The 144179-nt window shown below is 32.8% G+C and overlaps 4 protein-coding genes across 4 annotated transcripts in view; 1 reads left to right on the forward strand and 3 right to left on the reverse strand.

Annotated features, from left to right (window-relative positions):
• Window positions 1-254: 254 nt before the first annotated feature.
• On the reverse strand, window positions 255-21111 carry LOC114331670 (glycerophosphodiester phosphodiesterase 1). The gene is made up of 6 exons (XM_028281290.2): window positions 20652-21111; window positions 13591-13766; window positions 13359-13464; window positions 8162-8254; window positions 5968-6194; window positions 255-1501 (listed from the first exon to the last, which is right to left on the reverse strand). The coding sequence occupies exons 1-6, from the start codon at window positions 20955-20957 to the stop codon at window positions 1342-1344; spliced, it is 1068 nt and encodes a 355-aa protein (XP_028137091.1). The 5' UTR covers window positions 20958-21111; the 3' UTR covers window positions 255-1341.
• An 8636-nt stretch (window positions 21112-29747) lies between these two features.
• LOC114331671 (sodium channel protein Nach-like) lies at window positions 29748-61723 on the reverse strand. Its single transcript, XM_028281291.2, has 10 exons — window positions 61588-61723; window positions 48820-49020; window positions 45880-46036; window positions 45184-45314; window positions 41053-41167; window positions 35202-35356; window positions 32031-32155; window positions 31802-31949; window positions 31639-31745; window positions 29748-30175 (listed from the first exon to the last, which is right to left on the reverse strand). Exons 1-10 carry the CDS (start codon window positions 61710-61712, stop codon window positions 29988-29990), a joined length of 1452 nt encoding a protein of 483 aa, XP_028137092.1. The 5' UTR covers window positions 61713-61723; the 3' UTR covers window positions 29748-29987.
• Window positions 61724-70001: 8278 nt separating this feature from the next.
• On the forward strand, window positions 70002-124295 carry LOC114331672 (GILT-like protein 1). The gene is made up of 4 exons (XM_028281292.2): window positions 70002-70244; window positions 110423-110572; window positions 112923-113096; window positions 123865-124295. Exons 1-4 carry the CDS (start codon window positions 70194-70196, stop codon window positions 124171-124173), a joined length of 684 nt encoding a protein of 227 aa, XP_028137093.1. The 5' UTR covers window positions 70002-70193; the 3' UTR covers window positions 124174-124295.
• Window positions 124296-137079: 12784 nt separating this feature from the next.
• Window positions 137080-144179, reverse strand: part of LOC126879842 (GILT-like protein 1) — an 18419-nt gene continuing 11319 nt past the window's right edge. The window contains exons 3-4 of the mRNA XM_050643135.1: window positions 141834-142034; window positions 137080-137409 (exon numbers count right to left, since the gene is read on the reverse strand). Of these exons, the coding sequence (XP_050499092.1) occupies window positions 137119-137409; window positions 141834-142034 (492 nt within the window). The 3' untranslated portion in view covers window positions 137080-137118. The remainder of the gene's footprint in view (window positions 137410-141833; window positions 142035-144179) is intronic.

Genomic DNA, 144179 nt, shown 5'->3' on the forward strand with positions numbered 1-144179 from the left:
CATATAAACAATTAATTTTTTATAACAACTTTGAAATTCGAATTTAGCAAGTCAAAATTCATAAGAATACACTCTGAAATTCTGTCGAAACAGCCCTAGACAGTGTTGAGAGGGAAAGGAGTACTTCTTTATGTTTATTTATTTTTGTAACTTTTTGATACTGGTTACTCATTTTTATAAGCACCCTTTTCTCCTGTTTAATAAATAAATCCAAAATATTATCAAAGAATGTGCTGGACAAAAAAACTACTGCATGGGATATAGAAAAATTTATTTATAATCTTTAATGATACATAAATATATGTAAATAGTACATATTTGTATATAATAAAATTTAAAATAAAGTCAAAACAATTGTACCTGTATAAAGGAGTGTATATGAAATTCAAAATATAATTACTAAGTTGCCTACGATAGCTGCAAATTTAATTCTTTAAATGTTGATATGCAATAGACTTTCTTTAGTTAAAATATTACCCCAGGAATGAAGCGTTTCAAAATCGAAAAATTACAGTAATTTTTTGACTTTCAAGTGATTTTTCGGCTTTGTTTCCTGAGGTATATACAGTATAATATAATATACAGTATATATTCATTATTGATATATTATATCAATAATGAATGTCATATTGAAAGAAAAACAAAAGGGATAGATGTGAAGGGAAGAAGTGAATGTGAGGGATGAAAATAGAGCAATAATTAAAACAATTTGAGCAACTACATATATGTGCCAAGCTGCAAAAAATGCCAATAAAAATAAAGTAAGTCATCCTGTTAAAAAAAAGTATAACGAAGCAGAAGAAAGTAATATATTAGAGGGGAATGTCTCCATATTGTATACCATCTAGATAGCACAAAAAACTTGAATTTTCCTAACACTATAACATCTAATGAGAAGATCTAGCACTAACTTTCATCCAAATCAATTATTTCAATGATATTGACGATCCGTTTGCACATCGCTCATCCGGAAGAAAAGTGACACAACTCAAAAAATGCATAATTAAAGTTATCTTGTTAAATTGACTCAAAATATAGGTATTTAAAAAGAGACCAATATTTTAAAGCAAAAGTGGCATAACTCAAAATTTCATTTTTTGTTTCTTTGTTAAATCAGATATCATAGATTTTTTGGTTTTGCTTCTTACACAATTAGAAATATTCACTTATCCATATTCTTCGTTTTTAATTTAAAAATTTTAGCAGTTACCGTTTAAAACTGACAGCTAAATTAAGATTTAAAAAATCTTTTGTCTCTCCTGAAAAATGTTGTTTCTTGAGTTGTGATTTCTCTTCGGATGAGCGAATATTTTAAAAATGTACTATGTTAAAATCACTCTATTAAGACTGCAAAGTGCTGTGAATTGTAGTTTCACCTGTTAGGGTATCAGTGAGGTAAGTGACCTTAAGAATGCGGCTGATATATTGCTTTTCTATGGGACTGTTAACTGTCCAGGCCATCACACGGACTCCTTTTGACTTCCAATCTTGAACTGTATGACTAAAACAAAATGGATTATTGAAAAATAAATCTTAAGGCTATGGGTACATAATTCGCAAATATTTTACGTGTATCCCTATTTTTTCTGTCTTTACACGCCAAATTACGTGTAGTAAAATTCACACTGGTATGGATATGTAAACATTACTAGAATTTCATTCTACTTGAAAATGTCATCATTAATTTAAAGAGATGGGTTTTGAATGTTCTTGGATAACTGTTATTTTTATAATTGCAAATTATTAATTCAGTTAATAAATGTGATAATTTTTTCACTAACTATGTATTCAGTGATTGTAATAATTTATTTGTACAACAAATACTAATACTCAATCGAGAAAAGAGGAAAAGTGTTAAAGTGATTTTTTAATAGTATATTGTTATGGAAGGCTTACAACTTTGAACATCTTTAACAACAAAATACTTGGATCACAGAATATATTATCCTGATGCATTCTCTGCTTGGATCTTCCACCAATAATACACAATAAATAACTTTTTATTAAGTTCACGTCTTAAATCAATTATTTATCAAACACACTATATATCAATAATATTTCATCAATAACTCAAAATATTCCCGATGCAATGTCAAATATTTAAAATTGTCACTGATTGTCAGTGTCTGACTGACAATATATGCTGACAATATTATATTCGGCTGAGTGCGTTGTAAGACAAAGATAGATTTGTAAAATATTACCACGGCATTGTGTTCATTTTTTTCGAATCCTGAAAAAACCAATAAATATTTTTGAAAAATTTAAACTCAGAATGAAAGACTAAATTATTACCGAGGGCCGAAAGTCCCTTAGAATAAATAAAAAGTTTATTTTGAATGAGATATTTGAAATTAAAAATCACACTAAATTTTCTCTTAGTTTTTCACCCCTGTAACTTATTAAAATAAACATAATAGAAGTTCTCAGGGACTTTCGGCCCTCGCTAATAACGTAATCTTTCATTCTGCGTTTAAATTTTTCAAAAATACCTATTAGTTTTCTCAGGATTCGAAAAAAATGAATCCCCATTTGAATAGCATTGCAGCCGAAAATACGTACCGATCCTCTTAATTAAAATAGGCTGTGAAATTATTTATCAAAAGGCATGTTCGTAGTTCAGCTGTAACGATTCAAAAATCCTTTGATTCTTAAAAAAAGATTTAAACCATGCATTATAACTCTTCGAAGAAAACATTTTAGTGTCTTCACTAAAATGAAAAGTGTGGTGTATTCGCTCCGGGCATGACTAACGCGACACCTAGCGTCGGCACTTGACATTTTTAACGACCAAAATTTGCAGTTAAGAGGAAACAGTGATCAACAGGTAGCGAAAACGCGTTCCAAGATTGCGGCTGTAATTTTGAATATTTTTTCGAGATTTGGCACACATATTCGTAATATAATAAAGAATGGCGGTACAGAGCCCAATTTGAAAAATATATTAATATGTGGAAATTACTCTGTAATTAAATACAATATTAAAAAAACAAGCCTGTACCGCCATTAAGAAGAACAAAAAAATACACTTTCTTCAAATAAACTTTTTTATCCGATGCCTAGATTTTGTGTTATTTTGGAACTACTAATGAAATAAAAAATTTTAGTAGTTCCAAAATGACACAAAATCTAGGCATCGGATAAAAAAGTTTATTTGAAGAAAGTGTATTTTTTTTGTTCTTCTTAATGGCGGTACAGGCTCGTTTTTTTAATATTGTATTCAATTACAGAGTAATTTCCACATATGTATTAATATATTTTTTAAATTGGGCTCTGTACCGCCATTCTTTATTATATTACGAATACGTGTGCCAAATATCTCGAAAAAATATTCAAAATTACAGCCGCAATCTTGGAACGCGTTTTTGCTACCTGTTGATCGCTACTGTTCCCTCTTAAGAGGAAACAGCAGCGATCAACAGGTAGCGAAAACGCGTTCCAAGATTGCAGATTGCGGCTGTAATTTTGAATATTTTTTCGAGATATTTGGCACACGTATTCGTTATATAATAAATAATGGCGGTACAGAGCCCAATTTGAAAAATATATTAATATGTGGAAATTACTCTGTAATTAAATACAATATTAAAAGAACGAGCCTGTACCGCCATTAAGAAGAACAAAAAATGCACTTTCTTCAAATAAACTTTTTTATCCGATGCCTAGATTTTGTGTCATTTTGGAACTACTAATGAAATAAAAATTTTTAGTAGTTCCAAAATGACACATAATCTAGGCATCGGATAAAAAAGTTTATTTGAAGAAAGTGTATTTTTTTGTCCTTCTTAATGGCGGTACAGGCTCGTTTTCTTAATATTGTATTCAATTACAGAGTAATTTCCACATATTAATATATTTTTTAAATTGGGCTCTGTACCGCCATTCTTTATTATATTACGAATACGTGTGCCAAATATCTCGAAAAAATATTCAAAATTACAGCCGCAATCTTGGAACGCGTTTTCGCTACCTGTTGATCGCTACTGTTTCCTCTTAAGCATAATATGATAAATAATAATTAGTGTATAAAATGGATGTAGTGTTAAGAACTGGGCTTCTAAAAATTCATCACAATTTATCTTTTCATCCTCGAACGGATCAGAAAGGAAAAAATCTATCCTAGTTTTTAAATTAGGAGGACGAGTAATTCAAAACCGCATTGTAATGCTTGTTTGTAATTGGTCGAACCGCAGGCAAGTTTAGTCCATGAAATTATGAAATTTTGACATTATATACATTTATGAAATTTTGACACTACTGGCAAATAAAATTCATAGGTTAATTACGTTACATCGCCGATTTTTTGTGCTTTCTGAGTTATTCTTTTAATTTTTAGATTTTAAGTCTGCTTTTATATAAAAAACAGTTGTTTTTAGAACTCTCTGGAGATCTCATGGAACCTTTGGAGACTCGTGTAATTATTTGAGATCTTACAACACTATTGTATCCTGTATCCTTACAGGATACAGTTTCTATGATACATTCGCTTAAAACTTGAGAAAACTAAACTTATGACAAATCTCGTAATGAGTGGAAAGATAACTATTGACAATAATACCACACAACAAACAGACACTTACAAATATCTGGGACACGAGATCAAAATAAGCAGAGACAATCAAACACATGAAATACAGAGGTCAATAGGCCTTACATGGGCAGCATTTGGCAAAAACTAAGCCATATTAATCCAGAAAACCACTGCGCATCCGCTAGGAAAAATAGTTAGATTCGGATTTTTTGCACAATCTTATTGAAAAAGGACCCCTTTTAACAAATTTACATGTTGCCAGGACCAAAAGTGGGTCAAACATTTTTTAAACGTTTTTTTTTTGTTTTTTTCCTAAAATTATTTTTTTTTGCATGGAACAAAGTTTTTTTAGGTTTTTTGGATCATTCCAAACAGAAAAGGTCTTTAGTGACATTTCTCTAAAGTTGATAGTTTTTGACATATAAGCGATTAAAAATTGAAAAATTGCGAAATTGGCCATTTTTAACCCTCAAAAACTATGTGACAAACTGAAAATATGAATGTTGCCAAGGTAGGTAGATATTCTTTAAACATCGATTGATGAAATCCCGAAGAGTTTTTTGCAATACAATATTCAAAACTCCTTGGTTTTTTAATTGCTAATCCAGCGTGCGCGACACTATTTTCCACCGACAGTATGGTGCAAATGAAAGCATCGTTTCTTGAATCCTCACCCCCACTGTAGTCACGCGTGGAGCGAATAAATACCAAAAGTGTTTATAATAAACCACTTCAATTCCCCTTGGAATTCAAGTGGTTATAAACACTTGTGGTTGTTTAACACATTTGCCGCAGTTTATATTCAGTAACTTTCGTATGGAGTCAATACGAAAAGAACCCTATTTCATTCCACGGATTATGAACGCCAAAAAGTAACAGAGGCACCTGACTCAAGTAGCACACAACGCCATTTGGCGTCAGTGGTTGCGAATGTGTTAAAAAATGTGTGTTGCTTCTTGATTGGTCAAAGAGGTTACACTATTAAAACTGCAGAACAGTTTCGGAGAAGCGCATTCAAGGTTTTCAAAGAACATCGTCTCGAAAAATAGAACATTTCATCTCTGATAGAGGAATGGTTCGCTAGTTTTGTGCGAAAGTGTCCATCAGGTAAGTCGAATAATTTTTCTATACCTAAGCTTTATCCTATCAGTTGTTAGTGTGAAAATGGGGTTAACAATTTCTTTTCACATCGTTTCAGAAGGAAGAAATAAGTTCTGCTACTGTTTTATTTGTGTTTGAATTCTTATATGGAAGTGACTAACATTACAATCTAATTTGATTATATCAATGTTTTATACTATTAACGGCCTCAAAAAACCTTACAAAATATATCAATGTGATTTTTTTATGAAACCCATTAATTCCTTATTCACATGTCACATTTCAAAGAGTTTCTGAGGTCTATCCACAATTTTTAATAAAAACACTTATCTTACCTACACACAGAATCCTTGTGCAATAAAATAACTGACAGTCCTAAGAGATAGTAAGTTATTCTTGGCAATGCCCATGAATGCAACATATCACACATCCAAACTAAATACCTCTTTATGAAAGCTTTAAATTGTTTTATGTTGCTTTCTCCCTGGCCCTCACTAACTTTCTTGAAAATGCAGGGTTGCCATGCCAAACATCCTACTATTTCTGGCTTGTTTCTTCTAATCTATAAAAAAATGATATAGAATATCAGAAATAATACAGAATAATCATAAAACTCAATAAAATACGAGAAGAATCAGAGACTGGAGAACAAGCAAACAAATTCTACAATTAAAAAAAGGAGATAAAAAGCAAACTAAAGAGGTATCAACTTGTTAAATACTACCCTAAAACTTACAACTCAAATTCTACAAGAACTAATGAATCGGAGGATAAGTTTAGCAGATGAGCAACAGGATTTTCATACTGGAAGATCGCGTACAGATGCAATATTCGTCATAGAGCAAATTACTGAGAAATCACTAGAGTGTAATATAGAGTCCTTTTCACAGGCATTTTTCAGTGCGTCACAAGTGAGAGAAAAAAAGGTAAGTCCGTGATAATACACATTTATAACATGACATTTTAGTTAAATCTGACAGTGATAGTTGTCAGAATCGTAATCAGCCAAATATGAAAAGGGTATTGCAGTATAACTCTTTTATCTGCAATTTGGTATAAAAACAAATTTACATATTGACATTAACCCACAATTTGACCTATATTAGTTATCTCTCATTCTATTGTTCATTCAGTAATCACTTCGTCTGGTAGCCTATCAAGGTATATTTCCTCGAATTCCTTCAGTCCATCAAAAACAACATAAAGTTCAGTATATTTCCCTTTTTCTGTTATTGAATTTATTAGATACTTTTATTCATTCTTTTACATTTTATTTAAAATCATATCTTTGACATCAACATTCCCTATCTGTATTCTTTATTTACTTTAATTTTTCTACAATTTCTCTCCCACTTTTAACAGACATAATTAATCAGTACAATAGTATGCTAATAAATTTAAACACACTACAATAGTCGCTTTCTGCATATACTGTTTACCTCACAATACTCAAACCCTTACCATCTTGTTAGGCAACCAACAGTACATTTCTTAAACAACTCTTAGAATCTGAATTTTCGGTTTATTTAGCTTCCAATTCTTCCACGTTAGTTCATTCATGGTTTACTATGTAGTATATTTCATTTCATTAAACTAAATTGAGCTTTCATCTTGTCATTTTACAATCGATGACGTCACACATTGAACCATGAAATATACCCACATTAAATCTAAAAAATCCATAAGTTTTTCTGGAATAGAGAGTTGCTAATTTAGACTTTACAATAGATTCTAATATGTCAATAATTTAAATTGCATTTTCAGACATTTATTAATTACCATTACATTTTACTAAAAATCCAAATTAAACTACACTTTTGAAGTTTTTAACCAAAAATTGGCTTTATCTTGTCATGTCACGTCACTCTTGTCATATTGAATTTCCATTTCCTATTTTATCAGTTGGTCTGTGCCCATTGAACTGGCTAGTATCTAGCATTTTCGAGCAGGGAAACATGTTGCCCTTTGAGCATGTATTGTAATATATCTAACAACATCGACTTGTAGTCACCATATTTCATTAAAATATAATATGTAAACCATATATTATGGGGTTACCACTTTAAATAGTGTGCTAGTTTGAAACTACTCAGCAGAATGTAAGTATTCCCACATGTTTTTTCTTTCTAACAGTCACAATTTTACTTTTTTTGCTTTAATCTAACGTGGAAATACTTCACTCTAGGCACTGAAGATGTTCTGAAATATAACGAAAACGTTTTGCAATCCATTTGGATGACATTTTAGATAGTTTTTAATAAACGAGTTTATACCAGTATACAAATTGAAGTTTTTAAAAGCAGTTTTTTACTGCGCAAAAAGATGGAGTGACAACCTTCCATAGAGGTATCAATCCGCCAATGAACAAGCAGAATTCCTTATAAAGAGGAAGATGAAGACTATCAGGATATCAATACCAATAAGTTTATAAACAGAAGATGAGAATTTTTATACCTAATTGAAAAAATGCTGAAGAGTCTCAATAATCTGAAATTTAATAATTGAAAGAATTATGATACAAATACTTACCAAATAAATTATATTGGGGAAAAATGATGTGATTACAGCTTTCTGTTTGAGTTCGGGAAACTTTTCAAATAATTTCAGTATTACAGGGACCATCTAAAATTAAAAACAATAATGTAACTTGATACGTTGGGATATTGCCCCAAGAAATGAAGTTTTTAAAAATAAAAAAATAACTGGCCACTATTTTTCAACTGAATATCTGGGGGAAAATAGAAAAGGCGTACCACCACGTGGTTATTTTCGTGGGTATCGAAATTTTTACTGTGTCGTGGTATTTTATGCTATTAGACAGAGAGGCAGCGCTGAAAAATCTCTTTGAATTTACTAAAGCTAAATTTTTCACAGTTGATTACTGTGATCGTGTAGAGAAACATACTGCAGTCGGTCAAGCGAAACGTAAAACAGGGGTTACTGAGAGGGTATCAAAGTTGCTTTCCTACGAAGGTAATTAAATCCATTTACTAAGGCTGAAAATCAGTACACATATTCTAAATTTAATATAAATAAAAGTTATTATAGTCGGTCAGCTGTATGACGGGACAGAGCCGGTCGGTCGGCCCCAATGAATGTACACGGTTATTCACTATATTTTGACTCCTTGTAAACTGCTTTATTTACAGAATTAGAAAAAAATGTAAAATACAAAAGTTATTCGATTTTTTAATTATGATTTTTTGACATATATATCGTACTAGTGACGTCATCCACCTGGGCGTGATGACGTAATCGACTATTTTTTTAAATGATAATAGGGTTCGTGTGCTAGCTCATTTGAAAGGTTATTCAATTCTCTATACAGTACTATAAACATTAAGATCATTATTTATACAGGGTGTCCAAAATTTTTTTTTGAATTATTAATTAAACAATTAATATAATTAAAAATTTTTTTGGACACCCTGTATAATTAATTATGTTAATGTTTATATTACTGAATAGGGAATTGAATAACCTTTCAAATGAGCTAGCACTCGACCCCTACTCCGATTTAAAAAAAATAGTCGATCACGCCATCACGCCCAAATGGATGACGTCACTAGTACGATATATACATATGTCAAAAAATCATAATTTAAAAATCGAATAACTTCTGTATTTTACACTTTTTTTTCCAATTCTGCAAATAAAGCAGTTTACAAGGGGGTCAAAATATAGTGAATAACCCTGTACATTCACTGGGGCCGACCGACCGGCCCTCTCCCGTCATACAGCTGACCGACTATAATAACTTTTATTTATATTTAATTTAGAATGTGTGTACTGATTTTCAGCCTTAGTAAATGGATTTAATTACCATCGTAGGAAAGCAACTTTGATACCCTCTCAGTAACCCCTGTTCTAAGTTTCACTTGACCTACCGCAGTATGTTTCTCTACACAATCACAGTAATCAACTGTGAAAAATCTAGCTTTGGTAAATTCAAAGAGATTTTTCAGCGCTGCCTCTTGGACTATATGGTTTTCAAAAATGTCACCTTTTTTTGCTAGAATGTTAATAAAAAAAACCATAACAGTAAAAATTTCGATACCCCCTGATATTCCAGGTAAAAAATAGTGCTCATTAATTTTCTGATTTTTCTAGTGCTATTTCAGCTTCATTTTTTGGGGTATACGGTATACTTATTGACAAATCTCACATCTCTTTGAAGAAAAATTCTATCATATTTTTATTAAAACCAAAATGGCTCTGTTTCTTTACACAAACTTCAGTTTTATTGATTTATTTTGCAAAATAAGACAGAATCTGCGTCAATCATTGTATAGATGTAAAAATTAAGCATTATTAATTTAACTAACAAACTATAAGCTTGTTCAGTTGAAACATATCTTTGGACAGTTTAGCCTTGGAAACAATTGTAATCACTCAACTGACATTCTGAAATGTTAGTTATGTTTGTACATGTACATGTCACACTGATCAGTTCCTGTCATTTGTATTTGACTGCTATTTTAAGTATACGCTGTGAGCTCGTACGTAGAGGGGATATTTATAAATTCGCGAGCGCCAGTAGTGGCAAGTCTGTAAACGTATACCGGAAATTTGACATAAATGTCAAAGTTATTAATTTAAAATTAAAATTAAAAACATTAATTATAAAAAATATTAGTTGGTCAAAGCTGTGGTATATATTTTTACCTTAAATATACTTACGTTTTAAATACTGAATTTACGTTTTTCTAATGTTCCGTAATATGTAATTATGCGCCATCTACACGATAACTGTGAAAGTATCCGAAGTAAGAAATTAATATTTCATGAATAGAACGTCAAAATGATTAGCAAAATCTTAAAAAAATCTGTTACAATTTAATTACTTTTTAGCGTTGTAAATATTAAGCGATAACAATTAAATAATAAATTTAAAAATTACCGGTGAAAGTTGAATTAGTAATCCGCTAGGAGCGCCACCAGCGAAGCTCAGAGCGTATACGCCCTGAGCTTCGCTGGTATCGCCACCTACTTAGCGGATTACTAGTACAACTTTCGTTGGAAATTTCGCTAAAAAGAGAAAAGTGTTGCCTATCCTCTGTGAGTTTCGCTGGTATGGCTGGTATCGCCATCTAGCCGATGACTTACTGTTTCGGCCGGACATTTAAAGAGGAAAGGAGAAAAGCAAATAATAATAATTGTTTCAAACTTATTTAAGGCAATCGGTACATAATTCGCAAACATTTTACAGGTATCCCTACTTTTTCTGTCTTTACACGGCAAATTACGTATAGTAAAATTCACACTGGTATGGATATGTAAACATTACTAGAATGTCATTCTACTTGAAAATGTCATCATTAATTTAGAGATAACTTTTGAATGTTCTTGGATAACTTTTATTTTTATAATTGCAAATATTATTAATTCAGTTAATAAATGTGATAATTTTTTCACTAACTATCTATATTCAGTGATTGTAATAATTTATATGTACAACAAAAACTAATACTCAATTGAGAAAAGAGGGAAAGTGTTTGAATGATTTTTTAATAATATATTGTTACTATGGAACGCTTACAATTTTGAACATTTTTAACAACAAAATACTTGGATCACAGAATATATTATCCTGATGTATTCTATGCTTGGATCTTCCACAAATAATACACGATAAATAACTTTTTATGAAGTTCACGTCTTAAATCAATTATTTATCAAATACACTATATATCAATATTATTTAATCAACAACTCCAAATATTCCCGATGCCATGTCAAATATTTAAAATTGTCACTGATTGTCACTGTCTGACTGACAGTATGCTGACAATATTCTGTTCGACTGAGTGCGTTGTATGACAAAGATAGATTTGGAAATATTACCACGGACATTATGTTCATTTTTTTCGAATCCTGAAAAAATCAATAAATATTTTTGAAAAATTTAAACGCAGAACGAAAGACTATATTATTACCGAGGGCCGAAAGTCCCTTAGAATTAATTTTTTTTTTAATTAATTTGATGGCTTTGGTAGGGACCAATTAGCCAGACAATTTTTTCTTTAACTATAACAATTCTTTTTGTTTTTTATTTTTTTTTTTTTTTTAATTTAAAACTCATCCTTCCTCACGATTAATTAGAATTAATAAAAAAGTTTATTTTGAATGAGATATTTTAAATTAAATATCACACTAAATTTTCTCTTCGTTTTTCACCCCTGTAACTTATTAAAATAAACATTATAGAAGTTCTCAGGGACTTTCGGCCCTCGTCAATAACGTAATCTTTCATTCTGCGCTTAAATTTTTCAAAAATACTTATTATTTTTCTCAGGATTCGAATCGCATTGCAGCCGAAAATACGTACCCATCCTCTTAATTCTTATCGTGTATTATTTATAACGTAAAGAAGTAATTGGATTGTAATCGATAGTTAATATCAATCAGTAAGTACAGAATTTATTATTCATTATGATTATTTTTAAGATTTTGCTTATCGTTTTGAAGTTTATGTTGACTGATAATATTAGAAAAAATTATTCTGCAAAAAAGTATAATAATTTAATATAATTATAGTATAATTCTTCTTAAATATTAAATTATGCATTTATTTCACTTAAATAATTAATTAAGAGCGTAAACGTAAAATTTCGCACAAACTCTTTTTAAATGCATTCCTTTTTTTCGAATCCTGAGAGAACCAATAAGTATATTTGAAAAATTTAAACGCAGAATGAAAGACTACATTATTATGGAGGGTCAAAAGTCCATGAAAATTTCTTTTTATTTTAATCAGTTACAGGGGTGAAAAAAAGAGAAAATTTAGTGTGATTTTTAATTTTAAATATCTCGTTCAAAAGAAACTTTTTGTTTATTCTAAGGAACTTTCGGCTTTTTAAATGAGACATTTAGTAAAAATTATATGCAACTCTGATATAACTGGTATATATCGTCACCCTGGGAGCTAAGGGTGGTAGTGCTTCAGGTTCTTTTCAATGTTAAGTGGTTAAGGGAGAATCATCTTACCTCGACGAAAGTTTATTATGATCTTTTAATTATATTATTTTCAATAATCAAAGTGTGTTATTTATGAAAATATGCACAACTTTTAATGCAGAACGTCAAATTTCCAGTTAAAGTTCACCGACTTGTCACTACTGGCCCTCGCGAATTTTTAATTATCCCCTCTACCTGCGAGCTCAGAGCGGATAGTGACTTTAAAATGGCGTTTGTTGTTAACAATCCGCCAAAATATAATCAGCGTGCGGTCTTACAAATTTCAACCTTCTGCAGACAAAGTCATGTTAACCATTAAGTAAGGATCCTTTGTTCATGGAGTTTACGGGATCTAGAGTGCATATTAACGAAAACCAGTATACTGAAACTTTAAACAAGGTTGATATGACCAAAACGTCCAGAAAAGCTTGTTATTCTTCTGCACGCAAAATGCTCGGCCTTATGTCGCCGAAGAAGGATATTATAGTATCCACGCTATAGTTTCGATTTATCGCTCTATGATTTTTACATCTTTGAACCACTGAAAATGACATTAAAAAGTAATCGTTTTCACAGGGATGAAGAAATACAAAATGCTGTAAAAGAATTCTTTAAACAGGGTATGCATCGGTTTGTGAAACAATAGAATATGTGCCTTAAATGTAGTAATTATTTGTAGATATGTTTACCACTGATCAATTTTTTCTGGATCAAAGATACGTTTCAATTGAACGAGCCTAGTACCTAGACATAAAGTTAAACCCTTTACCTTATTGTTATTTTCTTTAATATCAATGAAAATTCTTTGTCCCATCCCAAGCATTTGTTCTACAGCCTGCTCTAATGTTGGTACATGAGAATTAGGAAATGAATCTCTGTCAAAAAAAGAGTGATGGGTTACAAAATGAAGATACACACCTTGTTAAAACGATTATGAAATATTTCAGCACATGGTTGTGTGATGCCAGCACCATTTTTAATTATTTTATACAAACCTTTACCTGTAAGCATGTTTTACTGAAATGTCTATTTTGGCCAAATCTTCATACTTCATATCCTTTATTGCAATATTTAAGTCAGCCATTCTTTCTAAGTTGGAGTCATGGAAAACAACTGGTACACCATCAGATGTGAGGATCACATCTATCTCTATCACATCACATCCTTTTTCGTGGCACTGCAATTAATTAGTTATGTTATTATCATTATGAAACATATTATAAAATCATTGAGAATGACATATTAGAACAGCTCGGAAGCCATATGAGTCAAGGAGAAACAAACAAGTTCGATCACCAAATAAACATAGCTATAGCATTTGCATAATTAGCAAATGCTTGAGGAATGGAGGTGAGGTTTAATATGCCCTTTACACAGAAAGGGAAACTAACTAGAATGCAATAATTGCCATGTAATAACTCTCCTAAATTTTAAATCGGCCTATGATAGTGTTCTAAGAAATAAATTGTATGAAGCCATGGATGAATTCCACATCCCTGATAAATTGATAAGATTGGTTAAGGCTACAATGCGTAAAGTCGTTTGCAAAGTCGAAATACAGGGCGAAAGATCACAGGCGTTTGTTGGGCTGTGACAGAGAGATGCGCTGGCGTGTCTCCTCTTCAACATAGCTCTGGAAAAGGCGGTCAGAGATGCACGAATAGACAACAGAGGAAATATTTTTAATAAATCATCCCAAATTTTGGGATATGCAGGTGACGTGGACCTAGTTGCCCGCACAACACGCAAACGAGAAGAAATGAAAACTAAGATGTTGGCATCAACACCCAACAATAGAGCCAGAAACATCGGTCACCAATTCACTGTTGATAACTCTACCTTTGAAGTGGTGGACAAATTCACATACTTAGGCTCCCTGATCACAAAGGAGAATGTCATGACTGAAGAAATCAAGCGAAGGATAATCCTAGCGAACAAATGTTATTTTGGACTGAGTAGACTTATGAGAAGCAGAAACTTATGCCAAAAAACAAAAATAACCATATACAAAACCCTTGTACAACCAGTGTTGACATATGGATCGGAGACATAGACCATCTCCAAGGTAGATGAAAACCTTCTGCTTATATTTGAACGAAGGATCCTGAGATGAATATTCGGTGGCATCTGCGAAAATGGTATTTGGAGGAGGAGGTTCAACCGCGAGGTATACCACACATACAAACATATATTTGGTGGTAAAGACGTAGTATCTCTTATAGGAATAGGAAGACTAAGATGGGCAGGACATCTAGCAAGATCACAGCAAGATACAGCTGGTTCCTAAAAAAACTGATACGACTCTTATTAAGATTTGATCATTTTGAGCAGTGTATTGGATTGATCTGACATTATATTATATTTATTATGACAGACAAATAATAAAATAAACAAACAACAAACTACTGATTACAAAGAGTATATAAATGATAGTTTTTACATAAAATAGGTTTGTTGTTATACTCCAGGCTGTGGGTGAAAAATAGGTCGATTTCAGGATATAATACAGGAATTTTTGAAACCTATCAGGTGTTGTAAAGGACGATGCCAGGAATAACTTATACTAAAATGTGACCAAAAATATTGTGAGCTTTTTGTTAAATTTGCAATTTTTAAAGATTTTTAATTTTGCAGCTTAGGATATTGATTCTAGAGAAAAACTTTTTAATAGAAAGTTGTAGTAAATTAAAAAACCTACAATTTGGGCTACAGTAAGTTTAATTTCGTTTATTGGTTATTGCAAAACAGCCTGCGAAAGGTCCAAAATGGCGGTTTTTTACAATTGCGTTATTTATTGTACAAATAATTTTTTTTTATTTTTTAAAGCTTTAAAATGAAGGTCTTTCAATTCCAAGCATAAAAAAAATTGTAAGGCCCGATTAACGAATTTGTTGCTTAGATATTATAAATTGTTTATCCCAAGAGGTCAAATGTCGAAGGCTATAACTTTTTGAAAAAAAATTGTAGAGAGTTGGTGAAACATCCCATCTCCTTCTAAATAGTTATATTTTCATATTCTGATGTAAATAAATGCGTAAAACATTTTTAAACCTCTAATTCTTGGGTTTGAAAATAAGGGGGCAAATTTCGTTATAAACATTTAGAGCTGAAGCGGCCCTGTACATCCTATGAGTTTTTAACTTACAGATTATTGTTGCTGAAGATGAAACGAAGATTTATAAAAAAATAAAAAATTTCTACGACCAACTGAAGCCGAACTAAATGTTGGGTTTGAAAATAAGGGGGCAAATTTCGTTATAAACATTTAGAGCTGAAGCGGCCCTGTACATCCTATGAGTTTCTAACTTACAGATTATTGTTGCTGAAGACGAAACGAAGATTTATAAAAAAATAAAAATTTTCTACAACCAACTGAAGCCGAGATAATTGTTTCTTTTTTGTTAAATCGTAGTGCCTTTATTTATAACAATTAAGAAATTATTGTACAGTCATTGACTAAAGAAAGACTTATATTATCTTAAAATAAAAATTATTATAAAATATAGTTACATTTAATTATTAAAAATTATTTTTAAAATCGGTGCTTTTGCAAGCGGCCGAATTTTGCAAATCGCCCGGCTCGCTTCAAATCCGCGCGCTCGAAAAATTTTTACGTAACTTGTATTAAATTTTGACCGAAAACAATTTAATAATATTACCATTATAATATACAGTCTATTTACCATTGTATTTGTTTTTCTTGATAAACTTTTATATGTGAAATCTCATTTCTGAAGAAATAATATTACAAAAATGATACATATAAATATATGAAATATATAATTATATTTTTAATTTTTTCATTGTTATATAAATATAATAATAATAATGATACTTCTAATTATACAATATAAAACTTTTTCTTCTTGTAGTGACTATCCGTTTTGGATGTTGGCGACCATCATGGCAATCTGTACTTGCACACTAAATCGGTACTGCTGCTCTAAAAAGATTTGTAGTTGTTGTGTTGAACGACGTACGTAAATTTTCTAGCAAGGTAATCCTTCGTCTTCCTGGTTCTCAGTTTCCAAATGGGGTTTGCGAAATTGCCATGATGGTCGCCAACATCCAAAACGGATAGTCATTACAAGAAGAAAAAGTTTTATATTGTATAATAAGAAGTAACATTATTATTATTATATTTATATAACAATGAAAAAATTAAAAATATAGTTATATATTTCATATATTTATATGTATCATTTTTGTAATATTATTTCTTCAGAAATGAGATTTCACATATAAAAGTTTATCAAGAAAAACAAATACAGTGGTAAATAGACTGTATATTATAATGGTAATATTATTAAATTGTTTTCAGTCAAAAAATTTCGGGCGATTTGCAAAATTCGCTCGCAAAAGCACCGATGTTAAAAATAATTTTTAATAATTAAATGCAACTATATTTTATAAAAATTTTTATTTTAAGATAATATAAGTCTTTCCTTAGTCAATGACTGTAAAATAATTTCTTAATTATTATAAATAAAGGCACTACGATTTAAGAAAAAAGAAACAATTATCTTGGCTTCAGTTGGTTGTAGAAAATTTTTATTTTTTTATAAATCTTCGTTTCGTCTTCAGCGACAATAATCTGTAAGTTAGAAAGTCATAAGATGTACAGGGCCGCTTCAGCTCTAAATGTTTTTAACGAAATATACCCCCTTATTTTCAAACCCAACATTTAGCTCGGCTTCAGTTGGTCGTAGAAATTTTTAATTTTTTTATAAATCTTCGTTTCGTCTTCAGCAACAACAATCTGTAAGTTAAAAACTCATAGGATGTACAGGGCCGCTTCAGCTCTAAATGTTTATAACGAAATTTGCCGCCTTATTTTCAAACCCAAAAATTAGAGGTTTAAAAATGGTTTACGCATTTATTTACATCAGAATATGAAAATATAACTCCTTAGAAGGAGATTGGATGTTTCACCAACTCTCTACGATTTTTTTTTCAAAAAGTTATAGCCTTCGACATTTGACCTCTTGGGATAAACGATTTATAATATCTAAGCAACAAATTCGTTAATCCGGCCTTACAATTTTTTTTATGTTTGGAATTGAAAGACCTTCATTTTAAAGCTTTAAAAAATAAAAAAAAGTATTTGTACAATAAATAACGCAATTGTAAAAAACGGCCATTTTGGACCTTTCGCAGGCTGTTTTTCAATAACCAATAAACGAAATTAAACTTACCATAGCTCAAATTGTAGGTTTTTTAATTTACTACAACTTTCTATTAAAGTTTTTCTCTAGAATCAATAACCTAAGCTGCAAAATTAAAAATCTTTAAAAATTGCAAATTTAACAAATGAAAATCGCAATAAAAAAAAAGCTCACAATATTTTTGGTCACATTTTAGTAGAAGTTATTCCTGGCATCGTCCTTTACAAAACCTGATAGGTTTCAAAAATTCCTGAATTATATCACGTTTTTTCACCCACAGCCCGGGGTATTATTATTTTTATTATTATTAAGGAATAAAACAAACGACTTAACCCAACAATATATTAAATTTTAAGATTTGGCAGTGACAGTGACAGTATATAAATAATAAGTATTTATCCTTCAAAATGCACTGCTCAATTTTCTACAAAATACGCTTTAAGAGTCGTATCAGTTTCTTTAGGAACCAGCTGTACCTCCTCCTCCAGACACCATTTTCACATATGCCACCGAATATTCCTCTCAGGATCCTTCGTTCAAATATAAAATGGAAATTAAATACCTTGAAATTACATTGTCCAGCTACGGAGACCTGGACAAAATCAAGAGATTGGCAGGTTGTCTCAATAACACTATATGGCGAAACCGATATATAAACACTGAGATGAAATCAAGAATTTATAAAGTTATTGTAACACCAGTAATGACATATGCATCAGAAACAAGACCCGATATAGCCACAACACAAAGACTACTTGAAACAAGACTAAGTAATTAAAGAGTTTATATATCTCTGGACATTGGATAACCCCGATAACACATAAATCATAATTGCAAACAGGTGTTATTATGGTTTTTAAAGTACAGTGGAACCCCGATAAGTCAGCTTCCGATAACCCAGAAGTCCGGCTAACCCAGACCAATTTTCCGAGAGATTCCTGCATTGCACAGTACCTAAGCAGCAGACTAAACTGACACAACAGAAATTGAGTTTTTTTTACCAAGAAATGAACAAGAGTGTATACAACTGTACGTAATTTAGATGTACTGTGCATATGTATTTGATGTTTTTGCAATTATAATGGACTTTATCTGTAAATATACCGTTTTATTAATTTTACCATATTCTCCGGCTAACCCAGATCAGCCATAGTCCCATTTAATCCAACTTATCGAGGTTCCACTGTATACTTAGCTAGCAAACGTCTGTCTCCAAAAGTCATATAAGACTGTATAGAACACTGATAGTCCTGTTCTCACATGTGGAACTGAATATGGAGGAGTAGAGATATGCCTTTGAACTGTAGAATATCTACAAGCATAATTTTGGTGGAAAAAATATTACCACTGTAGTCAAGCGAAACCGTTTGAGTGGGCAGGGCATGAACCCCGGACTCTGGAATGGAACATGTTAAAAAAGTTTCTAACAGAGCAACTGCTGGGAATGAGAAGAAGGGGTAGATCAAAACTGAGGTGAATAGACAGGGTAACACAGGATGTTGAGAAGCTCGGTGTTACCAACTGGAAAATACAAGCAAGGGACAGAGCGACATAGTAGAATTGCACAGACAGTTGAGAGGGTTAAGGCTCTACAGGCTGCAGCACCATGATTAAGGTGACCAACTATTTTTTGTTCAAAAAGAGTACACTTTGCAAGTACAGTGGACTCTCTCTATAACGAACACGGATATTACGAGGTTTCGCTTATAACGAGGTACATTAGGTGTCCCATGAAATTCCTATTGAACTATAACCCTCTATAACGAGGAATATTTGGTTATAACGAGGAAAAATGAAACTGAAGAATATGTTTTTACCTGTTTTTAGGGCAGTAATGGCTATAAATAAACACCCCAACTGGCTGTATATAGAAATTCCTAACATCTGTGTTATTATCGAGGCAAGTGCTGTAATATGCTTCGCCACCTGCAATAAACTTCTTCCTGTGTATCGACCGATATTGATTATTGTAGGAAATTTACAATTTACGATAGCGAGGTCTCATTGTTTACCAACTACCCCTAATAAACTACGTAAGAGATATCAAAACATTTCAATATTACTGTTGTCTGATATAACGAGATCCTCTTATAACGAAGTAATTAGGCCGCCATTTCAGTTCTCGTTATAGAGGGAGTCTACTGTATTTCATAGTCGAAACAAAAAAAAAAAAAGAAAAAAAAAAGGATAAAAACTGTATTTTCTTTTAAAAACATATTTTTCTTTGGAGTGCATTTTTTTGCTAAATGAGGATGTTCCTATAATAATGTAGCCACATCCGAACAACTTTTATTTTGCATATTAAATTTGACTGTTAAGATGGCAGATAATGTTTTTACAGAAAGTTGCAACTTCTCACTGCTCCAATAATCATTCCCTAGTGAAAATACCCTTTCAACAGTAGCATTAATTAGGGTCTGGACAACATAAGCAAATCTCTATTAAACCTTTAAAATTTTCATGTGGGATATGTTCTACTTTAAAATGCCGAAAGATTTCTGCCCATATTTTTCAAGTTCTATTTTCTCATTGTTCCATTTCTTCAATTTTTCTTCATTTAAATATAAATTTACTCTTCGAATTTCTTCAAAGAGAAAATGGTCATTAATAACAATATCTTTTACTTCCTTCATTACAAATTCGACTGCTGAAGAAAATTCTTTCCATTCAATTTTACTGTTTAGAAGGGTCCATTTGAAACAATTTAATGCTCTCAAGTTCACTATCCATTCTATCCGTTCACAATGAGTATAAAATTATACAAATGAGTACTTTCAGAGTACAGGATTTGAAAAGAGTATGGTTTGCGAAAAAAGAGTACAAAACTCAGTAAATGAGTACAGTTGGTCACCTTAACCATGATGATGATTACGAAACATATAAAATCATGGACTTACTTTTTTAAAGGCTTCTATAGTATTCTCTGGAGCGTCCAGGCCAGCTCCTCTGTGAGCTATTGTCTTAATAACAAATCCATTATCTCCTGTGGGATCATCAATTTCTTTACCCAATATAGTTTCAACTGTGTCTTTCTCGGGAGGGGGAACTCTAAATATAACTACTACTCCTACTAAAATTCCAGTAAATATTAAAGTTAAAGGTATTAAAGTAGTGAATATCTCCGCAATCAGGAACCAACTTCCATAGGTCGCATATACTACAGTCAACGCACTCGGTATTAAATATAAAAAATCTGGTTTCATTTTAAATTTGGTTATTTTTACGCGAGCACTAAAAATTTGAAAGGGTTAGTTTCGTCAGTACATTTGTTATCTAAATATCATTTTTTTAATTTTAAAATACCCCAATGTTTACTTTTGTTGCCATTTCATCGATGGCATGTGACGTTTCTGTAGTTAAGTGCAATGACATTTAATTAAGGATTAAGGTCAATAACAAGGACGAATCCTTAATATCAGCAATTTGCCATTAAGAAAATTTTATTTTTCTACAGTTGAAATTTGTAGTTATTGTATTTTTTGTCTGGCCGATTAAATAATAATAATTTGTCTTTAAATCATGTAATTTAATATTTATGATACTTTGTAATAGGTGTTGCCTACTATGAAGGTTAGACTAAATACAAACAAACATATAGTTGAGTCCAGGGTTCTTTACCCGTGCGTCATCATTTAAAATTTAAAGCATACGAAATAAGTCGGAAATTCGGAAATATGGCTTTTTATCGACTCTCGTTTGATTCCTGCTACTGTCATATGTTGTATAATCTGTGTATAATATTAATATACACGGATTATACGAAATATGACAGAAGCTCGAAACAAATGACTGTGAATGAAAAGCTCTATATACAGTTGAGTCCGCGAATCTTCACCCGTGCGTCATCATTTAACCCGGCACCTGCCACGTGGGGTGCTACCAGCACCCCATAACACATTTTTATCAAATATTTGGTATTTCTTTGTTAATCGTGCTGTGCGTCATAGTAGCTTTCTATAATAGTATATAGCATAGATGTGCTTGTGTTTGAAGTGGTTATTTAGTGTCATTCTGAACTTGTAGCTCTAAAGTCGAATTGGGGTGTCATCATCTGGTACTTTAAATTTTTTTTGTATTTTTGATAAACAGGTCAAATTTACATTTTTTATTGAAATAACTGATTTAAATTATTAATATAGACTCTATACTCACTAAAATTTAATTTTTTTAGATATTTTACTTGACTTCATTTATTATGGTTTGGTACTTGCTAATTTGCTTATAACACCTTTTTCATTTTATTTTTTAACTTCTATAACATATTAGTGGCTAATAAGTTAATAAAACATGTTTTTTTATATTCTTGTGTTACTCAACACATTATTTTGTTTTTTAAACAAGTAGATAACAGAAAATTTTTAAGGGGTTCTGTGAGCACTCCACGTGGCAGTTGGTGCCTTGCAAAGCCACGTGGCAGGTGCCGGGTTAAAGCATACGAAATAAGTCAATGATAAGTCGGAAATTGAAATTTACTAAACGCAACAGCAAGTGACAGTAAGTGACTTGCTGTTGTGTTTAGTAAATTTCAATTTCCGACATATCATCGACTTATTTCGTATGCTTTAAATGATCACGCACGGGTAAAGATTCAGGGACTCAACTGTATACAGATTATACAACATATGGCAGAAGATCGAAACAAATGACTGTGAATGAAAAGCCCTATTTACTAAACGCAACAGCAAGTGACAGAAAGTGGATACTGCTCCGATCAGGGGATATATTATAACATTTGACCTTATCAAATAAATATAATGTCAAAATTACAGCTACATTTAAAGTAGCTTAATGAATTATTTTAATATCATTAGTGATTAATAAATAAATAAACAATTTATATAAAAACTCAATAACATTTTTTCTTTTTGTCATTTTATTCACTTTGGCGGAAACTTAAACATAACCATTCCTTAACTGTGTGAATGAGGTTAACTTTGGATGTTGTAAAAATTAATGGCAAAATGAAATACACTTATCATAAAATTTTATAGTCCAATATAAAATTAATTGTAAAAACAACTGTTAGTGTAATATAAAAAAAGAATGGTTGTGTACTTTGTACGCACGTAAGAAATTATACTTCTATTATATGATTTCAACGAAATAAATATACTTTCAACAGGTTATTTGTGTTTTATTTAAAGATTAAACTAATTTTTACTTACCACTTTCCAAACATTTTTATTAAAACAATACCAAAAATAAAAAATAAATAGAAAACACACGGATTCGAACCGGGGACCTCTCGATCTCCGGTCACACGCTCTACCATTGAGCTATATTCCATTTGCTTTGACAGGTTACAAGAATTCTCATACATACTTACAAATTGAATAGACCAAGTGAAGTATACAAAAATACTTTAAATATACTTACTATTATTATAAAATACCTTATTCCTACAAAAATTATAATAAATATATTTACTAAAAACACTAATAATATATTCTTTTCACGCACACCTTATTTGTGCTACATATAGATGTAGCGACTAATACCATACTGTCGGTGTGCGCGCCAGGGAATGTAAAAATTCACCCTCGTGCCTAAAGAAGTATAACTTCAAAAACTTCAAAACGCAAAGTTTGACAAAAAAACAGCAAAAAATTCAACAGACTGACAGCCACAAAAATAAACAAACCAGAAACGTCACAAATTGTACTTAACATCTGAAAACATCTCCAAATGTCTTTTTTGTACCTATCTCTTTTCAATGTACTGAGTCTAGATCTTAAAAATAACATGTGTTTTTACCTAATAACAGGCGGTAGCTAGTTTGTCATTAGGTTCATGCGTGGAAGAGAATGATGCTAGATAAAAAGTATGTGTTTTATCTCGCCAGGTATTAATGACGCACGGGTAAAGAATCGTGGACTCAACCTGACACCGTTTGAAATTGATGTATTTTTATGTATTCTAAATTATTTAATTATATAACTACTGTCCCGAAACAAAACGAATGGTGAGATAGACACTATTATTATTTAATAGGTCAACAATTCCAAATAATTGATGTACCTACCAGTAATATGAGATTGCTAATTTATTGAGAGACAAATTACATTCAATTTTATTCATGGCTTTCTTTACATCTCAGCCGGTAGTGCAGTCACTGAAGGTTTTCACCTCCGATTTCGTTGAACCTCCATCGATTTTCATGAAAATTGGTGAGTAATTAGAGGATACCTCAAGGAACAAAGGTTGCGCTTTTACCCTGGGGGTGGATGCCACCCCTTCTCGGGGGTGAAAATTATTTTATTAAAAATAATACCATAAGTCAATAGAGGGACAAATTATAAGCAAAATTTGTTATATAAAGTAAATTAAAATAAATCAACACTTTTTGAGTTATTAAAGACCAAAAATTTTTTTTTCGTAAAAAATGCATGTTTTAAATCGGTTTTTCACGTATAAATCAAAAACTATAAGCTTTTACAAAAAAGTTATTATTACCGAAATTGAAGATAATAAAAAGTTAAATACACTTCTCACATAAAGAACTAAACTAATGTTAGTTCAAAGTGAGTTATTGGCAATTGAATGTGTATTTTTTTCGACGAGTACTCAAGTCTAAGTATTCAAGCTTAAATAACGGGAAAACGATGCAATGTATAAAATATTCCTGCTAAACATTTTTTAAAGTACTTAGGAATACCTATCAAATGAGCTTCAGAACAATGTAATTGCGTCATAATTAAACAAGTTATAATGAAAATAAAAGAACCGTTTCGAATTTTTTAGGAAAAAGTGAAAAATAAAACATACGCCATTTCCACAAAAATTAAAATTTGTAGTAATCCTTACAGGAACTTCTTTATATTAGCAGAAGTAATGTTTTAGATAATTTTTACTGGTTTAGAATGCACATTTTTGAAAAAAAGATATAATTTAAAAAAATCATGATTTTTAGAATTATGTATTGTAATTCTCATATTCTTTTGATAGAAACTCCAAAAATACTCAATATACGTAAAAAATTATATATAACCAAATTTTGGCTTCTTCTGTGCCAAATATTATACCTGTTTTACTATTTCTATAGGGTAAAAAATAACCGAGATAGAAACGTTTACATCTTAAATTTTGCTGTGGGAACCATGCAACCGAGGTCATTTAACTTTTTATTTTTAAAAAAATTAAGGGGTTTAAAAGATTAGGTTCAACGTGCTTAAATAGCACTTGGAATTAAATTTCAAATAGTTTTTAGATGAACCTGATATCGTAAACACGAACGGAGTTATTAAAAAAAAACAATAACATTTTGGAAAAATTTTTAAAAGATAAATTTGGAAAAAATTTGTTCTGGGGCTCATTTAATAGTTATTTATGATATAAGTGTTAAAAGTACACGTTTAAGGCACGCATGTGAAAGTTTGAGTCACATGAGTGCCTTAAAAATGTACTTTTTAATACGCATATCATACAATATTTTTTCTACAAACGTAATTAGAGGAAAATATCTACAAAAACTTTTACTTGATCTTGACTGACATTCCAATTTTATATTTTTTGACATATCAAAATTGCATATACGGTCAATACGAACTGCAGTGCCTTTAAATTTTTTTAAAGCACTAGTGCCTTAAAGTAGGATTTTTAACGCTCGTATGGAGTGCTAAAAATTGCATTTTTAACACGGTTGTAGAAAATAGATATTTTTAAGTACTTTGACAAATGTTTAATAAGTTTATGTTATAAAATGCATAAATTTCCCGTTATTTCAGCTTGAATACTTAGAGTTTTTTACTCGCCGAAAAAATATATATTCAATTACCTATAACTCACTTTTAGTTAACAGTAAAAGGTTTTTCTAGTAAGTGGTTTATTTGATTTTTTATTAGCTTCAATTTTGATAATAATAACTTTTTTGTAAAAACTTACACTTTTTGAGTTATTGATGAAAAACTGGTTAAAAACATTCATTTTTCTCAAGAAAAATTAAAATCTTTGATCTTTAATAACTCAAAAAGTTTTGATTTTAATTACTTTAATTAATTATTTTATTAACTTTATATAACACATTTTGCTTGAAATTTGTCCTTCTATCGAATTATGGAAATATTTTTAATAAAATAATTTTCACCCCCGAGAAGGGGTGGCATCCACCCCCATGGTAAAAGCGCAAGTTGGCACCATGTCACCTTTGTTCCTTGAGATATCCTCTAACCACTCACCAATTTTCATGCAAATCGATGGAGGTTCAACAAAATCGGAGGTAATAGCTCATATTCACCTTCAGTGACTCCACTACGGATGGAACCTTACCGTTTTAAACAAGCTTTTATATTTTTAAGCAAGCCTTTATATTATATTTTGATCGGTAAACGTACCTATGTTACTATTTAAATTAATAATTTTATATTTAGATTTTTTAGAAGCTGTAGTATTTAAACTATGAAATTAAAAATATGCAAGCTTCTAGTCTATTTTTAATATTTTCTCTAAGTAAAACTCAATTGGACCAGATTGGACTTCGTAGGTCCTTGGGTTTCACCACACGTAACCGGAAGTAGAACTGGAGGTCGATATTTGGACTTTTCGTGAAATTTTGCGTCGATTGATATACTATTTAACTAATTGTGAGTAATTTTTGTCAAACTTCCGGTCATAACTTTCTAACCGGAAATGATATCAAAACCAGAACTAAATATTCGAGTTCGACTTTTCACTACACAATGATTGATATATCACATGTACTATTTCTGCAACTATGATGTGGCATTTTCGATTACACCTTTTTAACGGAAGTGCTATAAAAACCGGAAGTATATATTTATTCTTGTCTTGCTAAGGCGCATCGATTACCTATTATTAGTCTAGTCCTAGTCGCAACATAGGGTGTCCCGTGGATTTAGTTCGCCGCGATTTGATGGTGGTATTATAGGCTTTGTGGGTCTCTGAATCCAATGGAAGTGCTCTGGAAGCCCAAATGTGGTGCTTTTAATTGGTATTAACAAATAATGGTAAAATTAGGTGTTTTTCAGGAATTATTAGAAGCCCTGTAAATACATTGATAGTGTTAAGCTCTTCTCTGGTGTATTTTTGGTCGCTGAATCGAATACGACTAGTCGCGATTACTCAAATTGTGTTATTATTTTGTTAATAACACAATAATTGTTTATTCGTCGAAAAGCTCGAAATGCGTTATCTACAGCAAGTTTGTAGTATTTTTCATAGTATTTTTTATACGCTAAATCAATTGTCACTAGTCGTGATAGCTTAAACCACGTTCCGACTTTGTTATTAATAAATTATTCCAAAAATAACGGTTTATAGTAAGTTTACTCACGGGTTTTGCTGTACATTTTAAAAAACCACTTGGAATGACATAAAATTTGGCAAGCACGTAGCTAACATGTCAACCAAAACAAGTGATACTGTGCCGATGTGTGCTTTTACCTTGGGGGTGAATATCACCCCGTTTCGGGGGTGAAAGAAGAAACCTTTAAAATAAGTCCGGAATTGGATAAACTGATTAATTCTAAGCAACGTTTATTCTATACAGTTCTTTCACTAATTTCTAAGTCAATACTTTTCGAGTTGTTTGTGAATAATATCTATGTTAATTTTTCAACAATAAAACCAAATAACTCGAAAAGTGTCGAAAAGTGTGAAAAAACTGTAGAGAACAAAAGTTGCTTAGAATTAATCAGTTTATCCACTTCCGGACTTATTACAAAGACTTCTTTTTTCACACCCGAAAAGGGGTAAAACACACCCAGGGTAAAAGCAGATATCGGCACAATATGACCTGTTTTGTTTGACATGTTAGCTACGTGTATGCCAAATTTCATGTCAATATAAGTGGTTTTTTAAAATTTAGAGCAAAAACCGTGAGTCAACGTACTATAAACCGTTATTTTTGCAATAATTTATTAATAACAAAATCGGAACGTGGTTTAAGCTATCACGACTAGCAGCAATCGATTTAGCGTATAAAAATACTATGAAAAAGACTACAAACTTGCTGTAGATAGCGTATTTCGAGCTTTTCGGCGAATAAACTATTATTTTGTTATTAACAAAATAAGAACATATTTTGAGTAATCACAACTAGTTGCATTCGATTCAGCGACCAAAAATACACCAGAGAAGACCTTAACACTATCAATTTATTTACAGAGCTTATAATAATTCCTGAAAAACACCTAATTTTACTATATTTTGTTAATAACAATTAAACGCACCCCATTTGGGCTTCCAGACCACTTCCATTGGATTCAGCGATCTAAAAAACCTACAATACCACCGTCAAATCGCGGCAAACTAAAAGTGTCCACGGGACCCCCTATGTTGCGACTAGACTATATATATCGCTTGTATTATTTCAGAAATCCAGTTGCAACTCAGAAATCTGAAACCCGAAGTCAGAGGTTAAATTTCTCACCTTTAATACCACCTTTGAGTTATAAGCTCCCACTCGACGCATCATTTGTCATTCTATCTATTTTAATAACAGAGGAGTTATATACGAGGACAGACAAACGGACGGACAGACAGGCATGAAACCGGAAGTATACCTATATTTGTTTTCGTCTTGTCAAGGCGTTTCAAATAATATATCGCTTGCAACTCTAGACCGGAAGTCCTAGGTCAAATTTCTCAGATTTTATATGCCATCCTTGGGTTATAAGCTTTCAGTCGACAGTTCGACACCTTATTTGTCATTATATCTGATCTAATGACAGAGGAGTTATAGTAGGGGAGTAAAGTATGCTAAATGTGCAGTCACTCGAGCGTTATGGGGACCAATTGGGTTGTGATTATTAGGTCCTCAAATCAAAAAAAGTTAAGTAAAATTTTCCATTTTAGCGGGCGCTTGTCATTTTTTAATTTAATTTTCCATTTCCAACAATCGTTTTTTCCGATTATAGCGCCATCTATCCATAATTCGAAAAAATGTCTCGAATAAAAGTTGCTTATTTTTACGTAAAGAATCCAAATCTGCAATAAAAATTTGGGGGTCCCATTTAAGATTTTAAAGTAACCCCCCACCCCGCCCCTTTGGGAGGTCGTGTTTGGTACCATTCGATAGATTTTTCAAAAACATTTTGAAAGTGTATTTTGCAGTTTTTCGATCTGATGTTCATTTTGCGAAATATCGCGGGGTTTGTATTTAAAATTTTAAATTTACCCCCACCCTCTCCGTGTGGGGTCATGTTTAGTATTATTCGATAGATTTTTGAAAAATATTGAAGACCTATTTTTTAGTTTTTCGATCTGACGTTCCTTTCGCGAAATATTCGCTTTTCTTTTATGAAACTTTTTGACTCACCCATTTCCTTACGCCCCGCTCAAATCGTCAAATTTTTGAAATATACACTTTCTTGCATGTACTTAACTTACCTTATCTTAATCTGACAATTTCGAGTATTTTTAACCATAGATATTTTTTTTCGGGCCCCCCTTAACGAACCTCCCTGTGTTGAGAGCCAATATATGGTAGAGGTACATCTGCAGGGTACCAGGTATCTCCCATATGCTAATCTGACGCGCTCGAGTAACTGCAAAAATCCCCGCTTGGGCTCCCCTACCATTATGTTTATAAATGTCGCTGGGACAGACAGACATGGATTATTAAAGGTTTTCACATTTTTTCAAAATGGGTGAAAACAAAACTTATTATTTTGTCCTTTGTTCAGTTCAAAAATTTTCCAGCAATTATGCTTGAAATGGTTATCCATCAATAAGATCATTTTATTATTTACGGGTTTTCTAGGGGTACCTAATCATAAGATGATAAAACAATTGCTAAATAATGTCCCTAAAAAATTAGAATTCGGACGGTTGGAGGTTTGTAGGAAACCCTTTTATGGAGATAATATTGTATGTTTATACTTAGCTACCTTTAAAGAAACTGGTACATCTAAAATATTATTTCCTGTGACAAATTTTACATCTTATTCTCAAAAGAATGAAAGTGCGCAAGAAAATGAAACGAACTACAAAAGCTAAACTACGTAAATTACGTTTTATTTTATCTTATCATTTAATTTTTTATATAGGTACATAATAAGATTTTTACTGATTTTTTAGATGGTTAATTTTCTTAGTAGATCAATAATAATTATCTTAATATTTAATGTTCCAGCCTGGAGATTTAGTGCATTTTAAAATCATTTTCCTTATCTCACTGGCATTACATTTTGCATTAAGGTTCTTGTTGGTTGCCTATACTTAAGTGCTGAAATATACATTTTTATTTCAAAGCCTATTATGTAAAATAGTTAATTTTAGTACATTGTGTTCATAAAGGGATGGATTCTTCTTTTTTTCATTTTATTAATTATTCGCCTGTTCCTGGTTTGTATAAATTCATCTTTAAACATGTTGAAAACACCTTCAATGATTAGATATACTGCTTCAGTAATACTTATGAAACTTACTCCTACGAATAAATTTAATGTCCCTCCAAATGAAACTGAAAACAAAATGATAAGACAAATGTTTGAATTTTTTAACTTCAATAGTGCCATAACCCTAAAAAATGGAAAATCTGTTTTTTATTAATAATATGTTCCTTTAGGCATTGTCATTGTGGAATAATGTCATATAATTTAGTTATCTTATAATTTGCATAGTGCGCCTGTGACGTTATTACTTATTACCATTTTCGGTTTTGGCGCTCTCAGCATTAGCAAGCGCGTCACAAGGCAGTTTGTATTGGGATTCACAGCATCCATTATTAAGCATCCAATTAAGAGCAAGACACACTCTTTTAAAATTTAAATGTCCTTGGTAAACAAACACACGTTTGTTTATCATACACATTACGTGACCCAGATTCAGAGATATGTAAAGAAAATAGATCAGGCTAGTCATATGCCACTCAATGCATCGGGGTGTAACGCCGATATCAAGTACGGTGGTCTAGCTATCTTTGTCTGTCGTGCGAGTGTGAGCGTATCTACCAAGAGGTGGGAATAACGGAACGACAGTGACACACAGGCGGCGGCCATCATATGCTAGAGAGAGAAAGCTAAGCGCCGGTAGAGAGAGATAGATAGACCACCGACCCGAACTGTTCCGCGTTACGCTATTTTTCGAACTGGCCTAATCTATTCTGTTATATCTATGCCCAGATTACTCCGCACAAGTGTACCAGTTGTCAATCTTGTTGTGACAGCAATCCAATATTACATATTCCTAATGCATGGCCAAAGCCGACTCAGCATAAATAATATCAACACTTTCTCTTTTATTTATATACACAGTAAACATAGGCAGGCATTCTAATTTCATTGCGTGATCAATCATCATTGATAATTGAGATACACCAGAGGGTGAACGTACATCAGCACACCAACTCTTTACAGTCGTACTCCGAGTTGAATAAATGAATATACTGTGAGTAGTGTTTACTTCATCAACCCCTATCGTAGGGGGTAACTACCCCCAACCACTCTGAGATGGTCCAGATGATGTAGAACCAATATAAGTTTGCGTTACGCAGTGGTCGATAGCGGTAAGTGATAAGTACCGTTAATTTTTTAAATATGTACTGCCCTAATCAACCTGTATAATGCATTTGTTAGCCAAGAAAAATTACTCAAGTAAAACTTCTTTAGTGGCATAACCTGGCAGGTTGATAATCTCCAAAGCCTCGAATTTTAATATGGGTGCCGTAAAAATAGAGCCTTCTCATATTTTAAGGGTTAATTTCACAGTAAAGCAATGTTAGTAACTAGAAATAAATACTAGCATTCGATACCTACACACATAAGTATTCAACACGAGTGCAGAATTTGGTTAACTAAGATAAGGAAGCTGCAGAGAAAAAAAAATGAAGAGTTCACATAACATCTTTTTTTTGCTCTCCTGAAAAGTTTGCGATTTCAGGGTTATAGCACTAATGAAGTCGGGATGAGATATACATATGCCCACCTATTAAATCACCAAAACCAAAAAGTATGTCCCTACGATACTTAGTGGTAGGATGGAGCAGTCCCCAACGAAAAGTAGTTCTTTGATCAAAGTATGCACCGCTATCCCTGAAAAGTACAGAAATTTGATCATTTTTTCGCATAGGTAGACTTTTCGTACTTACCACAAAACTACTTTTGGAGTTTCTGGTAGATAATTTATAAAATGACAAGTTTGAGGACACTTGCAACCCATTTTAGACGGAGTCATTGTTAGAAAAGCACTGTATTGGGATAGGCAAAGAAGTCCGCTAATATTGCAAGGGATTCCACCTGAAATTGATAAAGATACTTTTATATATGGCTATATGGTGATGGTGTTTTAAGTTTATCGAAAAGTTTTAGTCAATTTACCAAAGATGTGATAAAAGTAAGGTTTACATCCACAAAATTTCATAGCCAAATTGTTTCGACATCCCATTTGGCAGATACTAATGCTATAAACTGGTACATCTTTCCTGATTGGCTCATCGTCAAATCTAAAAAATAGTTGCATTGTTTTAAACGAACTTGAGGAGATTATTAGTTTAAACATCGCGCTAAGACAAGAAAAGTCTTGTTTAATCTAAAGTTAATATTGAATGCTCTTTCTTGTTTACTATGGTTTGTTTTTAAACCAGGAGGAGTAAACTAAAAAGACAGATTCACACCTAAGAAAGTCACTGGAAAAATCACCAAATACATGTTCTTTGTTCTCACCGGAGGGACCGCAGACGTTCGGATACAATTAGCGTCTCTTTGCAAAGACAATGACGTCGACTTTGCAAAGTAACAAGACACTTACTCAACACACACACTACACATTACACCTGAGTTAGTGATAGTTAGATATACAGTTACGTGGCTAAAGGTTCCAGTTCTAAACCAAGGCCAGAATTAGAGAAAAAAAAATCTTCTTTGTTGGTTGATCATTTCGGCTTTCGACGGTAATCCATATATATTATATTATACTTATACGTCGCTAAAGAGTGCTAAAAACAACTGTTTTTTATATAAAGGTAGACAAAAAACCTGCAAATTAAAGGAATAACGCAAAAAACACAAAATGTCGCCGATATAACTTACAAAAGTGTCAAAATTTCATAAATGTCATAAGTGTCAAAATTTCATAACAGTGGATCAAACCTAAAGAGTAAACCATAGGGGTAAATATTAACATAGAGTGAGCCTACCGTCCGCGCTTCCTGACGACAAGATCTCTTGCACTGGTTTGCAGTATCACTTTCTAGCACATTGTATCGAGAAACAAAGATGACATTAAGTGTGAGTATTGGGACCGTGCAAGTTCGGAAAAGCGATACCTGGTTTCTTCGCTCTGCACGTTTATTCGTACTTTTAATTATATTGGCCAATCATAATATGGTCCTGGTTGCTGGATAATTGTCAAGGCCATAGTCCAAAAAAATAATAAGAAGAAAAAATAAGATTCAGGTTATGTTATTAAAACGTAAACAATTGTATGTAGTAAATAAAATTAGTTATTAAAATGCAGTAATGCAAGCAAAATACAATTAATTACATTTACCTTTATATAATAATTGCATATCATATCAATATTGTGGAGCAATAAATAATTTTTCTTCTTCATTGACAGTAGATATGAAATAGGGCTTTTCATCGATTGTCATTTGTTTCGAGCTTCTGTCATGTGTCACATAATAATATATCTACGCCATACGTCTTTGGTTTGTATCATTGGTATATAGCAATAACGTATGACGTAGATATATTAAAATTATGTGACACATGACAGAAGCTCGAAACAAATGACTGTGAATGAAAAGCCCTATATACGTCAATTTGACAATTTCAATTGACAATGATTAGACCATTCCAGGGTGACGTCATTTTACAGTGACTGAGGGGCAAAGATATTGTAAACAAACTAGGTTAAGTGTAGAAAACCATTGTTAAATTTAAGAATATGATTAAAATACCAGCGTTTTGTTCAGTTTGAGAGTATTCCAGTAAAGGTAAAAGAGATAAAGTAAGTTTTTTTATAATACCAGCCGCATTTAAAGACCGAAATGTTTTAAATCACTATAATCACAATACACTGTAAACAGAACGACGATATGGACCAAGAAAACTGATTTTCTGATTATACCGGGTTTTTGCATCCCCTACGAGGGTGTCCTATATCCAATATTTGAAATTTTTGTAGTTAAAACCACAGATTTTTTATAATAAAACGAGAAAATAGCAAAAATAACACCAAAAACACAATTTTTGCCCCTCATCAACGGTGTCGAAAGTCACGTGACTTGGAATGGTCAATTATTTAAGAAAGTTGCAATATTTCTCCGCTATTCTCGCAAGATCGTTTCTCGTATCGCCTCCAAGTACTTGCACACCGCGAATAGGCACGGAAGGGAAGGACTACTGTCGCATCTTTAACTAAATATGCGTAAGAGTGAAACAGCACTGAGCCAAATAAAAAAGATGGTGTCGTCACTTCGCTCTGAATGACACTCCGTCTATGATAATATATAAGTCCATGGAGTAAACTTGCCTAAGGTTGGACCAGTTATTACAAACACGCATTACGGCGCGGTAAATTTGAATTACTCCTCCTGGTTTAAAAACAGACCATAGAATATATATGCTCTAAAAATAGTACCAGAATCTTAGAAAAACATACTCTGATTCCCTCAGACATTCCTTTCTCATGTCATTCCAGTACGCATAACTTGAAGAACAGTAGGTAAACTTTGGTGATTTTTGGTACGAACGTAAAAACAATATTGTTACCACAGTTCTGTAAGACTTATTGCATATAGAAAAAGTCCGTTGATGAAAATGAAGAAGTATTCAGAACCTAGAATGTTCTAGATGTCATGGAAATATCCCTAAATGTTTCGTAAAATTTGGAACCTCAGAAAATATAAACAGGAAGTGGACAGACAGTTCAAATGATAGTGGAACCTAATTTAGTTTTTGTCATTCAGTTTGGGTTAACAAAAAGTATTGTAATATTGTTTGCTTGTTTACAATAAAAGTGATGGTGATGATAAAGAACTGTAACAATATTGTTAACAACGCAGTTAATCGTCTGCCAGCCTAATAGCTACCTAACAAACTTTGGCGCCTCATACCTAACGGAATACCTTCCACACCTTTCTCGAACTTACACCTGTATTTCGATGTGGTTTGGAATTTTGGAATAGCGGTCAAATTGTCAAATAAACGGTGCACCGTCATGACGAATGTTCTACCTTTCTCCAGACCAGGGGTGGACTGTGGACTGTGAACTAAGTATAAATAGACAAGTTGTGTTGACACGGATTCAGTGATATTTTAACTGTAATGGTGCGCGTTATTTATAAATATAAAATAAATTAGATATATATTTTAGTATATGTTTTAGTGTGTAAATAAATTAAAAATAAAGACTATAAATTAAGTGTTTTCAATTAAAATAAAAATTAAAATAAAATAAATAATAAAATAAAAATAAATAAATAAAATGTGTTAAAAATAAAATAAATAAAGAGCTTATTACGATATATTAATTTACCCACTAACCTGCATTTCCTTTGACTTGGTGCGAGGTACTTTATCTCAGGAGACGACTGAGTTTCAATCACCCTATAGTCTATTTCCATATCTGAACCTTTTCCGAGCTCGTGGTGCTGTTTGGAAGAAATTTCCGGCACCTCTATGTAGGAATGGACGTAGTACTAATTGCAACAGTGAACACGTGTTACTATTATTATAGTATAGGAAAGCTTAAGACTTCCCTCATTAATTGGTCTATTCTTTGAAATAATGAATAACCATTTTCAATTTCGTTGCAACACGAAACTACAGCCACACAGGGGCGTGCGGTGAAATTTGAAACAGGGGAAGCAATTTATAAAAAAATTGTAAAAACATCTATTTATAATGTAATTCAATTCTTCTACCATTTTTCGAAAACTTGTCTATAACTTCCTTGTACAGACGTGGATATTGTGACATTTCTTTAATCAGATTATATTTCATTGAAAAAGAAAACAAGAAAAATCCTTTATAAAAGGTATACATACTACTAGGTATACTGTATACTCCCTAGGGAGTAAAAGTACTTTGTCTCCCTAGGGACGAAAAGTAGGTAAGACTTTCCTCCCTACAATCAGTTCAGGAAATGTATACTTTCGGTAGAGGTAGGTGGAAAAAAATATTAGTAACTCACTGGCAATATTTTCTGTGTCAATACTCAATATCCTCAGTCTCATATAAAGCTGTTAGTTCTGAAGGTAATGAAATCAAGTCAAAATATTGTCCATAAAGACGCATCAAAGATTTTGTTTGTTTTTCAGGAAAATGTGTTTTTCTTAATGTATTAAAATTGCACAGCTAAAGAAAGTCTCGGTCATCAAAATTCTTAAAACCTATTTTCCATTCGTTGGCATATTTGATCTAAAATCTGGTAAATAGTATAGTCGGCGGTAGCACGATTCGACATCTCAAACATTATCAGTGCGTACCTAGTCGTTTCCTTTTAGGCTCAAAATTTTCTTGCCATCATATTATTTGAGCATTTTTCAAAGTCATCTCTTTTTGTTAATAATATCTTTAAATACGCTAATTTTTTTACACAGAAACCAATCTCGTTTATCTTGCATTGCAATACATTAAATAAATTATCTGAGAATAGAAATATTTCTGAAAAAAGCTAAGTTATAAAATAAAATTCAAATAATCTAAACTATCCAAAAATCCTCTCGAGCTATTTATGGTTTCTGTATCCCACTTTTCACATTTTCACCATTTTCCAAAACACTAATACATATTTTATAATTTATTTATGTAAATAATATTTATATTTGGTATTTATAATATAAATAATTCTATGTATTTATTTATATAAATAATTCAATAAAATCCATCTTCATACTTTCAAAAAATCAGTCAACGAAGCCCGTCATTGTCAAATGCTGGTAAATCCCATTTAAATTCACCAAAAACATCTTCCTATGCAACTGACAAAACTGCTTATAAGCTAAAGATATACCCCAAATTTGAACTCACCGCTCACCGTGTAACCCCGATGATTTTTACATAGGCTGGAGTCGCTGGAGAGAAGCAACTTAAAAATCAGATTATTATGCCGATATAACTCCGAATACCACCGTAGAAATACGATCATGGTCCGAGTACGGAAGGATGCTGCATGCAGCGCTGCTTATACGAGTCTTCTTCTTCTTAACGTGCCCTATCAAGTCCCCTTGACGTTGGCGATTAACACGGCGAAACTGTGTCTCGAGCTATTCTAAATAGGTGTTCTGCTTTCTTTATTCCTGTCCACTCCCGGATATTCTTCAACCAAGAGGCCTGCTTTCTACCAATTCCTCTGCGTCCTTCGATTTTACCCATCATAATAAGTTGAAGAATATTATACCGGTCTCCCCTTACTACGTGTCCAAAATAGGCCATCTTTCTATATTTGATGTTATCAAGCAGCTCGCGGGTAGCATTTGCTCTCTTAAGGACTGCCACATTTGTCAGCATAGCCGTCCATGGTATTTTCAGAATACGTCTGTGCAGCCACATTTCAAAGGCCTCCAAACGGTTAATGGTGGATATTTTTAATGTCCATGCTTCGACACCATACAAGAGGACTGACCAAATGTAGCATTTAATCATGCGCTTTCGAAGTTGAAGTTGCAAGGTATCATTACAGAAGAATGACCTCATTTTTAAAAATGTGGTGCGGGCTATCTCGATTCTACATTTTATCTCTTTATCTGGATCTAGTTGTTCAGTAATATGGCAACCAAGATATTTAAAACTGGGTACTCTTTGAATTATATGACCATCAACATATAAACGTGAATCTTGATGGGCCAAACGGCTAAATACCATGTATTTTGTTTTTGAACAGTTTATATTTAGGCCAAACTCTCTTCCCACTGTGTCAATGGCATTTAAAAGGTGTTGTAATCCATTCATATCATCACTTAAAATAACTGTATCGTCTGCATATCTGATTGTGTTTATCAGAATTCCATTAACCTTCACACCCCATTCCAAATTATGCAGCGCTTCCTTAAATATTCTATCTGAATACAAATTGAACAACAGTGGGGACAGTATACAACCCTGTCTGACACCTCTTTGTATTTTGCATATTTCTGTTGATTTTCCATTTATGCAAGCTGTCGCTGTTTGACGCCAGTATAATTTTTCTATGATTCGCACATCTTGACTATCAACTCCTTTATCCTTTAATATTTTAATTAATTTGTGATGTTGTACTCGATCAAAGGCCTTCTCATAGTCAATAAATACAGCAAAGACGTCTTTCCTTTGATCTCGGCATTTCTGCAATAACACATTTAGTGCAAAGAGTGCGTCCCGGGTTCCCAGTCCATTTCTGAAGCCAAATTGTGTTTCATCCTGGTCTTCTTCACATTTATCTCTGATTCTACTGTGGATGATACGTAGAAAGATTTTCAAGGTGTGGCTCATAAGGCTTATCATTCTATAGTCGCTACAGTTTTTCGGACGTTGTTTTTTTGGTAGGGTTATGAATTCGGACTTTAACCAATCTTCAGGGATATCACCAGTCGAATAAACATCATTGAAAAGTTTGACTAGTATTCCAATGTTTTCCTCATTTATGAGCTTTAACATTTCTGTAGGTATGTTGTCGGGACCAACGGCTTTCTTGTTTTTTGCCAATTTTATAGCATGTTGTATTTCTGATTTTAGTATTTCTGGTCCTTCACCTTCATCTAAAGTGTCCAGTTCTTCGGGTCTATCATCATTATACAGTTCATTTATATAATTATACCAGGTAGTTCGAATTTCGTGTTCATCTATTATCATTTTTCCCGACGAATCGGTTATAGTATGTGGAGTTTTCTTATAATAAAGACCAGCTACTTCTCTAACTTTTTTAAACATATTAAACGTATCATGTTTTTCATTCAACTTTTCTAATTCCTTGCATTTATCCTCCATCCATTTTTCTTTAGCTACCTTTATTTTTTGTTTAATTAGTTTCTGTTTTTCTTTGTATTCTGTTTTGTTATATTTCAGTTTTCTTCTCTGCTCCATCAATTCCAGGATTTCATCAGTCATCCATTGTTGTTTTTTGTGCCTCTGCATCGTTGTTGTATATTTTTCCATTACTTTCCAGGTAAGATCTTTAAACGTGTTCCATATTTCTGTATTGTTTTCATTTGTTGAATTCTTTAGCTGATTATTCAGGTCATTTTCTATTAGCGTTTTGTTGGATGCTGATATATGTAATTTTGGTGTTTTGGGGCTTTCTTCGACTTTTTTGAGCTTCACTTGGATGTCAGCTATTAGAGGGTTATGGTCTGAACCGATATCTGCACCAGGATATGTCGTTGATCTCTTGACACCATTCTTAAATCTCTTGTTTACTAGAATATAATCTATCTGATTTCTAATTATATGAAGTGAGTTATCTCCTGGTCCCTTCCATGTATATAATCTTCTTTTGTGTAATTTGAACCATGTATTTGCGATTATCATGTCATATTCTTGACAGAACTGGTATAATCTATCGCCTCTTTCATTGCTCTCCCCTAGTCCATATTCACCTACCAGGTCAGATCTTCGTCCTTGACCAATTTTCGCGTTAAAATCTCCAATAATATATGTGATTTCGTTCCTTTTTAGATTGTTAAGTTTCTGTTTTAATTATACGAGTATATATACGAGGCTTATACGAGTATGAGTACCTATTTCATTGCTTTGTTATTTACTGTATGACAAAAATAGAGTAAAATACGTTTCTTTTCTTATTAGGTAGGTACTTGCTGCTTGTACTACATAATTAAATATTCTCGTATGCAACTTAAAATCCTGCTTATTATGTGTTTGTTAAATTTTTTTTAAATTATCTCAGTTACTCAGTTGGTACGGCATTACTACGGAAACCAAGGGAAGCAATGCTTCCCTTGCTTCCATGGACTGCACGCCCCTGCAGCCACATCATTATTCCAGTTCAATCAGAGTGCAGCAAGCACCTCTACCGGTTTAGAAACTTATTAGTCTCTCATCAGGAGGCACATATGCTGCTCTCTGATTGAACTAGGACAAACCCCAGCGTGCAGTCACGGATTGCAACGAACGAAATGGCAGGGATTCCCTAGCGGCAACTGCTAGCAAAAGACTTTTTCAATCTAATAGCACATAAAACAATGGGAACAAGATTTTCAAACAGATTAAAAACAATGGGAACCTTCTCTGGTTACACCTCCGAGACTTCTAGAATTTGCAAGCCATACGGATGCTGAGACTAAAGAAGATGAGGGAATTTTACAATTTATAATTCACATCCCATCTGCTCAGCGCGGTAAAGTTCCAACAAGAATGTTTCCCTTCGTACTCCAATCAGAGTAAATGTAAATAAAAAATGAATACCCATTTTCAATTTCGTTGCAACACGAAACTACAGCCGCATCATTATTCCAGTTCAATCAGAGAGTGCAGCAAGCACATCTACCGGTTTCGAAACTTATTAGTCTCTCATCAGGAGACACATATGCTGCTCTCTCTGATCCAATTAGGACAAACCCCGGAGTGCAGTCACGGATTGCAACGAACGAAATGGCACGGATACCCTAGCTGCAACTGCTAGCAAAAGACTAAGTTTTCAATCTAATAGCACATAAAATAACATCAAAAAATGTTACTCTACATCCTACCAGATTGAAAACAATGGGAACCTTCTCTGGTTACACCTCCGAGACTTCTACAATTTCCAAGCAATACGGATGCTGAGACTAAAGAAGATGAGGGAATTTTACAATTTATAATTCACGTCCCATCTGCTCAGCACGCTAAAGTTCCAACGAGAATGGTTCCCTTCGTACTCCAATCAGAGTAAATGTAAATCAAAAATGAATAACCATTTTCAATTTCGTTGCAACACGAAACTATAGCCGCATCATTATTCCAGTTCAATCAGAGAGTGCAGCAAGCACCTCTACCGGTTTCGAAACTTATTAGTCTCTCATCAGGAGGCACATATGCTGCTCTCTCTGATCCAACTAGGACAAACCCCAGCGTGCAGTCACGAATTGCAACGAACGAAATTTTTGATTTATATTTACTCTGATTGGAGTACGAAGGGAACCATTCTCGTTGGAACTTTACCGCACTGAGTAGATGGGATGTGAATTATAAATTGTAAAATTCCCTCATCTTCTTTAGTCTCAGCATCCGTATGGCTTGCAAATTCTAGAAGCCTCGGAGGTGTAACCATAGAAGGTTCCCATTGTTTTCAATCTGGTAGGGGTAGGGTGTAGAGTAACATTTTTTAATGTTGTTTTATGTGCTATTAGATTGAAAACTTAGTTTTTCTTCTGTTCTTTGAATTTAGAACGTTTTTTATTCTATATAATGGTATACCAACCTTTATAGGAAGCGTTGGATCTGAATCAAATCTGGCGTAACACAAGCCGTTTAAATAATGACAAAACAACAAAGTATCATCTATTTGCTCACTTTCTGTTGAATTTTCTTTATTTCTGTAAAATAAAATAGACACAAGCCTAAATAAAGTCTAAAGAATAATGTCGAAACTACAGAGTATCGCCACCAGTAAAACCACTCCTGTCGGCGCTTTGATCTCAGGAGTAATACCGGCAGTACGCAATTTGTAATTCACCAGTGGTGGATGCGGGTTTTCCCTGTTAAGAGCCGTACGTTTCTATGCGAATAGCAATGCGAGAGTGGGGCAAAAGCGACTGCCAACATTGCGCGGTCGCCATGCGCGACTACAGATTTTACTTTCAATTTTTCGGAGAGTGGTTCTACTGTCCCTCTTTATACTGTATCGCTTATTAGCACTGCATGTAAATAGTGCAGTCACTGAGGGTTTTCACCTCCGATTTCGTTGAACCTCAATCGATTTTCATGAAAATTAGTAAGTAGTTAAAGGATTCCTCAAGGAATAAAGGTGACATGATGCTAACTTGCGCTTTTATCCTGGTGGTGGATGCTACCCCTTCTCGGGGGTGAAAATTATTTTATTAAAAATAATACCACAAATCGATAGAGAGATAAATTCTAAACAAAATTTGTTATATAAAGTTATTAATATATATCAATACTTTTTGAGTTATTAAAGATCAAAGATTTGATTTTTTCGTAAAAAATGCATATTATGTTAAAGCTGTTTTTATGTATAATTCAAAAACTATAAGCTTTTGCAAAAAAGTTATTTTTACCAAAATTGAAGATAATAAATCGTTGAATACACTCCTCACTTAAAGAACTAAACTAATGTCAATTCAAAGTGAGTTATGGGTAATTTAATGTATATTTTTTTCGACAATTACTCAAATCTTGGTATTCAAGCTTAAATAACGGGAAAACGATGTATTTTATAAAATATACCTGCTAAGCACTTATCAAAGTACTTCGAAATATCTATTAAATGAGCACATGAGAAGTTAATAGCATCAAAATTAACCAAGTTATGATGAAAATAATATAACCCTTTCGAATTTTTTAGGAAAAAGTGAAAAATTAAGCATAGGTACGCCATTTCCACAAAAATTAAAATTTATAGTAATCCTTACAATTATTTCTTAATATTAGCCTAAGTAATGGTTTCAACAATTTTGACCTGTTTAGAATGCATATTTTTGAAAAAAAGGTATAATTTAAAAAAATCAGAATTTTTAAAATTATCGTAATTTTCATTTTATTTTGATAATAACTCCAAAAATACTCAATATACGTAAAAAATTATATTCAACCAAATTTTAGTTTTTTCCGTACCAAATATTTTACATTTTTTGCTATTTCTGTAGGGTAAAAAATAACCGAGATATAAACGTTTAAAGCTTAAATTTTGCTGCGGGAACCATGTAACCGGGGCCATTTAACCTTTTATTTTTAAAAAAGTAAGGGGTTTAAAAGATTAAGTTTAACCTGATTTCATAGCCCTTGTAATTAACTTTCAAATGGTTTTTAGTTGAACTGGATATAGTAAAAGTTAACGGAGTTATTAAAAAAAAACAATAACATTTTTTGGAAAAATTTTTAAAAGATAAATTTTGAAAAATTTTTGGAGCATAAATTAAAATGCTATTAACTTGTTCCGGGGCTCATTTGATAGATATTTCTAAGTACTTTGACAAATGTCAAATAAGTTAATGTTATAAAATGCATAATTTTCCCGTTATTTAAGCTTGAATGCTTAGATTTGGGTACTCACCAAAAAAATATACATTCAATTACCTATAACTCACTTTTAATTAACATTAAAAGATTTTTATAGTAAAATGTTTATTTCATTTTTTATTAATTTCAATTTTGGTAATAATAACTTTTTTGTAAAAACTTATAGTTTTTGAGTTATTTATGAAAAATCGGTTAAAAACATGCATTCTTCTCACGAAAAATTAAAATTTTTGATCTTTAATAACTCAAAAAGTTTTAATTTATTTTAAAAATTTTGTATAACAAATTTTGCTTAGAATTTGTCCCTCTATCGAATTATGGGGTTGTTCTTAATAAAATAATTTTCACCCCCGAGAAGGGGTGGCCCCCACCCCCAGGGTAAAAGCGCAAGTTGGCACCATGTCACCTTTGTTCCTGGAGATATTCTCTACCCACTCACCAATTTTCATTTTTCATGCAAATCTATGGAGGTTCAACGAAATCGGAGGTAATAGCTCATATCCACCTTCAGTGACTGCACTCAAAGTTCTATCAATTACCTTGCTAAAGAGTATATCACTCCGTATTTGGAAGATATTCTAGGCGACTACGAATGCGGCTTTCGTGCAAGAAGTTCAAAAATAGATCAAATATTTACGATCCGACAAATATTAGAAAAAACTGGGAATTCAACCGAGATGTACACCAACTTTTCGTAAATTTGCAGCAAGCATATTATGATTCATATGGGCCATTCCACGAAGATACGCCTGTTTTGGATTACTTCGACAACGAATATTTTACTGTGCAAAATAAGAAGTACGAAAGTAAATGGCGCTAATAATTATTCCAATAAACAACAATGTAATTTGCAATTTACTTTCGTTCTTAATAATAATCTAATTAATCTCTCAAAGTGAAGATGATTTACAAGGTATGCTGCACCAATTTAACATAACCGCCAGAAAATTTAACATGTTAATTTCCCCAAAAAAGACAAAATGCATGGTTATAACAGCAAATACAATAAGATGCAAATTGGAGCTGGACAGTCAGATAATAGAACAAGTAATGGACTTTAAATATATAGGCATCACACAATCTAGCTACGGAAGGCTCGAAACAGAAGTGGCAGATCAAGTGATAGAGCAAACAGAGCCGCAAGTTACCCGAATGACACAATATGGAGAATTAAAAATATCGGAAAAGAAATGAAAGGCAGAATTTACAAAACAGTCATCAGACCAATAATGATATACGCGGCAGAAACACGACCCAACACAGACAGGACAAAAAGATTGCTCGAAACAGCGGAGATGAAAACCCTTCGAAAAATCGATGGTAAGACTGTATGGGACAGAGTTAGAAGTACAGATATACGACGGAGATGTAAGGTGGATAACATTAATAACTGGGTAAGAAACAGAAGAATAGAATAGAATGACCACATAAGCCGAATAACAACAAATAGAGTAGTAAGGACAGCGAGAGACGGATCCCCAATAGGAAGACGATCAGTGGGAAGACCACGAAAACGATGGAACGACAACTTATTAGAGGAACATTGAAAAAAACAGACAGTCATGTCTATACAAAAAAAAAGAAGAAGAGAACTTCGAAGTAGTCAAAGAGTTTAAATATCTAAGGAAGGTAATAACAGATAAAAAACATATAATATGTAGAAAACGAGGTCTCAGCAAGAATAGCTGCTAGAAATAGAACTTTATAATACCTATCTCATTATTAAGATCTAAGCTTCTAAAAAAACAATCTAAATTAAGACTGTGCATGTCAATTATTCGCCCAGTTGGCACATATGGAAGTGAAATATGGACTCTACATCAGTGGGAAATAAATAAGCATTTATTTTAAGAGTGTATTTATTATAAGCACAATAAATAAATAAATATTTGAAAGGAAGGTTCTCAGAATGATGTTTGGCTATCAAAGAGATGAATTGATAAGAGAGTGGAGAAGGCACCGGCGCCGTAATGCTGAAATGGTGACTCTATCTCTATATGGTACTGAAAATATCGTCAGACATATAAAAGCTAACCAGATAAGATGCGCAGGTCATGTGGTAAGATCAGAGGAAGACAGAGTGTTAAAGACAGTGTTTTTTGAGAAACCAGACGGTAGAAGATCAGTAGGCCGTCCCAGAAAAAGATGGAAGGATGATGTTGAAGCCGATTTATTTAGTATTGGGGTACAACAATGGGAAATTAAACAGCCAGATCGGAGAGCTATAGTGGATGCGGCGAAGACTTCACCCCATGTTGTAAAGCCAGTCAAGAAGAAGAAGAAGAAGAAGAAGAAGCTTATCTTACTACGACGATGTAGCTTAGTTTGAAATGTAATATAATTGTTTTCTTACTTGATTGAGAGTAATCTAGCAAATTTAGCAAAAAATGTAAAGCAAATGCCGAGTTCCGATAAAATTAAATTCCATTTAAATTCGCGCGATTTGTCCACTGTTAATAATAATCCGGTAATGGTGGGATGAACCTGAAATAACCGTAAATTGGTTAGTTAAGAGTGGTTAGCAAATGCTTAATAAAGTTTATCCCAAACCCTTTTTTCAGTGCGTCATAGTTTGTCGAATTGGCTCTAACGCATTAAGGTCGAAGTGACAGAAAAAAACGTACGTCCGTGATTATATACATAGAACGTCAAAAATTATGTATTCATTAAAGGGTATCACCATATTAACGCGACTATACTAATCTCAATAGATAACCAATTCATGATATGCGAATAAAGATAATTTGAAATAAAAGCTATCTATCGTGATAGTACTTTCACAATGTTAACGGATAAAATGACAATTGTAATTCTAGGTTAGAAATTTGTCAATGACGTAAATAAATATTTTATGTCATTGGTATATCGGACATTGTATAGTGAAATTGTATTCTATATTTATTTAGTTTTTCCTTAATTCCTATTCATATAAATATTGATATTTATATAAACATAAATATAAATATTCTGACAACTGTCAGATTTTGCATACAATGTCATGCTGTGACGCACTGAAAAAAGGGTTTGGGATAAACTGTAGATTTATTACGTTCAAAGCCAGTTGTGCCATATCAATATCCATTAGGGTAGCATCATTGCCAAATTTTTCAAAATTATGGAAATTTATATACGTAGCGTTGGTTACTGCCGTTACAAATTCCAAATAGTATTCAAATTTTGGATCAGAGGGTTTAATTTTCCATTTTCTGCAAATCAAGATTAGATATTATATACCTACCTACCATTCATGATTAGACAGTGATTCAAAACCGATTTTTTCAGTTATCACATTAATCCAAAAAATTATTAAAAAATCCATTCGAGATATCAAATTATACAACTTTTGTTAAAAGCTTAGGCGCAAAATTTCTGGCCAATGCTTTCTAAAAATGCATTCATTTTTTTTCGAATGCTGAAAAACTAATTAATATTTTTGAAATAATAAATATTTTTGAAATATTTAAACGCAGAATGAAAAATTACATTACATATTAACGAGAGCCAAAAGTCCCTTAGAATAAACAAATAGATTATTTTAAATGGAATATTTTAAATTAAAACTATCACTCAATTTTTCTTTTTAACCCTGCAACTTAATAAAATTAATATTATAGAAGTTTTCAGGGACTTTCGGCCCTCGGTAATAATGTAATCTTTCATTCTGCGTTTACACTTTTCAAAAATACCTATTAGTTTTCTCAGAATTCGAAAATAAAATGAATGCATTTAAAAAGCATTGGCTCGAAATTTTGCGCTTGCACTCTTAGTTTTCTAACCACTTATTCCAATTCCCTCTTAATTCTAGATACTAGAAAAAATTCGTTTGCTTAACATTCATTTATGGTAACAAACAGCTCTTCTTAAATACTTTTCTAAAATTACGTTAAATAACGCAGTTGATGAAGGGCCCCATTATTTAAATTCATCCTTAACCCTTTCGTGGGCATGAATAAAATATGGTTGCTATGATGAATATTCTTCTTCTTCTTTTTGTAGTACCTATCCGTTTCGGATGTTGGTGACCATTATGGCAATCTGTACTTTGCACACTGCTGCTCTGAAAAGACTTGTGGTTATTGTGGTAAACCACGTACGTAGATTTTTTAACCAGAAAATCCTTCGCCTTCCTGGTCCACGTTTTCCTTCAACCTTTTCCTGTAAAATTCGCTTTTGCCTGTTTTATTGTGGTTAACAGTTCGTTCCTTTCTGTATTTTTAATAAGACCTCCTGATTAGTACCTAACGAGGCCAAGTATAAGATATCTCCAGGATTCTACGATAAAGTCAAATTTCGAAATTCTTAATTTTCTTGTAAGTAGCGTCTGTGAGCGTCTATGATTCAACTCCATACAACAGTATAGGGAATGTTCCCAATTTTAATTGACGTTCGTACCAAGGTAGGTGTATGTTTTTACTCTCTCTATTCGTTGACCGTTAACACTGATACGTCCAAATTGCTGTTCCTTCTTAGACATCATCATACATTTTGTTTTCTTAATGTTTAGTGAAAGTACATATTATCTTTGACTTACTTTTGTGATCCTATTCATGAATTCCTGGAGGACTTCATAACTGTTAGCGAATACCACTCATCCACATTTATCTGATGTTAATGATACTTTCTCCGTTAATTCGAATTTCGGTTTCCACATCCTCTACTGTTTCTTGAAAGATTTCCTTAAAGTATTTGTTGAACAGCAGAGGTAATATCATACATCCCTGTCGGACCCCACGTTTGATTTTGATATCATCGAATTCTCCTGATGCCTTTGTACATATATACGATGTATGGTTCCAGTAAAGATTGCTAATAATTGTTAGATCACAGATACTTATTCCAATTTACATTACACTATAATCCATTTCGTGCTGTCAAGTATTCGAAATTTTAAAATATTCTTATAAAAGTTTTCACTTGAAATAGAAAGAACATTACAGACACGATTGGATCACTCGTATACCAAATAGAAACAATCAAAAGGTTAATCAATGTCAATAAAAGTGGGACGTATTAAATCTCTTTGTCAATCAAATCTTAACCCTTGGTGCATTATTTTTTATATACAGGGAGTTGAATTATTTAGATTTTCATGTAAAAGTAAAGAAATGCTTCAATGAGTCCTCTTAAAATAGAAAACAGCCTAAAAGAATGAGTATATTAAAAAAACTATGAGGTAGAGCTAAGAGCTACACAGTGTATATATTTATATTAAACTATTGTCAGCCTTTATACAATTTTAATCCAAGAAAATTACTAGGGTAATTCGCAAAATGAGATTCTCTACGCCGCTGAGAAAGAATGCGATGCGCTGGAAAAATCTGGCATCGCTGCCTTGTACATCAGCTCTCCCTCTCTCTTACATCACCACTGTCGTCTCGCTGCATTGCTCAGTGTAGCCCTAGCAGCCTTCGAAGATAAGGGCTCCGGTCGCTCTTACCGCCAATGGGAAATCCATTATGTGATACGTTTTTTAAATGCATAATGGATTTCACCTAATGAATTTCATCGTCAATTAATCGAGCCTTAATGGTAAAACTGCATATCTGTTCAACATGCTCGCAAATAGTGTATATAATTCAGTGAAGGCCGAAAGAAAATTCACGATGAATCTGAAGTCCTTCCCCTTGGTCTTCACTAAATTCACTCTACACCATTTGCGAACATGTTAAACATATAATATGCACTTTTACCCATGAATTTAGATTAACTTTTGTGTTTAAAAAACGTATCAAAGGTATCACATTGGCGGTAATAGCAACCTGGACCTCCATATTCGAACGCTGCTAGGCCGACAATGAGCAATGCAGCGAGGCGAAACTGGTGGCATAAGAGAGAGGGCGAGTTGATGTGTAAGACAGTGTTGCCAGATTTCTACCCTCGCGTTGCATCCTTTCTCAGCAACGTTGGAAATATTACTATATTTTGGGCGATATTCACAAGAAAACTAGATAAAAATAATAAAAACACATCTTTACATAATAGACATTACTTATAAATGTATTTCTCGGCCTTTTGCAGATCAACTTTATTATTGAAGCATCCAGTTACTGCTGGAATATGATTTTGCCAGTTTCTGTAGTCTTTCTCAATTGATATAACTGTTGGATTGGCAACGAATCTGTTCCAGTTGGAAATTGTTAAGGCTATGGCACCTGCTGCCGATGTGCCGACTATCAATAGCCAAAATAATCTGAAAAATATTATAACAGACATATAAAACCAAAAAGTGGATGGAACAAAAATAAATAATTTTACAATTCAAAGTTTTATTAATGTTGTTCTGAAGCTATTTTGTTGTGGCATTTTTATAATGAACTATTTGCAATAAAAAACAACGACACCCGACTTGGGCGTCGAAACGTTAATAAAATCATTTTCTTTTTGGTAAAATTGTGGCTTATGTCCCATTGAAAATAGTTGATCAAAGTTTTATTTTAATAAAACTTTTCTTGAGATCAAGTTTCTAGTAACGCCTTCGTGGTTTCTATGTATTATTTACAAACAAACTTAATGCTGAAATCAAAGAAGGCCCGGGGAGATCTATAAATGGCATCTAACTTCCTGCTTGTTCAGAGCAGTGTTGCCAATCGCATTTCTCTAGATTATCCGATGATTGCTCGAAAAATATATGATTGGTCACGAAAAGGTACGCTAGGTCAAAAATTATTTTGTTATTAAAATCAATGTTGCCAATGTTATTCTTTTAGTCCCCTTAACAACCATCAAATAACAAAATCCGTTGTTCGTACGCCAATCAGTTGATTGTTGATTGTAATCAATTATCATTATGATAATTAACATAATTTATTGATTAATTAATTATTAATTATCAATTAACGTAACAATTATTAACATAATTGATTAATTAATCAATTAATCTCATAATTGTAATAAATTATGTTTTCAGCAACCCAATCAAAGTTGACATTGACAGTAATTAAATATTTGATAATGATCAGTTGATTCCATTTTTGATTAGCGTTCGAACAACTGGCCCTTTAATCTACTGGATTCTCTATTTCACAGTTTAAAAATTTTCGTTTATAGATGAAAATCTCGTATCCTAGCTGATTATTACCTAATTCATGTATGTAAATATTGACATGACTATTTACTTACTATTATTATATTATTCGTATTTTGTATTATCGTAAGTGTTAAATTCTAAATAAATAAATAAATAAATCTAAATATTAATGAAATATTTGGATCGTTATATTAATTTATTATAATTATTTAAGTTAAAAAAAACACTTTTAAATATTATTTTATTAAAACGTAATAACTACCTAAAACTAGGTACTGGAAAAACAAATAATAAATAAATCATTACAAAATAAACTACAGCTACATTAATATCATAGGCGCAAAATTTCTGGTCAATGCTTTTAAAATGCGTTATTTTTTTCGAGTCCTGAGATAGCTAATACGTATTATTTAAAAATTTAAACGCAGAATGAAAGATTACCCGAGGGCCAAAAGTCCCTGAAGATTTCTATAATTTTTATTCTAATATGTTACAGGGGTAAAAGGAAAAGAGAATATTAAGTGTGATTTTTAAATTCAAATATTTCATGCAAAAGAAACATTTTGTTTATTCGACTTTCAGCCCTCGGTAAGAATGTAATCTTTTATTCTGCGTTCAAACTTTTCAAAAATATTTATTAGTTTTCTCAGGATTCGAAAAAAAATAAATACGTTTAAAGATTATTGGTCCGAAATTTTGCGCCTACGCTCTTTTAACAACTAAAAAAATAGAGATGTATTTGACAGTCTTGTAGTTATTAAGGTATCAAAGTTATTATCCATAATACCCGTGGTGCGTTCAACGTTAATGCCCGACTAAATAATTGTTATAGGCAAAAAATTTGAAGGATTTTTGAGTTAATTAGTAGATATCTAGATATTACTAGTTTCAAATAAGTAGATTTTTCTACAACCACTATTCCAAATGCATTTTTCTGCACAATTTTATGTTAACAAACTTAATATTTTCTCACAGCATAACTGACAGTAGTGTGCAGAAAAGTGACGTTTCTGTGCCGGAAAGTTCTTTTCTGCATAGTACCATTACATTCCTCAAAAAAATCATAAATATAATTAGGTAAGTATAACATGTTTTGATGAAATGGTTTTGTTTAAGATATTAAAGAGAATGTCTAGATGTCCGTCTTGTCAAAAGATGAAAAGTATCGGATGTAACTAACATCATTTATCCAGTATAGGCTATTTATAAAAATTTGGGTGGAACCAAACAAAATTAATGTGTTGTTGGTGTTGGGAATATAATGGATGAGAAAGTTTTAGTCGATGGTCTATACACTGAAAAATATCCGCAAATATCCGATTTATTTAAAGATACGAAGAAGATACGACAACTCTCAAAAAGGTACGCAAATCGGATAATTATCCGCCGATTGGCAACACTGGTTCAGAGTGGCAAAATTCAAACGAAAACTTGGTCCCGCTTACTCAGCTAGGAGTAAAGCTAAGGGTTTGCTCACTACGGAGAGCAATGGATTTTATCCTCGCCTAGTATCTATTGTTGTCGTCCCTCTTCGTATCTACTCAGTGTTTGTTGTACGTTTGCCGACAGTATCTAAAATATTGGATATATTTTACCTGGTATTGGATACATGGGTACGATACATTGATCGGAGTAAGGCTTGGCGCCACGTAATGAGCACAACTTAATAGAACTCAAGAGAGATCTTATATTTTAGTTCGTTCAGAGAGCGTCATAAACACCCTTACCGGTTTCAAGCTCCTTAGCTTTCTTCAGAGACTGTATATTGAAGATAAGGGTGTTTATGTGCTCTACACAAAGTCGTATGCTTCTGAAATAATGAATTTATTCCATACTTTTGCACCACACTATACAGGTTGATTCATTAAGAAGGTACAATCTCTGAGTTGTAGTTTCTGGGCCTCAACATATTAAGATTTAACCCTTCTTCTTCTTCTTATACTTGCATATTTGTTGTAGATCTGTCAATCTGTTAATTCCGAAGTTGAAGTATTTCTTAAGATGTAGACTGCCAGCTATCTCTCCATCTTTTTGGTGGTCGCTTGCCAGCTGGTTTTTCTCCTAGCGTGATTCTTAGTATTCTGTGCTCCTCCATTCTTTTTACATGACTGAACCATTCTCTTCGTCTTTGCCTACCTCATCTTACTACATCTTGCACGCCACATTGTTCCCTGATAATGTTGTTTCGTATTCTATCCCTTCTTGTCTTCCCTGCAATTGCTCTTAGTGCCTTTTATTCGGCTGTTCGTAGCATGCTTTTGGTTTTATTGGTGTCTTCTCTTGATTCAATGCCATAGGTCATAATAGGTCCGATGTCTGATGCAAGTTTTATGAATTCTAACTTTGCTGTCCATTCTCATATATGGGTTATTCCAGACCACATCTCTCAAACATCCGTACAAGACAGCGGCCTTGTTAATTTGTCCTCTTAGGTCTCTGTCTGGGTCATGATAACTTGATAAATCTACACCTAGATATTTAAACTGGTTTAGCTGTTCTGTGAGTTTCCCCTCTACCACGAGCTTGTATCTAATTGGATCTTTCGCAATGGTAATGCATTTTGTTTTCTGCGTGGATATGTTCATGTTCAGTCGTCGACATGCTTGGTAGAATCCATAAAGTTGTCTTTGTAGGTCATCCTCATCCTCTGCAATCTGCAATCAGTGTGATCGAGTCTGTATCCTAGTTGTAGCGATTTAACCCAAATCACTTAAATAAAATGTGGCTCGTTACTGAGTTACACGGTATTTTTACCCAGTACTGTAAAACTCTTTGACATATCCTTGTCATACTTGCCAAAAAATGTAGGTACTCTACACCCTACTAAATTATGATAAATAAATGTTTCTGGCACCTACCAGAGGCGTACGACAGGGGGAGTGAATAGTTGACTCTTCCCAAATTCTACACCAGTGGCGGAATTGCTATTCTATCGCAATATTTCGATTCTCCAATACTTTCTATGAATTTATTATACTCTTCATTTGTAACGATAAAGTCATTAGTTTTCGAGATATTTGAAGTTGAAAATAAAACGTCACAGCTTTGTTGATTAATGTACTATTCACCTTCATTCGTAAGTTCAAATATCTCAAAAACTAATGATTTCTAATGATATTCACTGAAGAGTATATTATTTACATAGAACGTATTGGAGAATCTAAAAATTATAAAATAGCAATTCCGTCAGCGGCGTAGAATTTGGGAAGAGTCAACCATTCACTGTTCCCTGTCGTACGCCTCTGGCAGTAGCCAGGAAAAAATTATTTATCATAATTTAGTAGGTGTACAGTATGTACCTACATTTACTGTCAAGTAAGTATGAGAAGGATATATGTCAGATAGTTTTAAAATACTGGGTAAAAATAGTTATTACATTTTTAAATAAAACACCCTGTAACTCAGTAACGAGCCACATTTTATTAAATGATTAGGGTTAGATCATAATATTTTGAGGTTCAGAATCTACAACTCAGAGATTGTACATTCTTAATGAATCACCCTGTATATTGGTTCATGGTAGTTCATGTCTAGCTCAGTTTATTCGGAAATTACGAATCGTCCATAAAAACTTTTAATATTCTTTATTTCGGTTATTTCGTAATGTGTAATTTTTTTAATTCGCACAAAAATTTATTGATACAACTTTGGACGGATGCGCAATTCAATCATATTATACAATTAAACAAAACCGCGACTTTGCAAATGTCCTCGACATATTTTTCGTGTTGTAACGGTAAATTTAAAAACCGTTATCCTAAAATGGTAGTTTATTCCGTGCATGGTAATAATTTTTATACATGTATGTCGTTCACTGCTATAATAACAAACAGTTTATTATGTATTTGATTTTAAAAATATGATAGATAAATATAATATGATACTGAAGACTTTTAAGATGTAAATGTGGAGTGAAAGATATACAGGGTGTAACAAAAATACAGTTCATAAATTTGATTACATATTCTGGGACCAAAAATAATTCGATTGAACCTAACTCACCTTAAGTGATTAGTATTACAAATGTGCACATAAAAATAGTTACAGCCCTTTTAAGTTACAAAATGAAAATCGATTTTTTCGAATGTATCGAAAATTATTGGAGATTTTTTATTGAGAATGGACATGTGGCATTCTTATGGCAGTATCATCTTAAGAAAAAATTATAGTGACATTTGGACACCCCATAAAAATTTTATGGGGGTTTTGTTCCTTTAGACCCCCCCAAACTTTTGTGTACGTTCCAATTAAATTATTATTGTAGTACCATTAGTTAAACACAATGTTTTTAAAACTTTTTTGCCTCTTTGTACTTTTTCGAAAAGTCAGTTTTTATCGAGATATTTTGAATATTTGTCAAATCCACCACATATTTGTATATGATCAAGTATATTCAAATGGGAAATAAGCCACAATTTTACCTAAAAATGATTTTATTAACGTTTCGACGCCCAAGTCGGGTGTCGTTGTCAAAATACAAAATAATACTAAATAAACAAAAATGTTGTTGCTTAGTAAAAAATTCTTCTAATAATTTATTTAATCTGACTCATTTATATCGGCAATTCAGACACGTATTATACATTTTAAAGTAGACGACTTTAAAATGATATTGCCAATATTGAAGAGTTGCGTTCCTGGGACGACTTTACTAAAAGATAGTTCATTCGATTACATGAAATCAATCCCAACTCAAGAATATCCGCCACAAAAAATCATAGCATGTGATCTGTCTTTAAAATGACAACCAAATGCAACGGTGGCACTGAAATTCTCTAAAAAATGCTATGATTTTTTGTGGCGGATATTCTTGAGTTGGGATTGATTTCATGTAATCGAATGAACTATCTTTTAGTAAAGTCGTCCCAGGAACGCAACTCTTCAATATTGGCAATATCATTTTAAAGTCGTCTACTTTAAAATGTATAATACGTGTCTGAATTGCCGATATAAATGAGTCAGATTAAATAAATTATTAGAAGAATTTTTTACTAAGCAACAACATTTTTGTTTATTTAGTATTATTTTGTATTTTGACAACGACACCCGACTTGGGTGTCGAAACGTTAATAAAATCATTTTTAGGTAAAATTGTGGCTTATTTCCCATTTGAATATACTTGATTATAAAAATGCCACAAGAAAATAGCTTCAGAACAACATATTTGTATATGGTTAAGTACGATTATGGAGACTTGGTAATAATAATAGGTTTCTTCTAGCAAACAGTCAAACTAGTCAGAAACCATCAACAAACAGTTGGTCAGTGAGAGAACATAATACAGTCACCAGTGCTATAGCCTCTACTCGCGCTGGTCCACTATACGCTGATGGTTTCACACCGTTTGAAACTGATGCTAAAACAAACCTATTAGTCCTGTCGCCAGGGGGGGTACAACGGCCTCCTGTATTCAGATGGACTTACCCAAGATTTTTTTATGTATTTTGACCTGTAGAACACGAATTTTTTGGGTAACAGTTGATCCGGATGTCGATAAGATTGTTATAAACCAAGAAGTTGAGGAATCACATAACAGCGATTTATTGCAAAAGAAAACATTTTTTGTATTTTTTGGGCCTTTCTAACCAAAAAATGTTCCTACAAATTTTTTCGTAGGATGCATAGTTTTCGAGATAAACGCGGTTGAACTTTCAAAAAATCGAAAAATTGCAATTTTTGAACCCGAATAACTTTTGATTAAAAAATAAAATAGCAATTCTGCTTACCGCATTTGAAAGTTCAAGTTAAATTTTATCGGTTTTAATTATTTGCATTGCTAAAAATTAATTATTTTATTGTTAAAACAAAGCTATAAACACCTAGTGTTTGAGTGATGTTTTCAATTATTTCTCATTTAAAATCGAATGAGTAGGTAGAGGAGGTAAAAGTGCAAGCGGCGCTATTTCTACGTAGCATGCATTAAAACGCATGTATTAGGCACGGGAAACACTATGTGTTTATAGCTTTTTATAACAATCAAAAAATAAATTTTTAGCAATGCAAATATTCAAAACAGATAAAATTTTACTTAAACTTTTAAAGGCGGTAAGCAGAATTGCTATTTTATTTTTTAATCAAAAGTTATTCGGGTTCAAAAATTGTAATTTTTCGATTTTTTGAAAGTTCAACCGCGTTTATCTCGAAAACTATGCATCCTAAGAAAAAATTTGTAGGAACATTTTTTGGTTAGAATGGCCCAAAAAATACAAAAAAATGTTTTGTTTTGCGAGAAATCGCTGTTATGTGATTCCTCAACTTCTTGGTTTATAACAATCTTATCGACATCCGGATCAACTGTTACCCAAAAAATTCGTGTTCTACAGGTCAAAATACATAAAAAAAACTTGGGTAAGTCCATCTGAATACAGGAGGCCGTTGTACCCCCCTTGGCGACAGGACTATATGAACATTTATTTATGATTTACATTTTTAGGGATATTTTGAACCATATTAAAAAAGAAGTCACTTCTCAATAAAAGGTGCCTTTTTGAAAAAATACAAAGAGGCAAAAACGTTTTAAAAACACTGTGTTTAACTCATGGTACCGCAGTAATATTTTAATTGGAACGTATACAAATATTTGGGGGGTTTAAAAGAACAAAATCCCCAAAAAAATTTTATGTAAACATATTGAAAAATAAGCCTCAACTCGATAAAACCTGCCTTATCGAAAAAATACTAAGAGGCAAACAAGTTTTAATAATATTGAATTTAACTAATGGTACCACAATAATAATTTAATTGAGACGTACACAAAAGTTTGGGGGGTTTAAGGAAACAAAATCCCCATACAATTTTTATGGGTTGCACAAATTTCACTATAATTTTTCTTTCAGATGTTCCCGCCATAAGAATGCCACATGTCCATTTTCAATAAAAAATCTCCAATAGTTTTCGATATATTCGAAAAAATCGATTTTCATTTTGTAACTTCAAAGGGCTGTAACTTTTTTTATGTGCATATTTGTACTAAAGTAAGTTAGGTTCATTCGAACTATTTTTGGTCCCAGAATATGTGATTTAATTTATGACCTGTATATTTGTTACACCCTGTATAGACCAGAGCATTTTTAAATACAGCACGTATCGACTTGAAACTTTTTGCATTGTATCCTGGATGACGCCAGGAAAAAGTCTACAATAGAAAAATGGGTAGAAATGCATAACTGCATTTTAAAGTGCATAACATGCATTCAAAAGTGCATAAACATATATATTAAGGGCCAGATTTTGATATTCGTGAGTTTTTGGGGTCGCTGAATACGAATAAGCCATCATTACCGACCCTCACATGATGCCGCAGTGTCACTGCTAGGACACGTCATCTTCTGGAGTTTCGATGGTTTTCCCAACTAGGACAAACCCCGGCATGCAGTCACGGATTGCACCGAACGAAATGGCAGGGATGCCCTGGCGGCAACTGCTAGCAAAAGACTAAGTTTTCAATCTAATAGCACATAAAACAACACCAAAGAATGCTGTTCCACATCCTACCAGATTGAAAACAATGGGAACCTTCTGCAAGAAGCAAGAGCAAGCACCTGGTAGAGCTGCTTGCTGAACTCTTTGATTGAAATGGAATAATGATGCGGCTGTAGTTTCGTATTGCAACGAAATTTAAAATGGTTATTCATTTTTGATTTACATGTTTACTCTGTTTGGAGTACGAAGGGAACCATTCTCGTTGGAACTTTACCGCGCTGAGCAGATGGGACGTGAATTATAAATTGTAAAATTTCCCCATCTTCCTTAGTCTCAGCATCCGTTATGGCTTGCAAATTGTAGAGGCCTCGGAGGTGTTACCAGAGAAGGTTCCCATTGTTTTCAATCTGGTAGGATGTGGAACAGCATTTTTTGGTGTTGTTTTATGTGCTATTAGATGAAAACTTAGTTTTTTATTTTTAATTTACTAATGTATAACTCCATCTCTAACAATACTGCAAATAATGTAAATATGTACAAAGGACAATAGTGTTTAGCTGCTTCGTGTTAAGTACCTAAAAGACTATATGATTTAAGAAAAAGTCCCCAAAAAATTCAGACACCCGCTACCCACAGTGTGAATTAAGAAGTCGACGCAACATATCTGTAGCGCCTCAAAAATTCCGTCCCGGATTCCACTTAAAAGTGTAAATTAATATAATAAAAAAACTGAAGGAAATTGCAGGAGACCGGAAGAAATGGGTAAAAGATGTATAGGTGACAGCATAATGCGACGCTCTTATTGGGCGAAAGGACAACGAGAAGAAGAAGAAAAGTGTAAATCAAGACGTGGATAAAGCCACATCTTTACTACACGTGACTCCAATTTGTTAAAGATTGGCTTACTTTTGAAAGAGTGAATTAAGACGTGGTCGAAACAAATCTCTGTTTGGCATTTCTCACAGATTCGTCAAGGATCTGACTGTAGATGTACTCCACATAGTCTGCAATCTGTCAAAGAGTGTCTATTTTTGTGCAAAAGCAATCAATATAGTTATAAGTAGTGATTTTTGCCACACCTCCACAGCCAGGATCTGCATTCCAGTGAGTTTTGATACACAAATAGTGTACATTATACTTTTGAAAGACTCATTTAACTAGTACGTACTTATTTTAGTAAAGTATTTTGTTTCTCAACTATAGTACAGATGTAGTATCTATTTGTAAAATAATTACAATTATTTTGTGCATATACAGTATGTCCCTGTAAGTTGTATCCATATGGAAAACTTTTTTAATATTAATTTTACGAAAAAAAGTTATTCTTTATAAAAAGCTCTGCATGGTTCAAAACCTAAGATTTAACCATCAAATATCAAATTTTTTGAATAATATACGAGGTATGTCAAAAAGTTTGAATTTCACTCAAGAGTAAAGTAGCTTTATTTTTCGTAATATTGGAAATTGCTATTATGAAAAGTTGTTTGGAATTAAAAACTATCTAATATGCAATTGCATCCTTCTAATTGAAAAAATTTTTTTTTGAAAAATCATGGATAACTATCATTATTTTTTCAGTTATTTCAATTCTGATAACTCTTTTATTATTAATTTTACGAAAAAAAAGTGATTCTTAATAAAAAGTTCTGGATGGTCTAAAACTTACAATACAACTATCTTATATCAAATTTTATCAATTTTATACGAGGTATGTCAAAAAAGATAAATTTAGATCAAAAGTAAAGTACCTTTATAGTTCAGAATATTTCAATTAGAAGGATGTAATTACATACTGAAACATAGTTTTTAATTCTAAATAACTTTTCATAATAACAATTTTCGATATTGTGAAAAATAAACGTATTTTACTCTTGAGCGAAATTCATATTTTTGACATACCTCGTATAGAATTGATAAAATTTGACATAAGATGGTTGTATTTTAGATTTTAGACCATGTATAACGTTTTATTAATCACTTTTTTCGTAAAATTAACAATAAAAGAGTTATCTGAATTAAAATAACTGAAAATAATGTTAGTTATCCATAATTTTTCAAAAAAAAATTTTTCAATTAGAAGGATGTAATTGCATACTAGAATACAATTTTCAATTCCAAACAACTTTTCATAATAGCAATTTTCAATATTGTGAAAAATAAAGCTACTTTACTCTTGAGTGAAATTCAAACTTTTTGACATACCTCGTATAATATTCAAAAAATTTGATATTTGATGGTTAAATCTTAGGTTTTGGACCATGCAGAGCTTTTTATAAGGAATAACTTTTTTTCGTAAAATTAATAATAAAAAATGGATACAACGGGTTATAATGCGCATGCGCCGGGATCATAGGTTTTAACATATAAAAATTCACCCTCATATCGCCGGTAAAGAAGTATAACTTCAAAAAGTTTTCCATATGGATACAACTTACAGGGACATACTGTATATGCGCATCATTCTCCGATCTCTAGTAAAGTTATAAGCTCTCATTCGACACGACATATATGTCCATATACTACAGGCCTCTGTAGTAAACCATGTAAATCATGTTAAAAAACATCAAATGTTAAGACCAGAGCCGGATTTAAGGCAGTGGCGGCCCCTGGGTAGAATCGTTGTGGGGGCCCTACGTCCTACCATTAAAAAAATGTTGATCTATTTTTATAAATATCTACATTTTTAAATACAGTAACATTTAAAATTAAAATTTGTTACAGTAAAATATTAAAAATAAACATAGTAGGATGTAGGGTTGAAGTCCGGATACTTTTCGAGATTTTTTATTTGAACATTTTTTGACTATGTCGGACATCGATATTGCTTTAATACATCGTGTTCAATGCTCATTATAGAGAGATGATTCAAACGCTCTTGGCCTATCATAGACCGAAGTCAATTTTTAATTAACTTAAGTTTTGAGAATTACCTCTCCCCACTACAGTTAGTTGGTATTAGAAATATAAACGAAGTATCAGCTCAACATTTGGAAACGCATCATTCACATTATTTTCTTCTAGCAATCGGTACATTTAAAGTTCTTTGCTTATATTTAATGATCAGATATCCTCTTTTAAAAATTGTACCTAAGCTTTGGTAGCTCTGAAGCTAAATGATGTCTTCTTCTTCATGTGCCGTGCTTGATTATCAAACATTGGCTATAGTAATTTTGTTCACGGCAGCTCAAAAAAGGGATGTAGAGGATCTGTTAAACCATTTTCTCAGGTTTTTAAGCCATGACGTTCTTCTTCAACCTGCCCCTCTTCTTCCGTCTACCTTGCCGTGTATTATTAAATGAAGTACATTATATCTCTCTGGGTGTCGCATAACATGGCCAAAATATTGTACATTTATATGAATGAGCCAAATATATCTAAATGATCTAAAAATCCAAAATTGGAGCATTTATATGCAGAAAGCCTCTGACTTAAAGAGGTAATGCGGTGATCTATAATAGCGATAAAATTTTGAGTCCTAAATTTCTCTGATATTCGAGTCAGTCGAATATTCCGTAGTCATTTTCTATGTGTCGAATAGTCTTGACTTCCGCTTACCATCGCGCCTCGCCTCTCATATATGTTTTGAAATTGTCACGCCTTGACTGTATAAATTCTTTAAGTGATCTAAGTGCTGCCACTCCTGTATTAAGGGCAATATTTGGATCTTGGAGAATACGACTTAAACTGTTTTTTTCTCTAAGATTTCATTCCAAAATATTGCAAATATTCCTGTTTACAGTAAGCAAATCCGATTATACAAACAATTTGTTTCGCTACGAGTTTTAAATTGTTGCTTCCGAAATTTTGGATAAGTCTACTTTAGTCTGATTATAATCTTTAACTAGTGCTTTTGCGGCATCACTTCTGGATAACCATTTAGTAGTATTTACTCTTTTAGGAACAATAATATTTCTGCCACGGTCTGCGTTGCTGTCGCTTAAAGAAGCAGCTTTTAAACATTTGATTAACAAGTTGTATCTATATGTAGAGGTAGTGAAGATACATATAGTTCTAAGAAATCAGATGATGCTGTAGGAGCAGAACAACACCCGTCTGCAGCTTTTGCAATTAAATTTAGAGAGTGGACGGCACAAGTGTTTGTATAAAACAAAAATAATTCTATGCGAATAATTTGCTAATATTTTTTGCGTTTGAGGCTTTGTGGGGGCCCCCGGAATGTGGGGGCCCCGGGCAGCTGCCCAGCCTGCCACCCCTTAAATCCGGCCCTGGTTAAGACAGTAAACAGTAAATTTTCTACCCTGTAAACACAGGATATAGTAGAGTATATTAATACAAAAAAAATCATACCGTTCAATGGGATGTAAATTTGGCATTCCAACTATATTTAAACCATGAATAGTGGTTTCCCGACAAAAATTTTGTATTTGCCTCCACACTTTACTGCTACAACCTTCTTTCTTGAAACGTATCATATTGCTAGCACCCTCATCTATCGAATGAAAGTCATTTGGGCATTTCCACAGCGTCCCCCATCGACTACATTAAGATCGGATTCCTTTTAAGTGATAACATTGTACGGAGTTGGGTTACGCAATTGACTTTTGTGCTTTCAACAAATTTATTTATACCCACAATAACGTTAATGTGTTTTTATAGGACAACAGAGTGGTGTAAAGAATGGGGAAAGGTAAAGGTAACAAACAAAAAAGAAAATGATTTTGAGTTCTGAAAACCTTTATTTATTAGTGAACATGAAAGACAGTTTATGTTTCCTTCGATTCAGATGCGATACACAATCTCCAGACAGCTGTTTCTGTCTTACGACGTCCTCAGTGAAGCTACGTGCATAACTCCGAATCAAAACGAAACCAAACTGTCTATTTAAATGGAATTTCAAAAATAGTTTAAATTTTATTTTTGAAATTACTGATTACGAATTTCGAGGGTAAATTTCGATCCGAGTGGTCAAAAAATTGTTATAAACAATTTAATTGTTTATAAATTGTTTATAAGGCTCTGGCTCATAAACTAAAAGAGATAAAAAAGAATGTTTCAAATAAAATTTGTTCGTTAATAAAAAACGAAGATAAAAACGTTTACTAAACTTAAATCCAACAATTAGAACTTAAGATATTGTAACAGTGCACAATGCAAATTGCAAAATAAGTATTTTTCGAAGCTTTATCGATCGTAACTCGGCTTCTACGCATGAAAATGAGCTTTAGAAGGTCCCATTTTAAAGCTTCATTAATAGGCTTCCAAACAAAGTTTGTTAAATTACTTTATCTTCGTCTGTTTTAAAGTTATACCCGTTTAAAATTATAATTTTCTTAAAAAAATTGTACATTAATTTGTTTATAAGGGTTTCAAGTAAATTTGAGCTGTAAACATTTACACTTTAATTTACAATAATGATAGAAGGACTCAAAAGGAATAATTTGAGCTTAAGAAAATGTTCGTAAGTTTATTTTTGGTCAAGATATCGATATTTTAATGGCGCGCTATGAGGCGCAATATCGGCTCACAGTCAAGTATTTTTCGACGCTTTATTGATCGTAACTCGGCTTCTACGCATGCAAATGAGCCAATATGTGATATCCATATAAAAATATATCGAGTTATTTTGCAGCATGATCATTGCATATAAAACGAGCATTTATGTTGTGGCGGCATACACTCAATTGGCGTGCCTTGATGATGCTGCAAAAGAACTAGATCCACTTTATATGGATACTATCCACTATCCACTGGATATCTATATAACATAAATTATATAATATATCTACATCATATAGAATATAGATAATATTAGACTCTGAAGTCCCAGAAAGTTTTAGTTTTACTGCCTACAAGAACAGACTTAGTACCACCATGTACAGGGCCGTCTCAACCCGGGGGTGCAAGGGGTGCGAGGCACCCGGGCACCATGTCCGAGGGGCGCAAACTGAACACTTGCTAGGCTCAAACCTGCGCTTTTTGTCCTTAAAAAATTACAAATAATAAAAACATACAAGTGCACTTTCGGTATTTTTTACAAAGGCTATTATGTGGTAGATACATTGTATCTACCACAATGCAACGGCTAGCTAAAACTCTCTGATCAACAAACTAATTAATTCTGTATGCAGCGAGGAGTACGGCAAGGAGACACCATCTCACCAAAGCTGTTCACAACCCTTTTAGAACACAATTTTAAGAAGGCAGATCTGAACGAATATGGTATCAATATAAATGGAGAGAAGCTGTCATTTGAGATTCGCAGATGACATCGTCCTTATAGCCGATCGTATGGATGATGCAATAATAATGTTGAACAAGTTATATCACGCTTCCTTAGAGGTCGGACTAAAGATTAACATCAACAAGACGCAAATAATGACTAATCTCGTGCTAAATCGTAATATTGTTGTTGATGGAATTGATATTGAGCAGACTATATCTTAGAAGTACTTGGGACATGAAATTCGGTTGGGAAGAGATAACCAGACGTGCGAGCTCCCACGTCTCATAAGATTAGCCTGGGCAGCGTTTGGTAAACTGAGCTATGTATTTAAATCGGACTTACATATATGCCTGAAAAGAAAAATCTTTGACCAGTGTGTATTGCCTGTACTCACTTATGGAGCGGAAACATTAACACTCACAAAAAAGGTAGTGAACTAGATTCGCATAACTCAGATGGCTATGGAGCGCCAGATATTGGGTGTCTCCCTGAGGGACCGAATTCCAAACGAAGAAATACGTCGTAGAACAAAAACAACGGACGCCGTCGGAAGAATCGCGTCGCTCAAGTGAAATTGGGCAGGACACGTCGCCAGATTGTCAGACAACCGATGCACAAAACGTATTGTCGAGTGGAGACAGATGGGCTGACGATCTGAAGCGTATTGTCGGCAACTGGATGCAAGCAGTGGACGAGTACAGGTTGATGATGATGACCTTATTTTCTTCTTGCTTGTTCATAATCCAAGTTTCGCTGGCATCATACGTCACTGTGGGTATGATTACTGTGTGGTACCCTCGCAGTTTGGCTGTTCTTGAAATATTTTTTGCTTTCAGTATTGAATTTAGTGACCCTATCTGTCTGCTCCCTTGTCTATCTCTTTTCTTCTTTTCCCGTATTCGTTATGGTTACTCATAAGTATTCAAATTCTGACACTTTTTCAAAACTATGCCAGTTTATGTTCCTTTCATTTTGATGTATTTGCTGCCATTTGTTATGCCTCCTTTCATTTCCATATACTGTGTTTTTGTTTGGTTTATTGTTAGTCAGTATCTTTTCGCTTTTTCTTAAAATTTCTGGAATACTTTTTAGAGGTGTCTTCGTTCTCGCTAGTATCACCACATCATCCGCATATGCTATTCACTGTTCCTTGCTATTGGAAATAGACCTGTTTGTGCTCATTTTTGAACTTCTTAAGAATTGTTCCAGTACTATACTAAATTTACAATCAAGATGCAGTAGAAATAAACAAAATAAGACACGTTAACTGCTACTAGGAGCACTCCCGAATCATAATTTACAATGTATGTATATACTTTGAAAATCATGATCTGGGATTTAAAATGTATATACATTGTAAATTATGATTTGGGAGTGCTCCTTGTAGCATTTAAAGTGTCTCGGTTTGTTCATTTCTACTGCATCGTGATTGTAAATTTAGTATAGGTTCAATAAATTCGTTGCTGATTTTTAGACCTCTATTAACTGCGAACTGTCTTGAAAACGTTTTTTCCACCTACCTCCACCGAAAGTATACTTTTCCGGACCTGATTGTAGGGAGCAAAGTTGTACTTTTCCTCCCTAGGGAGGAAAATATTTTTCCTCCCTAAGGAGGAAAAGTATTAGTGACGTCATGGTATTTCATTCATGAATATAACTTATTGACGCCCTGTACAATATCTATTTTCTATTACGTAAGTATCTATACATTTTAACGTTTATTTATAAAACACCCTGTATTTTGCAGAATGGTAAAAAACAGTAAATTGTTATTTTGATTTAACAATGTTTACATTAATAATTTGACTTATATTTGACAGTTGGCAGTTATATTGTACCTACTTGTTAGTTTTAGTTTTAATAAATTTTGTTGGTTAGTTACATAAATAAATTAAGTAAAAATAAAAAATTACTTGTTATTAATTTGAGGAAGGTGGAAAAACCATAATATGAATAACATGGGAGCAAAGTGCCTTTTCCTCCCTTGAATGATTACTGCCCTCCGCTACGCGTCGGGCAGTAAACTTCATTCTCGGGAGGAAAAGTAGCACTTTCCTCCCTTGTTATACAAATAGCTATTTCCATTGTTACCACATTTCTCGTGTTCCTGAACGCAATTTTCATTATAGACAAGGCGAAGACGGCGGGTTCGTTGGGAAAAATATTCCCATGAGATTTTTTTGCATAGTTACATTCGTGAGACATCCCAGAATAAGGCTCAAGAAGTCGCCCACGTGAAAAGTGGGCCAAATTTTTTTAATCTAATTGAAAAAGTCAATATTTTTGGCCCGGGCAATTTTTTTGTAGGTTTGTTTGGACCATTCTGGATAAAAAAGTTCTGTTATAATTTCTTTCTAAAGTTGTTCGTTTTCGAGTTATAAGCAATTTAAAATTGAAAAAAAACGAAAAATGGCGATTTTCAAGGCTTAATAACTCGGTTAAACGTTATTATTATGAAAGTCAGAAAGTGATTAAATCAAAGTTTAATGCCCCCCCACAACATCCTGAAGAAATTTTTGTCAATATTGTATTACTAAGCTGTTATTTTTAAGTAATAATATTGAGCGCCATGCACGTGGTAGCCGGCTGTAAATGCTGAGTGCGAGAGAGATGCCACTCAGGCAGTCCAATTGTGTATCTTACTTGCACTCACATTTACGGCCGGCTACCACGTGCATGGCGCTCAATATTATTACTTAAAAATAACAGCTTAGTAATAAAATAATGACAAAAATTTCTTCAAGATCTTGCAGGGGGGGGGGCATTAAACTTTGATTTCTGACTTTCATAATAATAACTTTTAACCGAGTTATTAAGCCTTAAACAACGCCATTTTTCGTTTTTTTTCAATTTTAAATTGCTTATAACTCGAAAACGATCAACAGAAAAATTATAAGAGACCTTTTTTATCCAAAATGGTCCAAAAAACCTACAAAAAAATTGTCCGGGCCAAAAATATTGATTTTTGCAATTTGATTAAAAAAAATTGTTAAAAAAAATTGGCCCACTTTTCACGTGGGCGACTTCTTGTACCTTATTCTGGGATGTCTCACGAATGTAATTATGCAAAATAATCTCATGGGAATATTTTTCTCAACGAACTCGCCGTTTTCGCCTTGTCTATTAGCTTTACAAGCTATTCTGGTATTTTTAATGTTCTCATTGCCTTATATAGCATCCTTCAGGTTGTATGCCTGTTTAAAATCGATAAATAACATATTTCGCATCATGTAACTAAGATCTTCAGAGTCCTCTGCGATGATCACCTGGTCATCCGCAAAGCACAGCGTGTACAAAGTTGAGTCCGTTGTTGCTAGTTTCGATATCAACTCCTTAGTTGTTTTTCTTCTACTAGTTTTTTGTCAATTTTACTCTGGTATTTTCGTTTAATTGTTGTTTTTCTTCATCCCATATCCTTTTTTTATCATTCACGATCAACTTCTTATAGCCTATTTTTGTCTATTTTCCTTTACTTTCTTTGCTATTCTAACTATTTCTTTCTGTATTTCCTTTTTTTAATGTCAGATCACTATTTATGTACACGCGATCTTTATGATGTTTTAACTTACTTTTCTTATTTAACATTCATATTTTGATTCTAAATGTAACCTACACTTAAAACTATTTATCTATTTAATTATGTTATTTTTTCATATTATCAAATAATAAAGTTAACAAACATTAAAAACCACCAATTTTAACACCTTATCCCATATCCTATGACCAGGTTATTATCCGATGATTAACTAATTATTTCTAATTTACCTTTTTAATTTAATCCAATAATTAACGTAATGCAAAACGTTTTTTCTCTATTTGATTCAGTTAATTTGTACTCTACGAACCCCCTAGTGGGAAAGTTTTGGGGTAGTTCTGATTTCTTTCATTATATATGGATTTTGGGCTGCTGAATCCAAATATGAGGTTTGCGGACAAAATTTCTTGCTGGAACATTGAAAAAAGCGCGAACAAAGCGAAAAATTTCAGCTTTTTTCCGCTGATTTGCTTAAATCTCGAAAACTATTAACTTTTAGTAAATGGTCTGTTAACAGAAATCAAAGTAGTTAAAATTATCTATAAATATCACTATTTACTTTTTTTTTCAGACGAACCATTCGGTCTAAAGTGCAAGTTGAAAATTGCCAATTTTTAACGGTCTCGGCAAAACCCACTTTTTACATTCCAAAACTTTAGTTTTTATTAGAATCCTGTCATTTGATAAATTTCTCCTAGTTTTCTGTACAAATAATAAATGTTAGTTCATAATATAAATATGGTATGTCTCTACTCACAGCTTCCATGAATCCATTCCATCCTAAAGTACCGAGAATATCTCTGCTTTTCCCTTAGAGCCACAGAGCAGACAGATGGAGTCACAGTTTCAGTTGGTGTGAACATTCCCTTCGGATCTTGATTTCTGATAAACCTTGAGGTTTTGTCCTTTCAGAATGTATTAGCTGAACAGCTCTCTGACTTCCATAAACCTCAGGTGAGGATTTAGTTTTTAGCCGAGGAATGGATTGGTTAGGAACTATTCCATGTTTTGATGCAATACAAGAAATGCTACCCATGACGTAAAAAGTGTGGTATCCGTCGATTGTATATACGTTAACCCTTTCTGTCCCAACGCTGCATATATATGTTTTTGAAAAAGTGGGTCTGTATTCCCAGCCGCCGTATATATACGTTCAAGGTGTTATGGTCTCAATTTACCGAAGCCGAAAATATGTGTTGCTTATAAAATTTTAGACTCATTGGTGTCCCAATGTCGTAGAAATATGTCCGAAAATGTTAGATTATTGTTCCAAAAGCCTCAAAATGTTGGCACCTAAGACAGGTCATGCGGACCCATTGCCGTATATATTTGTTCACATATTTTAGATATATGCTATATTGTAGCACTGGTGGCAACGCTTATAGGTAGCTGCTAGAAGGTGAAGCGTTTGTAGCTACAGAAAAGACCAGAAAAAAGAAGCGGATCGAGATACATGTGTGCAAGATGCGGAGTCGGCCTTTGCGTAATGTCATGTTTTGAGGAGTACCACACAAAAGAAAACTTTTAATGTTGATTTACATTACATTATTTTTTTTTTGAAGTTAGTTACATTTTTTCAAGTTGGTTTTGCTCTCTGATGAGCACTTTTGAAAAGAAAACAAACGTTTTAGTTGGTTAAACAAACTCATTAAAAACATGTTTTTGTCATTTATTTGTTTATTTATATGCGACGTATATATAAGGCAATACCTAAGCATGAAAAAACCTTTGGGATTGAGGAACCAACATGCAAATTAAGGTCTGGCATAGAAAGGGTTAAAATCAGCATTCTCGTACACCTGTTGTGTAAAGCACGGCTGGACAATTTTCTGCGGATCGCCTGCGATTGCTGACACTTCCAGATAAGCAACGCGCTTGCTCAAAGTCCTGTAGCGGCAGTAAGGCCAGATACCAGATAGTTGGTCTCACCATTCCTTGCAGGGTTGGTCGTTTACTCTACAAAAAGTACGGCTCAAGAAAATAAGTTGATGTAGTCTTCTCTTTGGGGTTTTGTTCATCCTATACAGAAGCTGTTCGCCTGGAAGTGTCAGCATTCGTAGGCTATCCGCAGAAAATTGACCTGCAGTGCTTTACACAGCAGGTGTACGATAACGCTGATTTTAACGTACATAAAATCGACGAATACCACACTTTTCACGTCATATGTGGCATTTCTTGTATTGCACCAAAACATGCAGTAGCTCCTAAGCAATCCATTCCTCGGATAAAATAGAAACCCGCGCCTGAGGTTTATGGAAGTCAGGGAGCTGTTCAACTAATTCATTTTAAAAGGACAAAACCTCAATGTTTATCAGAAATCAAGATAACAGATCCGAAGGAAATGTTCACACCAACTGAAACTGTGACTCCATCTGTGCCTGATCTTCTGTGGCTCTAACTCTAAGGGAAAAGCAGAGACATTCCCTGCCTCTTAGGACGGAATAGACTAATGGAAGCTGTCACAAGAGACATACCATATCTATGAACTAACATTTATCATTTGTACAGAAAACTAGGAGAAATTTATAAAATAACAGCATTCTAATAAAAAATGAAGTTTTGGAATGTAAAAAGTGGGTTTTGCCAGACCCTTAAAAATTGGCAATTTTCAACTTGTACTTTAGGCCGAACCGTTCGTCTGAAAAAAAAGTAAATATTGATATTTGTAGATAATTTTAAGTACTTTAATTTCTGTTAACAGACCATTTACTAAAAGTTAATAGTTTTCGAAATTTGAGCAAAAAAGCGGAAAAAAGCTGAAATTTTTCGCTTTTTTCACGATTTATTTAATGTTCCGGCAAGAAATTTTGTCCGCAAACCTCATATTCGGATTCAGCAGTCCAAAATCCATATTTAATGAAAGAAATCGGAACTACCCCAAAACTTCCCTAGTGAAAACACAATTTTATTGAATCAATTAGATTATATAGATAGGTACCATTACCACTCCCTACCACCACCACCATTGTTGGTCTCGTAACAAACTGGTCATTCCTATTAGGTACAATACAAACAATGTAATACCTCAACCTTGATACCGATGATATTATGTCTACTAATCTTATGCGAAACGTGATGCTTGCAATTATGAGATGCCCCACTCGCCCCCTCTAATAATGGAGCCCCGTGTTCGAGCGCGGCGCGGCGTGTTTAACGTCTAGTTACTAATTGTCCGCCGTTATTGACAAACATAAAATGGAAAGTGTCACGGTTTTGTTTGTTGCTTTATGTTTTGCCGGCATTTCCGTAAGTCCATTTTAAACTTTGTTTGTTTTATATATTACCCAAATTATCTTCTTAAAAATTGAATTTTTAACGAATTTTTAAATATATACATATATAGATAATCCAAACAGTAATTTTAGCGTACACAATGTTAATAATAAGCTCAACTTAACAACTGCTAATGCTATAATATTATTGTCCATTTTCCTTCAATATTAGCACTAATTTTTCTCCAAAATTTTTATCTTTTTTCTCTATTTGAAGTTTTTCGATTTATCTTGTACTATTCTACGTTTCAAATTCGTCTATAATTAACGTATTCTCTACAAAACGTTTAGGGCTCCTACATTTTTTTAAACTTTTATTAAAATAACAATGAGCCTAATTCTGTCATTAACCAGTATTTTATATTTAAGGGGATAGGCTCGAAATTTCGGCTGCAACGCTTTTTAAATGCATTCATTTTTTTCGAATCAAAAATAAGTGAGAAAACTAATAAGTATTTTTGAAAATTTTAAACGCAGAATCAAAGATTACGTTATTACTATTACCGAGGGCCGAAAGTCCCTGAAAACTTCTATAATGTTTATTCTAATAAGTTTCAGGAGTGAAAAAGAAAGAGAAAATTTAGTGTGATTTTTAATTTCAAATATCTCATGCAAACAAAAACTTTTTGTTTATTTTAAGGGACTTTCGACTCTCGGTAATAATGTAATATTTGATTCTGCGTTTAAATTTTTCAATTAATTCATTAGTTTTTTCAGGATTCGAAAAAAAAATAATTCGTTTAAAAAGCGTTGGAGCCGAAATTTTGCGCCTACGTCCTTAACCTGATATACTTTATGTACTGTCCTACTTAAATATTCCCAATTAATAATTTATTGTTGCGGCTATTATTTTCTGTGAACGCTAGTTTTCCTGTCCAAATTTAAATTGACGTTATACATTTACCCCCTGATAAGGTTCAAGAGATCGCCCATGTTAAAGGTGATCCTAATATATTTAAACAATTTTTTTTAAACAAATTCTAAAAATTAATTTTTTCGGTCTGGACAAATTAGTTTAACGTTTTTTTATTATTCTGGACAAAAAAGGTATCTTCTAATTTTTGGGCGGTAACTTCTATCCAATCTACGTGGTCTCTCCACGTGCGTCGTCGTGCTCTTGTCCATATCACTAGATCTTGAACACCTAGCTCTCTCATTGTGGCTTCGTTTCATATCCTATCTCTGTTTTCATCTTTGTTGTTCTCATTGTTTGTTTGGTCTTTGTTGTCTCGGTCCTTGTCTCAGCTGCGTATGAGTACGGGCCTAACACATGTCTTATAAATGCGGACTTTGCTTTCAGTGCTCATATATATTTATTCCTCCAGATTATCATCATCATCATGCAACCTCTTCTGTCCACTGCTGGACATAGGTCTCTCCCATTCTTCGCCACTCTTCACGGCTCTGTGCTTCTTGTTGCTATTTCTTGGATATTCGGTTAATGTCGTCCATCCAGCGTCTTGGTGGTCGTCCTCTGCTGCGTTTATCTTCTCTTGGGCGCCATTCAATTAGTTTTCTGGTCCATATTGAGTGTATCAGTCGCGCCATGTGGCCTGCCCAATTCCATTTCAGCTTGGCTATACGTTCAACGACATCATTGATACCTGTTCTTTTCCTTAAGTCTTGGTTCCTTATTTTGTCTTTTTTTGTCACGCCGAGAATCGATCTTTCCATGCACCTTTGTGCCACTCGCATTTTTAGGATTATATCCCTCAGGAAACCAGACATTCTCGCTGCTTTCGTTACCTTCTGTTTTGTTTCTTGCCACAGATGCCTGTCGCTAGATATTTCCACACCCAAGTATCTACAATCCATTACCTGTTCGATTATAATGGTCGTCCACTGCTTATTTACATCTAATTGGGTTCTTGGATATTACCATCGAATAGGTTTTCTTTATTGATAGTCTCAGGTTATACTTTTCGGCGGTTATTTGAAATTTTTGTAGTAAGCGTTGTAAGTCATTTTAGTTTTTGGCTATTAACATAGCATCATCTGCGTAGCAAAGTATTCTCATGGTTCGGCCACCCATTCTGTATCCCTAATTCATTTTGTTAACACTAGCTAACAAAACCTTTCTCGTGGAACCAATTTCTGGGTACATCCTTAATCTATGTCTTTTACATATTATAAGGCAAGCAGATGACGAATAAAGGAGACGAACGGGACTCTACAATATGCAGTAACATTGCGTCCATTCGTATAGGAAAAAATTCCAACAAAGTTTGGTTCCGTGTGCTCGCAATATGAGTAAATTGACACAATGAAAGACAGCTATGTTTCATTTCGGTTCAGAAATGATCAATCATCCCCTTACGTACGTTTAAGTCTCCCCAGACCACATCAGAGGAGCTACATGATCAGCTCTATAATCATGACGGCCATTTGCGTCGTTCTAATGTAATATTCTCAACTCTTCAGAATTCTTCTTGATTGTTTTTATTTTCATTAGTATACAGGGTGTTTCATTGGGAAAGTAACATACGTTAACTGTAGAAAGAGGACACTTAGGCGGTCTCAAAAATACCATACTTATTGGGTCCATGGGTCCATTAATAACAGAGATACTGGGTGTTTTACCTATTTTGCCATTTTTTTATTTGGTTCATAACTTTTTAACCACACCTTATATTTATTTTATATTTGGCACGCAAATATCCTTTAAGGTGTACAATAAATTAATTTATTTGCAAATGTAAAAAATCCAGGCCCGGATTAAAAAATATTAGAAAAATGTCCCGACCCAAAAACAACATAATGTACCCTGTACATTAATTTGTTTTAAATAGATTTTTTAGTTGAAAAGAGGATGAAAAACTAAATTTAGTGGTATACCTTGAATTTTCGGCAAAATGATTTTTCTGGTCAAATTTTGAATTTGATTTCTGAAATTATGTGAATTGCGAGAGCTCTAAGTAAAAAAAAATTAAATACAACTTACAACTTGTTATCCGTACTGTATATTTATTTTATATTTAACACGCGAACATTCTTTTAGGTGTCCAATCAATTATTTTATTTACAATTATAAAAAATCCAGGTATGGATTAAAAAATATTGTAAAAATGTTCCGACCCCAAAAACACCCTGTATATTAAATTTTTTAAAATGGATTTTTTATTTGAAAAGAGAATGAAAAACTAAATTTAGTGGTGTACGTTGAATTTTCAGCAAAATCATTTTTCTGGTTAAATTTTGAATTTGAATTCTGAAATTATGTATGTGAATTGCGAGAGCTCTAAGTAGAAAAAAAATTAAATACAACTTACAACTTGTTAACCGCACTGTATATTTATTTTATGTTTAACACGCGAATATTCTTTTAGGTGTCCAATCAATTATTTTATTTACAATTATAAAAAATCCAGGTCTGGATTAAAAAATATTGTAAAAATGTTCCGACCCAAAAAAACACCCTGTATATTAATTTTTTTTTAAAACGGATTTTGCATTTGAAAAGAGGATGAAAAACTAAATTTAGTGGTATACTTTAAATTTTCGGCAAAGTGATTTTTCTGATAAAATTTTGAATTTGAATTCTGAAATTATGTAAATTGCGAGAGCTCTAAGTATAAAAAATTAAAATGCGACTTAATTTTAATTAATACCATTATTTAATCTAAATTGGTAAAATGTTAAAACATTTCAGTGTTTTTTTTATTATCTGTGACAAATAGTTTATGGCGAATATTCATCTGTAAATAATGAATAAATAATAAAGAGTCAATAAAGAATACATCACTTTAATCAACAAAGTATCTAAAAATTATAACAAAACAGAGAAAATGTGCGGCATAACTATTCAAAACTAAAGTACTTATTCAAAATTACCACCATCAAAAATTATTGTTATGTGTCAAAATGTTAATATTTTACCAATTTAGATTAAATAATGGTATTAATTAAAATTAAATCATATTTTATTTTTTTTACTTTGAGCTTCGCAATTCACATAATTTCAGAATTCAAATTCAAAATTTTACCAGAAAAATTATTTTGCCAAAAATTCAAAGTATACCACTAAATTTAGTTTTCAGCCTTTTTTCAAATGCAGAATCCATTTTAAAAAAAGGTAATATACAGGGTGTTTTTTGGGTCGGAACATTTATACAATATTTTTTAATCCGGACCTGGATTTTTTTTATTTGTAAATAAATTAATTGATTGGACACCTAAAAGAATATTCGCTTGTTAAATAAAAAATGAATATATAGTGCGGTTGACAAGTTTTAAGCTGTATTTCAATTTTTTCTACTTAGAGCTCTCGAAATTCACATAATTTCAGAAATTAAATTCAAAATTTGACCAGAAAAATCATTTTGCCAAAAATTCAAAGTATACTACTAAATTTAGTTTTTCATCCTCTTTTCAACTGAAAAATCCATTTAAAAAAATTTAATGTACAGGGTGTTGTTTTTGGGTTGGAATATTTTTCCAATTTTTTTTTATCCGGACCTGGATTTTTTACAATTGTAAATAATATAATTTTTTGTACACCTTAAACGATATTTGCGTGCCAAATATAAAATAAATATACAGTGTGGTTAAAAAGTTATGAACCAATTAAGAAAATGGCAAAATAGATAAAACACTCAGTATCTTTGTTATTAATGGAGTAAGACCCATTAAGTATGGTATTTTTGAGAACGCCTAAGTGTCCTCTTTCTGCAGTTAACGTATGCTACTTTCCCAATGAAACACCCTGTATACATTTTATTAGTATAATATATAGCATGTTTGATATCGAATTAGGATCATTCTCTGCTACTCGTTTTGGATCATTAGATGCTACATATTTGGAAAACTTAAAACATACCTTTATGAGACTGCAAGTGAAGTTTTGGGGTATAAAGAAAAACATAAAACAAAAAATCAAGAATCGTGGTCGAAGAATATGCAAACGTTAGTAAACAAGAAGAAAACTACTTATCAGAAATGGATGGGATCTAAACGAGAAAGGAGGAAGATCACAAGGGATATAAAAAATTAAATCGAGATGTAAAAAGAGAAATAGTAAAAAGTAAAAATGAGATGTGGGATCGAAGATCTGCAGAGATGGATAGGTATATGGGTGGAACAAGACGTGGGAAGGAAAGAAAAAATCTAACATAAAGTTAATACATCTGAAACAGTGGAAACACCATTATGAGGTTTTATTGACAGAAGATATATGTAAATTCCAAGAGATCGAAATGCAAGAAATAACCGAACATACACAAATAATTAAGATAACAACCGGAGAGTTAAGCGATGCCCTCAAAAGATGGAAAAACGGTAAAGCAGTAAGATCTGGAGACATCCCAATTGAGTTGGTCAAATACGGACCACAAAATGGATTTCGTGCAGAAAGATCGTGCACTGATAATATATTCGTTCTGCAGCTGGTAATCGAAAAACGAAAGGCAAGAAATATATCTACCCACCTATTGTTTGTAGAATTAGAGAAGGCATACTATACGCTACCTTTGAAAAAACTGTTTCAAACATTGACGAAAGTAGGTCTCAGTAGGGAGTATGTGGATGCTATCGCAAATATATACAAAAATGCAAGAAGTGTCGTTAAAGACGGAAACTTTATATCTGAATCATTTCCAATAACAAAGGGGCTTAAACAAGGATGTTGTTGTTGGACCTTATTTAAAGTATATATTCAATAATCGCTAGAGCAGTGGAGGAAACAAGTATCCGAAATGGGAATATACATAGGCGGTAGTAAATGTCTAGCAACTTTGTTTTTCGCAGATGGTCAGGTAGTCGTAACGAATGATGAGGAAGACATTAACTACATGCTTAGAAAACTAAAGAAAGAATATGAAAAATGGGGCCTCAATGTGAATATGTCAAAGACAGAGTATCTTAAAATAGGGGATGATAAAGAAGATCCAAATTAGAACCACAAAAACATGTAAGGAATATAAATATCTCGGATCTATAATATCTAAAGAAGGCACTACCAAAATAGACATCGAAAACAGAAGGTAGCAGAGAAAAAAGCGGTAAACATTCTAAGCTCTCTATTATGGCCTAAAGATATTAGACAAAAAACGAAATTAACAATCTATCTAACCTTGGTAGAGCCCATTATGATTTATGGAGCAGAAGTTTGGCAAGTCATGAAAAAAAAAAAATAATAAAAAAATAGAAGTAGTAGAAATGCATTATTTAAGGACAGCGTGTGGTATATCCAAAAAATATCACACCAGGAATAAAGATATTAGAAGAAATACTGTATATTCCAGTGTAGATAGAAACGAGACAACTAGTGTGGTATGGTCACGTGAAACGAACGAATGAAGATATATGGCCAAAGAAAGCTTTAAATTACATACCACAACAAAGAAGACGAAGGGGAAGGTCTTCAGTTGCCCGGGAAGAAAATGTACGGCACATAATGAGAGATAGAGCTACCAAAGAAGATGAATGGATGGACAGAAAACGATGGTGGTCGAAATGCGAGAAGCGGCAGAGGCACTAGGAACATCGCTTATAGATATATAGATAGATATATGCTATTTGGGCATATGTTTGAATTTTGTTAACCTCTCTTGGTTGGTTTTCTATAGGATCCTCCATGTCTGCTGCCTTATTTTGTTGTGCGGTTATAGGGTTTTATACATGTTACAAATTGTGAAAGACCTTTCAAATATCGCTAAAGCTTCTGTTTTGTTTTATTCTTGATAGTTTGTACTTTTATTTATTTTACTTTACAAGTACTACCTTCGTACAAATATGTTATTTGTAGCTGTACAAATTTGTTATTTGTAGCTGGCTTCCTTACATATTTTTTAAATGTATAATTAGGTACCTACTTACTTGGAAAGTTGATACCATTTAACTACTGATAATTAAGCAGCTGATACACTTTTAATGTTCACCGAAACATATTGACATATCGCATATTACTATATTACAAATATGTGATCATCGGCAGATGGATAAATAATTCCCTCAAAATGTTATCACTATGCCCACCTGTTCATACCAATTATTTACATATTTACCAATTTACTAGTTTATTAGAATTAAAGTAGGCGAGGGATTTATTATACTCCCAAAAAGACGCTTAGAAATATACCGACTGAATTTTGTTTTGCGTTTCTATTGGTACGGACATTGTCATTAGGCACAAACTTTCAGCTCCAATGCTTTTTAGACGCATTAATTTTTTTTCGAATCATGAGAAAACTAATTAATATTTTTGAAAAATTTAAACGCAGAATAAAAGATTACATTATTACCGAGGGCCGAAAGTCCCTAAGAATAAACAAAAATCACACTCAATTTTCTCTTTTTGTTCATCCCTGTAACTTATTAAAATAAGCATTATAGAAGTTTTCGATCTTTCGATTCTCGGTAATAACGTAACCTTTCATTCTGCGTTTAAAATTTTCAAAAATACCTAGTAGCTTTCTCAGGATAAAAAAATCGATGCATTTAAAAAGCATTGGAGCCGAAATTTTGCACCTACCCCCTTATAGCCTAGTAAATAACCGTTTTGGAATGTAATTTTCAGGGGCAACTGCAAATTGCATGAAAATTTGGATTTAGGTTCTACTTACCCTCCACTTCAAAATTGAACTTGTGCCGTTAGTTACTTTTACTTGGGGGTGCCAGCTACCCCTTCTCGGTGGTGAAAAAAGATACGTTCAGGATTAGTCCGGATATCGATAAATTGACTAATTCTAAGTATGTTTTGTTCTATAGAGTTTTTTTTAACTAAGTTAATACTTTTCGAGTTATTTGTGAGTGAAAATGTGTATTTTTTAACAAAAAAGAAAACACGTTTTCAGGCGGTTTTTCGTAAATAACTCAAAAAGTAAGTATTTTATCGAAAAAAATATTCCTAACTAAAATATTGCAAAAAAACACGGACAAAATTTTATGCTCATGAAGCCTATAAACCTAGTAAAAGCAAAAAATTGTAGCTCCTGAAAAATACGTTCTTATTCGTCAAATTCCAAATCGAGTATTTCAACGTGAAATAAGCAACAGATTAAGCAATTTTCGGGAGAAACTTATTAAATCTTTTTTAACCCTTTTCTTGGCAAACATAAACGATAAAAAATTGTGAAAACTCTGTTTTCTCTCTATTAATGCCCTTCTAGAATTATTGAAAAGTTTATGAAATAGATATTTCATTTTTAATTTATTCCTAAGTGCCAAATTTGAATTTGTTACAAATTTGTTACATTACCAAGAATACCCATACACCTTATTATCACTGATGGACCATGCATTTTCTAAGGTGTGAACCGATTTCTCAGAACAAAGTTCAAATTTCTTATATCTGAGTTCATGTGAGTGCTCTCGCGCCATAACACCCCCTCCCTCATTCAATTTTAGAAAAATATTTTTTTTTTAAATAAAAAAAATTGTAATTTTAAAATAGAATTATTTATTTATAAAATATAATTATCATATTCTAAATAAAATCCTTCTAATTTAGGTAACTCCTTATTTGTGATGATATGCGTAAAAACAGTTTCCTTTGCCGTTCAGATAAAGTCACCTACCCCTTCACATTTCGTGCAATGAAATGAAGTAATTCCTGACTTATAAAACATATAAATAATTTTGTCTACCCTGTCTTTAAACATATCTATCTGCAAAACAAATAAAATTGCATAAAAATATTGCAGAGATAAAAAAATCAAAAATCTACATTGAGAAAAAAATATAACCGTAACTTGGCAATGTAACACATTTGTTACAAATGTCTGACGACGTTTTTTGATAGTTCAATAAACAAAAAAACAACTAAAACGTACACTCTCTATTTATAGGATAATTGAACTATGTAAAACAAGCACCAAAATAATAAAAAATACACTATTTTTCATAAAAAATTAAAAGTTTGTAAAAACAGTGGAGAACCTTCTCGAAAATGCAACAGGTGACAGATGGCATCCATTAGAAGTTGTCAGAAATCGGTAATAATAAAAATATAAGTTAACTATTGCCATTTACGGACAGTTTTATGTTATTAATATAAAATGTGAGTAACAGAATGCGCCTCAAGTCACCTAGAACTCACCTAGGACCTAAAATGAAAATGTTACAAATCTGTTACATTGTCAAGAAGAGGGTTAAAGTGTTTAAAAAAAGATTTATTTTTATTTTTTAAAAAAGTTTCTAGCGTCAAAACTAAGCGAGTTTGCTCAAAATAAAGTTGGCCCTTTTTCTAGACCGTCCGCGTCTTACAGATATTCTCTCATTTGGTCTTCCTTAAAATACATTCTTTATAGTTACTTATATTATCAAAATGAGCAAAACGACAAATATTATTTAAAATAATCCGTAGGAAATTGGTTTACCAATATAAGACTTATTTATTCATGTACACCTGGAAGTTATTTTCAAAATGTCTCTCTGGAGCCTTCTTTTTGGACGAATTTTTGCGTTTCTTAGCCAATAATGGACTGTCTACATCAGCGAACATCTTAAAATGCCCTCTGTCGATAATTTTATCCAGAAACCTTTTTTTATCACTCTAGAGAGAACTGAGCTATCGAATACAAGAGCACACAGTAGGTGATAAATCCTTACAATTCACAAGGGAGGCATTTTATATTCAATTTGCACAAAAATCAAATTTTCAGATGTACGCATTTGGCACTTTCTAACAAATTGCCTCTAATGTCTTCTGTAAGTCATATACGTAAGGGTCTTTTAGAGGGAGCCACCCTATGTTATTGTTCCCCTGTGCCCTGTGTGTATGTCTAAGTACCTTTTTTATTAAATGTTTTATCAATTCTACTCATGAAATACGCTAGAAATGTTTGGTTAACTAAAGGTTCGGACCAACGACGTGTGTTGATGCGCGCTTCACAAGTTTAACAATTTAAACGTCGGCAAAGAAAGGTAGAACATATTTAATAGTGAAAAGGAACACAAAAGAAAACACAATAAATAATTACTCTGTGATAAAATTGGTTGGACCGTCATGCGTCATGTCCCCAAGATTTTCAAGGTTCACCGCCAGTGTTGGCGTTAATCATATTAGTAGGCTGGTTAATTCATAAAATGATAAAAATTAAAACACAACGTCGTTACACCACAAAATTACCACGCCACTGATCGTATCAGCGCCCTAGCTCCGTACGCATTAGTACTTGTATGTTAAATTCCTTTGTTAAATTTTACCGACAATTCACGGGAAAAAACGTGCCACTCTATAGGCAATAAATATAGGGTTTATTTTAACTTAAGCAGGCCCGGCTCAAGACGAAATTTTCACCCGGGCAAGGATCCTTTGAGTCGCCCCCCGCCCTCCTAGTAAAAACCGCTATAAAAACAACAACAATCAGCTGGTTTTTAAGTTTGCAACACTTTTTGAGTAACTGCTCATTTTAAGATCTTTGACAGCCCCACTGTAAAAATGTTCGTGTTAAATCAACACAGCATGATATCACAGGATGTTAACACCTTTTGTGTGTCTCATATTGATACCGTCTGTGTGTAATTTGGACACCAACTGTGTGTTATATTGACACCGTATGTGCATATGACACACAGACGGTGTCAATTTGACACTCACAAAAAGTGTGTAATACCATATAAATGTAATTGGATAGTAAATCAACGCCATTTTGTTTTACATAACCGTTGTATATTTTGCACAGTGTCAGTTACAGAAACATAAGACTTTGGACACGGTTTGGACGTAATGTATATTTACATTGTATTTAAAAATATTATATAAAGAACAATGAACAATAGCCTGGTGTCAATGATGTAATTTAGTCTGTTAGGCTTCTCTAAGTATTGCAAGTCTAGTTTACAAAGGCAACTTTACGAGTCTTTTTTTCAGCAAAGTCCTTAATGATGTTGCTTAAATCAAGTCGTTGTAATACATCATATTCTATAGACATAAGTGCCAGTCCTACTAGACGTTCTTGGGACATAGTGGATCTTAAGTAGTTTTTAATTAACTTAAGTTTAGAAAAGCTTCTTTCTCCAGATGCAAAACTTACTGGAAGAGAAAGAAGAATTCTTAGAGCTACACAAACGTTTGGAAAGTTCTCACTTAAAGAATGTGATGAAATAAATTTCAAAATGTCCTTTGGTTTATCTCCACAATCGTCGGATAGAACTGTTTTCAGCACTAAGAGTTCCTGATACATCTGGTGTCCTTCAACATCACGATGCTCTCCATCAGTTAGAGATATCTGCAGGTCTGCACATTTAGTCATTAGAGTATTGATGTCTTCTCTTTTCAGTTTGTAAAGAAATCCAAACGTGTCATTGTAGGTGGATAACTGAGAAAATCTCTCTTCAAGTGATGCGATTGTTGTGTCCAAAATTTAGGGGTAAAATTTACTTCTGAAGTTTTTTTTTAGATCCACAACTGCTTCATCTCGTACCTCATAATCAAATTGGCGCTTGACTCTCCTTGGTCGAACTTGTTGTTCAGAATCAGAAGGGAAGAATGGTTCAACTTCAAGGCTTTCTGCTACTTCTCGGGTATCAACAAGCATTTCTTCAAACCCCTTGTCACTTCTTATTTCTTTAAAGTAGGACTTTACAGAAGCTATCAGTTCCATAGCGGCTGCAATATCAAAATTTTCTTCATTATTTCCAAAGTAAAAGTGTCCAAGATAAATAAAAAGAAAATGCACCACACGTTGTTTGTTCAGAGCTGTGGATCACCAACTTAGTGGATCGCCCGCTGTTGGTGGTCGACAAAGCTGAGGAGCCGAGAATGCAAGGGCGCCTCTGGCGCCCTTACATTCGCGGCGCCCCAGGCAAGCGCAAGGTTTACCCGGCCCTTAAGCCGGGCCTGAACTTAAGGATCATAAATAACAAATTTTGAGATAAATTTCGCTGTTTTACGTTGATCCCCTCTTCAATTGTTATCTTTTTCTATTACATGTTTCTATTTCGCAAAGCGCACATCAACACGCTCCATCGGAATCCTTTTTAAAATGATTACAATTCGAACAGAAACACCATATTTTCGACGTATCTATTGCTCTATTTAGTTGCTTGCAGCTAATACATATTAATGTCACGTTGTCATTATTGATACGATGAAAACTTTTGTGTTAATGGTAAGTTTCCGTAATTAACCTAATTAAATATTTAAAAAAAGATGTCAAAAATGGGGACACCGTCATTTAGAAGTCTCTAAAATGCGCAACAAAAGTTGTCAATATACCGAAGACAGTCTTTGTTATACCATAATACGACAAAGATTGTTCTTAAAGCAATGGAGAACTTACAAGGTAAAAAGAAACAATTTATCTTTATATTGACAATATCCAAGAAAATGTAGAAGGCCGAAGATCACGGGGAAGAGTCCAATAAGATGGATCGACCAAATTACAGGAGAATGCAAAAGACCTATGCATGAGTCAAAAGAAATGAGGAGAGACAGAGATTTTTGGACACAGACAATATACGACATCACGATGACCGCTACACTCCCTCCGGGGGTCAATCAATTCCATTTGTTCCATTCACGTCTTCTCTGTCTTCCCCATCTACAATATCATCATCATCATCATCATCGTTATCAATGGCGTTACAACTAACTATTCGTGAGTCTTTGCCGCGTTTACTATTGCCTTCCATATTTGTCGATCCTGTGCCACTAATTCCCATTTTCTCCAAACCTTCTTTGACTGCATCTTTACACCTTTTTCTAGGCCGTCCCAGAGATCTTTTTCCATCTGGCCTTTCCCAGAACACAGTGTTTATAAGGCGATTGTCGTTACTGCTTATCACATGTCCTGCCCATCTGAGTCTCTTGGCCTTTATATAACTGACTAGATTTCCCTTTCCGAATAGAGACTCTAACTTGTTATTGTATCTGCTCCTCCATTCGTTTGTCACGCTGTCTCTGCAAGGGCCATACATATATCAGTTGAAGGATTTTACGTTCCAACACCAGCAATGAATTTACTTCTCTTTTTGTTAGCGTCCATGTTTCGCTTCCATTCGCGACTGCTGGTCGTATTATGGTCTTATATATCTGGATTTTTGCACCTCGTGAAAGAAGTTTTGACTTCATTAGATGTTGCATTGCAAAGAAGGATTTGTTTCCTGCCATTATTCGCGTTTCAACTTCTCGCTCTATTTTGATGTCATTTGTGACTGTTGTTCCTAGATATTTAAATTCTTTAAATTCATCGTACAATATCCTTTATCTTATATCTTATTTCCTGCCTAGTTTCGGGAGTACGCGCATATCGATATTGTAGGATATCATCTCTATCAGTATCTTAGTGGCGTAGCTAGCCCCACAGGGGCTCCCTATCGAAGTTTGTCGTGGGGCCTTTGTCCACGACTGACATGCGATAATGCTACAAAAATGTTCATCAAAAGCAGCAAAAATGCTTGTATAGAAATATGGGTGATTCGCCAAAATAAGCGGCAAATTGTGTAATTCCCTTTTTTCTTAAGTCCTTTACATACTGTGTTTCAAATTGTGTTGCCAAAGTTAAGTTATACAATAGATGAATGTACGCCACTTAACATTAATAAAAAAAGTATTTTTACAAGCATTCTATGCAATTTTAATGTCAAAATATCAACTCCGAGGCTGTAACCCACCTAGGTTTTTGATCTGTTTTATAGTATTACACACTGAAAAGTTAGAAAAGTGCAGATTATTTTATCAATAATTAATTAAAAACTTATGCAATTTAAAACTGTCAAATTAATAATTTTCATTTTTAAAATTAAACCATAAAAATCTACTACTAAAAACTGTAACCAACTTTGTGCATCAACACCGAGGCCTCATGAAAATATATGAAAATTTAGGCCAAACTGGACTATACTGTATGGCAGGCAGCTTGACAAGAGAGGAACGCTTCAGTCTAACCCAAATTGTGGAAGAAAGTGGACGAAGATAATATCGTTAAGCGATAGAAAATTTTTCAAGGTGTCTTAAGCTAAGCGTATGTTTTTATACAGTCAACATCGAAGCCTTCGTAAAAGCTTAATATTGCTAATTTTTTAATATGTTTTTCTTCTAAGTATGCGCTATAAAGTTTTTTTGACACACGATGAATAAAGCGGAATTATTTTTAATATTTTGTAGAAAGTAGAATTAAAAATGTATGAAATCATCAACACCGAAGCAATCAACTCTGAAGCCCAGTCGTTCCTCGGAGTTGACGAACGTGCCTCTGAGTTGTTTAAAGTGTGTGAATGATCATTCTTAAACTAAAAAAATACAATTTAAATTTAGTCTGATATAGGAAAAGGGTTACTGGGTAAGCTTTCAAGATGTTTCGGTCGGTTTGGTAATTATCTTCTTTTTATAGAAAATGGCTCGTATACACTGGAGTACGACGGAAAAATGAAGGCGAAAGCCCCCAAAATCGTTAAATAAAGATTTTATGAAAGAAAGTAATTTTTTAGGCAGATATGCTTATTTCTGTAAGAATATACCCTTTTGGGTAGTCTTCTCTAATGTTGATAAAAGAGATATCTGCTGTCTATGTAGGCACATTATGTGAAAACATGGAGCTCATGTGTGGAAGCGGATAACAAATAATTATGTTGACATGAAGAAAATGGAGAAAAGACAGAAGAATGTGTAGAAAGGATATGCCAGGATTGTGTTCAAAAGCAGATTAGATTTTTGAAGTTTAACGGAAAAGACACGGCTACATATTGGAAAGTTTTGTCAACACGAAGGCCGGTCTAAATCAACTCCGACGCAATTGATTTTTTACCTATTTTTCATGTTTTTCTGTAGGACTTTATATCAAAATGGAAGTGTTTTGTATAGTTTTATTACATACCAGTTTTTATTTAATTGTTACGATCATAAATTTCAATTAACAGAGAATTACGTCAACACCGTGGACACTTGTCAACTCCGAAGTCACAACATTTCCGTTTTTCGGAAAATATTTAAAAATGATCTCTGCTTGTATCATGGCTAAGTTGAATAGCTCATTTTATAAAAAGTATTTAAAAATGAACTAATTCTAAACCATGTTTTAAATTAAATTTCTCTACCTCGAAATTGCCGTCTATTTTGGCGAATAACCCATATACGTTATTGTCACTGAAAATTTTACAATTTTATGGACAAAGCTTACAAAGAGTAGAAAAAAAACAACATTAAATACAGTTTACTGAAAATACATAAATCGTCAATATTACCTACAAAAGAAACGATAATAAAATAAAACAAAAACAATACATTGCAAAATTTAAATAAATTGCAAATTGTATAAAAATAATACAACCTATAGGAACTAATAAGTTTTCCATATCGCACCCAAATATAGATAAAAATACTTTAGTTACTTGTACATAAGGGTAACCCAGTGCCGGATTAAGAATCTTGAGGCCCCTAGGCAACCCAAGCTAGGAGGCGCGAGGCCCCTTAAGAAACTTTTGTCTTTTCCCTCCCAAAGCTCAGATAACTCCCAAACCCCCTCAAGCTGCAAACATTATTCCTTTGATATTAGATATATTAGTGGACATTTTGTAGATTTGAACTTACATTTTTGTTGCATTTTGTAAAACGTCTTGCTTGCACAATTAAAACAAAGAAATAGTCAAGATACTGTTATTTATAAAATTTTGCAATAAAAAATTATTTTAGTTTTTTTTTTGTTATAATTATCAATAAACGAATGATTAATTTTAGAGATAATAACTTTTCTAATAATGAAAAACAAAGAAGGTCGTAGAAAAAGTATAGTATTCTACTCACATGTAATGACTATTGCTCACTCTGATGAATAACGACAATCGCCTTCGGCTCGTGGAATAGAAGGATAAGTCTATTTTGTGCCGGTAACAATTTTTAATAATTCTTATTTTTGAAAATGACCGTACGCCTGTTGCATTTCTACTACTGACAAATTTCGAAACTTTGATTTGAATTTGTTCTCATAAATAACCCAAAAAGAATATGAATCGGGAATAAATTGTTTTCGCTACAAGTCCTGAAGATGGACTATAAAATATTTGAACTGCAGTAGTTCATCTTAAATTTCAAGTTCAATATCATCAGTAGGTATAGTTTTCATGTAGTTTTGAAGCACTCCTTTATTTGAGTATCACTCAGTTTTGGAAAAACACACAAAACACCAAATACTCAGTTACTGACTCGTAGGCTGTCAACTGACGACTCAGCTTAATAATTAGCTTATCCAAAATTGGTAGATTCGTTTCAACCTTTAACTTTTCTCCACCCTGTAGGAAAACTTAATTGGATTAGCATCATCGAAATGTAGTTTTCTTGCTCGCGTTTGTTTACTCTCGTCGGTATATTCAGAGTATTATATGTAGATCGCAAACCTTGTGTTAGTAGTAAGCAAAATTTTATCTCTTTGGGAATTTAAGAACTCTAAAAGTCATTTTAGAAGCTGCACTGCAGTTTCAAGTTTAAACTGTTTTCTCTGTAATGATTTACTGACAGCGTTGATGAGTTCTAAAATTGTTGCCCACAACTCATTCATTATGAATTTTTCTGTTTTGACATTTCTTTCAACAAACACTTAGCCTCATGAACTGTTTCAGCTTTCTGATTAAGGTCTTTAGCAAGAGTACGAAGAGCAGATTTGAAGGCGTTGTAACCTTTAGACAAAGCTTTTGTTGCATCAGCTCTTGCCGTCCATCTAGTGCTGCTTGTTCTTTTAAGGACAAGGTTTAGATCGTGGCGAATGGGATCGTTTAGTTGAGTTTCATTTAAGTATTTGATCGTAGCTTTCCAACGGTAAGTAGAGGCTGAAAAAAAGTTGTACACTGACTGAACAAATCCAAAATACGATAATGTTCCAACGGGCCCAACTCAACTTTTAGCAGCATTTACTCCAACTAAAGCGAGTATGCAGCACAACAAATGTAAATTGCAAGTTTGTTAATCTTATATAAATGAGCCTGGAGACCATTGTATTTGCCTGACATGAAGCGAAAGGCATGGGTAATGAAGGAGAGGGTAGCAAGAAGGCGCTGACTCATTTGTTGTACTTGCTCTTACTACTTTTCTAAGAAACCGTGCACACATAAGGGCAGTACTGTTTCTTCTACCAAACGGCATTTATTAGCGACTTATTCTCACAACATAGGCTTTCTATGTGAACAAAAGTATGCATTTTAATGTACTTTTATACGTCCACTATCACGGTATTGCGCTATATTTGAATTTTTCAACATAATATGAATTAGAGATACGGGATGCAGCCAGAAAGCAGTTTATTAGCGAAAAGTCTTAAATTTAAAATATTGTTTATTGTATTTTTATTTCAATTATTCTAATTGTTTAAAAGGTAGTAAACTTTGTATCTGGGGCTTTTCGTTGTTTTCCTCGTAATACGAGAGATGTCGCTAAATTGCGTCTCAGAGGTGGGTTTATTGCATTGCGATGGTTTGCCTTAAATTGGCAGAATTGTTTGTATTTCCTTCAGAGTTGAGGCTTCTGAGCTTCACTGCACCGAGAGAAAAAAATTCTTGACATAAAGAAACTTTATTAATATTTAAGAAAGATCGACTTGGCATATTGCCTAAGAAATATATCTTTGTATGTAAGATATAATTTTCTAAAATATTTCAAATAAATTCTACTATAGCCAAAGAAATATATCTTAAACATGATTGAACTATCACTTTCTGGCAAACTTCAAACCCGTTTATCAGAAAGAAATTACACTTGATGTTAATTAATTTTATTAGTCATAAAAATATATTTTCTACACATTACAAAACTATCCTTTCTGAGCAATAATATTTCTTAGTAAGGAATATTATTATTTTACTATTAATAATTAATGTATTTAATGTTAAGAAATATATTTCACAGAGATAAACGTATATTTAGAGTTAAGTTAATATTTCTTGAAAATAAAGTGATATTACATACGGCGAAATAAATCATTGTGTTAAGGTAAAATCATTATTTATTAATAAGACAAGATATAAAACGTTATTATTACATACAAATATTTTCTCCACTCTTAAACCACTGGCTTCTACACAACAATAAAAGGATGGAGAGGCAAATCCAACTTCCTCAAATTTTCCTTCTTTTGTTAATAGCTCCTTGTATATCAGCAATTCACTAAAACAAAATCGTTTTGTAGAAAGAGTAAACTTACTTTAATAAAATTTTTTTTTAAAAAGATATAGATATTTATTTTGACAAATTTAGGAAATACAAAAAAAAAACAAATACACGGCCCCACATAAGAAATATTAATACTAATAATAATGTAAAACATTGAAGCAGACATAATAATATGTAATTTTCTTAATTTTTATAATCTAAAAGAGACAGCATACCTAATCATTAAGAAATTTTATTACGGGAAAGTATTATTAGTTTACATCTAAGTCATTTAATACATATTAACTAATTCACGGTTTTCGGCAATAACATTTCTTAACCATAAACATATATTTCTTTTAGACTAACTGATTTCTTTATCTCAAATAAATTAACAGAAAACATCCTTAGCGTTGCACCCGCCATGTTTGATATAGCGTTGTATTGTATATTTTTATAGAAGACGATACATTCAAGAAACCTATTATAGTTGATACTCATAAGTATACACATTTTTAAAAAGGTACTTACATGTATGAAGTTCTACCATTTCTGGAAGGCCCCGCAGTTGGTTAATAACTCCTTTCTTAATATTGTTCTGAAGCTATTTATTATATCATTCTGTCCCAGCTTTAAATTGTGGCATATTCCCCAGTTAGAATAATAAGCTCCTTTATTTCAGAGTCGTCCATCATTATACCTAAAAAGCATATAAAGATACTATTATGTTTCTTTTTAACCATTCGGATACGAAACAATATTATTATTATATCTTAAATTACTCAATTTACTTTTATTTAATACCTATATATGTACGTACCTTCAAAATATCCGTTAATTTTTAAAGAACACCAATAAATCAAAAACCCATCTATATGAACATGAACATATCACGCCATCTTGACAAACACTGACGACTAAATCATAAATAGTTAATCTGCGCAATTCTTTTGTGGAAGAAAATCTCTTTGCAAGTAACATTTCGGCATTAATGACAAAGTTTTTATTTTATAACCACAGTTACTACAGAGGGTATTTCTAAAGAATTATTTCTTGTGGTTTAAAATATTTATTTGATTGCAAGAAAATTTCTTGTTCACAAATATAACTATGGATTAACTTAACATTATATTTTTTATACTGCAAAATATTTGTAGTTTTCAATTTAAGAAATAAAAACTTTAGGATAAGAAAATTAAATGTAACTATTAATGCATTTCTTAGTATTGAAGAAATTTTCTGTAAGAAATTATTGAGTTGTGTTTAAAAAACCCGTTTCTTTATATGTGAACCGGTATGTTTAAGTTAATAGGATATGTTAACTTTTAAGAAATATTGCTCAAAGAAATCGGTGTTTTAGGAGAAAAGAAATTGTTCTCTCGGTGTGATGAGGCATAAGGGATGCTGAAATAGCTATATGGAGATGGTGGTCCAACTCTGAATCAAATATAAACAAAACCTGCCTTGATCTTTTTTATAATATGAATTATAGTTTTTATTTTTTCGTTTTGGGCCCTGCGAGGCCCCCATTGGGGCCCAGGCCCCTAGGCAACTGCCTACTTTGCCTATTGGTTAATCCGGCCCTGGAGTAACCCTAATTTCTTAGTTGTTCATTAAGCAACTCTTCTACAGAATGGTCTTTCAGAGAGATAGGCTTTTTTCATTTTACGGAATTTGGTGAAAGATGTTGCAGATTTAAGTTGTAAAGGAAGATGGCTGTATGTTTTTTTTGTAGAATATAATATAGATTTCTTTACTAACTCAGTGGACGGGATCAATAAATAGACATCAAGGATTGAATTTCTGGTGGAATAGTCATGATTAGGTGTTGCTGGAAAGACATGTAGGTGCTTACAAATTAAGCAAACAGTTTCTAGAATATAGAAGCAAGTGTTAAAATTCCGTGATATTTGAAGAAGCTTCTGCAATGTGTTGTTGTATTCAGCTGCAATAAGGTATCCAACCAGATACCTTATGTAAATGTCGGATTCGGTAGCTGTACTACAAGCCCAAAAAGGAAGACCATATCGAAGATGAGACTCAAACAAAGAAAAATAATATTTTTCTTTCATATTATGTTATTTTGGAAGATGCTAAATTGATTTCATTCGAAACAAATCTTATTGTATAGCAAGCTGGGGCTAGTTTCTTACTTAACAAACCTATAAGAAGGGACTATTTAAGTTTGCTGTCTAAAAAAATAGCAAGAAATTTTACAGAGTCAACGGTACTAATCTTGCTGTTATTAAGAAGCAAGGGTTGAATAATGCCACTGTCTTATCCACCTTAAAAAAAGAGAGTAAATTAGAGTAAAATACTCGTATCATCAACAAAAAGAAAAATGTTTCCCTCGATTTTCAAATTAGTGACATCATTTATAGAGATAAGAAAAGTAGAGGACCCATTACTAAACCCTATGGTATAATTATAGATAAAGAATATATTACAAGAAAATATACCCAAACAATACACACTGTTTCAAATATTCAAAGGTATAGCGATTACAAAAATTGCAATTTGGCATTAAACATTATACAATGTCTCACACCAACAGTGAATGGACAATGAAAAGTAGCTTGAAAACAAAATAGCTCTATTGTTATGGAATAACGGCGAGCCATGTACCTACATACAATTTATTATAAGATAGATAAAGAATGCATTAAAAGAAAATTGTAGCATATTTTGTTCAATTTTTTTAAATGGAACTTTTGTTTCGACTTGCCGGGGCCCCTGAACTTCGAGGGCCCCGTATAATTGATACGGCTGATACGGCGGTAGCTACGCCTCTGTAGTATCTTCTGATCCCTTTTTATCCATTATTTAATATTACAGCATGCTAATCGTCATTCCCTATTCTTTCTAGTGGTAATTTCTTCTAACTAATTCTTCTTCGTCAAATTAATGTTTCTATGATTCTATCCGATACTTTGTGACCGATTAGATAAACTTATTTGTTTTTTAAAGGGAGCCGTAGCTGGCCTCATATTCGAACCCTATATACTCTTTTATCCAGGCTTGGGACCGGCTTGTCAAAACTGGTCAAAAAATTATTAAATATTTTAAATTTATTTTTATACTTTTATTCACAATATTTTGTCACATCTTTTGTTGTCCGATAATAGTTTTTTACTAAGAACAATCAAGATCATACGATTAAAGTATAATTTGAATTGAAATTTTTATCTTTACATATCGGTTAAAAGCATCATAAAAATATTTGTAAATTACCGTTCATTGTAATTAAATACTTCAATAAACAAGTATTATCAGTCAATGAGAATCAGTCGAGAGGTTCGAGCGAAAACCCGATAAAAATCCGGTATTTTTATTTCTTCTGTATTAAAAACGCGTCTTTTACCACTGATAAATATTTTAAATTGGTATTGACATTCTTAAGCACAATAATTGATAAAAACTAAACATGGTAAAAACCGTTAAGTCATATTTTTAAATAAAAACAGCAACCGATATATAACTTTACTAATAAAAATACTTTATTGTAATAAAAATTTACGTAACACGTTCCGAAAGTGATATTTTACGAGACGAGTAGGAAGTTTCCAGGGCGAGCCGTAGACGAGTCCTGGAATCCTGCGAGTCTCGTAAAATCACTTTTGTATCGTGTTACATAATTACGTACAATATTTTTTCTGCAGCCGTTTTGTATGTTAAAAAGAATACCGTAGAACCCCGCAAATCCGAACTAATTGGGGGGACAGCCTGTTCGGATTCCGAAAAGTTCGGATTATCCGAAAGTTAGCCTAAGAAGCTAACGAAGATGATTTTTAAAAGATTTGGACTGCCACCGATCCCTTTATGAAACTCTATCCGCACGTTTATGCCTCCAATATTCTAAAGCTGAAAAATATTTAGATCACTGAAATATTAAATCGCTAACGCCAGTAGTTTTGTTTCTTTGTTTCGTCACGGGACATGGGAATTCAGCCATGTAAATGATTCATTTAATTTGTAATCTGGATATTGATTACACTATGTTTCTCATGTTTCTTATCTTTTTCAATGTTTTCGTTCATAGTATACCATGGAAAATGTGTATTATGCATATTCCTTTATTGATTGTGTTTAGTCTAACTCGACGCTTTTATTCACCCATTACGGCTGCCCCAAGTAGAAACACTGTATATCCATTCTTTTCAAAACCACTTTTATTGCATTTTTGGATTTAGGGTGTTGTTATCTACCATTTACCAAGGAAAAAAAAAATAAAAAATGAGTAGAACCGCAATTTAACATTGCTATGAAACACATTATATCACATTCAATCTTCACTTCACCACTTTACGTTTTCTACTCTGGTGAACATTTTTCGAATTGGCGCTTACAGTGTTTCTACTTAAGAGGATCGGTACGTATTTTCGGCTGCAATGCTATTCAAATGGGGGTTCTTTTTTTTCAAATCCTGAGAAAACTAATAAGTATTTTTGAAAAATTTAAACGCAGAATGAAAGATTACGTTATTAGCGAGGGCCGAAAGTCCCTGAGAACTTCTATAATGTTTATTTTAATAAGTTACAGGGGTGAAAAAACTAAGAGAAAATTTAGTGTGATATTTAATTTCAAATATCTCATTCAAAATAAACTTTTTATTTATTCTAAGGGACTTTCGGCCCTCGGTAATAATTTAGTCTTTCATTCTGCGTTTAAATTTTTCAAAAATATTTATTGGTTTTTTCAGGATTTGAAAAAAATGAACACAATGCCGTGGTAATATTTTCCAAATCTGTCTTTGTCTTACAACGCACTCAACCGAATATAATATTGTCAGCATATGTTGTCAGTGAGGCACTGACAATCAGTGACAATTATAAATATTTGACATTGCATCGGGAATATTTTGAGAAATTGATTAAATATTATTGATATATAGTGAATTTGATAAATAACTGATTTAAGACGTGAACTTAATAAAAAGTTATTTATTGTGTATTATTTGTGGAAGATCCAAGCAGAGAATACATCAGATATATCCTGTGATCCAAGTATTTTGTTGTTAGAGATGTTCAAAATTGTAAGCGTTCCAAAATAACAACATATTATTAAAAAATCACTTTAACACTTTTCCTCTTTTCTCGATTGATTATTAGTTTTTGTTGTACAAATAAATTATTACAATCACTGAAAACATAAATAGTGAAAAAATTATCACATTTATTAACTGAATTAATAATTTGCAATTATAAAAATAACAGTTATCCAAGAACATTCAAAAGCCATCTCTTTAAATTAATTATGACATTTTCAAGTAGAATGACATTCTAGTAATGTTTACATATCCACACCAGTGTGAATTTTACTACACGTAATTTGCCGTGTAAAGACAGAAAAAGTAGGGATACACGTAAAATATTTGCGAATTATGTACCCATAGCCTTAAGACAGCCGATTAGTGTTCCAGTGTTTAATACTGTAGCTAGCATCTTACGTAATTATTTTCTCACATAATAAACATGTTTTTAAATTTTTATTTTGAATTTTTAAATTTTTTTTTCACTTTCCGTTGGTTCGGATTTGCCGAAAGTTCGGATTTGCGGGGTTCGGATTTGCGGGGTTCTACTGTATATGGATAAACTTTACTTATTAACTTTTATTAAACAATTTAAAGTTACTCTCGTGAATTCAACATTAGAAAAATCTACTTATGAATATTAATAGCACACTTATAACAATTATTATTTACATTGATATTGTTAGGAATATTAACAGAAATGGCAGGTATTGAAATTAGTGTTAGACGTGTCCGTACTTTTACTATTTTTTGAGATATTAATTTGGTTGCGGCCACTTTCACACACACGAATCTTAAATGACAAGCGTTGTCATAATAAAATACAAAGTTGATGTTATTGTCAAAGCCGTTGCCTAGCTACACAAAATCGCCCCGAAAGTAAAAAAAGCGCCCCGAAAGTGAAAAAATTAGTACTTTCGGTACGAGTTGTGTAAAATGGTACTTTCGATTTAATAAATCATACCGAAATTATTTTCGGAACTGCTGCAGAAAAACATAATTTATAATAATTTATTTTCTTTTTCCTATGTAAAGTTACTACTTTTATTAGAAATGTTTCTGAGTTAAAAACCGATAATTAATTTTATCGGAGATGAAGATTCCAAAATTTTTAATTTTGGCAAAATATATTCATGCGAAAATCAAATAAAGAATTTTAGACTATGATAGTTTATTAAATTTCAGAACACTTTTTTCCTGCGAGAACCCAATAAGAGTTGGCGTAACTTGGAAATTGAATATTACGAAAAAAAAAAGACAGTTAGAATGGGTCCCATATTTATAACGATAAACAAAGTCAGAGCTTCCACACAGCAAATAAATTGTAGTAAATTTAAATTTTAGTGTACTGAAAAGTTGTCTGAAGACTATAGAAACAAACTCAGTAGAAATTACTGGAATCTAGAAATAGTAGTCTAGTCTAGAAAAATTTTTATTTTGGACAATATAACTGTCAAACTAATTAGGACCAGACTTGTCCCTAAAACTTCTCAAAGAAAGGACCTAACATTTAGCAAAATGTTTCTTTCCATTAGCTTACCATGAATGAATTCCAGTGTGCCAAAAGAGTTTTTACAAAACCGCTGTGTATATCAGATGATATAATGAATACTGCAGCTAACAGTGATTCTACTGGATGATATTCTAAGACAATCGCAGAAAACGGTAACCAGTTAATAAAATTATCAGAAGATATTGGTTTCAATAAAAAGAAACTCCTTCTTTACGCCCTAAAAGGCAAAAACAAATTTCATCCCAAAAAGCAACCACAGACTTACCAACTCCGGGCAACTTACGAAAGTTGTCCGGAGTTGGACAACGATAAAAAAGTACCCTTCCAATAAGTGAAGCAAAGGAAACAGATTTGATGAAGATATGCCAAGAAAACATTTTTCCGGAAGAGGTGCATGCTTGAGTAACAAATTTAAAAGCGGTAATTATATCCTAGATCGAATTCCAGACGTAATGATAGGAGAATAATCGGAAGAAGACATTTTACCTTATAATTTTCTAAAAAGAATGTAGATTAATTTTTTTATGTTAGAATAATATACAGTTAAATTTTATTTAATAAAAAAAAACATTAAAAATAAAAACCAATAAAATCAAATGTTATATCCATTCAACGAGGTAAAACCCGATAAATATCACGTGTTATTTTTTTTTGTAAATACGTTTTTATAATTTAAACTTAAAATAAATTATTCTAACTAAATATTAAATTCCCTACCATTTGGCCATAACAAATGTTTGATACAACTTCCTATGACGATTTTAAATCGTCTTCAAACTTAATAAAATCTTTAATCCCGATTATCTCTAAAAAATGGTTTTGTTAGTTATCGGGTTTTCGCTCTAACCACTCGCATTGTAGCGTCTAGTGGATATTATCATTGATTTTAAAAATCTAAGACCCTAAAATCACGAATATATCAGTATATAAATTTTCGCGCATTTTTTAAGTGATTGTACTTGTTAATAATAAATATTATTAGTAGTAAGTGCAATTTACATATTAAATTTTAATCACAATTTATTCAGCACTTAATTGATTTAATATACAGTGTGTTCCAACGAAAATTTGACCCTCCCCAGAAACTCTGAAACCGAGTTTTCCGCTCCCCTACATATAAACCGCAAACCGGTTGAATCGAAGAGGGCGAGAGCCCAGCGGGAGAACCAACGTATCCACTACGTGGAGCTGCTACAAGGAGCACCACCATATGGATACGTACCTTAATATCTACTCCAAGGATATTCGTTGCGAGGTTGCTTTAGGTTGTAAAGATCGGTTACTGTGACCCACTACATCATTATTTCGAATTTGACAAAATCAACAAAACTGATCACTTTGCCTTTGTACGAAACACTGACACTGACTGACTACAGAATAGGTGGACATACAGCACCCTCAGTATCAAACTTAAATGGGTAGGATGTATTAAAACTATTGCGGAGCACGCTGACCCTGTTGGTAGCACGAGTTAATCTAAAAATGTCTTTTTCTTTACTTTATTTACCCTGTTCTGTCTATTTTCGCTTCTTCCTCTTTAGTCGATAATAATTTTAGAGAACGAGTGTAATTCGCTGAGATTATTTCATGAATAAAACTGTCTTTTTAAATCATTTTAACTAATATTTTATTGATATATTTGCTGAACCTGTTTCTTGGTGTTCTCTGTGACAATTTGTAATTGTCTAATTGTCATTAAAGTCACTGAATGTTCATTTTTGCGTAGTAACGAAGGGCATCTGACGTAATGCTTGACGACGGGATATTATCAAAAATTATCGCTGTAATTTTTATTTCTGTACCTTTCTATTGGTCAGAATCTACTATGAATGAAAAATAATCATTGCTATTGGTATAGGTACAGTATTTTTGATTAAAAGTATGAATGTACACAGTGCTCTTCAGATAAAACTATCCACCTTAAATAACTTCTGAACCATTGATTTTTAGAAAAAACGTAAAAACAAGTCAAATAATAATTTAAGGGGGAGACATTATGCCTTATTTAAGCTTACCGGGAAAGGCACCCTTTCACCCCCCGTATAATCACTTAATTTTTTTTAAATTACTACCCACTTTTTTATTTCATATTTGGATTCTCCTCTTTGTACTGATTTCAAAAATGTATAACACTTGATGCTTAAAGTGATTAGTTTATGAGAAAAATAAATAACAATGCAAGAAATAAGAAATGGATTGAATAAAAATGATTTTTTAACAATTCTATAACAGAGTGAACATTTCACTACCAAAAATTTAAACAATAATTATTTAAAAATGTTAACAATAATAATTATTTAACCATTCAAAAGTCATTTTGAACAATTATTGTTAAAATTTTTGGTAGTGAAATGTTTGTATGTAATAAAATTGTTAAAAAAATAATTTTTTTCAATCCAGTTTTGTTGCTTTTATATTTATTTTTCTCATAGAATAATCACTTTAAGTATCAAGTCATACATTCTTGAAATCAGTACAAAGAGGAGAATCCAAATCTATAATAAAAAAGGGGTAGTAATTTTAAAAAATTAAGGTATGATACGGGGGGTGAGAGGGTGCCTTTCCCGGCAAGCATAAATATGGCATAATGTCTCCCCCTTCAAGTATTATTTGACGTATTTTTGCTTTTTTTCTAAAATTCAGCGCTTCAAAAGTTATTTAAGGTGGATAGTTTTATCTGAAGAGCGCTGTATACGTATTCTATTATTCTAGTCTTGAGTCCGTAAAAGTATCGTCAACACTCTCGATAATTGGTATTCCCAGTAGTCATGGTCACGAACTACGAAATTAATTTTTCGCAAAATATCAAAACAATGTAATCGTTGGTAATTCTTGATTAGTGCAGTTTGTATATTTTAAGAATGGTTATGTTAAATAACTACTACTCGTATTCATGCGATTCTGAGAATTCGGGGATTTTTATATATCAACAATGACGTTTTTATTGTATACAAAGTGTCTAAAGCATCGTTTATTTAAAGAAAGGGTGATTCATTTAAACACGCGCCAACTCGTAACTTTTTAATGACAAAAATTTACAAATCAAAATGTACACCGGCAAATTCGTAACTTTTCTATTACCTGACCTGCAACTCGAAACTTTCTTCAGGTTAATTCGAAACCATTGATTAAATCTAATACCTTAAATCTAAACCGAATGTTTCTTGGTTTGCTTAAAAACATTATAGGTCTGGATCCCGCGTATGAAAAAAAAGTTGATTAATAGCAAGCTGAAAATTTGTTAATAGCTTAAGGGTGTCTAGTCGGATAAACTTTGGAACACTGGAACAGGGGCAGTTTTAATTGCGGAACAGGTTAAATATTTGGAACGGTCAGACCACGAAAACGGCACATTTATTTTGTCCGACAGAATAGACTTAAACTCTCCGAACAGAGATTACACTCTCATGCAAAAATTAGACTGCTATTTATCACCTGTCATAATTCCTGTCATTTGACATATTCTACGTGTTGCACTCATTAAAACGCCCAGTTGGTGATAAATAGCAGTCTGATTTTTGCATGAGAGTTTAATCTCTGTTCGGAGAGTTTAAGTCTGTTCTGTCGGACAAAATACATGTGCCGTTTTGGTGGTTTGACCGTTCCAAATTTTTAAACTGTTCCACAATTAAAACTTCCCCTGTTCCAGTGTTCCCATATATCAAAGTTTGTCCGACTAGACACCCTTAAGCTATTAACAAATTTTCAGCTTGCTATTAATCAACTTTTTTTCATACGCGGGATCCAGACCTATTATATTTGTATTATAAAAAATAGCAAAAATTGAAATAGGGGAGAGTTGGATAAAACGGGATAGTCGGATAAAACGGGATACCTAGCCTAGAGACCCAACTAGAGGTGCTATCAATTAGACAACGACGGAAACTTGTTATCAGTCGTCATTTTAACATTCTCAGTTCGTTTTACCTCGATGCCACTATTTGATGAAAAGTTATTGTGTTTAGAATTGTTTGACTCTATTTTTTTGATACTTTGTACTTTTAAGTGCGTTGTTTTCTACATTATACTGCCTACATATATAAAAATATAATTTAACTGAATATTACATTTAATTAAGCAGTCACTAACGAATACTCTCGTGTGTAGTCTACCTAATTTTACTGTCACATTTAAGCAGCAGCCATTTTTGTTTTGAAAAATGTCTGAGTTGGACAAAAGGGGACACTTATAAGTTGGATAAAATGGGATACAGTTTCTTATGTCCTGTTTTATCTACCTACTTATTTGTTGGCCTATTAATTTTTTAAATAGAGATATGAAGCGTTTTCTCATACCGTAGAGAAGAACAACATATTTTTATGTGACTTTTGTTCTGATATACCTACTTAGTCCTAAATAAAAGGTCTTATTTCCCATTTTGCCATAAAACATAAAAAATTACTATTTTTAAGTTTCTTACTACTGAAGATATTATTTTTTCAAGAGTAAATTTTACTAAGTATACAGTTTAATGTCTACTTAATTTAGACATAAATTAAGTGTTAGATAATTTTATACAAAAAATTAAATATTATAAACCTATCCCGTTTTATCCAACCGTGATTGGATAAAACGGGATGTGTAGGACTTTAATAAATTTTTTTTTTACTATTTTCCAGTTACTAAAAGTAGCTAGAGATATGTGTTTTGTGTGCTGCAATAAATGTTATACCTATTAAAAATAATATTATGATAATGTCTTTAACATATTTTCCGTAGTAAAAGTAAACAAGAATGGTATCCCGTTTTGTCCAACTCTCCCCTACCTTAATAAAATAATTGAAACAATATTATAGTGTTTCATTAACATGTGTTATAAATACCTTATTTCCATCAAGTATATCTACACGAGCTTGGTTTTTATCAAGTAATTGTAAATTCAATATTTAGATGTTTAGCAATGATAAATTATTTAAATTTATCTGATAATTTAAAAGCAAAGAGATTTTCCCTATGTTTATTTCAAGTCTAAAAGATTATACCTTTATTTAGTTACGAATTCACCGGTAGTTGATTGGTTACCGAAAAATTACCTGAGGGCCAGAGTTACCAATTGGCCTGTAATTAGGATGGGGATTAAAATAGTTACGAATTCACCGGGCCCCATTCATTTAGAGATACTTTTTTCAAAAAGAAAAAAAAAATGAAAAAAATGAATTTTTCTTGAAAATCTTTATTATCATACAAAAGAACCATTCTTTACAATTACTTCTTAAAGATAATTTCTTTTAAATTTTGACCGTGACTGGCGTTCCAATTGTCCATGGCGCACGAGCATTTAGATTGGTACTTGACCAATGACTCGAGCAATATTGGCCTCCAGTACCTCAATCGTAGCTGGTTTCTTCATGTAGACTTTGGATTTCAGGTAGCCCCAAAGAAGAATGTCTAGATGTGTGATGTCGCAGGATATAGTCGGCCAATTCACTGGTCCGAAGCGTGAAATAAATGGCTTACCGAATCGTTCTCGCAATAAAGCCATGCTTTCACGGGATGCATGGCAAGTGGCGCCATCTTGTTGGAACCAAACGTCGTCGAGACTACGAACTTCAATTTCAGGTACAAAATAGTCCGTTATCACTACGCGATAACGATCTCCATTTACAGTAACATTCTTGCCGGCCTCGAAATATGGACCGACGATCTCACCGGCCCCTAAACTATCTCTCTCTCTCTCTCTCTCTCTCTCTCTTGTCGTTTCCCCATTACTGAGGATCGTGATTTCTTCCAATATTCTTAACAATGTTTCTCCATTGGTCTCTATCTTCAGCTGCTCGAAGAGATTCGCAGAATGAGTTTCCAGCTGAATGCTTTATTTGGTCAGACCATCTAGTTGGTGATCGTCCTCTTGATCTTCTCCCCGGAACGTTTCCAGAAACAATTAATCTCTCCAATCTGTCGTCACCTCTGCGAACCACGTGACCAAAGAATTGCAGAATTCGTTGCAGACATATTGTGGCCGTAAACTATATCAAACAGTTATTTTTTCTGGATGTAATAGCAACTCTTGAACTTCCCAAAATATGGGCATGTTCTTTATTCACGTCCCCGTTAAGCCAAAAACTCTTGCACTAAAAAGATCTTGCACTAATTGTATAAGCTTTTAAACTAAGATCTTTATGTAAAATATGCCAAGTTGTTGTAGACGACAAGCCAAGCTATTGGGAACGGCGACGAATCGATTCTTTATTATTTTCGCGTACACCATCCGCTACCGCCGCTATATTTTCTTTTACGTGCTGAATGTGGTCTATTTGGTTGCGTGTTATCCAATAATGAAAATTGAGTTTCAAACTGAATGATGGTATAGCGAATTGTGCGTTAGGTAGGCCAATTATGGGGACCACAAGTTGCTCTAAGCGCACGAAATATATTTCTCATAGAACGCATATTTTCGTAATACAGCTGAATAATTTCTAGACGCTGTGCCGGGCTAAGTCTTTCCAAGATGAAATGTTAAACAATACTGAATAAAAACGAGGGTACCGGGCGAAATTTTTGGACAGAAATTGTTCAAAAACAATTTTTTTAAACAAATTCGAAAGATTGCCTTTTTCGTTCCGGAAATTTTTTTTACGATTTTTGGTCCATTTTAAACAAAATTTTAAACAAATTAAGTTCTCAATCTAGTAATACATAAACCGACAATAAATATCGTTCTACATACCACTAGATTGAAAACAGGTGAAAACCTCTCTGGTAACAACCTCCGAGGCTTTTAAAAATTATAAACCATGCGGGTGCCAAGACGATCAGAAGATGAGGGAACTTTAAAATTTTTAATTCACATCCCATCTACTTAGCTTAGTAAAGCTCCAACGAGAACTTAATTTGTTTCTTAGCAGATGTCGCTACTACACCCCAGCCATTTCGTTCGTTGCAATCCGGGACGACCACGCGTCGAAGTAACCGGGTTCAATCGGAGAGAAGAGGATATGTATCTACTGATGAAGGGCAAAAAAGCCCCATAGAGACTCTTGCTGCACTCTCTGATTGAACTAGAATATGAAGCTGCAACATTATTTTCGGGTTGCAATGAAATTGAAAATGTTTGTACATTTTTAATGTTTAATTTATTTACTCTTTTTGGAGTACTTAGGAAACCTTCTCGTTGGAGCTTTACCACGATGAACAGATAGGACGTGAATTAAAAAAATTAAAATTCCCTCATCTTCTGATCGTCTTGGCACCCGCATGGCTTATAATTTTTAAAAGCCTCGAAGGTTGTTACCAGAGAGGTTTCCAGCTGTTTTCAAGCTGGTGGTATGTAGAACGATATTTATTGTCGGTTTATGCACTACTAGATTCAGAACTTAGTTTGTTTCTTAGCAGATGTCGCTAGGCATCTGGCAACTGAAAGGAAAAGTTTTCAATCCTAATAGCAACATTAATAATATTGAAAAATATTAAAAATATTACTAAAAGATTTTTATATTGAAAACTTATTAGTCCATTTTTCTGGTAACACCTCCATGGCTTCTAAAATGTGCAAGCCAGATGGATGTTGAAGCGAAGAAGACAAGGGGGAATTCAAAAACTTACAATTCACGAACCCATCTGTTCAGCTGGTCAATTCTAACGGAGAATGGACCAAGTTACTCAAAGGAGTCAAGACAAATATAAAAATAAAATAAAAATTCCATTTTTATTCAGATGCAATGCGAAGGCAAAACCGTCTTATTTTTCACTTAGAACAGGGAGCGCAGTCCAGCACTCTGGATCGACGATTTTGGACTCTTATTGGAGTCATCATCGGAGAGGCGTAGGCCTGCTGCCCTCTGCTCGAAGTGACCAAACCATGAAAGCTTATCCCCACATTGCAACTGACATGTATAGAGTAGGTGACTAGCGTCATCTGGCAACTGAAAGGTGAAGTTTTCAATCCTAATAGCAACATTAATAATATTGAAAAATATTAAAAATATTACTAAAAGATTTTTAAATTGAAAACATATTGGTCTATTTCCCTGGTAACACCTCCATGGCTTCTAAAATTTGCAAGCCAGATGGATGCTGAAGCGAAGAAGATAAGAGGGAATTCAAAAACTTACAATTCACGACCCCGTCTGTTCAGCTGGTAAATTCCAACGGAAAATGGACCTTACTCAAAGGAAAACCTAAGTTTTTAATTTAAAAATTTTTTAGTAATATTTTTAATACTTTTCAATATTATTAATGTTGCTATTAGTATTGAAAACTTTACCTTTCAGTTGCCAGATGACGCTAGTCACCTACTCCATACACCTCAGTTGCAATGTGGGGATAAGCTTTCATGGTTTGGTCACTTCGAGCAGAGAGCAGCAGGCCTACGCCTCTCCGATGATGATTCCAATTAGAGTCGAAAATCGTCGATTCAGAGTGCTGGACTGCGCTCCCTGTTTTAAGTGAAAAATAAGACGGTTTTGCCTTCGCATTGCAACTGAATAAAAATGAAATTTTACTTATTTTAATTTTTTTTAATTTTATTTTTATATTGGTCTTTACTCCTTTGAGTATCTAGGTGCCGGTTGTTCGAACGCTAATCAATATTGATCACTATCAAATATTTAATTACTGTCACAACTGTCAATGTCAGCTTTGGTTGGGTTGCTGAAAACATAGTTAATTATAATTATGAGATTAGTTATTCAATTAACATAACAATTATTAACATAATTGATTAACTAATTTCATAATTGTCACCAATAATTATGTTTTCGGCAACCCAACCAAAGTTGACATTGGCAGTTGTGACAGTAATTAAGTATTTGATAGTGATCAATGTTCATTAGCGTTCGAACAACCGGCCCTAAGTCCATTTTCCGTTGGAATTTACCAGCTGAACAGACGGGGTCGTGAATTGTAAGTTTTTGAATTCCCTCTTGTCTTCTTCGTTTTAGCATCCATCTGGCTTGCAAATGTTAGAAGCCTTTGAGGTGTTACCAGGGAAATGGACCAATAAGTTTTCAATTTAAAAATCTTTTAGTAATATTTTAATATTTTTCAATATTATTAATGTTGCTATTAGGATTGAAAACTTTACCTTCCTATTTTATATGTTTTTAATGTTAAATTTTAAACATTTAAAATACATCTCTTTATTTTTTTCAAAAGTTGATAGTTTTAGAGTTACAAGCGAAATAAAATCTGAGAATTGGGAGTTTTCAAGCCTTAAAAATTCGTATTTTCGCATTTTTCATATTATTTTAAGTCGCTTATAATTCGAAACCTATCAACTTTTGAGAAAAATGACAGGTCATTTTTGTTTCAAATGGCCCAAAAAATAGAAAAAAATATTTTTCGGAGCAAAAAGGTGATCTTTTGAATTTGTTGAAAAAAAATGTTTAAACAATTATTTCTGTCCAAAAATTTCGCCCGGCACGCTTCTGATTTATTTAAAGGGGACATTTTTGAACAGGAATCCGCAAAGAAACCGAATCAGAAAATTTTTCGTATGGGAGCGACCTCACAACATGGATTATAAATAAATTGTTTTGAACAGTAGGTATTTCTAGCATCGTTTTCATCAGCAATTTCAATTAAATCTTTGAAAACTATTTTAATTATGAAAATATTTTAACTATTGTATTCATGAAACATAAAAATTATATAGCATTTCAGATTCAAGTAATCGGATTCAAATATGTAATACGAAGTTTTTGTTGGCTATGAATTAGTCAGAAGTATGTTATTGAAGGAATTAAGATGGAACTAAATATCCAAAAATCTAAGAAATTTTGCTTATTATATTATATAGAGTGGTTGTTTTTTATTATGTGCCATAAAAAACTCATAATATTATTATTACATATAGTACATTCTTTCACGGTTTTTGCTGTAAATTTTAAAGAACCGCTTGGATTGACATGCAATTTGGCACACGCATAGCTAACACGTCAAAGAAAAAAGTGATAATGGTGTCGATGTGTGCTTTTGCCCTGGGGGTGAGTTTCACCTCATCTCGGGGGTGAAAAAATATATGTCCAAGATCCGAAATGGATAAACTGACTAATTTTAAGCAATTTTTGTTCTATAGAGTTTTTTCACCAAATCAATACTTTTTGAGTTATTTGAAAGTGAATATGTTCATTTTTCAACAAAATAACCACGTTTTAACGCAAAATAACTCAAAACGTGAGCATTTTGTCAAAAAAAAATCTTAGCAAAACTATAGCCTATAAAAAAGTGAAAAAAACGGTGTATATATTAGGTCCCTATACCTAGCAAAAACAGAGTTATAGCTAATGAAAAATAGGTTCATATTCAAAAAATTCCAAATAGAATAATTCAATGTGAAATATCCAAATAATCAAGCATTCTTGGGGAAAACACATTACAATTTTTTTAAAGTATTTATAAAAAAGCTTTATTTTTGTTTTTGTAAAAAAAATTTCTAGCATCAAATGTAAGCAAGTTACGCTAAAAATAAAGTTGGTCCCTTTTGTTTTGGCAAAAAAAAATCAGGAAGATCACCTTCCAATTAGCAACTTAAACGAAATTAATCGTTACCGCTTCACAAGTTACTTTACTTATGTTGTGTTTATATGATCTGTAAGGTTCATCGATTCAAAGTGCTTATTTTTGAAAAAAATTGGTTTTAAAGTAAAATTTTAAAAAATTTTAAATTTTGAAAAAAATGCCTTTTTTTTTTAAATAACTTAAAAATTGTTAGAGATACAAAAAATATTAAACAATAAAAAAGTAGGCTTTACTTTTCTGAATATTTTGTATTTTTTTGTTTTTCTGTAAGACAAAAATTGGTTAAGATTAGGTGTTTCCAAATTTACATACACTCGTGATAAGTGACTCGTTCAAGCACTTTTAACTACAGCTCTGTCAAAAATAACCGTCATTTGAACCGATGAAACTTACAGATCATATGATCAATACATACGAGAGTAAAGAACTTGTGAAGTGGTAACAATTAAATTTCATTTGAAATGCTAATTAGGGGGTGATTTTCCCCATTTCTTACCAAAAAATGGGACCAACTTTATTTTGAGCGTAACTTGTTTACTTTTGATGCTAAAAAATAAAAAAAAATAAGCATTTTTTAAACACTTTAAAAAAGTTAAAAATGAGATATTCCCAAAAAAGTGCTTCGTTTTTTGGTTATGGCACGTTAAAATATTCGATTTGGAATTTGACGAATATCAACCTATTTTTCATTAGCTATAACTCTGCTTCTACTAAGTATAGTGACCTAATATATACACCATGCTTTGCACTTATTACGTGCTATATTTTTGATAAGAATTTTTTTTGACCAAATACTTACTTTTTGAGTTATTTGCGAAAAACCGTCTGAAAACGTGGCTATTTTGTAGAAAAATTAACATGTTTACTCGCAAATAACTCGAAAAGTATCAACTTGGTGAAAAAACTTTAGAGAACAAAAGTTGCTTAGAATTACTCATTTTATCCATATTCGGACTTATTTAGAACATATATTTTTCACCCCCAAAAGGGTGTGAAACTCACCCCTATGGCAAAAGCACACATCGGCACAATATCACTTTTTTTCTTTGACTTGTTAGCTATGTGTATGCTAAATTTCATGTCAATCCAAGCGGTTGTTTAAAATTTAGAGGTTTTGCAATATTTTACCTTCAAAGAACATACTAATATGTATTATTAAATCGATTTTATAGCGTTCTACGCCTTTCCCTTCCTAATTACCACTCCTTTCTATTGTGGCAGTCTTCTTCTCTTAAATTTCTTTCCGACATCGCCTTGGAGATGCCCTTTATCCATGTAGTTACTGGTATTCCTCGTTTTCGTTTCTCTGTGGAGGTCCATTCTAACACTTTTTTGGGGATTCTTCTTTCCTCCATTCGTCTTACGTATTCGTACCATACTAGCTGTTGCTTTTAAATTTTATCTATGAGTGTTCTTTCTATTTTTATGTTGTTGTCTAATGTCGTCATATCTTATGTGTTCTAGTCTAGATCTTCTTGCTGACCATCCCCAAAAATCGATCTCAGTGGCTAGTAATTTATCTTTGTACTTTTTGGTTAATTGCCAGACTTCAGCTCCATAGGTTAACACTGGTTTTAATATTGTGTTGTACTTAAATTCGTTTTATATTTTCTGTTCTTATATTTTTTTCCCACAGTACCAAATTCAGGGCTTCTATCACCTGTTTTACCTTTACTATCCTTTCTTTAATATTTTTTTCGTTTCGTCCTGTACTAGTAAGTTTTCCAGATGTATATATTCATTGCAGCTTGTAATTGTCTCCTGTTCCAGGTTCAGGTTCTCCGTTTCTTCCTTTCCTACGCATAGATATTGTGTTTTTTATTATTCACCTCTAGACCCCATTATCTTGGAAAGGAAAGACGTCTTTGCTGTATTTATTGACTATGAGAAGGCCTTTGATCGAGTACAACATCACAAATTAATTAAAATATTAAAAGATAAAGGAGTTGATAGTCAAGATGTACGAATCATAGAAAAATTATACTGGCGTCAAACAGCGACAGCTTGCATAAATGGAAAATCAACAGAAATATGCAAAATACAAAGAGGTGTCAGACAGGGTTGTATACTGTCCCCACTGTTATTCAATTTATATTCAGATAGAATATTTAAGGAAGCGCTGCATAATTTGGAATGGGGTGTGAAAGTTAATGGAATTCTGATAAATACAATCAGATATGCAGACGATACAGTTATTTTAAGTGATGATATGAATGGAATACAACACCTTTTAAATGCCATTGATACAGTGGGAAGAGAGTTTGGCCTAAATATAAACTGTTCAAAAACAAAATATATGGTATTTAGCCGTTTGGCCCATCAAGATTCACGGTTATATGTTGATGGTCATATAATTCAAAGAGTACCCAGTATTAAATATCTTGGTTGCCATATTACTGAACAACTAGATCCAGATAAAGAGATAAAATGTAGAATCGAGATAGCCCGCACGATATTTTTAAAAATGAGGTCATTCTTCTGTAATGATACCTTGCAACTTCAACTTCGAAAGCGTATGATTAAATGCTACATTTGGTCAGTCCTCTTGTATGGTGTCGAAGCATGGACATTAAAAATATGCACCATTAACCGTTTGGAGGCCTTTGAAATGTGGCTGCACAGACGTATACTGAAAATACCATGGACGGCTATGCTGACAAATGTGGCAGTCCTTAAGAGAGCAAATGCTACCCGCGAGCTGCTTGATAACATCAAGTATAGAAAGATGGCCTATTTTGGACACGTAGTAAGGGGAGACCGGTATAATATTCTTCAACTTATTATGATGGGTAAAATCGAAGAACACAGAGGAATTGGTAGAAAGCAGGCCTCTTGGTTGAAGAATATCCGGGAGTGGACAGGAATAAAGAAGGCAGAACACCTATTTAGAATAGCTCGAGACAGAGACAGTTTCGCCATGTTAATCGCCAACGTCAATGGAACTTGATAGGGCACGTTAAGAAGAAGAAGACCCCATTTTATATATTTCTCTATTAGTTTCCTGCCATATATTCAAGATCTTCCTTGTCCTGTGCAAGTACAATTTGGTCATCTGCATAATGCAACGTGTAGAGTATCGTATCCCCTATGGGTATTCCCATTCCATTGCATTTCCTCTTCCATTGTCTAGGGCAGGGGCTTCCTCAATATATACAAATATACATATTGAATAATACTGGCGAACTACAGCATCCTTGCCTAAGCCCTTTAGTGACCGGGAAAGCTTTTGATATTTTATTTCCGCTTTTAATTTTGGATTCGAGTCTCTATATAGTTCTTTGAGTGCTTGAGTGTACTCATAATATTTTTCCCTTTTCGTCACCTAATCAAATTGTCGCTTTATTCTACGCTGGGAAGAGTAGCAACTTTCTGAAGAAGCAGAAGTACCAAACTTCCAATCTAATAAATTATGATAGACAATTAGTCTAGATCAGCGGTTCTCAAACTGTTTTGGCTCTAAAAGGCTCTAAAACTGCTTTCTCTCCTCATGGTTATCTTGAGTACTGTTTTATATCGAATTGAACCACAACTGATTGTAATGAAAATTACATTTGGCATTTTTTTGACGTTTTCAATCTGGAAATCATTTTCAAAAATTTTTAATTTAAGAAATGTTTAAAATCATCATTCCCATCGAACCAATTCTACCCGTTATGGTGCTTACCTTAAACCCTTAAAGTTGGTACCCTTAAATAGATGCGTATTGATGTCTTTTTGATACCACAGTGTAGTTCTAGTGGACCGTCTATTGTCAGTTCTTTTCGTTAAATGTCTCGACCACTGTTATTTTAGTGATTTGACACATTATAATACCTCATCAATTACCTGAGTTTTCTGTCTGATCCATTGTCATCTTTTAGCGATCTGTCTTTTCAGTTTTACCATTGTATCGTTTCTTTTTTCTTCTTCAGTGTTCTGTGAATTGTTTCGCATATAATTATACTGAAACATGTCAATTTTTTGATTAATATTTCTCGAAATTTCTGTAACACCCTTCTCAGTATATTTTTTGACTATATTTTCAAATTAAGAGCATACAGTTGCGCGTCATTAATATAACTTCGGGAGATAGTATCATACCTTTTTTCGTAAGGTCTGCGAAACTTTGGCAACAGTGCTTCGGGATTGTTTGACATAACTTGAATGTGACATTAACTCATAGGCGTGCTAAATGAAAGTAATAGAAATTGTGTTATTGGTAAATAAATATTTATAAAAATAAACCAAAATGGGTGAAAATTTTATGTTAACATAAGTATTTGCACGAAATAATAATAATAAATATTCATTTCGTTGTGAAGTGAAACAAGAGCCGTCTTATTTTATTTAGTTCATAGAGCGCCAAAGGCACTCTAACTTTTTTTACGTAAAATATGCTTACCTACCTGCCTACACATAACTAAAACTCACAATTAACAATAATCTATTTTTTCAAATAGGCCAACAACTTAGTTCTATTACAGAAAAATATAATAAATTAACTATAAATAAACACTACTTTCCTATGAAACAACAATAATGAATTATTAAAATAATAAACTACTGCACTGAACAGATATCGATAAAGATAACAGAAAGAATAAGAGTATTGGCCAAATTGCATAAAGCAAGGCCAATAACCAAGCAAGCAGCAACAGATAGGAGAAAATCTGACGCAGGTTTGTCAAAATGACAGTGACAATTTCACTACGTTGTCTAATTAGTTATTAGTTATAATATGCTCGATTTCTGGTTAGAAATAAAATATAGTACGTACAAAATGACACAAAATCTAGGCATGGGATAAAAAAGTTTATTTGCAGAAAGTGTATTTTTTTGTTGTTCTTAATGGCGGTACAGGCTCGTTTTTTTAATATTGTATTTAACTACAGAGTAATTTCCACATACTAACATATTTCTCAAATTGGGCTCTGTACCGCCATTATTTATTATATTACGGATATGTGTGTCAAATATCTCGACAAAATATTCAAAATAGCCGAAACCTTGGACCGCGGTTGTTGCTACCTGCTGATCGCTAATGTAGCCTCTTAAAAGTCATCATCTAAGTCAAACCTAATATACATATTTATTAACAATTTTTCATTTTTTAGTTTTATTTAGCTTTATGTTATCAATAATACTTAATTTTTTCAGGTACAAGCTGCTGATCTAAAAGTTAGCGTCTACTATGAATCTTTGTGTCCAGATAGTATCAAATTTATCAAAGATCAGTTCAACCCTGCTTACAGCACTGTACTTAAGGACAAAATAAACGTAGACTTTGTGCCTTTTGGAAAAGCAACGGTAAGTTGGTTCCTACGTCGAAGTTTTGGTTCATTAAATTCAAAGTTAATTCAGAAACAATAAAAGGACACCACACACATCTTATGGAAAATGTTATATCACTCAAATACAATAAAATTTACATAAATAGATTCATCTCGAAATTACAATCATTTTATATCATTTCGCCAACTCTGAATTTTGATTAATAACGGAGTAAAATTGTAATAACAGTTTATAGAAATCATATTTTTGAAGTCCATAAAACTGTCTTATTCATAAATACTAGATATTAGTCTATACTAAATTTACAATCAAGATGCAGTAGAAATAAACAAACCAAGACACGTTAAATGTTACTAGGAGCACTCCCGAATCATAATTTACGATGTATAAACTTTGGAAATCATGATTTGGGATTTACAATGTATACAGGGTGTTTCATTGGGAAACGGAAATACTTTAATGGTGAATAGAGATCACCGAGGCGGTTCTAGATATATTATATTTTTTGCCCTACCGACTTTTATAACCGAGTTAGAGGGTGTTTTATCGATTTTGCCCATTTCTTTCCTAAGCCATAACTTTGGAACCACCCTGTATATTTTTTCGATATTTGGTACACATATATCTCATTCAAAACCCAAACTACCGACATACTAACCATAAGAAAAATCCAGGTCCGGATTAACGAAAAATTATAAAGTAATTGTGATTTTGAAACAACACTCTGTATATTGAAAATTTGAAAATTTGTTTGCATATTTTAAAAGAGAATAAACAACTGCGTTAAAATGTGCGTGTCAAATTTTTGCGCAGATAATTTAATTAGGGAAATTTTGAAATCATGTTGACTAATTCTGTCACGGTGACAAGAAGCTGCCAAAAAAATTAAGGTAATTAGAAAATCGATTCGAAATCTTTTAAAACGAGTAAGTAAATGCATCGAACAAAATGGCGTTCAAATATTTTTAATTTCTGTTAAATTGTTGAACTGTTTAAACGAATTTTATTTTTATTAGATATAGCTGTTTTTTTAATTCTTTACTAAATCATTAAAATATCCCAAATCTCGCTATTCTAATTTTTAATGATGTGCATACAGCTTCAAATCCAGAGAATCCATGAAGCCAGCGTAGTAAATAAGTATTAAGTATTTTTAAAATGAGTATTGATCCATTAACATTAAATTATTAAAAGTTAATAATACCGGGTTTTTAATCTGAGTTCTTTAAAATTTCAATATAATTTCAAAATTGATGTAATCAAATCATCTGCGCAAAAAATGAAAATGAACCTTTAATCACAGTCTTTATGCTCTTTTAAAATGCCAAGATAAATTTTCAAAATTTCAATACAAAGGGTGTTGGTTCAAGGTCAAAATTACTTCATATTTTTTTTTGTTAATCCGGACCTGGATTTTTCTTGTCATTAGTAATTAGATTTTTCCAATGTAGTAAATAATTATTGATTATTTTAAAAATGAGTATTTATTCATTAACTTTATTATAATTAAAAGTTAATAATACCTGCTTTTGAATGTCAGAGTTCTTAAAAAAATCAATATAATTTCAAAATTAAAGTAAAAAAATTGTCTGCCGAAAAATTGAAGCCCACCAATAAACTTAGTTTTTTGTGCTCTTTTCAAATGTGCAAACAGGTTTTCAAAATTTCAATATACACGGTGTTGTTTTAAGGTCACAATTATTTTATAATTTTTTGTTATTCCGGACTTGGACTTTTCCAGTGATTAGTATGTCGGTCGTTTGGGTTTAGAATGAGACATATGTGTACCAAATATAAAAAAATATACGGGTGGTTTGTTCTAAAGTTATGGCTTAGAAAAGAAATGAGCAAAATCGACATAACATCCTGTAACTCAGTTACACAAGTCGGCAGGGCAAAAAATGTAGTACATCTAGAACCGCCTCGGTGACCTCTATTCACCATTCAAGTATTTCCGTTTCCCAATGAAACACCCTGTATATGTTACCGGCCAAACCCGATTTCAGGACAAATTAGTTTGGCGTAGGATAGGTTCAGAATAGCACAGAACTCGATGACAATGCAATATTCAACAACTTTTACATGGATGTATTGAGTTTTATTATTTCAAACAGTCATAGTCATTTTAATATTGTTGCCCTAGAACTTATATGCCAATCATTTTTTGTCTTCATACCTAACATCCAATATGGTCTAGAGTTTAGTGGCTAGGATACCTGGCTTTCACCCAAGAGTCTCGGGTTCGACTCCCGGTATCGGAAATCATTTTTGTTTAAAAAATTGATATTTTGATTTGAAAAATAATTATTTTTATATTACTTTTTTATATCGTGTCTAAATTAAAGTGTAATTGTTTGTCTTTTAGGCGATAAAGAGTAATGGTACATGGAGCTTTACGTGCCAGCACAAAGAACCTGAATGCTACGGTAACAAAGTTCAGTCATGTGCAATTGACATTGCTTCGTATAATACAAGTATCGAATTTGTCGTGTGTGCTATGAAGTCAGGAGATGCTAGCGATGATGAATTACTTAAACAGGTAAGAAATATAGAAATATCAAATCGCTGGAACGTAAAAAAATTCTTATCGGTTTCATACAATACAGAGTGAGTTTTATGTATGTAACGTCTTAACTATCTCGGAAATGGCTTGCACGATTTTTATAGGTTTTCGTGAGTAAGATTCTCGTAATGCGGCCGATATTATGGTGGTATTTACACTGATGTCAGATCTTACGTTTTTCTGGAAATTTAATAAACTTTCTTATTTCAAATGGACTACCCTGTATATGTTTTCGTCCTTAAGATATACTGATTATTTTTCATGTAGTGTTCCCTATACCTAAATGCCATACTTTCGGCTCTGTGGAATGTCAAGAGTAAATATTACAGTAACAAAATTAAAAAAAAAAAAAAACAGTACGTGCAATTACTCAGCAAATATAAAGACTATTATCCAGATGCAGAAAGCTTTTAAAATCACCTGGTTCAGTAATTATTAAATCATTTAATAAATTTTTAGGAGTGTACTTATTTCTTTTTTGAACCATTCCTTTATCCACCTGTGTTTATTTTTCTTCGTCCTTTTGAAGCTACAACTATAATGCAATAGCCACACAACTCTCTGTCTTTTTATCACACGCATGTTGACAGCACCAGTTTAAGCCGGGAACTAATTTATTGTGCAATAATATTGCATCGTGTGGGTTGACCTACTAATATTATTGTACAATATATTGTACAATATTCACTGTTAATAACTCTACCTTTGAAGCGGTGGACAAATTCACATACTTAGGCTCCCTGTTCACCAAGTAGAACGTCATGACGGAAGAAATCAAGCGAAGGATAATCCTAGCGAACAAATGCTATTTTGGACTGAGTAGACATATGAGAAGCAGAAACTTAAGCCAAAAAACAAAAATAACCATATACAAAACCCTTATATAACCAGTGTTGACATATGGATCGGAGACATGGACCATCTCCAAGGCAGATGAAAACCTTCTGCTTATATTTGAACGAAGGATCCTGAGAGGTGGCATCTGTGAAAATGGTATTTGAAGGAGGAGGTACAATTACGAGGTATACCACAGATATAAACATATATTTGGTGGTAAAGACGTAGTATTTCTTATAAGAATAGGAAGACTAAGATGGGCAGGACATCTAGCAAGATCACAGCATAACGACCCTCCTAGAAGAATCCTTATGTCACAACCTGTGGGAAGTAGAAATAGGGGTAGGCCAAAACTTAGATGGAAGGATGGTGTATGTAGATGAGGATTGGAGAAAAATAGGCGCAGCAAACTGGCAAAGGTTGGCAATGGATAGGACTGACTGGCGTAATAGACTTGGGAAGGTCGAGGCTCTTTCATAGGGCTGTAGCACCATTGATGATGATGATATTGTACAATATATTGACGTTAATGTTAACCACCAAGGGGCCCCTTAATAAACAAGATAGGTAAAAATAGAGAATATTCTGCAAAAGTTTCTCTGTCTATTTAAGATTAATTAAATTTTAAAATAATTGCATATAAGCACCAAGAACCAAATGTTCAATATAAATTCAATCTTTAGAATAAATCCAAAATATTTTTGATGATACAGCTCTCCCCTAACGAATATCTTGTACATGTTTCATATTTTTTACCATAAAATACTCATTATTATTTTAATGTTAACGCAGATAACTCAAATCTAAAATTCTAATGAACAATGTTCCATAAATGAAATGAAAAAACCCATTTTCATAAAAAACTTTTTGTTGTAGATATTACGTTGTCAAATAAATATGTTTATATAGGGTGTCCCAAAAGTAGTGGAACGGTCGAATATTTCTCGAACTAAACATCGGATCGAAAAACTGAAAAATACGTGTTCAATCATTTTCAAAAATCTATCCAATGACACCAAACACCAACCCCCACTATACCCCCTGGAGGTGGGGTGGGGGGTAACTTTAAAATCTCAAATCGAAACCCCTAGTTTTTCTTGCAGATTTGGATTCGTCACGTAAAAGTAAGCAACTTTTATTCAAGACATTTTTTTGAACTGTGGATAGATGGCGCTATAATTGGAAAAAACCATTTATCCTGATCCATAGGTAAATTATAGAAACTGTCTAATATCTCCAGAAATACAGTTCCAAATGAGAAACTAAAAAAGAGGTTTTTAATATTTTTCGAAAACCAATCGATAAACGCCAACATGACCCTCCAACCCACCCCCTGGAGGTGGGGTGGGGGTAAATTTAAAATCTGAAATAGCAACCCCTACTTTTTATTGCAGATTCGATTTCGTCATGAAAAATTAAGCAACATTTATTCGAAACATTTTTTAAAATTGCTGATAGATGGCGCTAATAAATCTTATTTTTCCAATTAAAGCGCCATCTATAACAATTCTAAAAAATGTTTCGAATAAATGTTGCTTAAGTTTTCATGACAAATCCGGATCTGTAATAAAAAGTGGGGGTTGCTATTTAAGATTTTAAAGTTACCCCCCACCCCACCTCCAGTGGGTGGGTTGGAGGGACATGTTTGGTGTTTATCGATAAGTTTTCAAAAAATACTAAAAACCTCTTTTTTAGTTTCTCATTTGGAAGTGTATTTCTCGAGATATTAGACCGTTTCTATAATTTACCTATGGTATCAGGATAAATCGTTTTTCCCAATTATAGCGCCATCTATCCACAGTTTGAAAAAATGTCTTGGATAAAAGTTGCTTACTTTTACGTAACGAATCCCAATCTGCAAGAAAAACTAGGGGTTTCCATTTAAGATTTTAAAGTTACCCCCCACCCCACCTCCAGGGGGTGTAGTGGGGATTGGTGTTTAATGTCATTGGATAGATTTTTGAAAATGATTGAACACATATTTTTCAGTTTTTCGATCCGATGTTTAGTTCGCGAAATATTCGACCGTTCCACTACTTTTGGGACACTCTGTATAAATAGGTTTAAGCCACAATTTATTTTAATCAAAATTACATTTTATAATTTTTTTGATGTTTCGATTTACACTTCGGAAATCGTTTGCAAAAAAGATTATTTTAAAAATGTTGGTACTAAAAAATATAACCAAAAATTGTTTGGGTTACGTTTCTCAAACTGATCGTTGACTTTTTTGGCCTTGATCTTATAGGTAAATAGTAATGCTTTTGGTTAAAAAATTCTGAGGGTGGTGTTTGCATCCTTAGGATGATATAAATTCTGATTATTTTGTATCTAATATAACCGCAAAAATTGAAAGAACCAAAGAATAGAACAAGCCTGAGCTAATTTTGTAAAAGTGAGACATGTTGGCAACCGATAGATCTTAGTTGACACTCGCGTTCGAATGATATAATGCTATATCTTTTCTGTCCTACTGTATGGAGTGGAAGCGTGGACTCTAAGTGAGACTGTGTTTAAACCATTGGAAACCTTTGAGATGTGGGTGTATATACCACTATTAAGAATAAACTGAGTCGATAGAGTTAGAAATCAGGATGTCCTTAGACGGCTGAGCCAAACAAGACAACCGGTCAATATAATAAAGAGACGCAAACTGGAATACTTCGATCACATTATGAAATACCCTGAGAAATACGAACTTTTGCATCTGATCAGTCAGGGAAAGAAGAATATCAAGGATGAAAAATTGAAGACAATAGTACGTACGGAAAGTCGACTACATCATTATTTAAAGCTGCTGTCAATAAAGTCACGATAGCGAATATGGTAACGTGTAACGACGAAATTTACCCTGTAGGAATAATGGAAAATAGAATTTGACAAGATGTTGATATGTCATATAAGGGGATGTTAACGTGTTACACAATTTGAAGAACATGTAATCGGTTGCTCAGTACGGAAGAGATATGGGGGTCGTTCTTAACGGGGTGTTATTAATATTCTCTTTTTAGCTTAGAAATAAAAGAAAATAGAAAAATCAAATAGCATATCGAATAAAAAGAAATAAAATATTGGGCGCCACTGGTTTCCTTATGGGAACCAAACATATATAAAAATAGAAACATTAAAGAAAAGATAGCTCAAATCAAAAATTAACAAAAACATAGTCAATACAAAATATATAAAATACTTTTAAAGGAAAGCAAATATGGCGTGACTTACCTTATCTACGTCTTTACTAAGCCAAATCTTTGTTGTACTTAAGAAACAAGAGACAGGGAAAAGACAATAATAAAATAGTATTTTGCAAAGAATGAAACAATATTTATTGAAACAAAATAAAAATAAAATTAAAAAAAACTATGATATCTTGCGGTTTCACAAAAATAAGAGATCATGTTTACCAAAAAGAATTAAAAGTTTACAAAAGGTTACAAATAATACCTTGTACTAGTCCTGAATCTTCTCATAGTTGGTTTTCAAAAGTCCAAGGCACAGTTCACTTCATTAAAGTCACTTTACAAAGGAATAGACGAATAGATACACGAAATGTACATATCATGCTATCCATAGTTTATAGAAAAATTCAGCCTTTATTTTTTAAAACAAATCGGCACTGCTCGAACAAAATATTGAAGAAACTCACAAACTCAGTTCTTTATTATATTAAACTGGATCGAAATTACAAAAACAACTCCATGCTTTAACTGTAATGTTAGAATCTACTAACACAAAAAAAACTTCTAACTATCTCCTGCCTGCATACTAAGAGATTATATACCGGCATTGGTATAAAATAGTCTACGACTTGCTTAGACCATAATGGAACACTATAACATAATAACTTTCTGCATTCTAAACTTGCAATCAAATTTGACTAAAACTGAACAAGGACTTCAATTTCTATTTAAATTTCTTCGGTAACAGCCTTTCGCGGCTACCGCCGAGGACCCAGCAACTTCTAGCCTCTCTCGATTCCAAAACTTAACTTCTGTACGGCTCAAACATGACCCTTCAACTTTCCAAACTTGACTGACTTTTTCGATCCTCCAAACTTAATCTCTCAGAAACCCAAACTCCTTCCAAAATCATTCGATCTCCCCGTCAATAATCCTCAATAACCAATTACAGACTTAAGGTACTCACTTAATCAAAACCTTGACCAATAGGAAATACAAAATACGCTCGGGTTTAACCCTCTGGCGTACACCAAAAAACACTTCATCCGATCATCGAGAGAATAAACAAAAAGGATTTTAATAGTTCGTACGACCTTCTTCCCACGAATAACGCCAATTCAGCAAAAAAGACACTAACGCCCGGTTTCCGAAAGGATGATCATCTCAAAAATTATGTAATCGACGATTAACAATAGATTAAATGCGTCAGAAACGTCAACCAAACTAGTTTTAACAATAGTCGATCACCTGACAAAAGATTAATCGTTAGTTAACAGCCGATCATGAGTGTTTTGAGTCTACGAAAGGTCGATTAACCAGTTTCGCTTGTCAAACGGCGGTAAAAATGGACTGTTACCTAATCTGCGACTATCCGTCGATTAACGAGCTGTTAAGAGTTTTTTTAGTTTTTTAATTACTGTAATTAACAAATACCGGGAAAAAATTGTCAAATAACACATATATAAATGATATAAATCATATTATTCAATAAAAATAAGATTTTTTTTATGGAAGAAATAATTTAAAATATTTATTTAACTTGCAGAACATGGATATCTCGGACATTTTTTATATTTTATTATATAATTTATATTTTTTTTCTTTTAAAAATGTAAGATAACAAGGATGCTAGACTCATAGAGCTATTTTTTGAGAGGCCAGAGCTCTAAAAAGCAGAACATAATGATTATAGCGATGTAAATAAGAGGGAAAACGTGTGAGAAATTATAGCAGCTAACTTTGAAGACAATAAAACAGCCGGTAAATAAATTAAAAATAAATATAAAAAGTAAATATATAGACCAAAAATGAAAATACGATTATAAAATATTATAGATCATAAATAAACTGTTTTATATCTCCAACTCCCGTCACATAACCTAGCCTCATTTTTAAAATGCTCTCGTTCAATTCTTGCTCCAAACAAAAGTGACAGTACGTAAGAGAGAATGCACCTTTAGAATCTAAAGATACAAGTTTGGATTTAGAGGTTAATATAATTGAAATTTTGAAGGATAACAGCCAATTGTGACAGTATCGCTACCAAATCGTATGCCAGATCATCGATTACATGATCTATGATCATGTAATTTTACAATAATTGGCGTTTGAGAAACCCATCACAGGTTAACAGTTGATCAAATCTGACAGCCGATTAGATGATCGGAGATTTGAATAACGTTTCGGAAACCGGCTGTTTGACTCGTAAAACTCTGAACCACTTTATCCCTATAAGATAAACATTTCACAGTCGCCAAAAACACATTAGTGAAAGATTTACTACTCTGATTCCTTTGACGGTACAAATCAACTTAAGGTCCCTCAGATAAACGAGATATGAATATCCATGAGAACACAAGATCGATCTAATATTGTGAGAAACGAATTACGTAATACACTGAAATACAAACATGATTTTAATGAACCGAGAATACAGGGTGAAGCGATGATTTTCCGTACCGTTACAAACCAACATTATGTCCAACGATCGATAACCATGGAACTAGAAGAAGAAGATTATTTTGTGTATTTTTGTATTATTTGTTTGTGTATTGTGACGCTCCTAGACAACCGAAGATTCTGGCCTATTTATTGTAATTCGAATGTTGTAATAAAACCTTTTCATTACTAAACCTTTTTAGAGTTTTCTAGATATCACTGGATAACCGTAGCAATAGTATTTATAGAGACATTTGGAAGGACGAGCTTCAGTCTGCAATAAAACGGTATCGCATGTTTTAAGTATGTTTTTAACATTGTCGTCGCGATTTTTGAAATTTATGCAACTGGCACGGTGTTTTGAAATTCAATTTGTAATATTAAATAAATTAGCTATTGTCTAGATCAGGGGTTCTCAATCTGTGGTACATGTACCACTGGTGGTACATATTATTATTTGGGGTGGTACACAAAAAAAAAACAGCCAAAATTCAGCATATTTATAGTTAGTTAGATTACCTAGCTCGACAGATATTTCAGTTAGGTGGTACCAAGAATAATTTTAAAGGTGGTACATGACTCAAAAACATTGAAAACCACTGGTCTAGATAAATCATTATAAGTATTTAGATAATTAAAGTAAGTTTGTATTTAATTGTTTTGTCTAATAAAGAATATGAATCAAGTGATCTTATTCAAAACTAAATAAAGTCGATCCAAAATAAATATTAGTGCCTAAAAATCAAATTAGTAAAATTAGTCGCGTAACAGTATTATGCATTTCAACGATCTCACGTCATGAGAAATGCTTCTAAGACAACGGCATTGGGTGAAATTTGTAGCTGAAATTGTGTAATTTGAAAAAACGTATACTTGTGCAATTAGTCCTGTCGCCAGGGGGGGTACAACGGCCTCGTTAATTCAGATGGACTTACTCAAGTTTTTTTTATGTATTTTGACCCGTAGAACACGAATTTTTTGGGTAACAGTTGATCCGGATGTCGATAAGATTGTTATAGACCAAGAACTTGAGGAATCAAATAACAGCGATTTTTGGCAAAACAAAACAATATTTTGTATTTTTTGGGCCATTTTAAGTAAAAAATATTTCTACAAGTTTTTTCGTAGGATGCACAGTTTTCGAGATAAACGCGGTTGAACTTTAAAAAAATCGAAAAATTGCAATTTTTGAACCCGAATAACTTTTGATTAAAAAATAAAATAGCAAGTCTGCTTACCGCATTTGAAAGTTTAAGTCAAATTATATCGGTTTTGATTATTTGCATTGGTAAAAATTTATTTTTTTATTGTTTAACAAAGCTATAAACACGTAGGGTTTCCCGTGCTTTTACATGCGTTTTAACGCATGTAACGTAGAAATAGTCTTGATTGCACTAGTACCTATTCTACCTACTCGTTCGATTTTAAATGAGAAATCATAGAAACATCACTCACGCACTAGTTGTTTGTAGCTTTGTTTAGCAATAACACAATAAATTTTTAGCAATGCAAATAATCAAAACCGACATAATTTGACTTGAACTTTCAAAGGCGCTAAGCAGAATTGCTATTTTATTTTTTAATCAAAAGTTATTCGGGTTTAAAAATTGCAGTTTTTCGATTTTTTGAAAGTTCAACCGCGTTTATCTCGAAAACTGTGCATCCTACTAAAAAACTTGTAGAAATATTTTTTGCTTAAAATGACCCAAAAAATACAAAATATTGTTTTGTTTTGCCAAAAATCGCTGTTATTTGATTCCTCAAGTTCTTGGTCTATAACAATCTTATCGACATCCGGATCAACTGTTACCCAAAAAATTCGTGTTCTACGGGTCAAAATACATAAAAAAAATTTGGGTAAGTCCATCTGAATTAACGAGGCCGTTGTACCCCCCCTGGCGACAGGACTAAATCGAAACAAAGCAGTTTTAAATGTGTTAGAGCGTTTGTAAAGTGAAAGTTTAAACTCAGCGATTTTAGGCATATTTCAAAGTCATATTTGTTGCCAAAAGTCAGAAAATTATAACATATTTTGAAGATTAGACCCTAGTCAATGGAAGTAATAAATTTTAAATGAGAATCGTAAAAAATATCAAAAATCGCGCAACGTTAATTTATTTTTTCTACGAGCGTGCAAAAATATCTACTTTCGCGCACGCGTTTTAGTTTAGAAAGTTTTACTTTTCCGCACGCGTGTTACTTTTCCGCACGCGTTTTACTTTTCCTCACGCGTGATAATTTAGATATGTTAATATGGCCTTAAAGTAAATATAATACATGCAATAAACTAATATTTAGATATTATTTACTAATTTATTTCTAATACATCTTATTGTGTTCATGTTTTAATACAATTAACGCGAGAATTCGATTAAATAAAATAATTTTGACATAACATTCGAAAGTCAAATCAGTAGACAATAACAGTGGTTTTGAATCGTCGTCATGGAAACCATGATCGTCGTCATGCTAACCAATTATGCTGAAAGTTTGGTTTTGACAACCTTGTCAAAGAATTAATTTGTGTTTGTATTTTCATATTAATTAAATTAATTGATTAGGATTTGGTCATTTTTTAAAGACTAGTAGAAAAAATATTGTTCCTAACGCTTGCAGGAAGTCTCTTTTCCGCACTAGACTGGTTGCCGAACTTCCGCTTCGCGTCGTTCGGCAAACTGCAGTCGCGTGCGGAAAAGTATGACTTTCTGCACTTGTTAGGAAAATAACTATAACAGCTTTATGGAAAGTGACTTAATTTTCCGCTACATTGCAATTTTATTTTTGTCGACAGGACACTTTGATAAAAAGATATCGAATTTTTACCGTCGCGTCGAGTTGATACAAATTTTATTTAAAAAATTGATTTCGCACGTGTAACTGATATTCAAAATCGCCGGTCGCTTCAAGCGTTGTTTCTGGGAGAACGGTTTATTCTACACAAAAAGTGCTAGTAAACATTTTTGTTCAAAATTATCTTAGTAAAATAGAAATATTTTTTCTACCGCGTACAAATTCTTAGTAAATCGATGCTTTCCCATTTTCCCCTATGAGGGGATGTTTTAGAGGAAGCCTGGGGATAGAAATGGCAAATTTTTTTGCTTTTGTGTCTGCGTAACTTGGAACCATATGGGAAACTTTTTTATTATCAATTTTACGCAAAAAAGTTATCCTCCATAAAGTGCTCTGCATGGTCTAAAACCTAAGATTCAATCATCAGATATCAAATTTTATCAACAGTATACGAGGTATCTCAAAAAATGTTAATTTCGGTCAAGAGGAAAGCACCTTTATATTTCACAATATCGAAAATTGTTACTAACAAAAGTTATTTGGAATTAAAAATTATGTTATCATATGCAATTACACTCTTTTAATCGAAAAAAAATTTAAATTTTTTTATCAAATTACGGATACCCAACATCATTTTTATTGCGGTAAGTAACTCGGTTATTATTAATTTTAAGAAACAAAGTTATTCTTTATAAAAAGGTCTGCATGGTCTAACAACTAAGATGCAATAATGAGATATCAAATTTTATCAATTTTATACGAGGTATGTCAAAAAATATGAATTTCGCTCAAGAGTAAAGTACCTTTATTTATCACAATTTTGGAAATTGTTATTATAAAAAGTTGTTCTTAATTTAAAATTATGTTTCAATATGCAATTTCATTCTTCTAATTAAAAAATAAAGGTTCTTTACTCTTGAGCGAAATTCATATTTTTTACATACCTCCTATAAAAATTGATAAAATTTGATGATATCGTATAATTGCATCTTAGTTGTTAGACTATGCAGACCTTTTTATAAAGAATAACTTTTTTCGTAAAATTAATAATGGAGTTATCGTAATAAAAATTATGTTGAGTATACGTAATTTGAAAAAAAAAATTGCAATTTTTTTTTCAATTAGAAGCATGTAATTGCATATTATAACATAATTTTTAATTACAAACAACTTTTCTTAATAACAACTTTCCATATTGTGAAATTTAAAGCTACTTTCCTCTTGGGCGAAATTCATATTTTTTAACATACCTCGTACACTGTTGATAAAATTTGATATCTGATGATTGAGTCTTAGGTTTTAGACCACGCAGAGCACTTTATGAAGAATAACTTTTTCTCGTAAAATTTATAATAAAAAGTTTCCCATTTGGTTCCAAGTGAGGCAGACAAAAGTATACAGTGTATACACAAAAGTTTAAGTCAGCCAGCCATTAATTTCATCAATTTCTATTTTATTAATTTTTTTGTCTATCTTAACCACTTCCATTCCATTTTTAGTGTGCTGAAGACAACCAAATCAAATGGGATGACATCGACAATTGCTTAAAATCAGGTAAAGGTGATGAGCTTCTTGCAAAGTACGGCGACCGTACCAATGCCGTAACTCCAAAAATCACTTTTATCCCGACGATAGTATTCAATGACGTCTACACCGACAAACTTCAAGAATTGGCCCTAAAAGACTTTTTAACAGTATCAGAGGTGTTGCTGGAGAAACCAGACTGTAGCAAATGTTCTAGCTCTAGAATGGCTTTATCTATAGCTGTTCTATTGTTGCCTTTGATATCAATGTTAAAACTTCGTTGATAACTTTGTTTTAATCTTTAATTTATAGGTAAATATATTTTAAAAAATTGTTAATTTCAAAGATGTCAGGATTGTCTAGTGTAAATACATTTTGTACATTGCAATAAACTAATTGAAACTGATCGCACATGATTATTTGTTAAAAAACTTTATTTGTTTATAAATTTTTATATATTTTTTAACAAGTAACCCTCCGGGATATTTTTTTATTATTTATAATTTTGGTATAGGTATTACAATTTTTTTTTTACATTTTTGGATAATTACATAAAGTAATTTTGACATTACATAGATTTTCATATACCTAATATAAGAGATTTTTATATACATAGCCTTGACTCTTAAGGTTGATTCGCATTTTACGTAACGTCAGCGTCCCGTCAAAATATTCTCTACTGTATTTTATGCCAGGACGTTCCGTGACGGTGCCGACATATATGAGAACATCCTGGCTTAAAATACACTACATAATATTTTGACGGAACGTTGCTGGTCCGTGACGGGACGTTGACATTCCGTGACGGGACGTTGACGTTCCGTAAAATGCGAATCAACACAACATAAGCAGGTATTAATTTTCAAGTGTAAATTGATGTAATACAATCTGACTTAAGCGCTGGTTTCCTCGAAAGCGGTGCCGACAAACTGCGACCGTAATACTGCGATGGATGACGTCATAAAAACCTGTACCATGCAAAATAATAGCGGTGGTTTCCAAGGATGATTTGGAAGCCACCGCTTGCTGAGTTTGCACATTCCATTGCCGCAGTGAAGAACCTTGAATTTTTCACCGTAATCTGACGTAATTCATCGCAGTGCTATGGTCGCAGTTTATCGGTGCCGCTTTATAGGAAACCAGCGCTTTACTCCTTATCTGACTTACTCCAATCTGAGCCTATGGTGTAACTCCTACTCAGAAACTTTATTAACTCACTTTTACTGTTTTTCAACGGGAATATTTAACTCGAAATGTACTTAACTTAATATATAAGAACTTAACTTATAAGAATGGATAACGACAGAACACCTAGTAGAACGCATAGCTGAATTATGTTGGGACATTGGCCAGTAGGAAGACCAAGGAAGAGGTGGATAGAGAAAGTAAGAACCGATGCTAAAGAGATATTGAGAATGAACAACTGGAGAAGAGCAACCAGGTACAGATATACTTGGAGGCGAATTCTGGGAGAGGCCAGGCTCTGACTTTGGCTGTAGCGCCATAGGAGAGACACAGAGAGAGAGAGAGAGAGAGAGAGAGAGACCCTAACAACACAAAAACATTCCAGGAATGTACTATCAAAGTTCTATTAATGTTTGAATGTCCTGGACATTCAAGGAACATTCTGTGAACATCTGATTAAATTATTGGTGGAATGTTACTACAAAATATTCTATGAACATACTACCAATGTCCTATATTTTAAGTTCGGCCATTTACTATTCAATTTGCGTTCATTTTCAAATTTGCCGCGCGTGTTATATGTAAGTAGGGTCGCGTGTCGCGTGGTCATCACATTTTCACATTTCATGATAACCTAAAAATTTATGATTGGATGGAAAATGGAAATTAGAATTAGTGGCTTTTTTTGCTGTTCTGTATGTTAGTTGCTCTGGCTGGATCTCTTTTGTTTAAACAATTACGTAAGTATTATAAAATCTGTTTTCAATTTTCTTTATTCTTTATGAAACGAAATAATTATGCATATTATTACCTGTAAATATGTAGTAACTATTTCTTTTGATTTTTAATTGTAAAGAATAGAATAATAACCATTCATTTTAATTTTTTTTAGAATCAGCTGAAAGTGGTCTACAAAAAAAAACAGGAAGGAAACGTATAGCCTTGTGGCTATGAAAGGCAAAAGAAAGATATATTTTATGTAAAAAGTGTATTGGCTAGTTGGAAGAAACTTTACATTGTCGATGCATAATAAGTTATTATTTATAAACAAATATTAAGACCTGTATGGACTTATTAATGCCCACTATGGAGGTGTACTTACTAGACCAAGTAATATAAAACTTTTACAAAAGATTCCAGAACAAAATACTGAGAAACATTGTAGATGCTCCTTGGTATGTGACAAACAGTGATCTCCATTAGGACCTAAAAATGGAACCTGGATATAATCATCAAGACGATGGCAGGAAGTCACGAGTAACAACTTTATAAGTACGAGAATATTGGAGAAATCCAGCTTCTCGATACTACTGGGCAAACTAGAAGATTGAAGAGGACAAAGCCTTTTGAACTAGTTTGAGTGATAGGTGATAGTGAAAAGCAGAGCATAGTGCTTGTGTGCCTGTGTATGTTAAAATAGTGCACGATCTTGTTAGATTAGATAAGAGACGCTATGGGATAAGCTCTTCATTTTAAGAAACAGTAGTAATTTAGGTTAAATTAAAACTGCTCATTGGTCAGTTATGAGCAGATTGTAATTATTGTAATGTACAATTCAATACAATGAATCATCATCGTATTGATGATTATGGAAAGAAATATATGACAAGATTTTGTGACAATACCTCCTATCTGCTTTTTCGTGAATTTTGTAGGAGACGAAAAACCATTTTTAGGGTCCTCTCCTGTTTTCACATGTAAATTTTGACATGTTTTGTAGTAAATAGATAGTTGAATTTACTACAAAACATGTCAAAAAATATCATATGAAAACAGGAGGTGACTGTAAAAAAAAGTTTTTAGTCTCTCTTACAAAACTCATGAAAAAACAAATCGGAGGTATTATGTCACATCAGCGACTATATCGTATATATAAAATATACTGTGAATGTCCAAAGAACATTCGTAGACATTCATGGAATGTTCCAACAAGACATTCAAGGAATGTTTAAAATGCTGACACAGGACTTTCCTGGGACATTTAGGGGAATTTCTTGTGCTTTTAAGGACATTCCAGGAGTGTTTTCAATGTCCTGTGTGTACATTCTAGGAACATACATGGAATTTTTGGTGTTATTAGGGGAGTACTTAACGTAAGAGCTGACATTCTCCTACTGTTCTGGTTAACTTCTAGGTAAGGAATATCGGAGTTTTTCTGTTTCATACTGTCACTTTTCCTTTGTTTCTTATACTTTTAAATTTTCGTTCATAGAAGATGTAATAGTTAACGAACATGAAACAATCAAGAACTGTGAGGAATATTATATATTTAGGAAAAATAATCAACAAGAGTGGGTGTACCGAAAAAGAGATAGAACAAACGATCGTGAAAGGAAAAAGAGTGATTGGATGCCTAAACCCGATGCTATGGTCAAAAAAAATATCTATTGAAAGAAAACATCTCATCTCTAGCTCCATCTTTAAAAGTATAGTGCTCTATGGATCAAGGGCGGATCCAGGACCGATTTTCGGGAGGTGCCATGAACTTTTTTTTGGGAGGCAGACCGGAGGTCGGTCTGGGGGTAATTTTTAAAAATTTGGGTTACAATGGTGAGTTTTAAGACACTTTTCACACACTATTGAGTGCCATAAAGACATTCAAAACTTATAGTTTTTAAATTATTAAAGTCAGTACCTATTCCTACACATTTTTTCGGATCCGAAGTGCATTTCGAAGTGCAATTCTCTCAACAAGTTTAATACTATTTTTCCCAATGCTTCTCCTGTCAGGTCTTCTTCTTCCCCTGATTCTTGATTTTCACTAATTATTTTATCTTCTCATAATCGTCAATGAACTTGACAAAGTTTTCACGAAACTTGTTATTGTGTACAATGGGAAAAATGAAAGATTACTCATGAACGAACATATGAAACAAGCTGTATTTGTCTGTCACCGTGTCACAAAAAAAAATCAACCCAAGTACATGTATAATATTTACTTATATAAGCTGTTCTTATAGTATTGGTACTAGTTCATTATTTTCTGCAACATAGAAAAGATGTGTTTAATATGATCGCTCATGGATAATCTTTCCTTTTTCCTACATAATATGTATCTCAAATTTAGAAAAAGCTGTTCCACATGGGATACGTCGGTCGTTTCGTCAAATATGATAGGGTAAAAATTTGCACTATGACCCTGATTCATTATTTATTCAATCACTTGTTCACCACAACCACAACATGTTATCAATTGACTTTGATTGGTGTAACTAACGTATGTTGTTAGGGAGGATGCTGTGGATAGGTGTTGTTTAAGAGTCTTATCCCCTGATGCTATTTTAAACCTTAACAATTCCCTCATTGCTAGGTCCAGCATCTTCTTCCAGAAACAGAAGGACATCGTCACGATGGCCTCTTAGAGGAATAATTTGTCGACCTAAGAACACTATAGACTCTACTATTGGTCGTAGTTTTTCTCTATTTGCTTGTATCTGTCTAGACCTCTGAGAGTCCATCTGGTATTTTTTTTAATGGCATGGACTTTATGTCAATCAGCCAGTCACAACATGACTAGTATATCACGAAGAATAAATATTTAAATACCTATCTGGTCAATATCTGGTATATCTGGTTATTATTTGACTTTTGGTTTTGTATGGCTCCGTATTTGCCCATGAGTTTTGCGAAAGATGTTAAAGGTTTCGTGACAAGGCTTTGGGCAGTCATCCCTTTATTGTAACCATATTTTTTATTAGAAAAATAAAACGCAATACTTGCAAAACAATCCCTTTTTTAATGTGCGAAAGTACCAACCAACTCCTTTGTTCTAAGTGCTGGTGACCCAAGTAACGCCTAATTTCTTTTTTATTCTTTGTGTGTACAGAATATTGAAATTGATACAATTGATGGCTGCCAAAGTCGTTTTAACAAATGGTACTTTGTAAAATTATCAACATTTTTAGTTACAAAAAATCCTATGTAGTGATTATGGATAATCGTACTTAACCATATACAAATATGTGGTGGATTTGACAAATATTCAAAATATCTCGATAAAAACTGACTTTTCGAAAAAGTACTAAGAGCTAAAAAAGTTTTAGAAATATTTTGTTTAAGTAATGGTACTACAATAATAATTTAATTGGAACGTACACAAAAGTTTGGGGGGTTTAAAGCAACTAAAACTAAAACCCCCATAAAATTTTTATAGGATGTCCAAATTTCCCAATAATTTTTTCTTAAGATGCTACTGTCATAAGAATGTTATATGTCCATTTTCAATAAAAAAACTTTAATAGTTTTTGATATATTGAAAAAAATCGATTTTCATTTTGTAACTTCAAAGAGTTGTAACTTTTTTTATATGCACATTTGTACTAAGGTAAGTTAGGTTCAATCAAACTATTTTTGGTCCCAAAATATGTGGTTAAATTTATGACCTGTAAATACACCCTGTTTAATCCGTGTGCAATATTTTCTGCAGTGTCGTTTTTAATGATGAAGGTATAAAAATATTATGCAATTTATTACTAACTCATAACCCATAACCAATACCATTCAAATACCTACGTCAGAAACATGTATTTATTATATTGATTCTATTAACACGTAGATCAATTATTTCCAATTTATAACTATGCAATGACAAAATCAATAAAAAATTCTTTATAATTGCTTCGATCGATCCAAGGCTAAGCTTTATTGTTTTAACATTAGACGCATTAAGCATTTTAGACGATATTGATACCTACTGGTGTTTGAAATGTAATAATGATACGTTTGGAGGAAAACTAATAATAAATTTTTATTTGGATACCTTAATTGAAAGTGTATTGTCAGTAGCTAGAAATGTACGAGTATTGTAAATATACCTTATTTGAGGTAATAAACTGATTAAAAAATAGAGAAGTGTATTACGTATTACACCACTGTCGCAAGAGAAATCTACTATCGTGTAATCTTCTTCTTAGTCCGCGCACATAGTGGAAGCGGTTTCCGCTTACGGTCAAACCGCGCGGACCCGCTTTTAAACGTTTTCAAAATTAATGCACGTCTTTAAATGTACATGAACATAGTCAAAGCAGGTTCGCGCGGGCCAACCGCTTTAACCCGCCTGACCGCTTTTAGGCGGCACATATAGTGGAAGCGGTTTCCGCTTACGGGCAAACCGCGTGAATCTGAGCGGTTGTCGCGCGCGCGAATGGTAACACAGTGAAGATGGGTAAAAGCGAGAGAAGTCGTTCAAATTTGTCAGTTGCGTCTATAACTTATAGCAAAATTTCGTCTTCTGATGACGATATGATTGCTTTTGGTTCTGTTTTGACTAAACTGAAAAGAAAAAAGTTGGTATACATTTTCTTAATCGCGAAAAAATAATTTATGGATAATATCATCATATTTCAAAACTTAAAATAAGATAATGAAAGAAAGTGAAGTAACGCTCTCCATCGTGCCCCAAATAGGGGATCTTTCAAAAACGGCAGAAATGAATGCCTCCTTATTCATTGTACAAACATTAAAACATTAAAACCGCGCGGAAAAAACTAAATTCTCATTCGAGTAAAAGAGGTCAGGCGGGTTAAAGCGGTTGGCCCGCGCGAACCTGATTTGACTATGTTCGTGTACATTTAAAGACATGCATTCATTTTGAAAACGTTTAAAAGCGGGTCCTCGCATTTGACCGTAAGCGGAAACCGCTTCCACTATGTTCACCGACTTACTGTCGGCAATTCGGAAATGTCGGAAATCTTTACAATTTATAAGACTATACGAATCAAAGAAAATACCATTTTATAAACGCAATAAACACAATTGATTTGTTTTTATACCAAATTGCAAATAAAATGGTTATACTGCAATACCCTTTTCATATTTGGCTGATTACGATTCTGACAACTGTCACTGTCAGATTTAACTAAAATGTCATGTTATAAATGTGTATTAACACGGACTTACCTTTTTTCTCTCACTTCTGACGCACTGAGAAATGCTTGTGAAAAGAACCATACGTTTTTCTTTGTCGCTTCCAACTGTAATGCGTTAGAGAGAATTCGATAATCTGTGACGCACTGAAAAAAGGGTTTGGGACGGAGTATACTATACTGTTTAACATTTTATATGGTATTTTTTTGTATTGTTCTATTTGTCTGGTTCTGGCTCATTATTTTTGATTTATTGTAGTTCATTTTAAGCCTACCGCTCCGGAAACTTCATTTAATTGTTCTAACATTTCATTTAGTTCTTGGATATTATATGCTATTAAAACTATATCATCTGCAAATCTCAAACGGCTTAAGTATGATTCTTCGATGTTTATATTCTTGTTTCATTCGGTTTTCATAAAAATGTCTTATTGTTCTGAAGCTAGTTCCTTGTGGCATAATAATGTAATTTACTGTTTTCTGTGGAAAATAAAGCCACAATTCTAGCTTGACATTAATTTACTGACGTTTCGACTTCCACATTGGTTTTAAAATGGTATTGTTAATATTTATGAGTTGCGTTCCTGGGACGACTTTATTGTTTCGATTACATGAAATCACCTTTAACTCATAAATATCGGTCAGAAAAATCATAGCATGTGATTTATCTTTAAAAAGACAACCACATGATGAATGACAGTAAAATTCTCGTGTTAGTGATTCCAGAGTATCATGAGGAAAAACCAGAAAAGACCTCATGATACTATCCTGAAATTGTAAGTATTTGGTCTTATATTCAGTTTACTTTCAAAATTAACACCAAACTCTTTTATTTGTATGTTATTTTAAAATATAAATGATGTATCCTCGATATGTTATTGACTTACTAATAGTGGTATTTTCATTCTATCAATTTCCTCTTTTAATTGGGTAACCACATCCTGCTGAATTCTGCCGAGGAATTTGTGACACAAAAATCAATAAAATAATTTTAAACTAGAATTGTGGCTTTATTTCCCAAAATTAAAAAAATGTCTTCTAGGACAAGGGTAAGTAGTTTGGTAGAATTGATGTCTCGTTGTCTCACTCCCCATTGTAGTTTTATGGGACTCGTTTTTGTGCTTTCGTCCAGCTTTATTTGAATGGTGGCATTTTCATATACATATGTTTTTAATTACATTAATTACCTATCATTTTTAATTATATTAAGTGTATCTTGAACCGATTCGAATTATACAGGATGTCCCGAAAAGATTGGTCATAAATTATACCACAGATTTTGAGGTCAATAATAGGTTGATTGAACCTCACTTACCTATATACAATAGTTCACAGAAAAAAGTTACAGCCCTTTGAAGCTACAAAATGAAAATCGATTTTTTTTCATATATCGAAAACTATTAGAGATTTTTTATTTAAAATGGTAACACCATCTTAAAAAAAATTAAAGTGAAATTTGTGCACCCCATAGAAATTTTATGGGGGTTTTGTTCCCGTAAACCCCCAAACTTTGATGTACGTTCCAGATAAATTATTGTTGTGGCACCATTAGTTTAAAACGGTGTTTTTAAAACTTTTTTGCCTCTTAGTACTTTTTCGATAAGCCAGTGTTTATCGAGATATTTTGAATATTTGTCGAATCCACCACCTATTTGTATATGGTTAATTACGATTATATAGACCTGTTTATATAAAATAGCCAAACAGAGAGCAAAGAAAGCAAGAGATTTTAATCAGAATAGATGCATCCGAGATGAAAATAATAAAATACTAATTCACGAAAAGGATGTCAAAAGAGATGGAGAAAGTATTTTGACAGTTTATTAAATGAAGAATTTGACAGACAGCCTGTGGAGTTAACGGAGACAGTAGCAGCAATGGTTACCAGAATAACAAACGAGGAAGTGGCTCAAGCGCTTCAAAAAATAAAGAAAGGAAAAGCAGTCGGACCAGATGATATTCCTGGGGAAGTATGGAGAGCATTGGGAGAGACAGGAATTAGTTGGCTAGCAGGTCTATTTAACAGAATTATGGAAGTTGGACAAATGCCAGACGAATGGAGAAGCAGTATATTAGTACCTGTCTACAAAAACAAGGGAGACATACAACAATGCACAAACCACAGGGCTACAAAACTACTTAGCCACACCATAAAAATATGGGAGAGAGTAATTGATAGACGGATACGTGAAGAAACCGAAATATCCGATAATCAATTTGGCTGTATGCAGGGTAAATGCGGAATGGGCCGTTTCGATGCCGCCGGTTCATCGCCGGCCGTTTCGATGCCGCCGGTTCATCGCCAACCATTTCATCGCCGTCATATCTCGGATTTCCTAGAATTCCTAATTAATAATAAAAATAACTAATAATTGTAACTGTCGAAAATTCGGAAATATATCAGATAACGATTAATTGACTGGCGATGAATCGGCCGGCATCGGCATCGAACTGGCGGCATCGAAACGGCGGCGATGAAACGTCCTAGACCCGGGTAGATGAACAACAGATGCAATTTTCATTGTAAGGCAACTGATGGAAAATACAGGAATAAAGAGACCAACGCTCATATGGTATTCATTGATCTTGAGGAAGCATATGATAGAGTTCCTCGAGAGATTCTGTTGTGGGAACTCAATAAGAAAGGAGTCCCTGGCCAATATGTAAAGATTGTGAGAGATACGTATGAGGGAGTAACGACTAGTGTTAGAACAGGTATGGGAGAGACTGAGAGGGAAGAGAAATTTTAGGTGAAAGTAGGATTGCACCAAGGCTCGGTGCTTAGTCCTTATTTATTTTCATTAATTTTGGACTAGATAACAGCGAAACTACCGGGTAGTATTCCATGGTGCCTAATGTATGCTGATGATGTAGTGTTAATAGAAAATAGTGAAAGAGACTTAGAACAAAAACTGGAACAGTGGAGACCAGCTCTGGAGGAAAAAGGTTTAAAACTTAGTAGGACAAAGACAGAGTATTTGGAATGTTCATTTAAAGATTTAGTTACTGCAAATAAAATGGTAACTTTGGATGGTGAAATGATTGTGAAAAGCAATAGTTTTAAGTACCTAGGATCGGTATTACAGAGTAATGGAGAAATAGATGGAGATTCGTGCAGTAGAATTAGGGCTAGATGGATGAAGTGGAAAGAAGCGGGTGGTGTGTTGTGTGACAGAAAAATTCCAATAAAGCTGAAGGGAAAATTCTATAAAACAGCCATAAGACCGGCTATGATGCACGGAACTGAATGTTGGGCAGTGAAAAAGAAAGAGGAACAACGAATGCATGTGGCGGAAATAAGAATGCTTAGATGGATGAGTGGAGTGACAAAGAAGGATAAAACTAGAAATGAGTATATTAGGGGAAGTCTAGGTGTGGCACCAATTGATGCCAAAATGAGAGAGCATAGGTTAAGATGGTTTGGTCATGTTCAACGTAGAGACGTTAATCACCAAATACGAAGAATAGCTGAAGTGCAGATTCCTGGAAGGAGTAGGAGTAGAAGATCAAAGAAGACCTGGGGGGAGACGATAAGGCAGGACATGTTGGTAAAAGGGATTAACATTGATATGACCCAAGATAGAATTGTGTGGAGAAATGCAATTAGGGAAGCCGACCCCGCATAGGGATAAGGCAAAGAGAATGATGATGATAAGACCTGTTTATAATCTGAAAGTTTATTTACAATTTACATTGTTAGGTATATTTTGAAAAAGAAGCCACATAACGATAAAAGGTGACTTATCAAAAAAAGGCTAAGAGGCATAAGTTTTAACAACACTGTGTTTAACTAATGGTACCACAATAATAGTTTAATTGGAACGTACACAAACATTTGGGGGGTTAAAAGAACAAAACCCTCATACAATTTTTATGTAATTATATTAAAAAAGAAGCCGCATCTCGATAAAAACTAGCTTATCCAAAAAATACTAAAGGCAAAAAAGTTTTAAAAACGTTGTGATTAACTAATGGTACCACAATAATGAATTAATAGGAACGTACACAAAAGTTTGGGGGGTTTTAAGGGAACAAAAACCCGATAAATTTTTTATAGGGTGGACGAATTTCACTCTAATTTTGTTTTAAGATGTCCCTGCCATAAGAATGATACATGTCCATTTTCAATAAAATATCTCCTGCCATAAGAATGATACATGTCCATTTTCAATATAAAATCTCTAATAGTTTTCGATATATTAAAAAAATCGATTTTCATTTTGTAACTTCAAAGGCTGTAACTTTTTTTATGAGCACATTTGTACTAAGGTAAGTTAGGTTCAATAGAACTATTTTTGACCCCAGAATGTGTGGTATAATTTATGACCAATCTTTTCGGAACACCCTCTATAACTACTTAAAAGTAAGTGGAAAGATTATAGCCAGGGAGGTAGTGTCAAATTTCACCGGAGCATTTTAGCATGGCTGGTTTCTCTTTATTTAGGTAGGTGTTCCAAAGCTTATTAACAAATGATGTGTCAGCTGGGCCAAAACCGGGGATTTTACCCAAGAAAAGGTGAAACATGAAAGTTGATGGACAAACGCTACAACTTAAATGTCAAATATTTATATACCTTACTCAGAACAGTTAACAGCCTTGATTACTTGGCACCTACCTTTCACTTAGGAGATCGGGGTTCAAATCCTGGCGCGGAAAATTCTTTTTGTTTTCTAAATTGAAATTTTATTTTGAAAAAAATTTATTTTTATAATACCACGTTTTTATTATGTATACGAGACGATATAAAAAAATCTGTATGTCTTTTATAGAATCGCAAACTATGCATTTTTGGTCATAATATTATGATTGATCTTAATAAGCAAATTTGTTGTACATGAACCTCTGAAGGTTCCTGAGTTGGCAAGACCAACAATCTAAGTGAAAAGGGAGATATTATTTGTTATTTTTTTGGACAAACTGTTTTTTCCTAATTTTATTTGTTGTAGAACCGAAAGATACAACCCTAAATTTTCACTTTTCTATCACCAACCCCCATGTTTTAATAGCAATCTAAATATTTCCCTATTCTCTATAATATATAAAAATGAATGTTTGTCTGTACCTATGTCTCTTATAGAATCGTAAACTATGCATTTGGTAGAAAAAAATATAGGTACGCAATATTTTTTAGTATTTTTTGGCTTTCTGGTAATTTTAGGTATTAAACATTCAAACATTATTTAGTTTTAAGGCGGTACGAAGTTTGCCGGATCAGCTAGTTAATAATAAAAAAGTATTTGGTAACTCTTTTAACTCTATTAATTATTAAATATATTAAGTATATATTATTAAGTATTAACTCCTTCCTGGGTTCATGTAGGTAAATACAAAAACTTTGCTTGAGGTCATCATATGATTAAATGCATAGTTTACGATTCTGTAGGGACATACAGACAAAAATTCATTTTTATATATTATAGAGAACAGTGAAATAATTAGACTGCTATTAAAAAATGGGGGTTGGTGATAGAAAAGTGAAAAATTAGGGTTGTATGTATCTTTTGGTTTTACATCACATAAAATTATGCAAAAAACAGTTTGTCTAAAAAGATAAAAAAATGTCGGGAGGGGGGTGGGGAGGCCAACCCTCTTTTTCACTTAGATTGGTCGTACTAACTCAGGAAGCTTCAGGGGTTCATGTACAACAATTTTGCTTATTAAGGTAAATCATAATATTTATGATCAAATGTATATATGCTATTTAATAAGTTCTATGCATAATTCTATAAAAGACATACAGATTTTTTATATTGTCTCGTATAAATAATAAAAACGTGGTATTATAAAAATAAATATTTTTCAAAATAAAATTTCAATTTAAAAAACAAAAAGAATTTTCCGCGCCAGGATTTGAACCCCGGTCTCCTGAGTGATAGGTAGGTGCAAAGTAAGCAAGGCTGCTAACTGTTCTGAGTAACGTATATAAATATTTGACATTTAAGTTGTAGCGTTTGTCCATCAACTTTCATGTTTCACCTTTTCTTGAGTAAAATCCCCGGTTTTGACCCAGCTGACACATCATTTGTTAATAAGCTTTGGAACACCTACCTAAATAAAAAGAAACCAGCCATGCTAAAATGCTCCGGTCAAATTTGACACTACCTCCCTGGCTATTAGTGGTTAAAATAAAACGATAAAAATAAATATGTATTGGATTTAAATAGCCTTATTCCATTTACCTAATAATAATAATCATCGAAAGACGGCAACTGTGGTAACTGTCTGCCATTACATACACTTGGTTTACTCTTATTTTGTATCTTAGAGCAAACAACAGCAACGAAATCTTTTAAAGATTGAGACTGTTCCACTTGTTTAAACTGATCATCAAAGACAATGGTGGGAACGAAAGAAATATTTGGATCCAGCTGAAACGTGCGGTCTCCTTTGGTAGCTAGAAGTTTGTCTCCTTCTATGCTGTCGGAACAGGATTTCAGCTTCGGAATATCTAATCCAAATCTCCTAGCACACTAAAATTAAAATTTGGATTACGTTAACAATCATGCTAATATATTCCATTGGTAAAACAATATAGTTAAAAAAGATTGGTTTAATAGAAAATATATAACTCCTTTTTAAAAATATAACTCGTTTTTAAAAGACATGGCAACAGAAATCAAAATAAGAATAAAATAATTGGAATAAGATGGTAATCTTGACACCGTAACTACACGTTCTTGAACTACTTGTGAAACTAATTACGAAGAGACTCAGTTTATCAATTCTGGAGATTACATACAAAATGAGAGATTATGGATACGAAACTCATCTCCTCATACGGGCGACCGGAGGTTAAGGGGCCGGATAGGCAGTTTTTTCACCCCTACTGAATAACTTTTATATAGCAGACGTTACCAGGAACCTGGATAAAGCTGTAAGATATCTACAGACGGCACTGGATACGATAGACGAATGGAGTATCCAATTGAAAGTAGCAGTACATCCAGAAAAGTCCCAAGCGTTTCTCTTCAAAAAGGGAAGAGGTAATCCAGAAGAACTGCTAACAGTTCAAGACAGACCTATCGAATGGCAAAACGAAGCTCATAAATATCTAGGAGTCAAAATGGACCAAAGTCTAATATTCACACCACATGTTAACGCAACAGTCCAGAAAACAGCAACGGCCAGAGCCGCAATAAGAGGACGGAGCCAGGAAGAAGAAGCAAATTATCTATGAAAACAAAATTAAGACTGACAAACAGCATCATACTAACAATAATTACATATGCATCTCTTGCATGGGGACACTCAAATCAAAGCAACAAAAAGAAGATCCAAGTAGCACACAACAATTGCACTAGAGAAGCTGCAAACGTGCCCAAATACGTCGCCAAACGGTTCATATTCAAAGAGCTAACAAAAACAAGAGTGCTGGATATGATGGAGGAAAAAGCCACAAAAAAATTTGCTAAGTTAGAAGATCACCCAAACCAGATATTGCAAGAGATATTAAGGTATGGTGTGTATCATAGATGGAAGCACAGAACGTTTAAAAACTACGGTAACCTACGTTGATTTATCTGCTGGATACTGTAGCACACAAACGAATAATAATAGTGTTCGAAGTACACAAAATGAACAAATGCCGCGTTTGGAGTTTATTTTACCATAGTAGTATAACTACAGTCTATGAGAATTCCTTTAACCAGGAATAACTGGCTGAACTGCATCCCAGAGCTGGTTCTGGACCAAAGTAGGAATCCATGGAAACCGAGGGGTAGCGCACAAGGAAACCATACTAGATTTCTCAAAATGAAATCACAAAAACTTCCAAAGATACACGATCGAACCACTTAATTCAGCCAATAGAAAAAAAGTTAACAGATGCAATTTGGGCGGTGATAAAATGTTTATTCTATTTCCTCTCACGGCTCTTATTGTAAACAAATACATACCCAAAATGTTTTTCACTTCGACGGTTTAAATATGTTTATGAATTCAAATTGTTGTAAGGCACATATTGACCTTATATATAGAATGAAAATTTATATACGTGGATTAAAACTGGTAGGAAATTGAATCTTTACAGTACGGCATCGTATAGGTAGAGAGACTGGCTTACATGTTTTAATTTCTCAACACTGTACTATAGACGAGCGACAGGCTGTTTCAAATAATAACTGGTGGTAATAAACTCAGTATATAGAAATGGACTCCCTTAAGGATAGGAGCTTGCTCTAACCCTGTTATATGAATGGTTTAAAACAAAAGTGGTGTAATAGGGCAGTCAATAAGGGTATGTGGCTCCGAAATAGGGAATAGCCCAAGAAACAAAGTCTACCCTATGCCGATGTGTGCTTTTGTCTTGGGGGCGGTTCCCACCCCTTCTCGGGGGTGGAAATTTTTTTGCTTGAATAACTACGGAAGTTGCTAGAGAACCTAATACTAAGCAAAAACTGTTCTATAATTTTTTTTCGAAAACTCAATACTTTTTGAGTTATTCCTGGTTAAAAATTGGCCATTTTCATTGAAACATAACACCTTTCCAAACGGTTTTTTGCGAATACCTTAAAAACTATGCATCTAACTAAAAAAACCGTATAAAACATTTTTGTAGCTTATAAAATAACAAAGAGATTCTTTCCTTTATGAATCTTCTAGTTATAACAAAAAAAGAGATATGGTAAGTGAAAAAACTTGTTTTCTTGGTGCATGCTCAAATCAGTGTATTTAACTTGAAATAACAGAGAAACGGTCGATTTTAGGTGTATAATGCTACCAATAACTTTTGTTGTGCTTGAAAAGACCTTTAAAATAAGCAATATTAAATGTCGATTACATTCAAACTATGCGAGATAAACTGTCAACAATTTGATGACTAACGTATTTTAAGAAAAATTGAGAAGTTTATTTAACCCCTCATCCACAAGAATTTAAATTTCCGTTTTACGTTTTCCGTCTACAATACATTTTACTATAGTGTTCTTTTTATGTTCAAAAAGTTGGGCGGGTTTAAAATAAATGGTTTTTGAAAAAAATAAGATCAAATTATTGAGCGCATTTTTAAATTTTCTTAAAAATCTTCCTATTTCTCCATGTAACTCGAACATGATAAGAGATGCCAAAAAAAAATGCCATACAAAAATGTAGGTTTCTTCTAGATAAACATTTTGATTTAATTTTTTATAACAGTATCTCTTATCATTTTCAAGTTACATGGAGAAAAAGGAAGATTTTTAAGAAAATTTAAATATGCGCTCTATAATTTGATCTTATTTTTTTCAAAAACCATTCAATTTAAACCCGCTCAACTTTTTGAAGATAAAAATAACACTGTTGAAAAATGTATCCTAGAAGAAAAACGATGCATTTAAATTCTTGTGGATGAGGGGTTAAATATACTTCTCAATTTTTTTCTTAAAATTCGTTAGTCATCAATTTTTTGCAGCATATCTCGCTTAGTTTGAATGTAATCGACATTTAATATTGCTTATTTGAAAGGACTTCTCAAGCACAATAAAAGGTATTCGTAGCATTATACACCTAAAATCGACCGTTTCTCTGTTATTTCAAGTTGAATACACTGATTTGAGCATTCACAAAAAAAAAAACAAACTCTTTTTACCTACCATATCTCTTTTTGTGTTATAACTAGAAGATTGAAGAAGGAACGAATCTCTTTGTTTTTTTATGAGCTTCACAAATGTTTTATATAATTTTTTTTAGTTAGATGCATTGTTTTAAGGTATTCGCAAAAATCCGTTTGAAAAAGTGTTATATTTCAATGAAAATAGCCAATTTTCAACTACGAATAACTCAAAAAGTATTGAGTTTTCGAAAAAAAATTATAGAACAGTTTTTGCTTAGAATTAGGTTCTCTAGCAACTTCGGTAGTTGTTTAACCAAAAAATTTTCCACCCACGAGAAGGGGTGGGAACCGTCCCCAAGACAAAAGCACACATCGGCATAGGGTAGACTTTGAATAAGGTAATAAGGTAAGGAGATATTTTCAGGCTATTTCTAAAATTTCATTAAAATCCATGCAGTAGAATAGAATTCGGAGGTAATAACCTGTTCTTGCTCTCATTGACTGCCCTATAAGTCATATTTTTGAAATGATGTAAGCCTTGCTTTATAATGTTGATACCTATACAGACGTGTTCAAAGAAAAAGTGGTGTAAGTTTTTACTCACTTACTGTATTAGTTACTGTATGTACTTAGTACTGTAAATATTACTGCAAATACTTAGAACAATTTTCCTGGTTTTCCTGATGAAAAGAGGTCTATTTATCAAGGTGGTCTATTTATAAAGCAAGACTAACATCATTTCACAAATATAACACATCACTTTGGCTTTAACATCCTCACATCTGACATATTTTCAACGATTACAACGAAATATGGAGATGCTGATGACCTGGCACTAGGATAGGGCCGCTGACTAGCAGAGGGCGCAAGCAGAACTGACAGAAGATTTGACAGTCGCAGCTAAATAATCCAGTGATTGTATTCGTAAAACTCTGGAACGTAAAGGAACATCGAAAATGGAAAGAACAAAGAAAAATCGAAAACATCCGGACCGTAAAGGAAGTCATAGATGAGAATATTCTGGATGAGAAACTTAAGAGATACCAGTTACTGAGAGAGATAGAGATCCAGTTACAGATAAAAGTGGAACATAAGGAAGATAAGTTACATATAATATTAAACAAAGAAAAATGGAGAAAATTGAGAAATGGTGAAGCATAGGAACAGAATATTCGAATATTTCATTTTGTAAGAGATCACGCCGAATATGTTGATACCGGCAACCACCTTGATTAGATCTATAAATAACAGATTATTAGTCTAAATTTATTATAGGTTTTGTAGTATTTCCAAAGATATATGCATAAAGAAACTGTAAGAAAATAAAGGTTTTGGTTACGGAAACTTTCAATTCTACATACTTACCTCTTCAACAGTGTCGAAAGAAGAAGGATCTATACTTTTCATGATACAATAAACCAAAGGCACTTCTACATCTTTGCCTTTATTTTGCGATAGTGCACAAGCCTGGTACTTGTTTCCTTGGCATTCTCTACGACCATGTTGGCAACTGAATGAGTAACGCTCAGGTGCTTGCTTTACAACATCAGCATCGTGGTGCACGTACTATAAATAAAATAATATTCGGTATTTATAGATATTGAAACAACATTCTACAGCGCAAATATTAGATAGCAAAAAGAACTTACAAAATATTAGAATTTTTCAAACAGTAATTTTTGTTAAATATGACAAAGAAATTGTACTACTAAAATTTTTTATTTCATTAGTAGTTCCAAAATGACACAAAATCTAGGCATCGGATAAAAAAGTTTATTTGAAGAAAGTGTATTTTTTTGTTGTTCTTAATGGCGGTACATGCTCGTTTTTTTTTAATATTGTATTTAATTACAGAGTAATTTCCACATATTAATATATTTTTCAAATTGGGCTCTGTACCGCCATTATTTATTATATTACGAATACGTGTGCCAAATATCTCGAAAAAATACTCAAAATTACAGCCGCAATCTTGGAACGCGTTTTCGCTACCTGTTGATCGCTACTGTTTCACCTTAATATGTCAAATATCTCGAAACTAATGATTTTATCGATATTAATGGAGAGTATATTATTTCCATAAAAAGTTCTGGAAAATCTAAAAATTATATTAAAATAGCAATTCCGTCAGTGGCGTGGAATTTGGGAAGGGCCAACCAGTTACTTTCCCGTGTCGCACGCCTCTCGAGCTAGAGCGTATCGCTAGAAACGATTATTTAACATAATTTGATAGTGTGTACAGTACCTATATTTTCTGCTAAGTATGATAAGGATAAGTCAAATACGGTTAAAGTACTGGGTACAAACAATTTTTAAATATTAATCAAATTAATCATATTATAGATTAATCAAAATAACTGTGCCGTTTCATTTTTAACTTCAAATATCTCGAAAATTAACGGCTTTATCGTTAACAGGGAAGAGTATATTGTTCACATAGAGAGTATTGGGATACGAAAAATTGCGCTAAAATAGTAATTCCCCCAGTGGTGTAGAATTTGGGAAGGGTCAACCATTCACTATCCCCTGTCGTACGTCTCTGGTAGTAGCTAGAAACGTTTATTTATCATAATTTAGTAGGGTGTATAGTAGCCACACTTTCCGCTAAGTATGATAAGGAAACGTCAAACAGTTTTAAAGTACTGGGTAAAACTAGTTTTAAAATTATTCAATAAAACACCCTATAACTCAGTAAGGAGCTACATTTTATATAAGTGATTTGGGTTAAATTTTAATAATTTGAGGTCTAAAATATACAACTCAGAGATTGGACATTCTTAATGGTACACCCTGTATAGTAGTCCTGGCGGTATCTGTTTTAAAACACCCTCATTTGGGTAAATCCTATTTACGATCCTATTCTTTTGCTTTAATCGCTTCGAAATATTATTAAAAATGATAATTTAACTATGCGGAGACTTCAAGAGGGGGGCTTAATTTTATATTAAAAATTTGGTGACAAAAATTAAAAAAAAATCAGTCAATTGCAGCTATGCATTTTAGTAAAATGATGTGAATACAAAAAGTTTTGCTATTGAATTTGCTAAAATATAGGACTGATGACAAATTAAAAAAAATACTATTGCAAACTTAGCAAAAACTATTAAAATAAAGTGAAAGATCAATGTTTTTCAATCACACAAAATCTCAGCAATAACTGATCAAACAGATTTTACAAAATAATATTGTTCAATCTAAATTTTTGAAAAAAAAATTTCAAAATTATGTAGAGCTAATAAAAAATATAATAAATACTTAAAAATCTTTTTCACGCATAAAGGGTCATTCAAGATTTCAAATAAAATTCTAATCAAAGAAATCCGTTAAATAGGACAGTCTTGGGGATTTTTTAAACAACTATACAATTTTTAAGCTAATAAACAAATTTCCTTTTTTTAATTTTCAATTAACATCTTTTTTCAAACTTATATTGAAAGTTCAGCGAAAGATTGTCTGGGGCAGTCATATAAGAATGCTGTGATTCCCAACAATGTTGATATTGAAATAGATTTTGAATTAGCTGATGAAGAATTGGAAGGTTATACTGAAGAACAGGAATCGCATGAATACAAGGCTTAGATCAGAATAAATATATTTACAGTTGTGTCTTATAAAATTATTTAATATCATATTTTTTTATATTTTTGTGTTTAAAACAAATAAAATTATATGAGTATATATATTTTTTTATATTTACATAAAAAAAAGTAT

This window comes from Diabrotica virgifera, chromosome 2, assembly GCF_917563875.1.
Source record: "Diabrotica virgifera virgifera chromosome 2, PGI_DIABVI_V3a".
Taxonomy (NCBI): domain Eukaryota; kingdom Metazoa; phylum Arthropoda; class Insecta; order Coleoptera; family Chrysomelidae; genus Diabrotica; species Diabrotica virgifera.

What these genes read in the sequence shown, in the direction of transcription:
- LOC114331672 (XM_028281292.2), top strand. Translation starts at nt 70,194, where the DNA reads ATGGAAAGTGTCACGGTTTTGTTTGTTGCTTTATGTTTTGCCGGCATT. An exon ending in TGCCTTTTGGAAAAGCAACG is followed by an intron (nt 110,573 to 112,922) that starts GTAAGTTGGTTC and finishes TTTGTCTTTTAG; the next exon opens with GCGATAAAGAGTAATGGTAC. An exon ending in ATGATGAATTACTTAAACAG is followed by an intron (nt 113,097 to 123,864) that starts GTAAGAAATATA and finishes TTCCATTTTTAG; the next exon opens with TGTGCTGAAGACAACCAAAT.
- LOC114331671 (XM_028281291.2), bottom strand. Translation starts at nt 61,712, where the DNA reads ATGATACGTTTCAAGAAAGAAGGTTGTAGCAGTAAAGTGTGGAGGCAA. An exon ending in TGGCACAACTGGCTTTGAAC is followed by an intron (nt 45,315 to 45,879) that starts GTAATAAATCTA and finishes CGGTTATTTCAG; the next exon opens with GTTCATCCCACCATTACCGG. An exon ending in ATCCAACGCTTCCTATAAAG is followed by an intron (nt 35,357 to 41,052) that starts GTTGGTATACCA and finishes TGTTGCAATTAG; the next exon opens with TACTACGTCCATTCCTACAT.
- LOC114331670 (XM_028281290.2), bottom strand. Translation starts at nt 20,957, where the DNA reads ATGAAACCAGATTTTTTATATTTAATACCGAGTGCGTTGACTGTAGTA. An exon ending in CTATAGAAGCCTTTAAAAAA is followed by an intron (nt 13,767 to 20,651) that starts GTAAGTCCATGA and finishes AATTAATTGCAG; the next exon opens with TGCCACGAAAAAGGATGTGA. An exon ending in TCCCCAATATAATTTATTTG is followed by an intron (nt 6,195 to 8,161) that starts GTAAGTATTTGT and finishes ATTTTTTTATAG; the next exon opens with ATTAGAAGAAACAAGCCAGA.